At 34.6% G+C, this 144179-nt stretch overlaps 3 protein-coding genes across 11 annotated transcripts in view; 1 reads left to right on the forward strand and 2 right to left on the reverse strand.

Annotated features, from left to right (window-relative positions):
- Nucleotides 1-1995: 1995 nt before the first annotated feature.
- Nucleotides 1996-39370, reverse strand: LRRC40 (leucine rich repeat containing 40). 2 transcript variants are annotated; one of them, XM_081145972.1, is made up of 16 exons: nucleotides 39120-39370; nucleotides 33663-33844; nucleotides 31639-31712; nucleotides 28918-29047; nucleotides 27084-27115; nucleotides 26249-26372; nucleotides 24129-24271; nucleotides 22912-23084; nucleotides 18901-18988; nucleotides 18741-18786; nucleotides 15736-15844; nucleotides 12756-12863; nucleotides 9589-9699; nucleotides 8724-8801; nucleotides 5921-6106; nucleotides 2153-3598 (listed from the first exon to the last, which is right to left on the reverse strand). In XM_081145972.1, the coding sequence occupies exons 6-16, from the start codon at nucleotides 26253-26255 to the stop codon at nucleotides 3493-3495; spliced, it is 1155 nt and encodes a 384-aa protein (XP_081002098.1). In that variant the 5' UTR covers nucleotides 26256-26372; nucleotides 27084-27115; nucleotides 28918-29047; nucleotides 31639-31712; nucleotides 33663-33844; nucleotides 39120-39370; the 3' UTR covers nucleotides 2153-3492. The 2 variants fall into 2 exon arrangements, with proteins under 2 accessions (XP_081002097.1, XP_081002098.1); XM_081145971.1 differs by lacking the exon at nucleotides 27084-27115 and having other exon boundaries at nucleotides 1996-3598; nucleotides 39120-39339.
- A 36-nt stretch (nucleotides 39371-39406) lies between these two features.
- On the forward strand, nucleotides 39407-80354 carry SRSF11 (serine and arginine rich splicing factor 11). 8 transcript variants are annotated; one of them, XM_081145979.1, is made up of 13 exons: nucleotides 39407-39508; nucleotides 51913-52131; nucleotides 57895-58028; nucleotides 61808-61917; nucleotides 63787-63879; nucleotides 64876-64925; nucleotides 66562-66689; nucleotides 68524-68605; nucleotides 73635-73766; nucleotides 76271-76360; nucleotides 78120-78236; nucleotides 78735-78873; nucleotides 78979-80354. In XM_081145979.1, exons 2-13 carry the CDS (start codon nucleotides 51938-51940, stop codon nucleotides 79174-79176), a joined length of 1467 nt encoding a protein of 488 aa, XP_081002105.1. In that variant the 5' UTR covers nucleotides 39407-39508; nucleotides 51913-51937; the 3' UTR covers nucleotides 79177-80354. The 8 variants fall into 8 exon arrangements, with proteins under 8 accessions (XP_081002105.1, XP_081002104.1, XP_081002106.1 ...); XM_081145978.1 differs by having other exon boundaries at nucleotides 39428-39508; nucleotides 51916-52131; XM_081145980.1 differs by having other exon boundaries at nucleotides 39428-39508; nucleotides 51916-52131; nucleotides 78982-80354.
- Nucleotides 80355-85997: 5643 nt separating this feature from the next.
- Nucleotides 85998-144179, reverse strand: part of ANKRD13C (ankyrin repeat domain 13C) — a 62512-nt gene continuing 4330 nt past the window's right edge. Inside the window, exons 2-13 of the mRNA XM_081144755.1 lie at nucleotides 129394-129435; nucleotides 124409-124513; nucleotides 117276-117361; nucleotides 116029-116074; nucleotides 110189-110255; nucleotides 105216-105360; nucleotides 99984-100115; nucleotides 96169-96330; nucleotides 92567-92646; nucleotides 90993-91091; nucleotides 90080-90180; nucleotides 85998-86741 (exon numbers count right to left, since the gene is read on the reverse strand). Coding sequence (XP_081000881.1) covers nucleotides 86611-86741; nucleotides 90080-90180; nucleotides 90993-91091; nucleotides 92567-92646; nucleotides 96169-96330; nucleotides 99984-100115; nucleotides 105216-105360; nucleotides 110189-110255; nucleotides 116029-116074; nucleotides 117276-117361; nucleotides 124409-124513; nucleotides 129394-129435 — 1196 coding nt within the window. The 3' untranslated portion in view covers nucleotides 85998-86610. The remainder of the gene's footprint in view (nucleotides 86742-90079; nucleotides 90181-90992; nucleotides 91092-92566; nucleotides 92647-96168; nucleotides 96331-99983; nucleotides 100116-105215; nucleotides 105361-110188; nucleotides 110256-116028; nucleotides 116075-117275; nucleotides 117362-124408; nucleotides 124514-129393; nucleotides 129436-144179) is intronic.

A 144179-nucleotide genomic window follows, 5' to 3' on the forward strand; every position in this document is an offset into this window, starting at 1 on the left:
GGAAATTTGGTTTTAGCTTTGGTGACACCTCGTGTCAATGGAATGCAATAAATGTTTTAATACTGCTTTATGATGCTTAGGCATTTCCCTTTAACATCCTCAACTACATGTTCCTCCTTGAAAATGCAAGCCTTATTATTTTCTGTTTGGAATGAAGAGACAGATAATTGATAGATAAACCAGATGTTTTTGTCTCAAGCACCAATCAACTTTCTCTTTGTACTCGATGTATAGAAGGGACTAAAAGCCTACACACAATGTCATTGTCTTCATATGAAGGAGAAATCTTTTCCTATTTGAAATTCAGAGGTGAATCTATTGAAATCTATTTGTAAATTTCAAAGACCATCTCAAATAACCTTGTAAAAGTAGTTTGCAAGTACTTTCATTTTTCCCGTTTTATAGCCACCCAAGGGCACCTCCCTCTCACACACACGCACACACACACACCCAGTTGTATAAAACTAAACCATAATATGAACTATGGTCTCTATTCAGAGAAGAAATATTAAATTAACAGCAGCAATTCTAAACAAAGACAGTGACAAGTTTTTAATTGGTTTGTAAAGAATTTTAAGGAAGAGGGTTTTAGGATTTTTTTTTTAACGCAGTCATGAAAAATATTCATTCCTAAACTATTTGATAATTGATAACTTTTGACCTCAGTTATTTTGGGGCATAATCCTTTTATTACTATATTAATAAGTTCTAATTCCACCTATTTAGATTAATATTTTTCATATGCTAAACACATGTACACACAAATTTTTCATGTCAGGTCATATAATTCCGGTAGTGAAATATTTCACTCTTCTGGAAGTTTAAGAAAAATTCCTACACAGTGATGCAACATTAGGCTACTATTTTAGCAAAATGAAGACAGTCTCTAGGCTTATTCTTTTTTGACAACTGACTTCACTACCATATGTGCAGCGCAACAGTGACATCTTAAGGCCAAGTAACTGGAGCTCCTTTAGCCAGAGAAAGATCTTGAATTGGGATTTGTTTTCAAAGAAATTCCATTATATTATCAAGTAGTCTTCAAGTTTACAATTTGCAATTGATAGATCTTTACAAGTGCTTCGTTATTTATGACTTATTTCCGCAGTCTTTGTGAACATTTTAATGTGCACTAGCAAATGCTAACATTTTACGTAAACATATTGTATATTACTGCATGCATTTCACTGCATAGTTTATTGACACTCCCCTTGTAAAGCTTTTATGGAAGAAACAAGCCACAGCAGTATAGCAAAAGAGGCTTAATCTTTATAAATTGGGGCCTTTTCTGTCTCTTTGCTAGCCTAGGTGGCGGTATACAAATTTGAGTGGGAGGGGGCAGGAAACACCTCTTAACATTTAAGGTTTTCTACATGGGTGAACTCTAGCCAATTCAAAACTAATTGCTTACTTTAATAAAATATTTTACCATTTTATAAAAAAATTAAATCACAACATGTTTAATTGAAATGGCTGTATTGTAATTAATATTTTGAGATAATTGTGATTTTGAGCTTAAATTATATATAAAAATTGTCATTTTTGTATGTGTTAAAAAAACTATATCACAATTAACAGTACTTTTTAGTTGAACTACATATTGATGTAAATAAAACTGAATGAAGACATATTTACTACTTTATTAACATAGATTGTGAATGTACTTACTAGGTTTTTTTGCAGTATGAGACCACAACGACCTTGAAAGCTGCTTCACTTTATGTGCAAAGAAGTCCTATGAATCTATATTTTAAATTTACTGAATCAGTGAAATTACTTTGTCAGTTAATTTGCAAATGCAAGCTGTATTCTCCAGTTTTATTTTATGTATTGACACTAATCAGCAAAGGTGTACAATGTGATTAGAATGCATTTTGAAGATGCTTTCTGTACAGATACAAAATACAGGGACTAAAATAATGCTGTGCAGTGTATAGCAGAGCCATTTTTCGGCTTTGGTGTACTCAACTTTTTCAGTATTTAAAAAAGTGTTTTGAATAACATAAAAGTCTCTTTATTGTATAAATAATAAAATGTCACCTTATTGTAAAGTGTCTCTTGTTTAATGTCAAAGCAGATTTTTCTTAGTCAACAAGAGTTGTAGTATGAAAAAAGCATGTTTGTTTTAAACCAAAAACACAAACATTGTAATTAACATTTGAAAATGTAACTTTTATTATGAACATGTACTATTTATCTTTATTAGCAATGACTTTTTTTCATAATATGAGCATGCCTCAATCATCCAAAAGCTATCTGTCTGTCTACCTACCTACCCACCTATCTACCTATCTATGCACCGACCCATCTATGTTAATATATATTCTACTGATTGGCTACTTAATAGAATCACATAGTAAGTTTTATAATGACTTACCAGCCTAGCCTACTTCTGATATTTCTAGTGTAAATAAAAAAGTTTATATTTGATATTTATTAAATGAAGTTCGCCTATAACAATTTCCCTTTTAGAAAATTACTGCATGACTACAAGTTTAGTCTTATGAAGATTATAAGCAAATTTTAAAATTAAGGTCCTGGAAATAAAATTAAAAAAATACACAAAGTTGGATCAACAGAGTAGATTATGTATACAAATACCTGCTTACTAATTATTTAAACAAAGTACATTTCAAGATTTCTATGCAGTATACATTATTAGTCATGTTCTGTTGCTAATATCATAGAATTAATAAAAAAAGGTCTTCAGTACTTTTGTAAAAAAAGAAGAAAAAGTATTTTTTAACTGTTAGCACTCTGCAGAACCAATCTCTTTAAATTTCTTGAATCTAGAAGTACCAGATTATTGTATGGAAACTTGATACTAAGACATTTTTAAAAACCTTGTAAAGTTTTATATTCAAAATTGTGAGAGTAATTATAACAACACTTACTATTTTCTCCACCAATAACTATATCATGTAGCATTTCTGTGACATTAGAAACCTTGACAAAATGATTTCATAAAACATGGGGAAAAGGCTAGAAACATTTCAACTAGATTAAAACAAAAACAATATAGTGAATGTTAACTTAAAACTTATACTGAGACCAACTACATCACAAAAGTCCTATCATCTGTAATGAAAAGTCTTATTTTTTTTAAATGCCAAAGAACAATACTGAATAAAATTCAAGTCAATTTTATATAAAAATAAAAAGATAGAAATTGGATGGTCATACTCAAGTCAATTGGTCACATTATATGTAACACAAGCAGAAATGAGGGGAAAACCCATTTATACAAAAACACTTTGTTATTATAAAAATATTAAAACTACATTAAATAAAAATTCACTTTTGAAGACACTGTTTTCTATGTTATAAGGGAATAAAAATGAGTAAGATAAATCTTGTGCAAAGCATTCAGAACGTATGTATGCATACTATACATGTTATCACTATTACAAATGTACACAACACCTTAGAAAAATGTTATCAATGTAAGAATTCTAGGAATTAACATGACCAAGATTATAAAACAACTCTAATTTAAGTAGGAATTCGGTCCCTCAAATATTCCAGAATAGCGGCTGTTCCTTTCATTAATATGGCTGCTCGAGGAACGCGGAATGGATTTCCATCTAGTAGTAATGTTCTAAACAAAAGAGAGAAATTAAGAACTTGAACATTTTCCATTTGGGAGGCTTCTAATTTCATTCATAATTTTATAAATAAGATTTGTGTATTTTTTCTGTTTGTCTCTTTCAAATCTAAGCATTTAAAACAATTGGAATTATAACTACAATAACCAAAACAACGTTAACAAGTTATTACGTGAAAGGTACTGTGCTAAGTAATTTAAATTCACTCTCTTAGTTATCTTAACAACCCTATAATGTAGGTACCATTAATTTTCCTATTTTAGAGATAAGGAAACACAAGCTCAAGAAAGTAAGAAAGACTTGTCCAAGATCACACAGCTATTAAAGAGAGGAGCTATTATCATCTGAACCACCATTTAACCCACCCTTTCCCAATCTTACGACCATATACTAAATGGTTGAATTATACAGGGTGGGGCAAAAGTAGGTTAACAGTTGTGAGTACACAAAACACAATTCTTGGATTACTATTTATTAATTTCCATATGAACAACTGTAAACCTACTTTTGCACCACCTTGTATTTACACAAGTACAGAATGAGCATACTGTACCAAGGACTAAAATGTAATCCAAATATCCCCCTCCACCCTGGGAAATGTTGATCCATGTCTACTCTCTCCTACCCTTGATCAGACACACGTGTAAAAATCTACATGTTCTGAAATGGGGTTCAATTTAAGATTTAAGGGTTTGTTAATTTGTTTCTTTAATAATTAATGAAATACCTTAAATTATAAGATTAAGGGACTTGTAATTTTCAATAACTTGTGTTTGTGTAAACAAAAGTCAAAGGAATCGCACCCCATTATATACAGCAGATCTAAATTATATCTTCAAATACTTCTATGTGCCTTGGGAATTCTTTAAAGATTGATTTTCTTAATTCACAGAAAAAGAAGTTAATTACAGTCAATTCTAAGTATCTGCTAATTTGTCTACTTGCTAAAATGTATTTCTAACCCAAAATCAATGCAGCTGGCACTTTCAAGGTCATGTTTTAACACGCACAGAGCAACAAAACATTTGAGTTGCTGGATGGGCACATTCTCCACTGAGGCTGACCAGGTGACACTGCCTTCTTGTTTCAACTCTCATTATGTAAACTAGTGTCCTTTTCCTGGTCTATTTCATGAGACATTTTTTGCATTTTTGTACTTGTTGGTAACTTCACTATTTAAAATGGCCTGCAAATGTAAGGCTGATGTGCTCTCTAGCTTTCTTAAACAAGAAGGCTGCCATGTGGCTTATAGAGAAAATACATATCAGATAAGCTTCATTCAGGCATGAATGATAATGCTGTTTGGCCATAGTTCAATGTTAATGAATCAACAATATTATATAAGGTGTCTTAGTACAGAAACACACAGAGGAAAAAAAAGGCTATGTATTGATTAGCTGAAAATGTGACCAGAGGTTCGAAAGAACCAGCTCTTGAACTTCCCGAGGAGTAACGGTTCCATATTCACTAATTTGGTGCTTACAGAGACTTTATAGAATACAACTGCTGCCAGTAACGAGAATCAATTGTACTTGCCCCCTATAAAGCACTAATAAATGCTACCAGAGCAGATGCCAGCAGAGTAAAGTAAAATATGCCAAACCATCACCTACAGTTTTCAATGATGAAATTGCTTGACACGTTCTGCTTAACTACTTGGCTTTCTGTTGACATCTCACACTCCCTTTATAGCCCCTTGACAAGCATTTATTGGGCGCTTACTATGCTCCAGGTATTGGGACAACTCTTTTCTAAAGGAGCACAAAGAAAGGGTATAAATGAGTCTAAACAAAGCAGGACAGGAAATCAGAGGAGTGACTAACTGCCTGGAGAATAAGGAAGGTTTTCAAATGTGATGTTTAGGTCGATTATTGATAAAAGCAGGGTAAAGGCACTTGAGGCCGAGGTAACAGCAAACAGGGTGAGAAAGGCCATGCCCCAGCATGAAGCCCACTTGAAATAAATGGTGGTAATCTGTAATTAGGTTTTGAAAAACCCTATATGCATGGCTAAATATATTTCCCTGACATTTTTACGCAGTAGTTTCAGGTTACATAGCGTGATGAGAAAAGTATCACTAGAAACAATCAGTTACTTTATTTATACATATAAAATACCATATAAACAAAGCTAAAAACAATTAATTTGGTAAAATCTGGAAAACAGAATTGGGATTCTGGGTTATTTTTAATAGGACACTACATTTTTTACTTCAACATTCCTGCTAGAGTACCTCAACAGAAACAAACAAACAAAATGACACTTTAACAATGCAATCAAGCAAATGGAAAAACTTAGTAGAATGGAGTAGTTACCTCAAGTTCACACAATTACCGAGCTCTGGTGGAATTTGTAAGAGGTCATTATTTTGAAGGTCCAAGGTGACCAGATTTTCCATTGTCCTCAGTTTCTCAGGGTCCACAGATCCAACCTGATTGTTACTCATCAAAATTGTTTCAAGTGTAGGGATTCGATACAGAACTTCAGGTAGTATTTTGAACCTATTTAAATAGAAGAGAACATCTAAATACATTGAAATCAGTGGCAAAATCATTCCTTCAAATAGACGATCGTAAGTTTGATATCTTTTTTTTTTTAAAGCAATCTTTCTTTTTAAAATATCTTTATTGATTTCAGAGAGAGGAAAGGAGAGGGAGAGAGAGAAACATCAATGATAAGAGTCATTGATCAGCTGCCTCCTAAATGCCCCCGACTGGGGATTAAGCCCGCAACCCGGGCATGTGCCCTGATGGGGAATCGAACCCTGATCTCCTGGATCCTAGGTCGACGCTCAACCGCTGAGCCACGCCCGGCTGGGCTTAAGTTTGATATCTTGATACACTTTTCTTTAGTGTAAGTTATTTTATATTTGGTTTAAGTCCTATAGTCAAGTTTGTCAGAAAATAACTGATTAGGGAAACCTTGAAATATATGTTAAATGGAAAGATTTGCAACAGTTTCTATTTATTATATAAAATCAAACAAAATTCTCCAATGTTTTCCTTTTCACATTCAGGAGACAAGGAAATCTTCCTGAGATTGTGTGTAAAATGTCTCCATGTAGGTATTCTTCCTTATTTCACTTTTATTTCTTATGTAACAGAATCACTGCCAATATTAAGTAAAAATTCAAAGTTCCTATTTTGCTTTGACTAAATTTTCAAAAATGAGTGCATTTTTGGTTCTTGAAAAGATGACAAACTAGCATAGACTGCCAGCTTCCTCATCCAAAGCAACGATGAAAATGCCACAAGAGAGATAAGAAAGCTCACGGCTCTCAGAGCAATTAACACAAAATCCTTGAGGGTCTCGGGTGACAGAGGCTAACATGGTTTCAGTGTGAGACAAACTGTTTCTCACAAAGTGGACTAGAACAGACAAGCATGGGCTGTAGGAGAACTTTACAGCCTTTTCACTTCCCCATACTGCCCTTCCTTTGCTGCCTTGATATAAAAAAATGCAATAGTAAAGGGTAAACTCAAGGCAGCTCTGAAGGTCTAGCGGGACCTCGGAGTCAATAACTAGGAGTACAAATGGACCAAACTGCCTCCAAGTAGTCCCTTTTCTTCCTCTTTCCCACCAACCCATGAACAAGGTAAATCAAAAAGCTGTGGTTCAACTGTTAAGGTCAACACAGAAGAGAGGGTTAACTCTTGCCACTTCCGAGAGACATTCCTTGACAATGCAAATGATAGCTCAATTGACAGTTCAATAGGGAAGTGATGGTTAAGCCGGAAACAAAAATTAGGAGAGATCTGAAAATGAATATATTTTTAAATAATGATGACAATGGCTCGGCCAATGTGACTCAGTGATTTGAGCATTGGCCCATGTACCAAGAAGTCACCGGTTTGATTCCCGGTTAGCATACATGCCGGGTGGGTTGTCAGCTCAGTCCTCAGCAGGGGGCATGCAGGAGGAAGCCAATCGATGTTGATGTTTTTCTCTCATCTATGTTTCTCTCTCCCTCTCCCTTCCTCTCTCTCTCTCAAATCAATAAAAACATTTAAAAAATGACAACAATGGTATAACTTACACATGAGAAAGCAAAAATAATGAAGCTGAAAGAAAATTTAAATAGGCAGCATTTTAATATCACTATGCCTTAGCTTCCTCATTCATCAATGCAGAATCAAAATAGTACAGAACTTATACACTTATCAGTATTAAATGAATATATTTGAAGTCTTAAGATAGTAGCTGGAATACAGTAAATGTTAGCTACTAATATTTAAATTAAATTGTTACCAAAATCAACTTTTATCATAGAAAACAATTGCGGTTGAGCCCAACTTCTGAAGTCAAACCACTTCGGTTCAAATCCCAACTTTATAATTTACTATCTATGTGAATCTTAGGTGAGTTAGCTCCTAATCCTCCATTTTTAAATGGACATAACTGAATGTGCCATGTCAGCCTTTTGTGAGAATTAAATGAGAAGATACATGTAAAATACTTAATCCAGTGTCATCAGATAAGTTCCCAGTAAATATTAGTTATTCTTAATAATTAGCAGTATCTTTATAGTATTTAAAGAATAAACTCTAAGTTTCATTTGGCATAAAAAGCTCTTAAAAGTCTGGGTACTACTTACATGCCCAACTTCATTTGTTACTTGCACTCCTCTAGCTCCTCACTTGATGGTCATTTAATATGGCCATATTAAACTTCTTGAAGCGTCCCAAACACAGCATGTTCTCACATATGTGTGCCTTAGTACATGCTACTTGCTCTAACCTGGGATTTCCTCTCCCTGAGTGTCTGGCAAATGTTGGCCTAATCTTCCTGTCTTAGTTTCAATGCTACCTCCTTTACCTTCAGGCAATTTCAGGAAACACTTTTGTCTGTGCACTAAGTTTCCATTACAGCAATTAAAATTATTACAATGATTTCTACAATCAGTTGTGAAAATCTACTATAAATCAGTTGGGAAAATTCTAAGAAAGCAACATCACTTTAAATTCTAGGTAGAACTAAATGAAAATAAATCTGGATATTTAAATAAAGTAAAAATATAGAGCCTTTTTGTGTGGGTTTTTCAGTTATATTCTCTAATTAAACCTACAGATTTTCCATAGAATAATGGTTAGTCACAGATTTGTCTGTTCTGTGTCTTACCTATTAAAGGAAAGATTGATTGTTTGAAGTCTTATCAACGATTCCACTTCTTCAGGCAAAGAATTTAAAAAATTGTTTCTAAATTAGAAAGAAAAAGATGATTTATAAAAAACATTTGTTCAGCTTTAATTTATAATTAAAGTGTTGATCAGACAAAAGAATACATAGTTCTGTTTGTCAATCTTCTATCTGGTTTGCTTAAGGCTAAATCCTGAGAATGCTAAATCAGTCAGTTGCATCAAGTACTTGATTAGTGTGCCAAATTCACTGATAATGTAAATAACTCTTTAACAATAGATTTAACAGGACAAAATTGGTAAACAATCCTCTTATCTCCTTCAAACTGAGTTCAGTAATACTTCTCACAATCAGGGCCCTTTAGATTATGCCTGTAAATACCACATTATTTGGTACCGCAGATATCTGGTCGGTGTCAACACATATATATCTTGCACACAGACATGAAATTCTATTCAAAAAAATTTTTTAATAGTATATGAAAAAAAACAGGAAAGTAGAGAGATTCTACTTTTATGCTATTTACTTTCAGAAAAGGAACAATGTGAAGCAAATATTTTTATGTGTTACTTATAATTTTGCATAAGCATGAATCTAAAGAATGTGTTAATATTTTCTAATATTTTAAATAATTCTGCCATATCACTTAACTTGTAAATTGCCTAAAAATGATAGATATATGATTAAAATATTTCCTAAATGCTTAATTTTAGAGTTATCCTAAAGTATTATTAATAAACTAAAGACCAATTTCCATACTTAGGAAAATATGAGGGAACAGGCAAAAGTTACGCAAAACTCAAAGACAAGTTATAATGGGAAAGTGAAGAATAGTATCAATACATACCTGAGATCTAAAAAAGTCAATTTCTGAAGCATGCATAATTCCAAGGATATAAAGGAAAGCTTATTAAAACTGAGATTGGCATCAGAAACCATTTCCTTCAGTTCTACAATCCTGAAACAAAAATAATTTTTAAATGTTAGTACTTGAATTCAGAACTTCAAAACTACAAAAAGACCATAGTGGGGGGAAATCCTATATTATTTCTGCTAATTAAGATTTTCTGTGACTTTTACTTTTCTCACAAAAATTTCAATCAGTTTAGCTGTGTAACTGATAAAAACAGATTTTGAAAAACAGTCTTAATATTATCTGTCCCAGAATTTCTACTTATCCTTAAATGTATGTTGAAGTTTAAGAACCCATTTATTTTATATTTAAGCCAATTATGGACAAAGAAGAAAAATCAAATCTAGGCAATTTTTACACTGTATTTCGTTAATGACTTGAATCCATAAAAAAAACTGTTAGACATACATCCTATAACAGCTGTTTTTTTTACTGCATAATATAATACCATCTGGGTACTTCAAAATGTTTTTTAAATATTACATGTCCACATTTTAAAAGTATAGTGTAGTATTTATTATCCTAATTATTATTACATTTACTCATGACTGCAAGAGAACATTAAGTTAATTCCTAGGTTTGTTGTCACTACTAAGCAACTTAAGACTTAAAGAGGAAGACTTGCCCAGCAGGGCGTGGCTCAGCGGTTGAGCATCAACCTAGGATCCAGAGATAGGGGTTCAATTCCCAGTCAGGGCACATGCCCGGGTTGTGGGCTAGGCAGCCAATCAATGACTCATCACTGATGTTTCTATCTCTCTCCCCCTCCTTTCCCCTCTCTGAAATCAATAAAGGTATGTTTAAAAAAAAAAAAAAAAAGACTTAAAGAGGAAGAATTAAAAATTTCTAAGTAAGCCAAATCAAGCTTAATAGTTTAAATGTACGCTATTAATTTAAGTATAAGAACAAGAAATGCTATATATGGCTATCCAAGAAATGAACTAAACTATGACTATAAATCACTTTTGTCTATATTAGCAAGAAAGAATATCAAATATTGTGCTAAAGAAGATACAATGAAAGATGAGTTTGGATGTGTAACTGATAAAACTTTTTTGGAAAGTTTTTGTATATATATAGAGAGACCATGCCCATATTCTTTGATTTAGTAATTCATCTAGAAGTCTGGCCTAAAGAAATATGCTGTTTTATTTATTGTCATAATCAACTTTATAATATATAGATACATTTGATTTTTAAAATATTGTTTATAGCCTAGCTGGAGTGGCTCAGAGGTTGAGCATCAACCTATGATCCAGGAGATAGCAGATGGATTCCCAGTCAGGGCATATGCCTGGGTTGCGGGCTCCATCCCCAGTAGGGAGTATGCAGGAGGCAGCTGATCAATGACTCTCTCATCACTGATGTTGCTATCTCTCTCCCCCTTCTCCCCTGCTCGCTCAGAAATTAATAAAATATATATTAAAAATAAATAAATAAAAGTATTGTTTACAACATAGGGAAATACTTATAAAAACAAACCACTCAAGATACAAACTGTAATATAATTATAAATGGGGAATAACTTGAAATAAAATATGCCATTAGTTAATGTCAGTGATGGGACTATAAGCGATTTGTCCCTTCATTTAGTATAAAATTTTATGAATAGATACTATTTTTACAATCGAAAAATAATATGGTGAAAACTTTGACTTGTGAAATAAAAACTTAAGAAACAGAGAAAGTGGTTCAGAAACTGTAGAGCAAGTTATGTCTTCACTATATTTCTTCTTTGGCCTTCTAAACTGCTAAAATTATGATAAAATAACTGTTCTAACAGAATAACATTGTTTTGCATAACCAGATTGTGGGATAAAATGAGGAAGTAAGCAGTAAAGTCAAGTCTTTTAACTACTTTCATCTTCTTTCCCAATTAGCTTATTTGAACCAGGATCCACACGACAATCTTAACCCATCTGACAGCAACATTAAATGCTCAATTATTCTATCAAATATTCTCCAAGCCCTTTAACTAAGAGAGAATGAGAAGATGAACTAGATCTCCTTTTGCAGTGGAATCTCTTAGTTATCATGTTTCAAGATCTACATTCCCAAACTATGCTTTGTAAAACAAATTAGTTTGACCTTTTTTAAATTTTAAAGATCTAAAAAAATTTTTTTGCAGTCAGATGAAAGCCATTCTATTTTCCAAATGTGTCATTTTTTCTTCTTTTTTAAAGTATTTAAGTACTTACTAAGTGCTAGGCACTGGTTAAATGCTTTATGTGGATTATGCCATTTAATTTAATTCTTATAAACAGGTACTAATATAGGTAATAATAAATAAATTATTATCTCTACTTCACAGGTGAGGAAACTAAGGGCAGCTAGTTAACCTGTCCAAAGCCAAACAGCTGGTAGATCTGGGCTATAAATACAAGCAATCAACTCTACTGTCCCAATTCTTTAACTTTGTCCTATCCTGTCTCCCATACTGTTGTTTTAATTGCGAGGTTATCTGTCACCTTTCTCTAGAGATAGAATTTACTGCAAGAGAACAATCATTTATAAAAGTTCAACATTATACTAATTTTTTCTCATAACCTAAAAATTTTGCTATGATTTACATCAGCAAAGATATATTAAACAAAATATAATGCAAAAGACTTCTAATATTGGAAAGTGAAGAATCCTTTGCTGGGAGGAAAATATTAACAGGATTCAGTCAATTTTATTTTTGCTATCAGTGGAAAAATTCAGTGGCTTGGCAATTCATTAATATAAAGCCCCAAATGAAAATTCCTATTAATCTACATGAACCTGGCTTTGGATAATCTCTTAAAACTTTCCTCATATATTTCCTTATGTGGCAGAAAGTAATTTAATACTTTTAATTCTAATATCTATTATCCAAGTTTAAAATGTAAAAAAAAAAGTTTAAAAAAAACATACATATATACACTTCTCGTAAGAAATATTAAAGTATGTCAGGAAATACTTAAGTACATTTTGCTAAATCCCTCAAGTATTATTAATGCAAGAAAATTTTCATATACTTTCAAATTTAAAAACTATGAAAACTATTTCTGTAACTAAGATGAAACAAAACTTAGGATGAGTCACAACTTAATAGAAATGGCATCACGAACAGTTCTTACCTTTTTGGAATTTCACATAGCTGATTCTTACTGAAGTTAATAGAAGTGATAATGTTGCTTTTTACTGCATCAAACACTTCATCAGGAATCAAGGTTGTTTGTTTATCACTAAATAAAAAATGTTTAAAATCTGCATCATTCTTACAAGCCCAGACAAAATATGATTATTACTTTTCACTTTTAAAGAACTTTAAAGATTTTATAAGAAAATTTTTGAAGGGAGTTGATTATTTAGTTCTGTAAAGAATTCCACAAAAACCTGCCAACCCACAAAATGTTAACTGTCAGGAATTCAGACAGCATTCTGTGTCACAACATATTATACCTTCTAAGCATTCATATACTCATTATGAATAAAAACAGAGATATATCTTCAAAGTCTAAGGTCTAGAAGTCATATAGTAAATGGACAGTAATACAGTAAATGGATTCCTCTACCTCAGAGTTAAACTAAATCTGTAATTTTAAAAACTGTTTTGCCCCTTTTTAAAAAAATCTCTTAATAGGGGTTAGCTGTCAACTTTCTTTAGGTATATAGTTAAGTGCAAGATAAGAATCATCTTTAAATGTTCAACACTGTATTAAACTAGTGTTCTCATAACCTAAACCAATTTCTCTCTCCTTAGTGTGTAACAAGGTAGACGGGGTAGTGGCCTTAGAATAAACTATTCCTGGTTCTACCATTAAGGAGCATTGTAATTTACCTTCCCTGAACCTCACTTATGTGAAATTAGAATCTAAAGAGTTATTCATTGTTATTTATGCCATATCTTTTGCAAATGTAAATATAAATTTCCTTTTCAGTAAGATTAAATTTTTCAGTAAGATTTTTAATAAAACAAATTTAATCTTAAATAAAAGTACAGAACGCTAACATTTAAGTTTATTGATGTTATAATTAGCCATTATCCTTATATTCTTCTTTTATAATTTTTAATGCTTAATACATCATCCATTTAAAAGCACCCTTGATGAAATATCCACTGAATGACAGTATGTACAAGACAATATTATGTGTACAACATGGGAGAACTGTGTAAGAAAATCCCTGTAACACAAGTAGGAAAAAAGACAGCCTAAATTTCATAGCTATTATGCCTTCTACGTTTTCTGCTTTAGGGCTCCATTTTCTGCTGTGCATATGCAGCATTTTTATCTTTTCTATCAGCAATGTTCATCATGGAAAACTGATTTATTCTAATCAAACTCTGATTCACATTATTTTTAAAAATTATGTTGAAGGCATTTATGCCTTAAAATTGGAAATTAATTTGTATCTTAAATAGTATACTCCTTTCCAATTAAAGTCTCTGAGGAAAACAAATTACAATAAATACAGAATCTAAATAATCTAAGATGTGTAGTCTTAAGTGCTATTTTTTTTATGCTTTTGTGATATTTGTCCCTTTAAAAAGTAGGAATGGTTACCCAAATAAAACTGTACCAATATTATTTTACAGATTGTTTGGAGGATTAAAAGCAATAGCATATGTCAAGTACCTAGCACAGAGCCCTGCACAAAACAGAAATTGAATAATGGTGTCTATTCAGGGTGGAGGGAATGGAAACCAGAGATAAAAGAAATTCTAAGCTAAGACATTCTAAGGCAGGAAATAAATGTCTCATCACTCAGCACAGAATTTGATATCTAGTAGGCTTCAAAAATATCTACTGAATAAGTGGGTATATAATGTGGAATATAAAACATGTGAGGTTGCCATGCTATGGCATGAGAGAAGAGAAACACAAATATAAGTATGAAAAAAAGCATACTTACTACCTTGTGTCAAAGAAGGCAGTTGGCTTAGAGTAGTGATTTCTAACATACACAAGAGTGGCAGACAAGAGGTGAGAAGAAGGTGAATGAAAGATAACAAATCTGAAATGAAGAGTGTATCCTGACTGCTGAGATGGTGGCTCCTACTGATACATTAGGAAAAGAGGCCAGATACTGAAGTTGGCTGTGTAGATGATTAAACAAACCTGGTCACTCATATGACCTGAGTGACCACTGTATTTCCCTTACATCACCAAGGCAACCACTGCAATCACTTTGATAGTACTGGTTATTTTTATCATTGTTGCCTCACTACTGATAGAACACTTGACAACCACTCCTAGTCGTTGCGTAGGTATCTTCTTTCCCCAGTCAAATACACTTCCATAATATATAAAAATTTTTAGGCTTTGTCTCAGTTTATATACCAACACTGTAATTGTTTCAGATTGAATATATGTGCTACCAGAGCACATTATTACTATGATATTATTTGACTTTCATTTAGATATATTAACAGGATACAACCTCTCAAGCTTTGCCTGCTTGGGATGTTCATTAACTAAATGATATTTATTTCTTATTTACCAAAATAGACCCTCCCCACCAATATAAATCCTCTCTAGATGCTTCAGTCAGAAAACTTTATTACCAACCAATACTGCCACACTTTTATTTTTTATAATAGCAAAATGTACTTTATTATAAAAATTTTACTATTAATAACCACCGATTTATCTTTAGCATAACAAACACAAACCACCTAAGGAATGGGCATTTAAGTTCACTGTACTTTTAATATGCTTCTATCTCATCACTGTTTTTACAACTGCTATTATTCTAAGTGAAGCATACTAATGCACTCTTCCTCACCCTTGTCCTTTCCAGAAGGATTATTTCTGAAAATTTCCTACATTTTGTTATGTTTAAAAAAATGAATTTCAGTCCCCAGCTGGTTTGGCTCAGGGGTTAGGGGTCAGAGCATCGGCACAGGGACTTAAGGGTCTCAGGTTTAATTCCAGTTAAGGGCATGTACCTCAGTTGCAGGCTCGATTCCTGGCCCCATTCGGGCATGTGTGGGAGGCAACCAACTGATGTATCTCTGTCTCTCCCTCTCCATTCCACTCTCTCTAAAAAATTAATGGGGAAAAAATCCTTGGGTGAGGATTAACAAAATAAATAATAAAAAAAACAATCACATACCTATAGTCTAATATTTTTAATGTGATGATGGCGTGTACATTGACTCTGGATTCACTTGGTAGTGTCATGGCAGTCTCAATAGCAGAGTCACTTTGGCTAGGTCCATCATCTGGGGGGAAAAAGTTATATAAAACATACACACGCACACACACACATACACACACATAGATAGTACAAAGTCATTTTGAAAAATTATGAAAATGCATAAAAATAATATATATGATTTCTTGATATAATTGGTGAGAATGTCCTTAGTCGTATGCTTTATTTCCAATCACTCAAATCTGAGTTTGAATTTAATATTAACAGAAAATAAAGTTACTATAATATGGCTTCAAAATCTATTAATTAATCCTACCATAAGGAAACTTAGAAGTAGGAAAGAACCTTCAAAGGATAACTAAATTGTCTCAGAAGAAACAACAAGGAATCCTTCCTCTTAAGCAAAATAATATGGTCCACTAGAAAAAAAATGTTAACACCGCTACCAAAACAGGATTATTTCCCACAAAATGTCTACCAAACAGGTAGATGCTTCTCTTTTCATTTTAAGATACAATGGAGCAGGTTACCCCCAATCATTTAAAACCTGGCAATTTGCATAATCCAGTAAACTTTTAATATATTATCTGCATTAAGATTTTTAAAATTTTTTTTTACAAATGCAAGATTTTATTTTCAGTAGACATTTCCTAACATTTCTGCATACTCACACATTCACACACAATCAACCCTCTTACTAATCTAGAGACTGTTTAACACTACCTTGGCAATATTCCCCAGAGTGATCTACAGATTCAATGCAATCCCCTAGCAGAATTCCAGCTGACTTCTTTGTAGAAATTAAGTTGATTCTAAAATTCGTATGGGATTGCAAGAATCCCAGAAGAGCCAAAACAAGCCTGAGAAAAGAATAAAGTAGGAGCTACTTCCTGATTGCAAAACTTACTACAAAACAATGGTAATCAAGATAGCATAGTACTGGCACAGAATAGAAAGAGGTCAATGGATTAAAACTGAGAATCCAGAATGAACCCTACATTTATGGTCAATTGCTTTTCAACAAGGATGGAGAGACGATTTAATGAGAAAAGAATCGTTTTTTCGACAAATGGTTCAGGGAAACTGGATAGCCACATGCAAAAAAATAAAAATAAAAATAAAAAACGAAATTGGACCCATATCTCACACCACACATAAAAATTTACTCAAAGTAGATCAAAGACATAAATGACCTAACATATAAAACTTAGAAGAAAAAGTAGGGGAAAAATCTTAATAAAATAAGATTCCAATAAGAATTTTTAGATATGAAACCTAAAGCATAAGCAAATAAATCAATAAAAATTGACTTCATCGAAATTCAAAAAGACTTTTGTGTTTCAAAGAACACCATCAAGAAAATGAAAAGACAACCCATAGTGGGCTAGAAAATATTTGCAAATCATATATCTGACAAGAGACATATCTAGACTATATAAAAAAACTATTACAAATAATTGATGAAAAGATAAATAATCTAATTTAAAATTGGCAAGGGATCTGAACAGACGTTTCTCCAAAGATGTACAGTAGCCAATAAGCACATGAAAAGATGCTCAAAATCATTAGTAATCAGGTAAATGAAAATCAAATCTACAGTGAGATACTTCCACCCACCAGGATGTCTAGAATCTGAAAGTCAGAAAACACCATGTTGGTGAGGATGCGGAAGTATCAAAACCCTCATACAACGCTGATGAGAATAAAAAGTGGTGCAGCTGTTTTGTAAAATAGACTGGCAGTTCTTCAAATGACTAAACATAAAGTTACCACAGACCCTGCAATTCTGCTCCTAGATATAAATGCAAGAAAAATGAAAACATATGTTCACACTGAAACTTTTAAATATACAAATTTAAAAGAATAGAAATCATACAATGTCTTCTTTCAAATACAATGTAATTAAACTAGAAATTAGTAACAGAAAGACAACTGGAAAATGCTAAAATATATGGAGATTAAACTAAACATCTCTGGCCAGTGTAGCTCAGCTGGTTGAGCACTATCCCATGCACCAGGAGGTCCCTGGTTTGATTCCTGGTCAAGGCACATGTCCAAGATGAGGGCTCAATCCCCAGTACGGGGCATGCAGGAGGCAGTCCATCAATGTTTCTCTTTCATTGATGTTTCCATTTCTCTCTCCCTCTCCCTTCCTCTCTCTGAAATCAATAAAAACTTATTTTAAAAAAACAATAAACAAGACATTTCTAAATAACATGTGGTTCAAAGAAAAAATCTAAAGAGAAATTTTTAGTTTTAACTACATGAAAATGAAAACACAATTTAACAAAATTTGTTGGATGAAGTAAAAGGAGTGTTTATAGGTAAATGTACAGCACTGAGTGCATATACTAGAAAAGATAGTGAAGCATTAAAAATTAAATTTGTAGTATCATTTTCTCCTTTGGTAAATGTTCATGCTTAATGAATATATCCTGAAAAATGTGTTTTGTCTTTATTTTTTTGTCAGATTCAGCAAATGCAGAAGATATTCAAATACCTGTTAATATACTTCCCAATCAATATTATATATACTCATATATATTATTATATATAATTATGTATTATACCATATATATAAAACTCACACATTATGCCACATACATATATGCATACAGATGTATACATATATATGTATGTGTGTGTATATATATATATACACATATATGTATAATACCCATACATTATACCATAAAAGTTACATTTTGCTTTGTTACATTTTCTAATTGGTACACTGTAACACACAAATCAACATATTAAAGACAGAACATTATTATTGTTGATTTAAGGATATTTTTATAACTTCAACATACTTATGGCCTATATGGATTCAGAATTAGAGCCACACCTGTCAAGAATCATTTCCTCTATTTATAACCAAAATATATGTACATTAATGTACTATTAACACTTCACTACCTTTCATATTCTCCTTCAAAACACAGAAGAAAATTGAAAAGTACCTTTAATCTTGCTTCGTAGATATTTTAAGATTTCTTGGGTCCCTTTCTGAAAAGGTGAAAAGACACATATTCACTAAGACATTTCTTAAAGTTTTTTACATCAACATGTACATTTGAACTTCGAATTTAAGAACTGAAGCTGATTTCTAAATATGCTTACATTCATAATTTCTCTTCGAATGGTTCTCATAGGATTTCCTTCTAGAGCCAGGAATTTCAACTGAAGTTTTCCCAATGAATAGGGCAAACTACAAAAGATTAAATTGATTTCAGGCAAAACATTAAGGGTAAGTATAATTCACTCAAACAGTTGACTATAAAACTAACAACATATATGTAAGTGTCAAAGAAGACCCAAGTAATGTAGGCCTACAATATTCCCCTTTAAGGTAAATGCTGTACATGTAAAAGAAAAACCAGATTTGTTTGAAATTGCCATATTGTGATTGCTAAAAAAGAATGTGATCTATAAAATATTCACTAAATTGTATCTAGTGCTAAAAATTAAAAGTTCAATATACTGTATAAATTTTAATGAATCAGTGATTCAAAATAGCCATTCTCATTGATACTAAATGTTTAATTTTGCCCTTCAAGCAAGTAAATAAAATTCTTCCCAAATTTAAAAAAAAAGATTTTAATCACCCAATTCATATTTTCATTCGATAAGAAATTTTTATCTTTGTCACACAAAAAGATAACCTGTTGGATATCCAATCTCAAAGGTAAACATCTATAATATACTAGGTACTGGTGTAAGGATATCAAGATTCTTGTCCTTAAAGAGTTCTCGGTTCAACAATGAAAAAAAGAGACATATACAGCTAAGAAAATTATAATAAATAGGAATTCATTTATGTTGCTGGTAAGCATTTAAAATAGTACAGCCACTCTGGAAAGCAGAGTCTTTTAAAGTTAAACATATACTTTCCATACAACTAAGCAATCCTACTCCTTTAGATTTACCCAGGAGAAATGAAAATAATGTCCACACAGAGATTTTTACATAAATATTCACAATAGCTAATAAACTAAAAATAATTCAAATGTCCATCAACTAACTAGTGATGAGATGAATAAATTGCAATATAGTAATAAAAATGAACTGCTGATACACACAATCACATGAATGAATCGCAAAAGCCTTATGCTACCTGAAAGAAGACAAACACAAAACTACATATCGTGTGATAAAAAAGGCAAAACTACAGTAACAAAGCACATCAGTAAATGCTGGAGAGTGGGATATTAAAAAGGGATAGACTGCAAAGGGTATGAGAAAACTTTAGGGAGATAGAAATGTTCTGCATGGCTGTGACGATGATTATACAAACATATACATTTGTCAAAAATCATCAAATCGTATGCTTAAATTAGTGCATTTTATTGTATATAAATTATACAAATGCTAACAAGTATAGTTGCTATGAAAGTAGTGATATAGAAATTAGCAAGGGGGAGAAGGGAGTAGCAAAGCCTAAGAAGAGAAATGGGATTCCATCAGTAAGGGAGGACAAGGGCATTTTCCGGTAAAGGAACAAAATAAAGTCAGTACATTTAGGATTCAGTGTAGTCTGAGAACAGCACACCTATAGGAGTGAAAGATGATATAGAAAGAAAATCAAGTCTGACTGTGAGATACTCTTAAATTTTATGCTAAAAAGACTGGCCTTTATTTTGCAAGACACTGGTTCCCAATTGCTGGAAAACCAGAGGCATCAAAATTTCCTAGGAACTGTTTAAAACAAAACCCAAAACAGTTCTACAATCCCATCAATAGAGATTCTTACTGTTCTTCATTTATAAATTAAACTTTATCATACGCATATATGTGTATGTAATAAGAAAAAAAACCTATAAATAGGGTTTGGTATTACCCATGGATTCAGGCATCTACTGGGGTCTTGGAACATATCTCTGGCAGACAGTGGGGGGACTACTGTATTTTTTTTCCTTAAAGCTTCTTAGTGATTCTGATGCATAGCCATATTTGGCGAACAGTGCTATAACAACAGAGAACCATCAAAGCTTTTTAGTAGAAGAATAACCTGATAATTTGTATTTTATAAAAAATTTTCTGCTGGCAGTATGATGAATCAATATTTTGGTTAGAGGAGATTCTGGAGAGGTACACAATGAACAGAATTTTCTAAGTAGAAAGTATGAGGTTAGAGGTAACGAGAGAAACTAATACTTATTAACTACCATTATGTTCTAGGCTCTGTGATAAATACAGACATACATATAGATACAGATAGATACAGATATAGATGACATATAGATGTATAGATACAGGTATATAGATAGATATAGGTATAGATACACTTTATATCCAGAGCTCTGGAAAAAGAGGAACATATGTGTCAGAAATATTTCTACCAATTACTTTATTTAATATTATGTATCATAGTTTTTGTTTTAAATATTTGCTTTCCATTGTCTTTATACAGTAGCCAAAATAAAACTACCATGTGGAAAAACTTACATGTCATTATACATAAGAGGCAAGATATTATTTCATTCACTAGTTGTAAGGTAAGTATTTCCAGGGATATCCAGGTCACTTATTAATTGTCATAAATAGAAGTTAAAAGTGTCATTGTCCAAGCATTCAAAACTATGGCCAAGACATACCATATGCCATATGTACATTGTGAAAAGAATTATAATTTTTAAAAATGCTTATTAAAATATACACAGAAGAAAACCTGCCTTGCCTAACCTTTCACCTTCCATGAATAGCAAACCATGTTTTTGACATCCAAACACAAAACCTCAGACATCTAACAGGTAGTCTAAATCATATTTTTTGTATCTATAGAAATAATTCCATCTCTAAGTACAGGGTGGGGCAAAAGTAGGTTTACAGTTGTTCATATGGAAAATAATAATACAAAAATAAACCCTGTGGTTTGTATACTCAAAACTGTACCTACATTTGCCCACCCCACCCGCATATTCTAATTTTATAACATTTTGTTATGATTCTTTGCTCACTACCCTCCTTCTCCCCCGTCTCCAACACAGGCAATCAACTGATAAAGACTACTTATTCTAACTCATCACACCTCTCACATCTTTCCTCTTCTTTCCATTCCCATTTTCAACACAGTCTAGGTCGTTATTACATGAGAAATCTACAAAGCTGTCAGTACAGTGAACTGGAACTAGAAAGTGTTCCTTAATGCTAAACATTATTAGATTAATCTAATAGAATTTATTTAGATTTCTCCCCTACAAAACCACTCCTATCCAATGTATCCTATCCATTATCTCCAATTTAATTTTAATGAGGTTACAATAAAATTGGTCCTGTTCTTCATCTTTCAATAGTTCCCCACCTCTTAACTAATGAAAAGGGACACTTCATAGGTATTTCAAGGACCTCTTCCACGTGGCCTCAACTTATCTTTTAAGCCCTAAATTCTCATAACCTCCCTACTTGCACATACATATTCATCAATTCAACTTGATTCCTTGTTCTCTGAATACATCTCCACAATTTTCTGAGCTTTCAAAAGCTTTGTTTGCACAGTTTCCTCATGCCAAGTGTTTCATTCTCATCATCTTACATGTGAACTTGAAAATCGCAGTCATCCTTTAAAGATCACATGGTGGGACTAGAATGAAGCATGACTGTGAAAGTGAGCACATTCTTAAATGTGTGCCCTAGGCAATGAACTTGCCTCACCCTAGTCCCAGTCCTAAAGATCATCTAAAAATATTACTTCTTCCACAAAGTCTACCCTGACACCTCCCAATAACTTATAATTCCTGCAGCTACTTCAAGGCCCCAAAGCATTTTATATCTCTTCCATGGCTTTGCATGCATCTAACAAATTCAACAAGTATTTATCAGGAACCTTCTATGTATCCAGGCACTGATCTAGATGCTAGAGCAGTGAACAAAAGATAAAAATGCAGCCTTCTGAGAGCTTGCTTTCTAATAGGTCAGAGTAACTTGTAAATGAATCTCATTCTATCAATATATAAGTTTGCTGTCAAGGCCAATATCTAATTATTCTTTGTAGGTCTGTACATGATACCTGCTCAATAATGTTTATTAAATTTAATTTAGAAAAAGAACTCTACGTGTTTTACAAATATTTTAACTTATTAATTATAACCAAATACAGACATAATTTCTTATTCATTTTATCTTTAAACTTACCTACTAATATCATTGTTGCTTAGGTCAAGCCTTTCTAATGATTGTAGTAGTGTAATTTCATCTGGAACAGATTTTAACTTGTTATCCCGAAGGTCTAGCACAAGGATAGAATTCAGATGCTTAAGATGTTCTGCCCCTAACATTTCAATTTGGTTTTCACCTAAATGTAATTCCTACAAAACCAAAGATCAATCATGTGTATTTCTGTAATCAATGTTATACTACATAATGAAAATAAAATTGAAATCTTAATTCTGAATCACTGAAAAGCACATAGAAAAACCATAACTTCCTAATTACTAACATGCTTAACTTTTAAATTACAATTAAGCTACCTTACGGCTAAAGAAAAATGGCAATAAGAAATTTTCAAGTAATTTAAAAATAATTAAAGGTTTAACCTGGTATAAGGTTCTAAGTTTATAAAACCAAAGAAAAACAATGATTTAGTAGTTACATTTATAGAATTAATAAAAATACAAATCTGAGAACTCTACTGATGAAAGATTAAAGTTTTAAAACAAATCAGTATAAATTTTAAAAGTTATTTATATTGTTATCAGTTTGTTATTCAACATTTTCAATAGTAATTATTATATATACTGATTTCCCATTAACAGTATCTAGAATTACCAGATGGATAATTCATCTTATAAATTATAACTTTTTCAGTTCTTATAACAACATCAGCATCCTGTGTAAGAGGAAACTCTTTTTAACACTAATGCATAAAAGTGTACACAAAGGAAAGAAAAGCATGGCAAATTTAAAAGACAACGTTAATGCTACATACTTATAACCAAAGGAAAGTAATTAATTTTAAACAGAACTGATTATGACCAGGTAAACATGAGAGGTGGCAACTTACAGAAATAGATATATATTCCTTCCTGGTTTGCTGGTATTCCAGGTCTCCAACAGTATGGCCCCAAAGTACCATGTTAGCCTCATCAGCTACTACTTCTCCAGTTATAAACTACTCATCAGATAAAATGGACAAATTTCTATTTTTCAAGTTGGTTATTTCTTTTTTTTTTTAATCTATTACTAATAACACGATCAATGTATTTTAGTCATATTAAAATTCTGAGAACCATTAATATAGGAAAAACATAGCACTTACAATACATATTTCCAATGTAAAGCAAAATTAAAATTTTTTTTCATAATTAACTTTTGGAAGATATATAGTTATTTAATAATCAACTAAATTGTACCTTTAATAATTTACAAGAAGGAAATTCTGGTAAAAAACGTAATTTATTCCTCCGCAAATAAAGCAATTCCAGTGATTCCATGCCAGCTAATTCAGGAGGTATAGTTTCCAACATATTTGAATTACAATCCAAATGCTTTAATCCTGTAATACATGTTTAGCAAAAAATTAAATTACTTTAATAGAGAAAAAAGATTGGTCTATAATTTTATGTACATTCAAAAAATATAATCATGAGAACTTATGTACCTGTGCTATTGTATACTGCTATAGTAATCAAGAATCCTAGAATACCACTGAATTAAATGAACATGAACTAAGATTTTTTCATTTAATTATAATCAAACAGGATTGATATTAAAATTAATATTTAATAATAGTCCACATCATCTTTCTAATAGGATTTAAAAAACAAAATACTTTGGCTCTGGCTGGTGTGCTCCAGTGGTTAGAGAGTCAGCCTGCACCTGAAGGGTCATGGGTTTGATTCCCAGCCAAGGGCACATACCTGGGTTGCAGGTTCAATCCCCGGCCCCGATCCAGGGGCATGTGGGAGGCAACCAATTGATGTCTCTCTCACATCGATGTGTTTTTTTTCTCTCTCTCCTCTCTCTCCTCCTCACAAATGTTTGCATCTAAAAACCCCTGATTGCAAATACAAGCAGTATGCAGTGGAAAGAGCAGTGGGGATGGAATAAGAGGACTCAATCCCTGGCTCTACAATTTATAACATAATTTCTAAGCCTAGGTTTATGAATCTTTAAAATGTAAATAATATGCATCTCCTGTAAATGACAGAACTGTTGTGATGGCAAAACTTTATAGTAAAGCATTTTGAGTTAAAAAGAACCATACAAATGTTAGGTATTGTTCTGAGGATCCAGTTATTAATAGTGAAATAACTACTAAATGTCCTACTGATAATAGCTTAAACGTGTCACTGTCATGGCTGAAGGACAGAAAGCATCTGATAATTAATTATACAGTATATTAGGAAAACTGCTGTATATTCAAAGTATTTTTTCTATTGATTTTCCCATCTTTTCATGTATCTCAAGATATTTCCACTCAATTTATGAAAAAAACACACACACAAAAAAACAAAAAACATGCTTCTTATATACTCACTCCAGATACCATGTTTTATGTTTAACTCTACTTCCTAATACCTTTATTTAAAAATTACAAAGACAAGCAGTCTTAACTATTGGTATCACAAGTAAAGGCTCCCTAAAATGTCAATTTGACTTATGCAGCTATAACTTCTGAATTCCTATTATAAATGACAAATAACTATTAATCTAAAATAAAATACACAATTTTACAAATTCACCTCAAAATGATCTGTAATCAACTGTACAAAATCACTTCTATGATTTCCTTTACAAAAGGGAGGGGGACTTAAAAAAAGAAGAGGACCTTTATATGATTAGCAAAATAGACTAGATAAGGTAAACAGTCTACAGCTAACACACACTGTGGTCATCAACCAAGAAATAATAATATTTTGTCTTTAAACAAAAAAATCAGTTTAATGATTTTGGACTCTAAATCAATAATTCTAAGATTAAGTATACTTATTTAAAAGGTACTAAAACGTACCTTATACTTTAAATATGATGGCTCAATGGAAAACTGTAAAAACACTAAATTTTAACATTTTAAAAAAAAGGATTCATACTTTAGACAAAAGTAGACTATCTCTTGTCATTTTAATTATGAACTACGAGGAGGATACAGCTAAGACATAACCATATGTCACAGGCAGAAACACCTATGAGAGGGGAATAACCTCTTAGTGAATGTTGAATAAATTAAAGAAAATTTAGCATAGCTCAAAACCTTAATCAATTTCTCAGGTATAACATTTTATTACAATTTATAATATTATTTTATTTTCCTTTTTTTGATATGCCAAAGTATCTTTTTCGTGTTAATTACTGAGGAAGTTGATAGACAATAAAGGCCTGGAGAAAATCTGACTAACTGCTATTGTCTATATTTACCACAATAAATCTATTATTATTTTACTGCTCTGCAACTACTAGTATTAAAATTTATTTTTCTAAATGTAAGTTGCACCAACTTCAAATATATGTATTTTTTAAAATAGAGGTTTACTTTTCATTCCACTTATTTCTGCTGGCAAATTCTTCAGTTGATTACTGGAAAGATTGAGTCGCACCAGACTGGATAGAGAAGAAAAACTAGCAGGAACAGTTGTAAGACAATTATTTGAAATATCCTTTAAAAAGAGAAAGACAGAACAAATGAATGAACAAGTAAATAAAAATAAATAAATTATCCCTAAAGGGTATTTCAGAATTTTGCAAAAATTGAAACATTATTTTTTAAAAATGATTTCAGAGGCGATATGTTTTATAACCCTCATTCACTGCCAATTTCACAAATCATCATTCATTACCTCAACATTCTGCGGGCCCACTACGTGACCAACAATGTAGCAGAGAGAAATCAGAATGAATTGTGACTTAAGAAATAGTTTACAAAAGGGGTTCTATTAAGTCATGCTGTATCATGTATCCTGTTTTCAATTAAAAAAATCCATTTGTTTCTCCAATATTTATTGAGTATCTGTGATAAATAGGGAATAAACTCTATGGGTAAACTGTAATATGAGATGAAATACAACTATGTAAGAAAGAAATAGTCTTGAAAAAAAGAAAAATAAAGCTGAAAATATGGCCATTTTAATTTTTGAGGGACAAATATTCCCTCATGATTTTCTACTGACCTCAGCAAGTCTACTATTCATCCATTCAAACTTGCCTCGATCAGCATTTTTAAAAACATGCTGTTATATTGTAAGTAATATAAAATAACATATTATCATAATCTACAACATACAACATAATAATCTATAGCTCCAATACTCTAAGCTCTAAGAAGTAACAGATTAATAAGTAAATATTATATAATATTAGAAGTTACTAACACTAAATGCAATGTAGTATTCTGGATTGGATCCTGGAACAAAAAGAAGAACATTAGTGGAAAAACCGGGAATCTTAATAAAATCTGTAGTTTAGTAATATTGTACCAAAATAAATTTTTTATGTTTTACAAATGTCCCATGGTTATGTAAAATGCTAAAACTAAGGAAACCTGGGTGAAAGGAATTTGGGAACTCTGTACTGCCTTTACATTTCTATAAATCTACAATTATTCCAAATAAAAAGCTTAAAAGTTTCTACTAGAGAAAAGATATTAATTCTTCACAAATTCATTTTAAATACCCAAATCAACATATTACTGATAAAGTTAAACATTTAATTATTGTAGTTAATAATTAAATTAGATATAAAATATAAGCACATTGTATATAAATTAATCAGTATTTATGCTGCCAATTCTTCAATAAATATTTATTTACTACCATTATGCTAAGTAGTTTTTACATAGCTAAGAAATATTACTAGCATAAATTATTACAGATGCTTATACTTTTAATGTTTTAATTATTGTTGCTCACATTATGGTTTATTTGATGCTGAGTCCTTAACACAATTCTCAACTGAATCATCCTTTCATTATGCTACCTATAATCCAGGAACCCATAAAAGGAAACAACCGGGAAACTGTTATAGTTTACTAGGTTTCCTTTCTATTATAGACTCTGTTTTTAAAAAAAAAATTCACTTGCTACCTTTAACAAGTAAATTTCATAAGAAAATATGATGGTTCCTTCCTTTGCCATTCACTTATCTACCTCTGTCTTTTACTTTCCAAACCTTATTTTCAATCTAACCAGACTGACAGAGATACTGAAAGAATGGTTGAGGAGAGTGTGTATTTTGATTTCAAACACTAGAGCAGACAAAGGGAAATAATCACGAGGGATGTTTTTACAGAAAAAAAAAAAATAGAAAAAAAGTAATTTTTCCCTTAAAAAAAAAAAGTTTTCCAAACATGCAATAGGGAAAGGAACAAGAATATAATATTAAATAACTATGTGGAATAGAGATTGTTACAACATCTGATCTAACATAGCTAAAGTCTTTCAGATAGGATACCTTACAGTGGAATGCTACTCCTTCAGAGGTAAAGGGGGGGGGGATACACTTTGAAGTCAAATTGGCTTATGTTAAAATCCTGAATTCCTTACTTACTAGTTGAATGATTTCCAATAAGTTGCTTTTTTATAAGCCTAGTTTCTTATCTGTATTATGGAATAAAACTATCTACCTTATCATATGTAAAGCACAAAACAAAGTACCTATTATTTATATAATACTTAATAATATTATTAAAATAGTACTTCTATTGCTTTAGTTATCTCTACTTAAGATGTGACACAGATGTAAAAAAATTTTGCCAGATAATGTGGCCATTTTGAAAAGTAGAGAAGAAAAGGCAGGCCTTAAAGGGATTATATGGGTACTCAGAGGGGACGCTCAAAGGATGGGAAACTATAAGGCCTATAAAGGAGGAAGTGGAATGGATATAGAAAAGGGAATTGGTATAATTGATATATGCTAAAGACACCTTTCCTCTAATTTGCTAAGCCATAAAAACCTCTCAATAACAAAGTTATCCCCATCACCCCTTTTGAAAACTCTACTCCTAAATTAAAACCTAAGGTGATTTTATAAGAAAACAGGAAAAACAAATCTATATTACTAATGTTTTTAACTACCTAATTTCTGGTAATCTAATCATATAATCAGCTTCCCATTTTCTCATGATTTTAATCATATATCCAAATTCTCAGCCTAATGAAAAATGCAATCAGCCCCAAATTATATAAAAATTGGAAAATCACAGCTTACCAAATCTTCTAAATTGAAAAGTTGTTGAAATCCTTCTGGTATGCAAGTTAGTTCATTATGCTGGAGATATAGGCCCTTTAGGTTTCTTAGGTTTGTAATTTCTTCAGGGAGTATTTTCAGTTTGTTATGGCTATTAATTAATAAATGTTGAATAACTGGTTGACAACATAGTAAATATTTATAAAGGTTTTTTAATGCTAACCAACTACATGGACTCATTAAAAACATGGAATATGGTTACAAATATTAAAGTTATCAAACTTCATACCTTAAAAGTATACACACATTAAATAATAATCTAAGGTTATCACATTGAGGGTTTCAAAGGAAAACAGCAAAAAAATAAAGGTTTTAACCAAATAAATAAGTTGTGAACTTTTGATTGCTTCCTTGTAATCAACTCTTAATTTTGCATATAATGTGAAAGGATACACTGGACTCTTAATATTTTATACTGTATTTTGTCAGAATTTTAGAATTTTGACAAAAATGTGCACACATACACACTACAATGGAGTCACATCTTATATGGAGTTAGGTTTTAAACTTAGCATCCAACACAAACATAGCTATTTCTGTCTGAGGGCCTGTTCATTTGAATGTAATGTAAAACTCCACTCTTCTTTGTACTTTGTTTTAATGTTTCAGCTCAGTCCTTCTATAGAGATATTTAACTTATTTGTTTAAGAGAAGTCCCAAGTCACCAAGGATGATACACACTCCCTGATAATTAAGAGATGACTTAACTTGTTCCCAGATTTATCTCAACTATTCACTTAGGAATTCCACTCTATTTTCATGCCATATACAATTATTCAGCAAATAATGGAGAAATGTGTAAGGGGGTAACTAACCATAACCTTAAGTTATACTAAAATAAAACTAGTTGGAACAAAAATGCTAAAAGATGTGTTCTAAAATAAGAACCACTAAAAACTGTCAAAAATTAGTTACTATTGTTGGTTATGTAATTAAAATTTTTGTATATTTGATAAGGATGTAGTTGAGCAGAATTATATTTCTAGCTATATACTTCCTCCATTTATTTTCCTCATTTATTTCCTCTACCCTAATGTTCATATTTGTTGGAAGCTAAAACTAAAGCCACATGCACTCTATTCTCTCTCACCTCTTCCTCTCAACCCTCCCTATTCCTGCTTTTGAAAGCCACATCCATGCTTTGACTTGTAAGGAGGAATTCTAATGTAGTTCTAAACAATAAGCACCTATTTTTTGTGTAGCTATTTTTATATATTTTTGTTAATTTATGATGATTTTAAGTTTCCACCAGATGAGTACTGTTATTTGAGGTACTGTTTTTCTTCAAACCAGTTAACATACCTTCAGAAAACAGAGACTTGGCTATATTAGATAGATCTGTAACAATATCTATTTTATAAACCATAGTTTTCAAACTATGTTTTGAATACTTAAACCTTTTTGCCTTTTCTCCTAAATGAAATCTGCCCTAACCCATTTTCTCCTAATCTGTGTATATGTAACATATAAGGCAGTTATTCTTTCTTGAAAGTCTGGATGTGCAATAAAGAGCGTTAGCCGCCTAGCCTCCCATATATCTATCAATGAGTACCAGAAGCATATCCATGGAACCCCAGGAGCCCACAGAAAAGATTAAAAACCACTAATATCAAAACCATAAAGTTTTTCATCATTAATGAAAGAACTGTTTTCAATATCTTCCTATTGCTTAACACTTAGATATTTTTAGAATATCAAAGTAGCTTAAAACTTGAGATATCAACAAAGAGGTTTTCTAAAATAACCACATAAAATTGTTTCACAAAAATAAAACAGAAGTTGGGTTTTGTTTTTTAAAATCCTCACTGGAGGATAGATTTTTATTGATTTTTAGAAAGAGAAGAAGGGACAGACACACAGAGAGAGGAAAATCAATCAATTGCCTCCCGCATGCCCCAGAGGGGATCGAATCCACAACCTAGTTATGTGTCCTGACCAGGAATTGAACCTGCAACCTTTTTTGGTATGGGATGACACTCCAACCAATTGAGCCACTGGGCCAGGGCAAAACAAAATTATTTTTAAAAAATCAATTGGCCTTAAATTTGTAAAGCCAAAAAGCATGTAGACAATTCTAAAACAAAAAATAAAAATAATCTGAGAATTAAAACTTACAATTCTTATTCTGCTTTAACCACTTTCTGAGGCAATACAAAAACACTTTATAGTGTTAGAAAAAAATTTTAAAGAATACCAGGTAGATAGCGTTGGGGGTGCGAATGGTGGTGGTAGTAGGGTGGGGGGGATTAAGAAAAAAAGAAAAAAAGAACTCGCCCGGCTGGTGTGGCTCAGTGGTTAAGCATCAACCCCTGAAGCTGGAGGTCACAGTTATATCCCTGGTCACGGCACATGCCCGGGTTGTGGGCTCGATCCCCAATAGGGTGTGTGCAGGAGGCAACTGATCAATGTTTCTCTCTCACTGATGTTTCTGTCTCTCTCTCCCTTTCTCTTCCTCTCACCGAAATTAATAAAAAACAAAACAAAACAAAAAAAAACAACAAAAAATGGAACATTAAAGTACACTCTTAAAAAAAAAGAACTCATGGACATGGACAACAGTGTGGTGATTGCAGGCGGTGGGGGGAAGGTGCTGGAGATGGAAGAGGGCATAGAAGGGATAAATGGTAATGGAAAAAATAAAATATTTTTTAAAAAGAGAAAAGAAAGAAGTTTAAATTTTACCTGACATTAAGTTTCTGAAGATTTTCTAATTCTCTTATAGCAGAAGGAAGGGATGTCAGCTGATTGTCATGTATCTAAAAGTTATTAAAAGAGTCAATATCTTAATCTTAAAATTAACCATACATTAGCTTTGCCATTGTACAAAATTCTTCAACAATAATCCCGTTCTTCTAATTCAATAGCATCGAGTTGGGTATTGGAAATTTGTTCTGTGTATAGAAGAGGAAAAGGATTTTGAAATTGATCAAACTGCTGTTCAGATATCATGAAGTTATGTCATCACTATTAAATATTACAATTAAAAAAAAACTTCACCTCACTGAGTGGAATTTCAATCTCAAATATGAGATGAGAGGATTAGACACTAACAACAGCCCTCTGATGGCATGATTTATGTCAACATACACAAAAATAAATGAAAGTGGGTAAGGGATTTCTCTCAAGTACTCAAAGAATCATATCGTTTTCAAGGTACCAGAAACCTTAGAGAATACCTAAGCCAATCCATTCATTTCACAAATGAAGAAAATAAAAAACTTCTCTAGAAATTTGACTAGATTCAACTTTTCAGATATGAATGGGAAGATATTTGATGTTCCTAAGTTAAGGACATCAGAAGTGGATAGATTGTGAAATAAACTACTCACTTTATCATATGCCATGGCAACTACAGACTAAAACATAGTCCCTGAATAAACACACAAAAATTTAAGTTAAAAAATTTAAGTCAATGTTGAAAGTTAAATTAAAAAAAAATTAATCTTAAGTACAGTTGACCCTTGAACAGCTTGGGTTTGAACTGCATGGCTCCCCTTATTTACACTTTCAGTAAATACTGTAGATGTAGTTTCTCTTATGATTTTCTTTTTCCTTTTTTTTTTTTTGTTAATCCTCATATGAGGATATTTTTTTCCATCGTGTCTCAGAGAGTGGAAGGGAGGGAGAAAGGGGGAAGAGAAAGGGAGAGAGGAAGAGAGAGGGGGAGAGAGAAACATAGATGTGAGAAAGCCACATTGACTGGTTGTCTCCTGCATGCGCCCCAACCAGGGCCAGGGAACAAACTTGCAACCCAGGTATGTGCCCTTGGCTGGGAATGAAACCTGAGACCCTTCAGTGCACAGGCTGATGCTCTAACCACTGAGTCACACCGGCCAGGGCCCTTATGATTTTCTTAATAACAATTTCTTTTCTCTAGCTTAATTTATTGTAAAAATACAGTATGTAATATATATAGCATGCACAATATATGTTAATCTACTGTTTATGTTATTAGTAAGGCTTCTGGTAAACAGTAGGCTATTAGTAATTAAGTTTTGAGGGAGTCAAAATTCATACAGGGATTTTCAAATGTGCAGGGGACTGGTAGCCCTAACCCCTGCATTATTCAAGAATCAACTGTACTTGCTTTAATATCTAGAATAATAATGATATTAAAAATAACAGCAATAGCCTGGCGAGGCATGGCTCAGTGGTTGAGCATTGACCTAGGATCCAGGAAATCGTGGTTTGATTCCCCGGTTTGGGGCTCAATCTTCAGTAGGGGGAGTGCAGGAGGCAGCCGATCAATGATGATCCTCTCATCACTGATGTTTCTCTCTCTCTCTCTCCCTCTCCCTTCTTCTCTCTGAAATCAATAAAGATATATTTTATAAAATAACAGCAACAGAAAAATATGAGTAGCAGCAACCACTTGTTAAATACTAATTCTGTTTGTATGCATTAACTCATTTAATTCTAAGAACAACGTTTATAATTAGGTAGTAGTATCAGTCTTGGTTTATAGATGTGGAAACTGAGGCACAAAGAGGTAACTTTCCCAAGTTTATACAGCTATCAAGTGGCAGAGTCAAAATTTGAAACATGATGTTCTGACTACACACTCATAACCATTGTTATCACTAACGATAATTTATTATTCTTCCTTGTATTTTACCAACTGAAATGGGTTTTCTGCTTATCAAAGCCTAAATTTAGAATCAGAGTCTCCTCAACTAGTGACCCATTTTTATAATCAGTCAACTTACATCAAGAACAGTGAGTGCAGGCAGGAGTCGGAGGTCATCTGTAAGTGACTGAAGTTTATTGTTGGATATGATTAATTTGGTCAAATCCGTCTGTTCCCACCATCGCTCAGTAGTACTGAATGAAAGATTCTGATTAGCTTCCTCAGGGATATCCACATTTATTCTCCAGACACATTGAGGAACTATTTCCAACACAATCAGAGCCAAAAAAAAAAGGGGGGGGAGGGACAGAAAACAAGCAGTTAGATACTAAGTGACATACTTTTATTACTTTTATAATAGCTATTCAGTTTACCTACTAAAAAGCAATTGCTGAAACAGTAAAAAAAACATTTCAAATAAGTCAAAAACAATGAATTGTAACTAGATTAGAGTAAAAGTTGATTTTATTCAAAAACAATATGTGATATGTATTTTACATATTAGATCTCACTTTTATCTTTATTCAACTATATTTACTATATATGCACTCTGCATAACACCTAATGGGTACATATATACAAGGTAAAGAAGGGATTCTACTATTATTCTAACAGAGTAACAAAAGGCATGAAAATCAACATTTATAGTCTGAGAAAGCACTGGTAATAACAATAGCTAATAATAATAATAGATATGATTTACAAACAACAGGCAGTTTTCTAACATACTAACTCATTTAAACCTCATAACAACTCTGTGAGGTAGGTGCTATTACTATCCTTGTTTTATAGATGAGAAAAATGGGACACAGAGAGAATTGTAATTTACCCAGCATTATACAGCTACTAAATAGCAGCGATGGGATTCAAACCCTGGCAAAGCTATATTGTCTTGCCTCTCAGTGAATATTTAGAAGGCATATCTGACTCTGATAGCTGCTCTCTATTTTATCTGGCATATTCAACAGAAATGATAACACATGTCCACACAAAGACTGTACTTGAAAGCTCATGGCAATTTTATTCATAATAGCCCAAAACTAGAAAAAACTCAAATGTCTATAAATAGGTGAATGTACTATTATTTTACAATAAAAAGGATAAGCCTCAAAAAAAAAAAAACACCCAGAAAACATTATACTATGCAAAAGAAGCCTAAAACAAAAAAATCACAAGTATATAATTCCATTTAAATGAAATTCTGGAAGAGGCTAATCTCTATTGACAAAAAGCAGATCAATCACTAGTTGTGTGGAGCACTGAGGTTAGATTGACAGCAAAGGAGCATAAGGGAAATTTTCAAGTGTTGGAAATGTTCTATAACTTGATTGTGGCAGTAGTTACCCAACTGTATACATTTGCCAAAACTCATTAAATTGTACACTTAAAATGGATGTGCATACTGTTTGTAAATTATACCCCAATAAGGCTAACTTAAAATAAAAAAGGATGTCAATTTTTAAAATACAAATAATGTAATTTTTGAACCTTATGTGCATATATACAGGTAAATGAATAAACAAATATCTACATATATGTGTGCATATATATAAAGGAGAAAAGAAAGGCTTGGAGTATAACAAAAACTTATTATTTAACAAATACAATTCTTTTTTCTTTTTTTTTTTAATATATCTTTACTGATCTCAGATTGAGGAAAGGAGAGGGAGAGAGAGAGATAGAAACATCAATGATGAGAGAGTCACTGATTGAGCCCACAACCTGGGCATGTGCCCTGACCGGGAACCGAACCCCAATCGCCTGGATCCCAGGTTGACGCTCAACCGCTGAGCCACGCCCGGCAGGGCTACAAATACAATTCTTAATAAATAAATTTGAATAAAGCTCATGTTAAAATGCTTATGTGACTATGAATTGTTCGAAGTGTCATTTTGCTTCCTTGGTACCTAGTACAATATCTGGAAGAAACACAGATAGTATATGTATATAACAAATGCTATTTAAATAAGTATGTGGCACTCCCCATGGCACACAAACACTTTCATATTTATTACCTCATATACTTCACATAAAATATCTCTGATGATGCCTCATACATATTGACAGCAATCTGAAAGAAGCCATGTTTAATAATATCTTTTGAACATAATTCATAATTTTGGGTAATAATATTTGGGGATAATAATAAAGATAATGAGGGGACTTTTTAAAAAGTTGGTATATTTTAAAAAGTACAACCATGTGTAGGCCAGTAAAAGGGACAATTTAGTAAAAGTTTATCAGAAAAGAGAGTAATAATCATTTTCTTTAATTACTCTGATTATGTCAAATATGCTTCTGTAGATTTTTATCTATACTTCCTATAACACAGATTTTAAGACCCGTATCCAACACGCTCTGTGCTACTTCGATGTATCACTTACTATTAAGTTACTATCAGTTATTAAGTGGAGACATATAGCATAAAAAGATAAAGGACAAAGATACTCAACAAGAAGAAAACAAACAATCCAATTTAAAAATGGGCAAAAAATCTAAACAGGCACCTCACCAAAGAAGATATACAGATGGCAAATGAGCATATGTCTTTAAGGATCAGCAAATTAAAACAACAAGATACCATTATATAGCCGTTGAATAGATAAACACCAAAAACCAGATAATGCCAAATGATAGCAAAAATGTAGAGCAACAGGAACTTTTATTCATTGCTGGTGGGAATGCAAAATGGTACATACACTTTGGAAGACTGTCAATTTCCTACAAAGCTAAGCATAGTCTTACCGTGTGACCCAACAATGGTGCTCCTAGATTTATACCCAAATGAGCTGAAAACATGTCCACACAAAAACCTGCACACAAATAGCAGCTTCATTCATAACTGCCAAAAGCTGGAAACAACCAAGTGTCCTTCAAAAGGTGAGGGGATAAACAAAATGGTAAATGCATACCATAGAATATTATTCAGTGATAAAGAGAAATGAGCTATCAATTCAAAAAAAGAAATAGAGGAAACTAAAATGCATATTGCTTAGTGAAAAAAGCTAGTCTGGAAAGCTTCATACTCTGACTCCAACTATATGACATTTTGGAAAAGACAAAAATACATAGAGTAAAAAGACTGGTGGTTGCCACAGCTTCAGGGGAAGCAGAGTAAAGAATGAATAGGCAGAGCTCAGGGGATTTTTATGGAAAGAAACTATTCTATATGGATGGTAGATACATGACATTATCAAAACAGACTGGTACAACACTGAGTAATATAAACCATGGGGAAAAGGAATTTGTTTTTGTCATTCTTATAGTATAGGATTCTGAAAAGAGATGGGAGGTCTTATCTAGATACCTTGGAGTAAGATTTCAAAAGGGTTTTTGTATGTTGTACTAAGAACTTTACACTGAATCTTGAGGGCTATGGGGAGTAAATGTTCTCAGTGACATAAGATCTGTGCTTTGGAAAGATAACTCTTGGAAATGGCACTGATTTAGGACAAGAAATCCAGGAAACCCCTTAGGAGGCTACTGAAATGATAACAGCAATAGCCAACTTTTACTGTGTACTTTTTATGTACCAGTCACTTTATGCATATTAGCTCCTTTAAACCTTAGAAGGTTCTATTATTATTATTATTACCACTTTTTCTTTTTTTTTTAATATATCTTTATTGATTTCAGAGAGAGGGAAGGAGAGGGAGAGAGAGAGATAGAAACATCAATGATGAGTCATTGATCGGCTGCAGCCCAACACGCGGGCATGTGCCCTGACCGGGAATCAAACCCTGATCGCCTGGATCCTAGGTCGACGCTCAACTGCTGAGCCACGCCCGGCCGGGCATTATTACCACATTTTAAAAAAGAAAATAAGACACAGAAAGATTAAGCATCTCAAAGTTACATTAGCAAAGAAATGGAAATAAGGAGCATGACTCATAAGGAACTATAGACAGTTCAGAATTACAGTGGTTTGGGTATTTAAGGTTGACTGACAAGAGATGAAATTGAAGGCTACAGCTAGATAAACACTTTCTATATTATAAAAACATAAATTCCTCTTTGACATAAGCTACAAATACCATGTGCCTCTCCCATTTATAGCTTTTCTCTCCTATGAAATGTTGTACATTCACCCATTCAACATCGTTTTACTGAGTACCTAGTGTGTGTCAGGTATTGTGTTAGGCCCTATTTATACAATATAACCTAAAGAGCACTGATCCATGTCATCATGGAACCAAGAGTCAAAATTCATTTGCTCCCTAAAATTTTAACAGACTAAATCATCTGGGTCTAGTCAATAAGTACATTCCAACACATCACTTTGTTATTTGGAAATACTCATTCACTTACTCCACTCACAAATGTTTAATAAGAATCTACTATGTACCAAGCACAACTTTAGTACTAGGAATACAACAATGAAAAAACTAAGCTTGACCTCATGGAACTAACATTCTAGTGAGAGAGCAGAGAAATCAATAAACAAAAAAATACATACTATAAATTCTGAGAGTAATAAATGCTATTTAAAAATTAAACAGGTAAGAGAACAGAGTGTTAGGAATGGTATTTACAGGAAGGGTTGTTAGGAAGAGCCTCTCTGACCTGTGACCTCTGAGCAGAGTCTTACAGGAAGCAAAGGAGTGAGCCCCAGTCCTTTAATGTAAAGAAAAATATTTCAAGCTTTGGGAAAACCAAGTGTATATGCATAACTGTAGTTTTAAAATACTTATGTTCCCATTGATTAAAAGCTTTATGAGGTAGAGCAGAGATTTTATGTCATATACCCTTTCATTCATTCAGCAAGTATTTGCTTGGTCTACTCTATACACAACACAATTAAAAAGCAATCATTAGAAGGGAAATGAAAAGTTTTAATACAAGATAGCCTAAAACCTGACTATAAATAGAGGAAAACATTACAGGAAGAATGATATATTATCTCTTTCCCCACTTCGCACTACCTTCCAGATAGTCAGAAGAGCATCTGTCTATTTATTATTCATTCATGGTATCCAAATTTGTGCTTGTTGATCTTTATTAGGTTTATGAGGATGGTCCCAAATTCACTCTGTATGGCATCTGTCTTGATCGGCAATTTAAGAAATATGCTCATTATTCCTTGTACTTGGGACTGCCCAGTTGCTCAAAGTGTCCTGTCAGGGAACACTGGCATTCACTAAGTTCACAAACGAACTGATAAAGTACAGAATTTTAGATCGAATTGAGAGGAGGGAAATGAGGGCCAAAGAAAAAGTATTTGCCCATCATTTGATAGCTAACTTAGTCACACGTTGTGTTGTTTATCTCAGAGACTGGGAATTCTGGAAGACGCCCCGTTTAAATTTTGGCCCTATTCCCATCAGGGTCCCTTCACCAGACATTCCTGGAGAGAAAGTAGGAACCGAACTGGGCTGACCTTGTCAGTGGAAGTGCGATGAGTGCCTCCATTAAAGCAAAGAGATCCTGGCTAGAAGGGTGAGACAAAGGCGGCCAAAGCCAGGCTAGAGGACAGGGAGGCTGCCTGGAACAAGTGCTTTCTGACAGGACGCAAATCGGCTCGCACCCTGGATCTTACCTTCACTGAGGTTCCGACCCGACAGGTTTAACTGGCCGCTCTTCCTCGCCGCCTTTAACAGCCCCTGGGGTACTGAGGCGCCGCAGTCTCTCCTTTCAGCTCTGAATCCCGCTCGGGGATCCCGCTCCGCGACTCCTTTCAGACGCGACATGTTTCAACCACCGCCTCCAGCAGCGGATCCCCGCGCATGACGCTAAAAGGCGGCGCCGCTGTGGGCCCCACCCCTCCCGGGGGCGCGCGCTCTGTGCGCCGCGCTCGTGGCCCGGCGCCGGGCCTTCGCTCTTGGCGGCGCGGTCAGATGACGTCACTGTCCGTGACTGGGGCTGGAGGACAGAGGAGCCCTTCCCGTTGCCGGTGCTGGCCTTGTGTCTTGGAATTACTTCTCTCAAGTAAGTGTGTTTAACCAGCTGAGGGAGGACTTGAGGGTTTATTGTGCGCAGGATTACTGCGACGCCATCCTTCTCATCTGTGCCCCCGCCGTGGTCAGGGTTTCGGGAAAGAACCACCTTCTCCTCTTCCTTCCCCTGGCCTGAACTGAACGTGGGCCTTGACTAAAACTTGAGACCTGGGCGCGGTCTGCAGCCGAGCTGGACCCCGGCCTGTGTTTGTCGCTGGTCGTGGCGGCGCCAGACCGCCGCCCGGCGTAGAAAATAAAACAGATTTCTGTTCTTCCGGACTATACTCGATTCCTAGAATTCGTGCATCTGGCCTGTTGTTGGAGTTCATAGCCCAGCATAGGAGGTAGTGTGAGATGGAAGGCAAAAAAGCTTAATAAATGATCTCTCCACCGGACGGTTTTGGTGGGTCTAGTGGAGGCGCAAGCTTTCGTGTAGCGAAAACAGCTTGGACTTTGGAATCCCAGCTGCTTCTGCATCTTACAAGCTATGTAACTTTAGGCAATTTACTTTACCTCTTTGAAATCTCACTTCTTTACTCATTTAGAGATAACAACTTGTATCTCATTTGGTTTTTAAAATAATTAAGTGAAGCTAAAGTTTTAAATATTGAGCCCTTGGTGAAGCAAGGGACTCCAGAGTAGAAAGGGAAAATTTTGTTAAGTCTGTTTTCCTGGAAAGTTAGTTTCTGTATGAAATGTATAGCTTGATTGATTGATTGATTGATTAAAGAAATAATTAAGCATCCATCATCTTTAGAATTGTCCCGTATACTTGACTTTTCTTTTCCCTGAAGTGATTTTGTTTTTAAAAGCATATACCGGGAAATGTCCTCCTAAGCTCCCATCAGCTCGGGCTGGGGATCGGTAGGATATTTGGGAGATAGAATGACAAAATCTGCACCACACAGTTTTGCCTGAGTCCTGGCTCTTGCTACCTGTAACATTCGGTTTTTAACCCCCCTTCTCGCTTTTTTCCCCCCTCCTTTTTAGTTCCGTAGAGTCCTGTACGCTAAAAGTGAACAGCAGAAAAGTACCAGTAGTTATACTACCAAGCAAGAAAAGAGTGGGTTTTAAAGCAAGGTCGATCGCAGTTTTTGCAAGCTCACTAATGAGGTCTCCCCTCCCTCCCAGTTTGTCTTGACAATAATGATAATAGCCACCTCATTAAAGCCCTTAATAAGAGCCACACTCAGTGCTAATAATGCCTCTTTTGCTGTCTCTTATTTAGCACAATGACCAGTTTTGCACATGACAAAATTGATGCTAAAAGGAAGTAAGAAACTTGCCTAAGGTCACAAGTTTCTATAAGTTTTATGGCCAGGAATTTGAACCTAGATCTCTCTTCAAAACCCTTCTTATTAATCATTATGATTTGCCTAGTGGCTTTTATTTCGTCATTTTCAACTTGCTTTACATCCTGGAGCCATTTTAAGGGACCCTTCAATTATGTTTTAGAAGACATTTATTTATTAGAGAAGACCCTTTTTCTCTCTTGTAGGATTTAACAACCTATCTTTGGAGGATGAATTGCTCAAGTATCAAGTTTTACAATAGCCACCCCTCCCCCTACAATAAATTCTTCAATGTTGTTTTAGATAACATTTAAGGTGTAATTTGTTAATTTGTTTGTTTATTTATTGTGCTTCTACTTGAAGTTAAATATTTCATTACTGATGTTTAGTTTGCCCTGGCCGGCGATCGGATCAAACGACAACCTTGGCTTATCTGGATGACACTCTAACTGATCTACCTGGCCAGGGCACATTGTTGCATTTTGTGTAAGAGAAGCATAGCCTGTTTAATGGAAAAGTAATTCTGAAAAATCCAGGTGACTTATGCTCTTGGTAAACTACAATAGATATAAAGTGACATGTAAAAATTTTACTAGTATATATCCATTGGACACTATGTATTGTACCTGTGTAGCAAGTGTAAATGAAGGTGAAAATTATTTCCTCACGCAATTCGGAAAAATACATATTTTATCTCAAATTTATGGAAACTGAAAGCTTATCAACTTGAATTGAGCTTGATTAGAGAGTATATTTATATATAGTTATATGTGGGAATTAGCTTTTTATATCAACTGTATTACTTTAGGAAGAATGCATTACAAATTTTAAAAACTCGGCCCTTTTTAAACTCGGCCCTTTTTCAACATGAACATTTAAGTGAAAGTGTTTTTTTAAAAATGGGTTATTACAGGGGCTGGAGTCTTCTGCACAAAATTTTGCCACAAAATTTGTCTACCTATAATTTATTCATTTTATTAAAGTAATGGAAGGTTTCACTCTTCTAGCTTTGTGAAATTAAAAGAGAATGTGAAGAAACCAAAAATATATTGAGCCTAAGAATTACATCGGCCAAAAAATGCTGTTTTGTTTAATAAGGGAAAATAAGACTATTAACACAGTAAGAGTAGCTTATCTCCACCATTAAAATTTAATGACATTTTCAAACAGTGTAATGTACAGATCATGCATCATAAAAATCTACACTTGAAACCTATATAAATCCTATTAACCAATGCCACACCAATAAATTTAATAAAAAAAGTTTAATGACATTTTCAAACATGGCTGTGTTACTCTTATGAGCATTGCTACATTAGATTTTTTTTGAAGCTGAAAGGCACAAGTCATAAGGTGGATTTATAGAGGCAAATGGAGAAATTGTAGTAAAGGAAAATGCCATTACTTTGTGCAAAATTTTAAAGGACGGTTATTTAAAAAAATGTTATCAGATAAGCAAAGTGAATTTGCTTTGCAGACATTTCTAGGAAGTTTCTTTTTGTGTGAAGTAACAGATGTAGATTTAGCCTACTTTGAATCAGTATTGTTTGTCTTTCAGAATATTGCATTATCTGTGAGAACTCCAATTTTATGATAAAGTTATTTATTGAGTGAACATTTTACTTTTTAACACTGGCATTATTGATTATTAATATATTGCTTATTAAATGTTTTTTTAGTTGAATTTTTTACATTCTTATATACTTATTACTCAAAGTTTTCTTTCTGTGTTTTTCCCTTACTCTATCAATAGGTTTCTTTATATTATCAATATTGAGTACAAAATTATATAGGACACTGAATCTCTCCATGTTTTAAGTATTCAACTTTAAAGATGTTCGTTATATGTCTTAGTTCCCTTTAAAAATTTCAGTTTGCAGTTTTGCATTTGTTTTCCTTTCAGGTCTATAACTGCCATCTTTTAAAAGTAGTAAAAAATATTGTGTATTATTTCTTTGAAGGTAGTACATATTTTGCATTTTTAGTCATAGTTTCAAATGTGGCTTTGAATTGTATTTTGTTGTATTGGAGTTGTTTGTGGCAATTTTTTTTCTGATGGAGACAGTGTATTTTATTTTAGATTATTCATTTGTATAGTTTTTGTTCGCAGTGCTTCTCTTTTGTTGAATCAGAAAGTAATGAACTTGCTCTAGGAAGTTTAATGTTTGATTCAAATGTTGGGTTATAGTTCACCGGCTTTAGGAAAATATTTTCATTTTCATTTTATAAAAAGGCTTTTAACATGTTAGTGTTTTTCACGTGGAGAAAAGTGGAGGCACTACTTTTAAAATATTTTTCTTTTAATTCTAATTACTTTTAGTTTTCTTTTTTGGTTTATTTTCTTTTTATTTAAAAAAGCTGAAATCGGGTAGTTGTAAAGCACTCTTATATCATTAAATAAAAATATTATGTTATCATTTATTGGTTTTTCTTAAATTAGCTGAAAGTGTTCCCCATTATTCCCAGTGATTCTTACTCCTAACCTTCATTGGCTGTTTTCTTGCTCATTTTTCAAGATTAATGTATTCTGCGCTAGCCAGTTTGGCTCAGTGGTTAGAATGCTGGCCTGCGGACTGAAGTGTCCCGGGTTCGATTCGGACCTGGGTTGCAGGCTTATCCCTTGTTTCTGGATCGGGGGGTGTGTGGGAGGCAACCAATCGAAGTGTCTCTCTCACGTTGATGTTTCTCTCTCCCTTCCACTCTCCCACGCTCTCTGAAAAGCAATGGAAAAAATATCCTCAGGTGAAGCATTATGGCCTTTAGCTTTAGCATGTGTCAGGAATTCATATTGTTTCAAACACTTAGTAATATTTTCCTTTGTTTTTTAAATCTGTGCTTATGGTCATTTCCTAGTCTGTTGCTCTCACCCATGTCACAGTATACTATTATTTAAGATAAATCAAACATAATGTATAGTTGTGTCTTTTGAAAATAAGAATAATACTCTTGCTCTGAAAATGTAGAAGGGTAATTGAATCCTTCCTAGAAAGAGTTTTTCATGAGCCCTGTGTTTTGTCAGAAAAGGAATGTTTTGTTTGACCACCCATCTGTCTTTGTATGCAATTGGTAAAGTGCTTCCTTAGGATCAAAATGAATGTGAAAACTTGAAATTTGTCGGTATCATGTTTCCATTGCAACAGACTCTTAAAGGAGAAAGGGCATCTAATAATAGTATATTTCATGTTCACTACCACTTAAACAGTTTACAAAGTATTTACACATTTGACAATAATATTCTAAGATAAGACAAAAGTATTATTCATCCATTGAAAAAATGAGGAATAGTATTATTATTCATGAGAGAGTGGAACACAGACTTGCCTGTAATGGTATTTACCATTTGTTGAGTGCCTTTGTGCTGTTGTAGGTGCCTCATTCATATCCATAGTATTTCAAATCTTGGAAACTTTAAATGATGTCATTATTCTCATTTTTCACATAAGGGAATTGGGGCTCACATGGCAAGTTACAGGCAGCATTTATAGTAGCTGACAACATGCATAGGAGAATGGAGTGGGAGACTTCTACTTTGTTACACTCATATAGCTGTACACTCATTTAACATTTTGCATTTATTACTTTATAATAAATTTTTACTATACCACACACAAAAAAATGTTAAAATGTAGGATCTTAAATAAGAAACTTCTGTGTATATATTCACTCTTCTGATTCATATTTTTCATGTTAATGATGAAGTAGCATTAGTCCAAGGTACTAGCCCAGAGTAATTGTAGAAAATGGAACCCAGTAGAGGTAACCCAACCATTCATTTGTAGAGTAGTTAATGTTTATCTTTACTAATCATTTGCATTAGTGGTTCTCACGTCAGCCTCACAACAACCCAGTGAGGTAAGCATTATAATTTCATTTTTCAGAGGAGGAAATTGAACCAGAAAGTAATGAACCAAAGGTCACAGTTAACCTAATTGGTGATAGATTCCATGCCTATTCTCTGTATCTATGAGTCTGTTTCTGTTTTTTGTTGTTGTTGTTGTTGCTCGTTTATATTGTTCTTTATGTTCCACATATAAGTGAAATCATGTGGTATTTGTCTTTCTCTGACTGACTTATTTCATTTAGCATCATACCCTCTACATCAGTCCATGCTGTCACAAACGGTAAGATTTTGTTCTTTTTAATGTCTTGCCTACATTCTTAATCAATTGTAATGCCTTTACATGTTGTAAAGATTAAAAGGCATTTTAAAAACATTCAGTTAAGGTACGTTATCTTGTTACTGGGTTGAGTACACTTTAGTTTTTTATAGGTTTTCTAAGACCTTAGAAATAATTTTCTTTCATGAAGAGAAACTAAATTTTAAAACATAGGAGGAAAAGAGTTCAAATGGTGCAAATGTTTAAGTCCTTGATTAGAAAAATCTGTTTAATGTTAAACTGCTTGAAACTGTTCAGAGTAAAGATACATATAACTACTGGATTTTTTTTCCACTGGATTTTTTTTTTTAAGATTGCGAAACCTTTTCTCAATTCAGACTGCAGAAGAATCTCACATAGCATAGAGGATAATACTGAGTAGTCAGTACCTTGAGCTTCCCCATTCAAATATTTCTGTTGACCCCATTCAATCAAAAAAGCCAAACGTGTACAAATAAATTGACTGATTTCCAAGCATATGCGCCATAGCTGAGAATACTGTGCATATGCATGTAGGCAACAGTATCTTAATGCTCAAACTACTACTTTTTTCTCTTTGTTCATCATAAAAATAAAGCTTTGAAAAATGGGCACATACAGATTTTTGCCTACAATTTCAAGGTGCTCACAAATCCTGTGCTGTCAATTTTTAAATGTAGGTCTAGAATCCTTGCTGTTAATAGACAATATAAGTTGAACAGTATGAAGCAAGAATTTGGAAATAAACTTAAGTAGACTTTTATTCTGTCTTGGGGTGTGTGTCCATCCATCTGTTTATCCGTCCTCTAATGCTAACTCATTCTTTAATCTCTTTCCTTCATTTAGATGAAGCAGAAGAAAGGGGAGTGTGGGATTTACAATTTTGATTTTAAAATAGATATTCATATTTGTAGATAGAACTAGGAGTAGAATGGAAATACACTTACCTAATTTGTAGAATTACAGATACAAATTAAAATAGATCTGCAGATAAATCTCTTTAAAGTTACAGATTTGTAAGCAGCAATTTATTTCCTAGGTTTTTCTTACTCCTTTCTTTAGCCAAATACTTTGAGAGTTTATCTCAATCAAATTTCCCTGTAAATCAAACAAATGTATTCCTGTCTTTGTTCACCCAGACTTTGTTGAGCAGATTATGTGAAGCATTTGTAAAGTTTCTAGCACATAGATGATACTCAGTAAGTTTTGTCAAATGCTGAGTTCCACAAAGATCAATGCATTGCCTTCCCTGTCCTCAAAAAGTGTATTTTCTAGAGGAAAGGATCTGCTTAACTAGTAATTTGATAAAAGGCCTGTTGCTTTTGCAGATATGCAAAATTGTGTCCATTTGGAGGACTCCACCATCTTTTCCATTAGTGGATAAGAAGGTGTTTAACAGCAGAGGTGACTTGACTTAGCCAACTGGGAACCTGGTGTCCAGCCGGTAGAGTAATAGTAGAGACTTGTACCTATTCTGTCTTTTAATTTGAGAACTTCTAAATACATGAAGTTTTTATTCCTTAGAAATGTCTTTGCTACAAGTGGTTTTCTTCTGTTGTTGTTTTATTGAGATGTAATTGACTTATAGCACTGTATAAGTTTGGAGTATACCGCATAACGATTTGATTTGCATATATCATGAAATTATTACCACAATTAAGTTTAGTTAACATCCATCATCTCATATAGAAGTAAAATAAAACGAAAAGATGTTTTTTCTTGTGATGAAAAATCTTGGAATTTACTCTCTTAATAATTTTCATGTATATCATATAGCAGTGTTAAGTATAGTCGTCATGTTGTACACTACATCCCTAGTACTTATTTATCTTATAACTGGACGTTCATACCTGTTAACCACCTTCTTCCAGTTCCTCCCCCCCACCCCCCACCCCCTTTCTGGTAACTACAAATCCTGTCTCTTTTCTATGAGTTTGTTTATTTGTTTTAGATTCCACTGTGAGGTCATGTAGTACTTGTCTCTCTCTGACATATTTCACTTAGCATAATGCTCTCAAGGTCCATCCATGTTTTTGTAAATGACAGGGTTTACTCATTTTTATTGCTGAGTAATATTCCATTGTATACAAATACACCACAACTTCTTTATCCATTCATCCATGGACACTTAGGTTGTTTCCATGTCTTATTGTAAATAATGCTGCTGTGACATGGGAGTACAGATACCTCTTCAACATAGTATTTTCGTTTCCTTCAGATATATTCCCACAAGTGGGATTGCTGTATTTTATGGTAGTTCTATTTTTAATTTTTTGAGGAGCCTGCATATTATTTTCCATAATGCCTTATGAATTTACAGTCCCAGCAGTAGTGCATAAGGGTTCCTCTTTCACCACATCCTCCCCAGCATTTGGTATCTCTTGTCTTTTTGATGCTATCCATTCCAGCAGGCGTTGAGGTGATATCTCATTGTGGCTTTGATTTTCATTTTCCTAAAGATTAGGGATGCTGAGCATCATTTTCTGTACCTATTGGCTATTCATATACTTTTGACAAACTTCTATTCAGGTCCTTTGCCCATTTTTAATAGGAGTATTTGTTTTTTCTTGTTGACTTATATGACTTCCATGTATGTTTTGGATATTAACCTCTTTTCAGATATATGGTTTGCAAATATCTTTGTCTTTTCATTTTGTTGATGGTTTCCTTTGCTGTGCAGAAGCTTTTTAGTTTGTTGTAGTCCCATGTATATATTTTTTATTGTATTTATTGTTTGTGTTTTTGGTGTCGAATCAAAAAAATCTTGTCAAGTCCCATATCAAGGGACTATTTTCCTGTGTTCTCTTCTAGGAGTTTTATAGTTTCAGGTCTTTAATCCATTTTGAGTTACTTTTTGTGAATAGGGTAATATAGGGGTCTAGTTTCATTATTTTATACATAAGATCTTTTAGAAGCTTGATACTGGAAAGAACTTAAAGCTTATTCATTATGACAGGATTGGTATTGTTTTAGAGGGTTTGCTTAAAGCGTTATTTTCTAATATTATTTGATAGACTTTCTTGCCAATATCGAGCACCAGTTAAAATTTTTCTTGGTAGTGTGCTCGTGGTGGTCCCCCACCTATGAGCATTAGGGCACCATTATGGAGAACCTGTAAGTTTTCTGAATTTCAGAAGCCTATCAGAAATTACGCATTATAATATGCATGTAGAAGCTATATGGCTATATAGTCCAAAATGGCAGGACACTTTTTCCTTTGTATTAGAAACATTCAGATATAACAGGAATCCTTCCCTAACCCATTCTCAAAAATGCTCTCTGACTCTTCTCTATACATACGTCTTTCACATGATAATGATAGGAAGGATCTCCATATAAGTCTCTTTGAAATATGAACTAGAAAACATTCATTCAAAAAAAATGGTCTTCCTACTTTTCTTCAAACTTGTTCTTATCCTCAGGACCTTTCTAATTTTCTATTTCATCTGCTTGGATTGTGTTCCCCCCAGAAATTCAAATGGCTCAAATAACACCATCTCCCTCATCGTCTACCCTGGCTTATTTTCATCACAGCACATTTCTCCCTTACATCTTTGTATTTTTTATTGAAAGTTTCCCATACTAGACCCAAAGTTTCATGAGATCAGGGACACTGCCTGTCTTTTCTCTGCTATATTCCGAATGTTTAGGAAAAACCCTGGACCATAGTAGGTGCATAATATTTGAAAGAATTTGCAAGTTTTTAAACAGCCTCTTATAATACTAGAGTTAAAGTAAATAAGACAGACATGATACCTGCCTCCAGATTCTGTACTACTTGTAATCTTGCTTAGTTGGGAACCTAAACAAATCTGAAGTGATTTAAAACTAGCATAGGTTGGATATATTTGCTATTTTACTTTGAAATATATGTTACTTGCCTTTAGCTTTTCATTTCTATGGGAAACACAGTAATACGCAAAGTAGTTATTTAATCTATTTATTAGACCTAAAATGATTTTCAGAATTACAATTCATCTCCTCAGCTCCTGACTGAAGTAGGTTCTTAGAAGTGAAGTGAATTTCCTCAAATCATGCTTAATGAATAATCAGGTAGTATTTTAAGCCAGCCTTCTAGCTCCTAGTTCAGTATTTTTTCTAGCTGATTGATTATTTGAAGTAAAATATTAAAAAATACTCCATATTAGAATAAGATTTTTTCCACTTTGTTTCTTCATATGGAAGCATCATCTGTCTGTATGTTCAATAAGTTATTATACACAAACTCACTTATGATTATTTAAAAGATTTTTATCTTATCAGAGAACTATCTTTTTCTTTGGTTTGAGTATGTAATTTTAATTATGAAATATGTCAAACATACAGAAAAGTGTAGAATAACAAAAGATTTCTATGTATCTCCCACAGAGAATAAAAAGATTAACATTAAAAAAATATGCATGAACCTTGCTCTTGTGTTATTTGTCCTTTTATCACAACATTGTAGCATGCTTAGCACATAGTAGGCACTCCTACTAAGTATTGAACTTGTTATATGACAAAATTAAAACAAGTTTGATGTCCTTTATTCAAGGAAAACAATCCATAGATTGGGGACTACATTGCCTCCCAAGCAGTAGGGCACTCTTTCCAAGGGATTTGGGACAAGAGTAAATTTTAGATCATTAGAAGAGGCAATGTGGAAATGGCAAGACTGGCCAGGATTTTCTTCTGAGGCTTTAGCAGTTTCTATTTTCTGAGGCAGCAGTTTTCAACCTGTGTGCTGCTGGTGTGCTGCAAGAATTTTTAAAACATGCAATACCTATTTAGTCAGGGACACTCACTGACCGCTTTTCCCTTAGAATGTCAGATACAAAATGACAACAGCCAACACAGCAATAGTCATCCGGTGTAAGTCAAAATCATACCTTTTTTTGCTGTGGCTGGTTTGCCTCAGTGGTTAGAGCCAGACCAAAGGGTCCTGGTTGGATTCTAGGTCAAGGGCACGAACCTCCCTTGCAAGTTCTATTCTTGGCCCCATCCCGGGCCTTATTCTGGGCACGTGCAGGAGGCAACCAATTAATGTGTCTCTCTCATATCGATGTTTCTCTCTTTCTCTCTCCGCGCTCTTTCCTCCCCTCCCCTTTCTCTAAAAAATTCAATGGAAAAAATATCCTCGTGTGAGGGTTAACAAAAAATTTTTTTTTTCCTTTTTTTTTTTTTTAGTAATTTATGTGTGTCATGAGATGAAAAAGGTTGAAAATCACTGTTCTAGGGTAAGGTAAGCCCGCTAAAGCTCATTCGGATGGTTTTGATTGGCGGTTTCCTTCACAGGTGTTTTCCCTAAGTGTAAGGTTGACAGATTTAGATTTGTGATATGGGTGGGGCCCCGGGGGCAACCTCCATTTTGTATGTCCTGATACACAGATTATTTTTATGAAACTGTTAAGAATCTAATTGGCCGTTACATATGTTGTTTCAAAATGAGAAAATAAATTACTGACATTTTTAATATTTGTAGATACAGATTTATGACTGACATACAATTAGTTGTAATTTTGCTGAGGGTTACATTCACCAACCCATCCCTCTTTTATATAAAAGTTAGCACAAGTGTGTTAGCTAGTAAGTAAACTAGCCGGTTGGCTCTACATCAAATCTCAACAACTTTGTGTTCTAATCATCTCTCACAAATTACACTCTTGACTGCATTATTTCATACAGGTATATTTACTTATGAAAATATTCCATAAGGCCTCAGTTGTTAACCTCCAGAAATATTCCAGATCGGGTAAATTAATAATTGTCATAGAATACATGGCTCTTTATTAAGGCTTATTTATGCGTGTGTTCAACACATTTATTGAGCATTGACTCTGACAGACGTTGTGCTAGGCCCTAAACTGACCCAGAAGATTCACAGCTTTGCGGGGGGGGGGGGGGGGGGGGGGATGTGTGTCAGCACAAAGTTAAGTATCCCCTGTTGTTAGGCAGAGGGGAGGAAGCCCTGCCTGCCTGCAGACGCGTGGCAGCAAGGGAAGAAGGGCCTGCCAAGAGGGCAGCTAGATACCAGGAGGGCGGCCATCGGTAACTTCTGCAGGCGCAGCGCAGTGGGAGCTTCAGGCAGGTTTGGGGGCTGCAAGTCGTTGGATAACACTGATGGAAGTGAGAGTGTAGATGAGGTCGGAAAATTATGCGAGCATGTAGTTAGAGTCAAAAGCTTCAAAAATTATTACGCAAAAATATGCACGTAGAGCAAGTTTTTCTGCAGTTTTCAGATCTTGAAGTATATTTAGATACCATACAATATGCTTTTAGATAGTCGACTTGTGAAGTAAATTAGCTTATAAAGCACTAGTAAGTGTAACATTAAAATAGATATTTTTGAAGGTTTACCGACAAAGCAAATTATAACTTAATGTTACCAAAATGTATGTAAAGATGCAGAAAATCTTATACTAGTGGAGAGGAAAATCTTGGTGGGTAGGGTGGGAATTTCATGGCTTACTCCACAGACCTGTAGTTGATTGTATAAAGAAATATCGTGGGCATCTTTAATAAGAATAGTTACTAAAGTGTGCATTTTTATTTTGCAGGGGAGTGAATATTGCCTTTAAAAAAATGATGCCTTTCACTTCTCTTACCAAAAAATATAAAAAAGGGGGGAGCGAAGAGGGATGACGTCTTTCAGCAGCCCGCGGGGCTTCTCGCGGTCTCCCGCCTGCGCGAGACTCGCCGGGCCTGCGCGGGGCGGAGCCGGCGGTGACGCGCCCGGGCCGCAAGGCATTGTGGGGAGTTCTGGCCGCGGTTGAGGTGGTTGGAGGCGAGGTGGGGGTGGCCGTTTGTTTGCTCGTGGTCTCGAACTCGCGCGCTCTGTCCCCTCCCCCCGGCGAGTGGCGGGGCGGAGAAACGGCGGCGGAGGCAGCAGCAGCGGCTGTAACAGCGGACAACCTCCTGTCCCCTCTCCGGCGAACCGGTTCCTCTCTCCCCTCCCTCTCACTGTTTGTTGTGTGTTTGATGTGTTAAAGCAGGAGCGAGAACGCGAGCAGCGCCATGAGCAACACCACCGTCGTCCCCGGCACTGCGGGCCCGGGCCCCAGCGGCGGGCCGGGCGGCGGAGGCGGCGGCGGCGGCGGCACCGAGGTAATCCAGGTGACTAATGTCTCCCCGAGCGCTAGCTCTGAGCAGATGCGGACCCTCTTCGGTTTCCTAGGCAAGATCGACGAACTGCGCCTCTTCCCGCCGGAGTGAGTATCGTCCACCATCACCGTTTTTGCTAACTCCTCCCTAGCCTGGGCCTAACCACACCATTTCCTTGTCGATGCTTCCCTATACCAGGTTGCTTTAGTTGAAGCTGGCCGTTGCATTTACTTATAAAAGAGTTTGCATATTAGGCTTACTAATAATGCGAAGAGGCCGGACCAAGGTTTGGGGGATTAGGAGACACTGGCTCTTAATCTCAGACTTCCCCCCCTCCCCCTTAAATTGTGCCAACGTGGTCGTTCTTTGGGTAGTTAAAGCAAGATTACTGCTTTTTATGTGTTTGGGTTTATCTTTTTTAAAAATCAGGTGTTTCTTTGAGTTCTTTGGAAAGTAACAAAATTGTCCATTCCTATATAGATGTATTATTAAACTTTGTAGGCGGTGGTTCACTTATTGCTAAGTATTACTGTTCCGGGATTCTGGCCTAGTGAATACAGATTTAATACTCTGACAGACAATAAATTCAGTGAACCTGACTACTTAGTTTTAATGACAAAAAATGGGTTATAGCCGAACGCTAGAGGTTTTTTTGTTTGAATCATGTATACATTTATGATATGTTACAGTTCTAAATTTTTACTAGAGAATGCATAGCATTTTGTTTTTATCCTGTTCTCACATTTATTATTTTAATTGCAAAAGTATTAAATGAGTGGATTGTAAAGAAAAAAATAATCTATGAAGTTAGATAAGATGTGATAAATATCAGAACAGACATCAGGAATAGAATAATCATGATAATAATTCGGAAGGGTGAAAATTCAAATGTTACTGTCAGTATGTTCTCCCATCCCACTTAGTTTTATAATTTCACTTAAGTACTAAACAGGAAATAGAAATCTATTGTTTTGGTGGATGTAATAAATTGTAACTCTACATACATTTGTACGCCAAAATAATAGAAGTTGACCATACTGTGGTATTTATTAAGTATTCTGTATTTCATCACTTTCTATTTAAAATACTTTGAAATGATTCTTGGTAATTTTCAAATTGTTTTTGTGTTGTCTTTACTATTTAGGGGAATATACATTTGGAGAGAGATTTTAGGATTATTTGCATGAAGTGTACATTTCTGGGAACATGTATTTATAGTAGTTATTTTGAATGGAAACTCAATTTGCTTTGGTAATGACGGACAAATAACTTTAATAATATGAACATAGAGAAATAGATGTTTTGCGACTACTTGGTTTTTCTCACAGCATACCCCTTATTAAGTTGTTAGTAAAATTAATAAACAGTAAATGGCAGAAAATGAGTGACACATTTGATTATTATAATCATGTTGAAGTATTTGAGATACTGGATTTATTTTACAAAACAATTTTTTTCCACAAGTTAAGAATTTTGTTATAGTTGCTGACCTTGAAGTGTTTTATTTTGAAAATGCTCTTTTTATGATTCATTTATTTAAAAGATGACAAAGGGAGGTGTAAACAACTTTCTGGTTTATTTTTTACCCATTGTGTGGTCAGGATCTTACCGGGAGTTGTGATGGACCATCATGACTTTTTTACTTTATAATCAAAGGAGTAGTTTCATCATGTAATCAGGATAGTTGATGTGCATCAGATGACATGATATAGGATACTGTACATTAAGAGGACTTTTCTGTATTGGAAGGAGGAGTTGTATATTGACACGTTTTGCTCTTTGACTCCTTCATATATGTTCCCACATACAGACTATTTTCTCTTCTGAAAATGTGCAAAGTTACAATATAGTGAATGCTATATCACCTTAATGGCTTTCCCAAATTGAACAGTATTTATGTAGATATCTACTTTTGTTGCTAATCTTAAATCCCAATAGCTAATCTGACCTGCACAATTTGGAAATATTTTATTGATAATTTCTTTAAGCTTGCTACAGTTTTCAATAGCTTGCTGGTGATCATGTGCTATAGAGTCTTAATAGTCCAAAAGGGTTCATTATTTCAAAACTTTGCTCTTAGAAAAAGCTTGAGTGGTTCAGATTACATAAAACTGACTATTATGAAGACATTTGCCACATGATTTTTTTTTTTTTTTTAGGGTATGTATTTTTCCCCCCAAAGGCATTCATATCCACCTGAAACTCTTCTAGATATAGCCATGACATGCGTGTTTCCTTTGTTGCTCAGATGCCACCTAATCTGTTCCCTGATCATCCTGTATAAAAATACAGCACCCCTGCTTCGCCTTTATTCAACTTAACTGCATTGTTTTTCTCTATAGTACCAGTCATCAACAAGTTAAGTTTAACTCTCCCTCTTTAGAATATGAGGAGGCCCTTGAGATCATCAATAACTTGTGAGATGGGTGGGCGGGGGTGGCATTTTCTAAAGTATATATGTGACTAAGCCCCTGCCTTTTTGGGGTGAGGGGAATCCTGGGATCTGGATCATGCCAAACACCAGTAGCAACCTCCTCAAGAAGGTTTCTCCCTTTGTCTTATAATTGAATCCTTTTATTTCTTGGTTTTTTTAAGCCAAAAATTGCTGGTTTAAAATTTTACCTAGGAATAAAATTGTCTGTCTTCACAACAAATAACATTGTAACCTCTCTTCAGTATGACAGCCCTACAGCCATTGAAAGTATCTCTCAGTGTTTCCATTTATTCTCTTTAAAAGAAGAAAGGTTACTTTAATTCTAGTCCTAAAATGCATGTTGGAAATTCAACATTGTGTGTTTATTATACGCTAGGTGCTTTCCAATTTTATCTTACTCTTCCCTTACAAGTGTAGGGAGAGAGTGTATTTAACCCTATTTCACAAATGAGTGGACTGAAATTCATGTAGGTGGTTTCGTACACCCACGCCACTCTACCAGTGTCAGACCTAGTATTGGAACTTAGATATTGTGATTGTCCTTTATCACTTGATCATGATTTTTTGATTTAGCCTAGCAACTTGTGAGTGGAATCACTCTTTTACACTTAGTAGGTATTCTTCGTGTGTTTGGTTTTAGTGGGATTTCATTATGGAAAATACAACTGGAGTGTTGATAGGGTAATGATCCCAGTAAAGCATGTATGTCAAAAGTATACAATAACTAAAGGCTAGTGTAACACTGTAGGTAAACTTAAATTCATAATTTAAGTAATTATTTCAGTGACCAAAAATAGATACTTTAATCATCATATAAGTAACTTTGTATAGTTAAGTAAGGGAGAGGACTTAGTTTACCTTAAAAAAAATTTTTTTTAAATAAATGCAGCATTTTACTGCATTCAGAACTGAGTAAGAACACACTGAGGGAAAGGGCACGTGAGGTCAACAAGGTCAAGTTTCCAGGTTAATGTTATTTGTTACAAACCTGCTATTTGGGGGGCTTAGGAGATGCTTTTGTTTATAAGCTCAAATTTATCTGCTCAGAAATGGTTAGCACAGTATTAAGGTGGGAGTTGAAAGAGTGGTATCAGTGGCCTAAACCAGAAATTCTCATACTTTAGTGGGCACAGATATCAACTGGGGATCTTTTTAAAAAACAAAGTCCTCCTATAAAAGGGATTCTCAGATTTAGTGGGCTCGAGATGGAAAAACGTCTGGATTTTCTATATGCATCTCACAAGAATCTCAAACAATCCTTACAGGACACTTGAAACGTTAGGCACAATACCACCACTCCTAGGTAGAGGGCAAGAGCATCTGCAGAACCCCCTTTTCCTGTCTTTTTCCTTAGTTCTTTTTCCTGCCCTGTCTCGTTTATATTTGTGAAGATGAGGAGTAAAGACAGCTACATTTTTAGAACTGGTACTTGCACAGAATACTAGGGTATGAATATTAAATTCAAGCATCCGTCTTTTATCTGTTTCTTCATAATAAATTTTAACTGAGAAATTGTAAGACTATAATTGCGGGGCCAAATAACAATGGTTTTAAATTAAACCATGTGAAGTGGGGAGAGATGCATTATTTGCCCTTCTGAGTCATCTTACTGTGGCTGTCTTTTTCATAGTGTTTAAATTAATCGTATTTTACCTCACTACCGCTTGCAGGTTTGCTATAGCCCGAGTAATAATGGTAGCATTCCTGTGACGAGTAGGTAGAAAAAAAATAGTAATTATTTTAGGATTGCCAAGTAAATGGAAACACATGAGCATGTAGGTAGTACTTTCTAATGTTTTGTTGTTTTTTTAAAGAACTCATTATATTTATGTTCTTTAAGAACCTAATCCTTGACAGTCATTTTTTTCTTTAGTCACATGACCATAGTGTCAAAGAAATGGTAGGGGTCGCTTTTTAAGAAATTTAAGTGCCTACTACTTCCCAAGACATTGTTAGATGTTAAGAGTATAAAATGATAGCATTTAAAGAGCTTTTTAATTTAGTGGTAAAAATATGGATGTCAGAAAAGAAATACAAAGTGCTATATATGGCTTTAGTACTAAAACTGCTGGAATTGCCTTCTTTCCACATTTTTATGTACACTTGGAAATCTAGTTTATTAGGAAGGTTAACACTAAGCCTCATTCTAATAACATTCAAAGATACTACAGTATTTTCCTTTTCATTATTGAGTCTTAAGATGTAATTGGCGTATTATAAAGCAGAGGTACCCTGGATGCATATAAAAATTGTCAAAGAGAATTTAAAAAAAAGAAGGGAGGAAGCGCTTAGTACTTCATCAGAGATCTCAGTTTAATTACTGTGGAGTAGAGAGCCAGGGTATTTTTTTCTCCACAGAAGATTCTAATGTAAAACCAGGATGATGTGATTACTGCTGCCATAGGGCATTGGTTTTAAAATAACTTTAGGTTTGGGATTAGGGAGCAACCCCTGCCCATATTTAATCTTTCCCTTTCACAGAAAGTTTTGTGGCAGAAATTTGAACCACCCTATATTTAAAACAAAACAAAATCCACATTCTTTATCTTATTATTTTTTCTTTAAATATATTTATTGACTTCAGAGAGAGAGGAAGGGAGAGAGAGAGAGAAAAACATCACTGAGGGAAACATCAACATCAATCAGCTGCCCTCCTGCACACACCCTACTGGGGATTGAGCCTGCAACCTAGACATATGCCCTGACCAAGAATTGAACCATTGCATGGGTTGACACTCAACCACTGAGCAACACCAGCCAGGCTAATTTATCTTAACAGGCTGCCATAGCTTGTACTTCAGTACTTGCTTTTGTTTCATCTAAGAAAGCAATTTGCTAAGGGAAGTGACTCCTTTGCTTATTGAAATTTTCATAATACTAATACTTAGGGGTGGAGTACTGTCCCCATGAGTGCTTAAATTTTTTTTTTTTCTGATACCATCAGTGAAAGAGGACAAGGGCATTTATTTAGTAGGCAGGTCCAAAAAAACTCAATTGTCAGATAAGATACACTTTTCCACGATATTTTGTTCCTGAATTGGCAAATTCTGTATGTTTTTTACTTTGAAAAGTTTTCTAAGCCAAGACTTCTTGTTACCTGTATTTAAAAATAACTGGTATTGGTATTATTTTTAAAATGTTGACACTTCTGTGGTCTGCTCTAACTCTGAAACTTGAGTTTCAAACTGTTTTTAACTTGGTAAACTGTAAAATTAAACAATAATTGTATACATGCAATTTGCTACATGAGTTTAGTGGATAGTACTTTATTTGTAATGTCATTGTTTAAAACTAGTTAACTAAACTAATATGTGCAATTAGTATTTTTATCTGCCTATTTTGATTTTGGAATGCAGGTATGGGTTTATGAATCATACATTTATGTTTCAGCTGATGTTCTTTTTCTCTACTTTTATGTAATTTGTTTATCTTTCAGCGATTCACCTTTGCCAGTCTCTTCCCGTGTCTGCTTTGTTAAGTTCCATGATCCGGACTCAGCAGTTGTGGCACAGCATCTGACAAACACTGTATTCGTTGACAGAGCATTGATAGTCGTACCATATGCAGAAGGTTTGTGCTTTGTTTACCTATCTATGTGGGCATCCAATGATGACCATCTACCTCAGTATAGTTTTAGAGTGAGCATTAGTAGCATGTTAAAAATCTAAGCTATTAACATTTTGAAACCCTTGTTATACTGTGGTCCATATTTTTACTTGTAGGTTTTAATTCAAAAGTTAGAAAACAGATCTGTTTTTTATAAGATACCTAACTATTCCATTCTTTTAAAACATTTTTAAGTTTAAAACCATGTCCCTAGTTATAATTGCTTAAGATACATTTACTTAGTTATTGTAACATTAAGTTTTATGAAAAAGTCCTGAAGGTGAATGGTTCACTCCATGCACATTTACACAGGAACCGTCAAATAAATGCATGATGTTATTTTTGTTTTGAATAAATGACTAGGCTTTATTTTCTTAGTGCTTCCACTCACTGATAACTTTAAAAAAAAAAAAATCCCACATTGAATTCCAGTATACCAAGGGTTGCAATTATTTTGGTTTGTATGAAAGTTCAAGATTTCCTATACCCTAGGTGCCAGATGGGCACTGGGTGTTGTGTTTTGTTGTTATTGCCAGATTTTCTTGTTCATTCTTGCTATATTTTCTAGAATATCTCTAAATAATAAATTCTTCTCTCTGTTATTTGTGTGTGTGATTTTTGTAGTGGAGAAGGCAAATGCAAAACTCTTCCAGATGACTGAAAAACAGTGGGTCCTCTGCAGCTACAGGGGATTCTAGACATTAACTAAAGGCCAGCAAGCACTCAAGTCCCCCAAGTGTTTTCCTGGTGTAACCATTTGTTAACTACATTTTCTCTCTTTTTACATTTTAGGCTGTTAAAGTAATTTGACAGAAATAATGAGCAGGGTTTGGGGATCTAAAAAAAGCCACTGTGACGAGACAACACTATTTAATTCCATTTTGTAAAATTTTCTAAGCCATATTTTATAGTTTGTTCCCAATGTACTGCTACTTTATTTGCTTTTTGTTAACTATAAATTTTGATCTAAGAAGTAACTGAAATATAAAATTACTGGATTTTAAAGGTGAAATTACTGGATTTTGATTAAGTTAATAATTACGGGGTTTTAAGTTAATTTACAGCATTAAGTTAATTCTGACCAGGAAATGCTTTCCCCTTTCCTTAATGTACTGGTCAGTGGAAGCACAATCTTGATATTGTTAACTTTGGATGCTATCTCAGATCTTTGAGTACCAATGTGAACATTTACACCATACCTTGTAAAAGTTGTGAAATGTGTAGTCCTTAAACTTAGAAAAATTGCCTCTGGTTTTCTAAAGAAATTAAGTTGCATTCGTAGATGGGTTAAAGGCATCTTTATCTCTATGATATTAAAGTGTGTGAACCCAGTTTTAAGGTTTTAAAATATATATACTGATAAACGTTTGATTTAGTGTGTTCTGATTAAGCATTTCCTTTTATATCAGTGTGCCTGTTGTAGGATAAAACCTATCAGCAAAAGAAAATTTACAAATTTCAAATTTAGGATAAGTTAAATATAGTTTTTGGAACAAGGGTCAAATCATGTGAGTAATGTGCAAAACATTAACCTTTAAATTTAAAGAATTATTATTGGCTAAGTGTTATATCATAGTTCCCAAGCCCTGAACATAATACAGTATATCATCATATAATTGGCCTTCATAAGTATTTTTAGACCATGGTAATTTTTCTGGATCTGTTTCAAAAGTGAAATATTTAGGAGAGTATGTAGAATTTCTGAAATAATTAGTTCTGCAATCTATTTTTAGTGTATTTAATAATGGTATGGTATGCTGTATTAATGTTATCTCCACTAAATAACCGATGTACTCATTCCCTTTGTCACTATTCACCCTAGTTTTAGCTCTTACACTTTGGTGTTGGTTCTCGGTCATGTTTTAGAACAATAGACACAAAGTCTACGGTAAGGTATAGTCTTAATTGGTAAAATTGAGATAGCTGGATTTGGAAGGAACTCTTAATAGTAATGGATTTGGGGGTTATTTAGGTTCCTTGGTTAATGTTTGTTTCTTTTGTCTGTTTCTTTTTCTTTCATTTCTACACATTCATGCAGTATTTCATGGTTCTATCAAAGCAGCAGTAAAAAAAATACTCTTGACGCATGAAAATTAACTGGTGAGGGGCCTCATTGCTATTTTTAAATTGTAGTTTTATTTTTAAATAGTCTTTTTTTAATCAGAGGATCAGATGCATGACTTTTTTTTAATGGATGCAGATCTTCTATCAGGTGTCTCACAGTAAATTCAAGAGGATTTTAGTTTTCCAGAAATGTTGCAAATGCACTAATTTGAGTAAGATGTTGATATTTAATATTATCCTCTTGAGACATAATTTTGCATGCAAGATTATCCCATAATCTTTGTAGGTTTGTTAATATTGATGCATTAATGCCCTATATCTAAATGATCTTCTCCCTCCCCCTCCCTCCATAACTCTGGGTATCTAAATTGATGACAGCTCTGACACAAGCAAGATAACAGTGCTGTGTAGTATACATTTGTTTATATTATCGGCACTTCTCAGTATAGGTGGAAGGAACCATTACCTTTATTTAACAGTGGTTTTTCTTTTTTGTTGTTGTGTTTTACAGTTCTTTTCCCTGGTTCAGCCTGAACTATATACCAGGCCCTGCTGAAAATACCACCCAACAGTTTTCTTCTGCAGCTTATCCAGTTTCTCTTAAGTGCCCTGTACATATTGTATGTTTTATGATGAGATGCAGTTTCTTAATATGTATTACAGAAATACTACTGGTATTTGCAAATATATAGTTTAATTGTATTATTGAACTCTCATTTTGGGGGCTTGGGCACATTAACAGATTAATCCATCTGTATAGGGCTTTTGCTGTTGGATAGAATTTAAATTGTGTACATAAATAATTGTCTTAGGACCCTTAGATGTTATCTGAATACACAGATTAGGCTTTAAAAACAGACATACATGTTGTTTTTGGCTTTAGGAGTTTGGCTAAGTTAGCTTTTGAACTCACACTGTATAGCAGCATTTTTTGGTATGGTTAGCATGGCACATGTTGGAATATAAAGCATTTTACTGTACAGGTAAGGAATGTGCCATGTTGTTTTACCTATTCTCTCTCTCTCTTATTCCCACACACACATCCAGTGTGTATTCAGAGACCTTCAGAAACATTCATTTTCATGAGTCAGCAAAAGCCCTACACTTGATTCCAACAGAATATTTCCTTACATACTTTTCTTCTCTTAATTTTTACAAAATTTGTATGGTAGGTGTAAAAGAAAATCATAGTAACTGTACCATATTATTAACCCCTAAATCAAACTTTTTTTGTCTTGTGTATCTTGATTTTTCTGTGTGCTTTATAGTGAAGCAGCCGACACGAGTCGTTGTTCATAAAACAGCTTTTGAAAGTTGAGAGCACACCCCTGGAGAACCGACTGTGCTTGCTTACGTTTGGTTCATGACTTAAAAATCGAGTACAGGTGATGAAATCTTGGCAGTGTTAACAAAAAAGTAGTGTGTATTGTGCTATTTTTTTTACTCTAGAAACTTAACCATTTGTAGAGAAAAAAAGGAAACAAATTTTCACACATTGAAGTTTCATTCTGACATAAAATTAATGATAAATAATCATAGAAATCAAGCTTTATATTTTAGCGAACATAAGTACTTTCAGCAAACTCAGGTGGTGTATCAGGGAGACATTTTCTGGGTGTTTTTGTGTGTTTTCTGTCTTGCAAAAGGGTGTGTTCTAATGCAAGGCTGTTTCTCTGCAGGAGTTATTCCTGATGAGACTAAGGCTTTGTCTCTGTTGGCACCAGCTAATGCAGTGGCAGGTCTTCTGCCTGGTGGTGGACTCCTGCCTACTCCTAACCCACTTACCCAGGTACTAGTTCTAATTGAAATCTTAAAGGATTGAAAGAACACAGAATTGTGGATAAAGCTAATCATATTTGAGCTTTTTAAGTGCTGTGATTCTAGTTCACAGAAGGATGTCACATGTATAATATTAAAGGCTATTGCAATCATAAATCCTAAAGAGAATCTCTTGAAGGTTGCATTTTAAGAACATTCTGAAAATCACGAATATCTGTTAGATTGGTTATGTCCCTGACTCTCAAAATAACCCAGTAATATGAAAAAAATCTCATGGAGCATAAAGACTTCTGTTGAACATGCTGTTAAAAATAGTATGTTCATTTGGAACTAGGAAAGAAAATAAAAGTGAATTTCAGACTGTTTTTTCTTTGCCAATACCTTTTGTTCTTTTGCTCTTATCTTGGGGTTTTAATTAAGTAGGTGGCTTGAAATAAAAATGAATTTGTGGATATATATTTGATATGGGGGGGAAAGTATTCAAGTTGGAGAAAATTTTACTGGGTAATGTTTCTAACCCTGATAATGCTGTAAAAAGCGTATCATTTTAGAGCCAAAAGATTCTTTAAATAGCATGTATTATAAAAACTCAAAGATTGTAACTGGTTGGTGGTTTCACAGATAAAGCAAATGATGGAGCCTCAATTAGAACTTTATAACAACTTTGATTCCTTTTATTAAATCATTTTGCTTGTTTAAATAGTTTAGTTAACTGTTAAATGATCTGTATGGTATTATAGAAGGAGACAGATCAGGAATGCCCAGCTTTTTGAGTATGATTTTGTCACATATAAAATGCAGGTCTGAGAAATTTGTAAATACCTTTAATGTATAAAATTGTGTAATAACTGAAATAGTTTATGTAATAGTATTAACACAGTATTTTAACAGTACTCAGTAAATAGTTAAATTACAGAATATTTGGAACCTTGTATTTATTAAAAATTGAGGCGAGGAGAGCTTTTAGCAGTGTTTTATAGAGAAGGTCAAACTGCCTTCAGAGTTACAGGATTTTGCATGGTTTGTGTCTTAAATTATTAATCAGAATTATATCAGACAGGAGACAGAACCACACAGTAATTTGAACAGGGAGAGTTTAGTGTAAGGAATTAGTAGCTTGTAACTGGAGCTTTGCTAGGGGAACTCTTAAGGAATTACATGAATTGCAGATATAGGAAGCAACCATTACTTCTAGTGTTCAGGAAGAAAGAACACAAGATAAAAAGAAACATTTAGATGAGAGGGCTTTCCAGCCCCCCAAGATAAAATTCAGACATCCTTTGAAAGGGGTAGATACTAAAGAAGTTTTCCAGGGTGCCACGGAACTTGTTAGGAAGCTGCCCAAGAAGATGGCTCTGAAATGTTCTGAGAGGTTAAGGCCACTGGGTATCCCACATAGCTCTGCAGTAACAATCACAAAGGGGACATAGGAACCAGGAAGAGGAAACCCTTTCACAGTGTCATTCCAGCTGTTTTAACAAGCCATCTGTCACTGGAGAAATGCTATCTTCAGTATCACAAAACGGCAAAGAACTGGATTTGGGGCTGAGAATCAGTAAATGTTTATAATTGGAAGAATATATTGAAAAAATTTTTTTCTAAATTCTGATTGTAGGAATAAATGTGCTATAATGACAGATGGAAAATAAGGCAAGAAGTAGGCAAACTATGCCCATTTGTTTATGTATTGTGTATGCCTGTTTTCGAGCTGTAATGGTATAGTCGTGTAGTTGCAGCAGAGATCATGTAGCCTAAGGACTTAAACTAGTTATTTGCCCTTTAGAGGGAATAAATTCCCCCCCCCCCGCCCACACACACACACACACCGTGAAGGGAACAGAAGTGAAATTTTAGATAAATAAAATTTGTAATTTCACAGATTGGCGCTGTTCCATTGGCTGCTTTGGGAGCTCCTACTCTAGATCCTGCCCTTGCTGCACTTGGGCTTCCTGGAGCAAACTTGAACTCTCAGGTATAATTTAATACCCTTCAACTTTGAGCTCATTCTTATAATTAAAGACTTTATTTTATCAACTATTATTATGCATTTCAAGAGCTAAAGATAACTGATTGCTATGATACAGCATTAATTTTTTTCTTATATAATCTTGTTAAAGAGAGATTTAAATGGTCACTGCATTATTAGCTCCTTACCCATTAAGGAATTTTTCTTTATTTTATTTATACATTTATTTTTTTTAATCCTCACCCAAGGATATGGTTTTTTATTCATTTTCAGAGAGAGAGGAAGGGCGGGGGAGAGAGAAACATTGCTTGGTTGCCTCTCTTGCTCGCCCTAACTGGGATCGAACCTGCAACCTAGGTTATGTGTCCTGACCCAGGAATCAAATCCACAACTTTCTTGGTGTGCAGATGGATGCTCCAACCAACTGAGCCACCCACCCAGCGCCAGAAGTTCTCATTTTATGTAGTTCAAAGTAGAGAGTTTCACGGGAATTTTAACATAATCGTCAACATGTAATGGAGTTTTTGTTTTCCTGTCATTTACTCACTTGAAAATTTCATTTTCTTGTAATTTGGCTGAACTTTTTTGGAAGTCCTTCCTTTGTGGAAATTTTTTGATTTATTATATTGGTTTTGTTTTACATTAAAGCATTACTTTCCCTCAGAAAGTCTTAAAATAAGTAGGTGGTAATTGTTCTGTAAAATCTGGATTGTTCAGCTTTATAATGTTCATATTTAACTTGGTAAAGCTCCTCTGGATATCCAATCAATACTATAGCCACTAATGTCACCTGTTTCTTTTTTTGTTTAACGTGGCTACTAAAAAACTTAATATGACATTTGGCTGGCATTGTATTTCTGTCGGTCATCCATGTGCCTGAAATGTTACTTTTTGTAGGTTTGCCAGGGTGTCCTAGAACATTTCAACATCCTAGAAAAATAAAATAGAAATCAGTATTGTTTTATGTATTCTCACTGTTGTTACATTTTTTTGTTTTCACAGTCTCTTGCTGCAGATCAGTTGCTGAAGCTTATGAGTACTGTTGATCCCAAGTAAGTACTTTTTCTCTTTCCACTGATGATATGGATATAGTATATGAATATCTAGAGAACAGTTATTTTTTGGTAGCTAAAAAGAAAGTTATCTTAAGACATTCAATACATAATTCAGTTTTCTAGAAATGGGGAGAAAAAATCCAGTGCTAAATCCATCTGTAAGAGGGTTTTGTTTTAGTGTAATTTTAGTTTTCAAAAGAATTGTGAATAGCTTATACCAAAATAACGGGAAAAGAACTAAACATTATCTTTAGTTGGTTCATTTAAAAAATATATATTGAGTACCTGCTATAAACTTGTACCTTTATAGCATTTATATTCTATTCTGGAAGGAAGACATTATTTAAATATAGTAAAGCATGTGTATCCAACTAGAGGAAGTACAGAGGTGCTGTGGAAACTTATTACAAGAACTTAGTTTGAAGATCAGGGAAGCTAAGCCCTAGCAGATGAATAGAAAAGTTAGGAGACAGAAGTGAGGGAAACACAATCCTAGAGCAAAGGACTGGCATGTGTCACCATAATAATGGCCATATAGTTTAGGTACTTCAAAGAGTTCTCTTCGTGCTGTAAAATTTCCTACTTGTAACAAAGTCATAGTTTAATTGGTAATTTGATGGTATTTTAAATTTGAACTGAATGCTGTTTCTCCTTGGTGAAAGTCACTGTCAGTAAGTGGGAGGGTGTGGGAGGAGAGAGGACAGACTCATTTCACTATAGTGGTTAGTGGACTTTTTTCTTAAAAGTTATCAGATAAAATCTAAGCATGTAACTATCACCTAGCTTATAAAATAAAATATCATCAGTAAAGTTGAAATTTCCTGCATACTTATTTTCACTTACAGTTCCTACTCTCCCTACAAATAACTACTGTCCTAACTTTGGTGTCTAATTTTTTCTAACATGTATAAACCCTTAGAGGTGCATCTTTAGCCTTTCCAATTAGGAATTTCTGAGTAACTTTGGTGTAGCATTGGCCTCTGCCTCAGTTTCTTCCACAAACTTAAAATGCTCTTCCCCAACAAATTATGATGTAAAAAGTTTGGGGTTTTTTATATCCTCACCAGAGGATATTTTTTCCATTGCTTTTCAGAGAGAGTGGAAGGGGGAGAGAAAGAGAGAAACATCGATGTGAGAGAGAGACATCAATTGGTTGCCTCATGCACGCACTCTGACCAGGGCCAGGGATCGAGCCTGCAACTGAGGTATGTGCTCTTGGCTGGAATCGACCTGAGACCCTTCAGTCCATCGGCCAACACTCTTAACCACCAGTTAGAGCAATGTAGAAAGTTTTTACATCATATAAAGAAAAGTTTTATTAATCAAAAGTCTTTAGCATCAACATATTCCCATGCACTAGCATTTCTCAAAATGTATTTATAGAAAGTTAATGAAAGATCAGAATTAAATAGGCATTTTTCTTATTTCAGATATACTCTTTAAAATGCAGGTACCATTTAAATATTCTAAAGGGTACTTATACTGTGTATGGTTTTACCAAAATAATAGAGTCCTCCCCCTTTTTTCCAAGCAATATCTTACTAAAATGTTACGTGAAACATTTATGTATTTATTTGAAATGCTGTTTTGCGTTTTAAAATATTTCAGGTCTCAATTATTGGTTCTCTTTTAGGTTGAATCATGTAGCTGCTGGTCTTGTTTCACCAAGTCTGAAATCAGATACCTCTAGTAAAGAAATAGAGGAAGCCATGAAGAGAGTACGAGAAGCACAGTCCCTAATTTCTGCTGCCATAGAACCAGGTAAAATATGTTTATGCACTTGTGCTGAATCTTAAACTATATGATTGCTTGCAAAAATGATTATTGCATCAGTTTGGAAATTTTTTTACTTAATATTGTCATTTCCAAATTATGATTAAAAGATCATGTAGTGGAGTTATTTTCAGTAGGGTTCTATAAGTTGGGTTGGAGTTGACACCCAGACCTACTTGGAAATATCTAGAGACATTTAGTTGTCATGCTCGTACCAAATGTATCTCGTGGGCAGAGGGCCAGGGATGTTGCTAAAACATCCTTCGGCATACAGGACAGCCACCACCCCTGCTTTCCAAACAAAAAATAATCCATTCCAAAATGTTGGTAATGCCTAGGATTATCTAATAATTGGTGTGATATTTTTGCTGTTTTTAATTTATGGTTTGGAGGTTTGTAATCCTTATATCTTCAGTTCTGGATTCTTTTTCCACAATTAAATGTTGTTTTATTCATTTTTCACTGTTACTTTTTAGTAAGTGAGAAAAATTCTAGTAGTTACTGTATTCAGAAAGTAATTTTAAAGTATAATATTGGATAAATTAATACCAAGTGCTTTGTGTGTGTTACCTCATTAACAAAATACTAGCCCAGGGTCACATGCCAAGTAGTAGGAACTTTTTAGTACACAATTAGATCTCTGACTCCAAAGCTAGAACACCATGCTGTAGCTTTGTTCATTGAAAACATAACTAGAATGACTAAAAGTGTTTTCTATATGAATTTTTTTCTCCAAGATTTTTTGTTAATTACTAATGATGATGTTAACAATGAATTGAATTCTATTAATGAAGTGATCTGAATGTGTAAGGGGGAGCTCATTCTCACTGACATGGTTGTTCATAAATGCAGTGGCTTTATTTCTCTTGTTACGGGTTATTTAAAAACTAACAAATGGGACAAATCATTCTGTGTTTCTCTCTTACACTTAACACAGTTGAAAATTGGTGAGGAAGAGGAGAGACAGATTAAGAAATGTAGTGAGAACAGAATGAATGACTTTCTGAATTTTAAGCCCAAATATTGAGCCTGTTTATCAACCACTTTAACATAATATACATTAATTTATTTAACAAAGGAGCATAGAGCTAAGTGGTGAGGAAAGAGGGAACATCTTGCTGGACCAAGAATTTAAAATACTTATTTATTATTAAATTACATTTATTTTACAGTTAAGTGCTCATTGGGGAGATGTTATTAGTACATAAACAGAAAGTTAAAGTATTAATCTTGGTGAAATGTAGTTACATTTAGGAAAGTAGAATCTAGGAGTGGAAAAAGGGGCCACTTGTTTATAAACCTCTAAAAAGGGTGAGATAACCATTTTCATAAATTATTTTGTGGACAACACTTGACAGCCTCCTGAGTCTAGAAAGTGAAATTGTCCATTTGGCTAGCTGAAAATCAAAAGTCTGTTTTTGGATCTACCAAAATCCTGCATGATTTGTATAACTTAAATAAGCTTCAACATTTCAGTTGTAAAATGATCACTTGTAACATTTAAGGATTATGTGTAAAAGCTGAATATTAAGGTAAAGAAATTCTTAGATTAATGCATGAATGAAATTAATCTGTTTGGTAATTTAAAAATCTGGCCCGGCCGGGCGTGGCTCAGTGGTTAAGCGTCGACCTAGGATCCAGGCAATCAGGGTTCGCTTCCCGGTCAGGGCACATGCCCGGGTTGCAGGCTACAGCCAATCAATGACTCTCTCATCATTGATGTTTCTATCTCTCTCTCTCCCTCTCCTTTCCTCTCTCTGAAATCAATAAAGATAAATTTAAATAAATAAATAAATCTGGATTTCTTTCCTTTTAAATCCAGATAAAAAAGAAGAAAAACGAAGGCACTCAAGATCGAGATCACGCTCTAGGAGGAGGAGGACTCCCTCATCTTCTAGACACAGGTTAGACTGTGGTATTCAGTCGCTTTTGGTATTCAGTTGTGCCTTAGACAAAGATAAGTTCTCTGTGTCACATCCTTCTTAATTTGCTTCCTGTTCACCTAGCAGCTTCTGGTTAAAGTGTGCTTTAGTAACTAGTGCTGTTAGCAGAGTGTGCGAATAAGTGTTTACACATGTATAAATGGAGTAAAAGTATGGGCTAATAGAGGTGATTGATACTTTAAAACGCCATAATATCTAGGGGTAAGTTGAAGGCACAGGGACTTGAGCACTAAATTAAGTTTAGTACCATGGGAAGAACCTTACTTGAAACTGGACTTGAATTCTAGTTCTCGCTTTTCACTAGACTTCTAAGGCTTAAGTTGGAAGGTCATCATGCAACCTATAGATTACTTCTTTGATGCATGAATATTTATTTGCAAATCACACGACTTGCTGTTGTTTTGAGATTGTTTTTTGTATTACTGGATAAACTAATCAGTTGTATAACTTTTGTCCTACCTAGAGTAGGACTGAATATAAGTGTATTCTCTTTTCCACATGACATCCCTGTGTAAATTTATAATGTTCTCTGGACCAGTGTATCTCAAACTTGCTGGTATTGGGACCTCTTTTACTTAATGGAAAATATGAGAATTCCAAACAGAGTTTGTTTATGTTGGTTATAGCTGTTAATATAGGCCATATGAAGATTTAAAAACAGTGACAGTAAACCCATTCGTATTAACACAACTTAGAAACTAAACTTTTTAAAGAAAAAAGTAGAAGAGTGGCTTTGTTTTACTTTTTTTGCAAACCTCTTTAATGTTTATAATATAGACATACAATATTCTACATTCAACTTACTGCAATAAATTTTGGTTTTATATAGAGAAAATTTGGCTTCACACAAACATGGTCAGAAAAGGGAAAAGTTATTATATAATCTTCTCAGGTAAACTACAACTAGTGTTCTTTGCCATAACACCAAAACTTGACGTGATAGTTTCTTAGAAGAGCTGCAGTAGGAGATCTGAAACCATAAATGAACCTTTCATACACTGTTACATTAAAATCTATTGATCCTTCCTTACACTTTGAGTGGGTCTTTTCCCCAAGCGTGCTTTTTTGTAAAATTGTGCTTTGGTGGTTTGCAGAAATAATTGATTCACTGCTATGTACAAGTTTTCAAATGTTGAAACATTTTGTGATATAACAATAAAATGACATTTGGTGCTCCCACCACAAATCTTATTAGAAAATGCTGTCAGTTCAGAATGGTGGGTTCAAGTTTTCCAAAATTTTCTCTTGGAAGCTCAGATTTTTATCATTGGCAACAAATTGAGTTGTTTTCCTTGAAATGATAGTCTTCATTCATTTTTTAAGAAAATGGCTGCCAAATACCCAAGTCTGAACAACCATAGTTGACCACTTGTTCTTTGAAGTAAAAGTAATATTTCATGGAAAAGGCAGTTTAAGTTCAAAACTCAGTCCCACAAGTGCCTCTCTTAATACAGCCATTGAAGTTTAATAAATATCAGAAGTGATTTATCCATACTTCCGATTTTATTGTATAGGATATTGCTCAAGGGACTAGATTTAATAAAATTGATATTTGTTACTGCTTCATCAAAGACATCCCATGTGAAAATGACATTTTGTTTGTTTGTTTTTTCTTTTACTGCAAGTGCTTACTACAAATGCCTGTGAAGAATACAGTGACTAGGGCAGTTCAGTTGCCACTACCTCGGTTTATGCTAAGGAGATGCCAGCACTTTTACACCACCATTGCTTTTGCACCCTTAGTGAAAATGTCAAATGTCAACATGGTGAAAAAGGCAAATAATATCTGTTATTATTTTGAAAATAATTTTGACCTCATGGACCCTATGACATTATCAAGTCATTTCTTGGCCATTGTCTTCATCTACTCAGCTGCTATAGTAGAATCCTCTAAACTGAGTGGCTTATAAACAACAGGTTTGTTTGTCACAGTTCTGGAGGCTGAGAAGTCCAAGATCAGGGCACCAGCAAATTTGGTGTCTTGTGAGGACCTACTTATCAGTGAGCCATCTTTTTGCTGTGTCCTCACATGGTAATGGGCAATGGGTCTCTCAGATCTCTTTCAAAAGGACATTACTCCTAATCATGAAAGCTACAGCACCCTCTTGATCTGATCGCCTCCCAAAGACCCCCACCTTAAAATATCACATTGGAGGTTAGGTTTTGAATAAGAATTTGGGGAGGGACACATTCAGTTCATAGCAAAATAGTAACATGGTTGTCCTATCTGTTATATCTGTTTCATTTCCTTTTACCTGTCTTTCCCCACCCTGTCTTATTTATTTATTTAATATATCTTTATTGATTTCAGAGAGAGGAAAGGAGAGGGAGAGAGAGAGAGAGAAACATCAATGATGAGAGTCATTGATCGAGCCCGCAATCCGGGCATGTGCCCTGACCGGGAATCGAACCCCGATCCCCTGGATCCTAGGTCGATGCTCAACTGCTGAGCCACGCCCGGCCGGGCCTGTCTTACTCTTCTTAAAGACGTCTTTTAAAAACTAAGATTGGGATCATGTCACAACTCTTTTAAACCTTGAGAAGTTCCCTATTGCCCTAATAAGATGTTAAATAAAACCTTAGAATGGCATTCAGGGTTTTTTATCTATTCAGCCTAGTTTTCCTTTTCACACTTGTCATTTGCCACTCCAAAACAGTTAACTACAGTACTGCTGTGTTTTTTGTATATAATACCAAGTACATCCAATGGCTGTCGTATTTTAATTTGAATTACTTTGATATGACTAGTGGGAAATAACAGTGAAACATTTATTTCCTTGAACAGAGTGTTTTTGGACACTTGTAATAACACTTCATAACAGATCATTATTATGGATTGTTGTATCTTAAGCATCCTGGCTTATAAAATTGACCATTATTTTCAATAAGCTTTCTTACTTAGATACATTATACACTAAATCTGTATTTTCTGATTTTTTAAAAGCTCATATAAACTAATGTGTTCAAGTGGCTCTGTAGTACATTACTCTTGAAAGATAACTGTTTTGGGACCTTAGAGTAAATAAGTTGATGTGGTACTTCTGCTTACTAGATTTTTTAAAATTTTTATTAATCACGTTGTTTAGGGGAAAAACCTATAAGAATGAGAGTATGGTTTTCTACATCTATATTTTTTCTGTACACATTCAAAGGCAGGAAAAATGTGTGGTTCAGCTTAGCTAAAATAATTGTGGAATCTAATGAACACAATGAATTGACCAACAAAATAAGCCTCGAGGCATGGAACAGACTGACATATCTCAGAGGGTGGGGGACGAGAAGAGATAGACCAAATAACTTCTATACTTATGTGCATAGCCTATGGACAGAGACACAGTAGTGTGGTGAAGGCCTGGCGGCGGAGAAATGGGGGACATCAGTTATACTGTCAATAAAAATATTTTTTTTTTATATTTTATAGGATCAGTGTTTCAAAAATACAGGCGTCCCGAAAAAAATGCACACACACTTTAACAGCTGATAGCTCAATTTTTAAAATGAAATGTATTTTAATAAACACTGTCTTTATAATTATTCAAAGTGTGTGTGCTTTTGGCGGGGTACACCCTATATTCGTACGTTTTAAGTCAGGGCACTATAGTAATTTCTCAAGGGTACAGTGGCCAATAAGATATAAACACCTCCTGTCCTTACGGAACTTACAAAATGGTAGGTAAGCATTACATGAAAATTTCCTAGGATATAGACATGTTAAGAGGGAATTGTTTTAGTGAATGGTTTCATATGTGGTCAAATATAAGAGGTGATTAAAATAAGAATTTATTGGATTTAATGAGACACTAGTGATGGATTTTGAAACAGCTGTTTTAGAGAATGATGGCAACAGAAATTTTGTTAACATAAGTTAGATGAAAGAAGAGGGTCAATATTTAACGTATACGCCTATACTAAGGCCATAGTGCTAGGCTTTATAATTCTATTTGAATTATGACTATTTTGCAATGTAAGTGCTATTATTTTTCTTTGCTGAATAGGCTCAAAGGTTAGCTGGCTTATAAATGAGATAATTTCCATTTATAAAATGTGTATCCTCTGGCACCTTGAAAAGGTGAAGGCAGAAGGTTTAGAATATATTTGAAATTTTTCATTGAAAGTGGTTGAATGATTACTAAAAGTTAAATGATTAAGCAAAAGATTGCAGTTTATTTTTAATCTTAATATAGAAGAGAATAAAATATAGGAAGGAGGATTTAATGATAACATCAAAAGGGTTCTTTATACTTAAATTCTGGGAGAGGAAGAAAGTATAGGATGGCGGAGGATCGAAGAGGGTCCGGAGAGAAACGTTTCTGTTACACGGCATGAAACTGATACAGAGACCGTGAGGAGAAATGAGAGTAAGAAGTAGTTTGTACTGGATTTTATAAATCTATAAGGCCTGCATTGCTCTTAAATTGCAAATTAAAGAAGTAGGATATATTTTAGAGGAAAACAATTAGAAATTGTAGAAGGCAGCATTAAGTGGTTTCCATTTATAAAATGGGAATAATAATGGTACCTACATTATAGGCTTACTATGAGGATAAAATGAGTATTTGTAAAGCACGTAGTAAGCATATATAAGTATTTGGTAATTGATAGATATAACGTGCAATAGTGAGGAATCTAACAAATAATACGCTAAAATGCTATATAATGACAGTGATGCAAATTAATCAGGTTTGGTTTTTTGGTTTGCTCTGGTCTTTTTTTCATTCTTTAGCAGTATTTTTAAGTTCGGTGTTGTAGTTTCAGTGGGCATAGGACTAGTTTGACAGGTTTAACAAAAGGTATTTCATATTTCTAGGGTATCAAAAATGTTTATTATAATGGACCAAATAAATAATGGCAGCAAATGGCAGGAAATTGTCTCCACTTACTGATCCTTAGCCCATATATCTGATGTCTTTTATCTGATACTAAGTGAAATGGTCACAAACAAAACTAGTCGTCTTCTATTTATATATGTGTATTGGCTTTCTTTCATTAGGCGGTCAAGAAGCAGGTCGAGAAGGAGATCACATTCTAAGTCAAGAAGTAGGCGACGATCCAAAAGTCCCAGACGGAGAAGATCTCATTCCAGAGAGAGAGGTAGAAGGTCACGGAGCACATCAAAAAACAGGTACAGTAGACTGTTAACAGTGGGTGGGAAGACAAATTTTAAGAGTTCCCAAGACCCCAAATACTGTGCTACTTAATAAAAGAGGTGGTAATGGGAGATAGAGCTAGAGCCAGGGAGAAACTATTTAAAATTTGATGAGGCTGCCCTGGCCGGGTTCTCAGTGGTTAGAGCATTAGCCCTCGGACTGAAGGGTCTTGGCTTCGATTCCAGCCAAGGGCACACGTACCGCAGTTTCAGGCTTGATCCCTGGCCCCAGTTGGGGCATGTGCTAGAAGCAACCAATCGATATGTCTCTCTCACATCAGTGTTTTCTCTCTTTCCCTCCTTCCTTCCTTCCCTTCCTCCCTCCCACTCTCTCTCTGAAAAGCAATGGAAAAGATATCCTCGAGTGAGGATTTTTTTTTTAAAAATTTGATGAGACTAACAGTTGTTTTCCTGTTTCCTTGTAAACTGGAGATTTCTACTTGGAACTGAAGACCTAGATAAGATTTCTTTGTAGTAGAAGGTTTTAGCTGTCCTACTACCTTTCTTTATTTCCTCCTTTCCAGTCAACCACCCTTAAAGGATTTAGTGCTACCATCCATTCCTCATGATACACCAAAGAGCTTATGGCAGATAACCATGCTTTAATACTTATTAAGATTTGCTATATGCCAGAGAGTAAATCATACTTAGAGAGTCTCTTATCCCATGATTTGGGACCAGTAGAGAATTGAAGTGAGGATTTATTAAAAAGCAAATATCCCCACCCTGACGTTTTACTTAGACTTAAACGTGTTCAGTAATCAGTCTTTCTCATTTAAGGCAAAACCTTTTAAATTAGTATGCCTAGTCTTGAGTAACACATACCAAATTATTCTTTTCATTCATACCACCTTTAAAGTAGCAGCTTCCCTTTATCTCTTTCTAAAATATTTGCTTCATTTTTCTAGAAACAGTTCTTTATACTGCTTTATCTATTTATGTAATTATGTAGTTAAAGGACAGCAGGGGCCCAACAAAATTTATTCTTGGTAAACATATAACTCAACTGGGAACATAAGTCCTGGGATAGCTTTGCTGAGTGTCCAGCCTGCAGCAAGGCTTTTAGTCATGTTTTACAGGGTGAGTCATCTCTTAATTCAGTCAAACAAACAAGCTTCCCTAATAACCATCTATCATACAAAAAGGAACTAGTCATTCCTTTGCTCAAAGGACTTTCTTTATACTGGTAAAGAGATGACTATATACAGGAAGGACCATTATTAGTGATGAGAGGCTCAACTGAGAAATGACTCGAGTATTAACTTGAGATGGATTTGATTGGACCCAATGAGGAGTGCATGGTTTCAGGTAGGGAATGTTATTTACGGAGTTAACATAAATTCTTGAAATAGCAAGTATTTTGGTGTAGAACGACCAGGAAACAAGGTCAAAAAATGTAAGGAGACTACAAACAGAAAGCTTTATTGTTCACACTTAGGAGTTTGCACCTGACGCAGGAGGCAGCTGGAATGGATTGAAAAGTGATGAACAGGGAGTTGATATTTTTGAGTTTGTACTTTGAAAAGATTTCTGGTAAGAGGGTATAGGATCAGTTTGTGGAAAATATGACTGGACTGCTTAAGGAGGGACTGTTATAATGACCTAAGAATTAGATGGTAAAGACTTGAATGAAGAGAGGGTAACTGATGGAACACGGTGACCAAGGAAGGGAGGGGTGGGGGAATCAGTTTAGAGCAATGAAAGGGACACTTTAATCTCTAAAATTATAGAATAGATAAAGATGGGGGTATATGTATGTGTTTATGGATATAAGGGATTTCTCATTCAACAAACACATTGATCCCTTTGCTCAGAGTCTTGGGGAGAATGGTAATCTTAAGAAAAACATGCTGTGGTGAATAAAAGTCAATTTACAAGAATCTGTAAAAAGATTTAATATTGAGGTATGGTTACAGCACCAGTCAGTTATGATGTAATATTTTTTCTAATCGCACTGAGTAGCCCAGAATAGGCAGCAGCAGAGAAAAGGGTAGAAAGTTGGCTTGGTCCAGGATAGAGGTTAACTTGAGGTGTGTGCTTTGGAAGAACATTGAGCATTAATTTTGGTAGCGCATTATGGGTTATTGCCTGGCAGAGGACAGGGAGCCGTGGTGGGTTGGGAGACAGAAGTCATGTGAGAGAAAAACTATTGAAGAGTGTAGAGACAATTATTAAAACTACCGATGTTTATTCTAGACAATCAAGAAACTGGCCAACATCCTTCATCATTTTCTCACTACAGTCTACTTTGCTCTCTATTGGAAAGAATTTTTATGTACAATACCAGAAAAACAGGATTTAAAAAAAATTTTTTTACCACAAATAATGCCATTCAAATTATATTTCTATACAGTATCAGAGTAACATTCATATTTTAAGAATGGAATTAAATCTCACTTTGCTTTTGGTTTTTATTTATAGCACTGTGTAAATTTATATGAGCTGCAACTTCTAATGTATTCATAAATTGTGTTTATTAGAGACAAAAAGAAAGAAGACAAAGAAAAGAAACGTTCCAAAACACCACCAAAAAGTTATAGCACAGCCAGACGGTCCAGAAGTGCAAGCAGGTAAGGCTTTATGAATTCTTGGCATTTCTTAAACTTTATTTGCAAGGATATCATAGATTGTGAATACATGTTTTCCAGTACCTACAGGGGTGGGCAAAAGTAGGTTTACAGTTGTGAGTACACAAAACACAGTTTATTCTTATATTATTGTCTTTATTTTATATGAACAACTGTAAACCTACTTTTGCCCACTCCTGTATATACTTCAGTGCTGACAAAAATGTATGCACACTTCAACACCTGATAGCTCAGTTTTGAAAATGAAATGTATTTTAATAAACACTGCCTTTATCATTATTCAAAGTGTGTGTATACATTTTTTGGGACACCCTATATTAAATGGCATAGAATAATGCATACAGTTAGCCCTCACATCTGTGGATGAGAAAATGCCAGAGTATATGAATGCCGAACTAGGTCTGAATGGAAGATGGGGAGTGTGTAACATATTTTTCTTACCTTACTAACTAGAGGCTTTTTTTTTTTCCTTTTTTTTCTTTTTCCTGTCGCTTTATTTAATGTACTTAATCATAAGCACTCTACCTTGCTTAATTATTGGATCGCCTTAAGTTAAGGCATATTCTTTAAGTTTTTATCAAATACCTACTATGTGTTTGCAGTTGTGCTAGTCTGTCAAGGAGCACAGAAATAAAAAACATCTCTTCCACCTAGGGAATTTGGAGTATGAGTTACACAAAGCAGTAGCAAAAAGTATGAGGTATACAGCCCCAAGGAACTTAAAAATATTTGATGAATGAAAAGTTGTGTGTAACGTTTCCAGGACCTTGAGGGCGAAGAAGGTGTGAGGTACCACACAGGATGATAAAAGGGTTTTATTTTAAAAAAAAAAAAAAACTTCTATAGAAGCTAGGCAACTGAAATTACAGGGTTTTATTTTTATTTTGTTTGTGCCTGAATTGTATAATGGTCATCTCGCAAGTCCTAATAACTTCTGAGAATATTAACAGAAGCTGTACATCTTCAACACTGGTTGCTCAAATCAGTGTTATGGACATGGTTTGCTGGAGTATAGGGTACCAATTTGATCTCTGTTACCATTAACTCTTGTTCTCTGAATTTTACCTAATGATTTAAAGATAATTTTTTACTAGCCACCTACCTTACATATTACAACATATGATCCTGTATCTCTTCTGGACACAGATGTATGAATCCAAAACTGATTTCTTGAATTTTCAGACAGGTTTTATCTCTTGAATCAGAACTTTTGTTAATCAGTCTTCCCTCAAGATTAGCAAATCTGATATCATGATGATGTAATTTAAGAATTGCTGGAGCACTTGCCAGTTTGCTCAGTGGTTAGAGCATTGGCCCATGGACTGAAGGTTCCCGGGTTCGATTATGGCCAAGAACACGTACTTTGGTTGCAGGCTCAACCCAGCCCTAGTTGGGGTGCTTTCAGGAGGCAACCAATTGATGTTTCTCTCTCTCTCTCATCGATGTTTCTCCCCCCCCTTCTTCCCCCTCTCCCTCCCTTCCCCTCCCCCATCCCCCCTTCCACTCTCTGAAAAGCAATGGAAAAGATCCTCAGGCGAGGATTTTTAAAAAAGAAAGAATTGCTGGAAATTAGGGGTTTTCTTAAGGGCATTAAAGGAAAGGCACATAGTTTGAAAAAGAATGGTGGTTTATTATTATTCATTTGCTTCTTTAGCTCAAAACCATGTTTGAAAATGTGAGTTCCTAGTAGAGCTCTGTCATAGATACCTGTGGTGTGATGTGTCTGTATTTTAAAGTCTAGTTTGTACATTTGTGGTCCTAGAGAGAGACGACGACGACGAAGCAGGAGTGGCACAAGATCTCCTAAAAAGCCTAGGTCTCCTAAAAGAAAATTGTCTCGCTCACCATCCCCTAGGAGGTAAGAATGTTAATGATTTAGATCTCTTCTTTTGATTTTTGAGAAACTTTGTTTTCTGTAAAGTTCTTGTGAATGTGCTTTTATGAGACCGTTCTAATAAACACTGTTGGGGATTGGGCATTTTAGACCTGTGACCAAATTAGCTTTCTTGCCTCTATTACTGTGCACGGCTAGTATCCAGTGTTTTGAAAATGGATCTTTGCTTTTTTTTTTTTTATTATTGATTTGAGAGAAACATGGATTTGTGCTACTTACTTATGCACTCATTGGTTGCCGCGTGTATGCGCCCTGACTGGGGGCTGGACCTGCGTCCTTGGCGTATCAGGACGGCGCTCTAACCAACTGAGCTACCCGGTCACGACCTGTGTCCTCTATATCGTGTGGACTTGCTTGGGTCAAGTTCAGCATCTAAATAAGCTAAACTTATACCATTTCGGGTGAAACTGCTCCAGTGTGTCCCTTGCGCGCCTTGTTGAGAAGGCCTTGCTGTCACCCTAGGCATAAAAAGGAGAAGAAGAAAGACAAGGACAAGGAGCGAGGCAGGGACGAGAGGGAGCGGTCGACGAGCAAGAAGAAGAAGAGCAAAGACAAGGAGAAGGACCGGGACAGGAAGTCGGAGAGCGACAAAGATGTAAAAGTAGGTTTACAGACTAATTTAGTTTGGCATTTTGGGTGGTACTAGTACTTGTAAGAAGTGATTTTTCTGTGAAGACGTTTACTTTTATTATTCTCATTGGCAAAGCAGGTTACACGGGATTACGACGAAGAGGAGCAGGGGTATGACAGCGAGAAAGAGAAGAAAGAGGAGAAGAAACCAACAGACACAGGCTCCCCCAAAACAAAAGAATGTTCTGTGGAAAAGGGAAGTGGAGATTCCCTAAGAGAATCCAAAGTGAATGGGGATGATCATCACGAAGAAGACATGGATATGAGTGACTGAGCATCGCCTCCCGGAGTCCACCTGTGTACATGCATCAGTGTCATTCCTTTGTGTGATTTCTTCATGCTGTATTTGTTCATCTCAAACCTTAGATGTATACAGCTCTGAGCTATAAATGGTTATAAAGCTTCTGATATTGATATTATTTACATCCAAAAGCTTTTAGAAAATGATATGTGGGTAACCAATTCTTGACATGGTGAAATCTGAAACCAAGCAGTTTTACTATTCTGGTGCTGCTTCATAACAGAAGTGAAAAGCTGCATGCATCTACAGCAGGCATGGATTGTTTATGTTGTATGATCTCCTTTATTAAGTAAGTTCACTTATAGTATTTCTAGAATTCGATTCATTGCCATAATAGAGCCGTGTAGGGAATGCACTGATTGCATGTTAATTGTGGCAGGAATATCCTCAATGTCATTAAAATCCTCCAACATGATGGATCTACTTATGGTCTTCTTTGTACACATGACAAATTAACATTGTTATAGTTACATCTGGAAATAAGCATTTGAAATAGATAATCCTTTAAGCCTTGTGGCTGAATTTTTGTGGCTTTTGTTTAACTTTGAAAGGTTATATATGCACTAACCTTTTTTGATGGCTGCTTAGGCTTTAATTACAGAAACAAGATTTCAAATGAAACTGTCTTTGGCAGTGAGTAAATGGCATATTTTGAGTGGAGTTGTATACTTTTTCATAAGGTGTTTGGGAATTTTTTTTTCCTGAAATAAATTATTCCACACCTACATCAGTGAGTTATCCGCCTATCTTGAGTCCATCTGTAAAAGAAAGTTGTATCTTGTCCTAATTTTCAATTTTCCACTTTTATTAATTTGTTTTAATCTAGTGTTGCAAAAAGAGGGTAGTGCATTTTAAATTGACCTTCATATGCTTTTAAAATGAGACAAATGTACTTGATAATGTACTTCTTATTTGATCTCAAGTTGTATAAAACCAATAAATTTGTGTTACTGGTACTGCAGTAGTAATCTTATGCCCACAGTGATTCCATGTTAAATGCAAAGTAGTTAGGCAACTGTTTTCTTAGTTACAGGAGTTTCAAGCTTCACTTTTGTGCAGTAAAAGCAAAAGTAGGCTACAGTCTGTGCCATGTTGATGTACAGTTTCTGAAATTGTTTTACAAGACTTTGATAATAAAACCCTTAAACTTATGTTCATGTTCCTGTAAAACCGTATTTGTATTTATTTACAAGCTGTTGAATGTATGACATTTACCTCATTCATTTTACAAATCAAGTTCTTTCCCCTTCAATCTACATATTTACATAAAAAATCCGTCACTGTAGTGATTAGTTGCCATCAGAATTGTCAACAGTTTAATTTCTATCTAAAACAATCTGTTTCTTAGTGTAAATTTCTCCTATTTTGGGTGTAGGGATTGGGTTGCATATAGCAGTGAACTTTAGGATAAACAAATGATCCCACCTATACCTAGTAAATTTATATTTTCAGTGAAATACTTGCCTTTGCTGGAATAGTATAGCAACTGTCAATGGTATGTATCTATTGTACAATACTACATAGTATATTTATTCATTTATAATATGAGTAGTAGTAGAGTGGCTGGGATTAAGGGGGAAATAAGACTTGGACGTATAGCTTTTATCCAAGTCTGACAATTTTTTTTAACTTTTAAAATTGAAATGCCATATAGAAAAGCAGCATTGTTTTTACAGTTTGTAGTAACTTTTTAAAGATTTTATCAAAAGGAATTTTTGTCTTCTAGTAAGGTTCCTAATAATCACTTCATTTTAGAAACAGTTGATCGCAAATGACATTTACTTAAACCTACAAAAACTAGTAGGTGAAGGTTGAACCATATGACATTGCCATTTTTGTAAATCAATACAAGTAAAATGTTGGTGGTTTCACCTGGTTAAACCTAGTATTAGTCTACTTCCTCATTTGTAATCTCTGAATACAAATATACTTAACTTTTCAAAAGGGATTAAGAACTTTTTGGCTATAAAATAGTGCCACTGCTTTAGATGCTGCAGTGCAGGGAGTCCACACTTAGGTTATTTTTCAGAGAACATTTTATGCACAGTGGTAAGGTTGCACAGGGACACAAGCCTTTTTTAACACACAATCAGTTGAAATCCAGTGAACACTGCCTCCACACTGAGTTTTGTTCTGTATTTAGTAGTAAATGATTAAAAAATAAAAGTGGTTTTGTTAGAAAAAATGTTTGTCCTATTTATTTGCTTAAATTCTTCAGGAGTGAATGAGAGGTAGTGGCTATATGAGAGTCCAGTCATGAGTTTCTGTTTCACTTACAGCGGGGAAGACCTGTGTCTGTTACTTTGATTTTCCTAATTGTAAAGATTGATAACCTATCCTGCAGTGCAGTTGGTAATTAGGGAAAAGAATGCAGGCCTGCGTTGCCTGGGTCAAAAACTGGTACCTTCTATGGAACCTTTCAAAATTAGTTTAGTTTGGGTAATGTTTTAGCAAAAGCATGCAGATAAGACGGAGGAGGCTATGTCGCGCTCCATTGTGAAGCCGGGTTTTAGGTGATAATCTAGTGACTGCAGTATAGGTCTGGAAGGGAGGTGAATGCCAGGTACTTAGGAAAACAACAAAGGGGGGCTTCTGCTAGAACAGTACAAACTCATTTTACTTGAAGTTGCATCTTACAACTGAGTCAAGTTCTGGTGTGGGTATCGGACTACACAAGCCAACTTCCTCTAGCAAGAAAAACAATGCCACTTCCTTCTGCTGAGCTGCAGATGAAGTGCTTCGGGTCCATACTGTTTGAAGACGGACAGATTTTCAAACTGGAAGTGAGATTTGTTCCTTTTTTCTCAAGCCTAGCTGATGGACTTCATCCCTGTACTATAATATTTCTCTAATCGAGTACATGAGTGGTGTTTACTTTGGTTAAATATGGATGTTACGGAAATGCTACTGATACTCTCAAAAGCTTCCAGAATGTGAGGCTTTCTTAAAGCAGCAGTTTCTAAATGAGACTAATTCTGGAGCTGTCGATTTTGGAGTCTGTTTAACTCAGTTTTAATTTTGTTGCCATTTTCATTGTATGCAAAACTCATTTAGAAGTTCTTTAGCAAAATAACTCATGTGTGAGCCATACTAATTCTTTCCCTGTGGGAATAATCTTGAGAATATAGTTATTACTAGCAACCTAAGGCAATTCACAGAATAATATTTTTTAAATGTCCTTAAAAAAAAATCAGGCAAGTGACATGTTCACATTCTTTTCAAAATTTCCCTTTGTAAAGGTTATTTTCCCAGTGCACTGTCACTAAAATTAGTATCATGTCTTTTTCTTAAAAGCTAGTTAGCTAAATAAAGTAGGATGGTTTGCATAAGGAATGGGAGGCTAAGGGTCACGGCAAACGGAATGTTAAAATTCACTTAGATACCAAGTTTTGGAAGGAAGCATGTAGATTAAAAACATTTTAGCAGTTAGCATTCAATCAAAGGAGAAGGAGATTTGTTAGAGGGATTTGACCTTAATTATGGGAGCTGGTTAAGCAGTCTCAAAGCCGTATGGTCTTCGCATGATGCTGGAGAATGAGATTCACAGGCCGTTGGGAAGGGAAGATGCATCTTTGGAGAAGGAAGAGTAACTTAACCGTAGGCACAAGCTGGCACACACAAGGATGGGCTAAAACTCAGGTCTCACTGCTTCCGACCTGGGTGGCATGGCAGGAGCCAGGACCCTTCATCATGAAGCTACACACCTGAGAAGGTAAAGTAACTGCAGGCCCGGTTCTGCCTCATCCCAAAGGGGCCAGCAGGTACCCCACAATGTGTAGAAACTACGAATTTCTGCTTCACTTCTCTCCAAAACTCCTTCACCACCCATTTTCATTAAAGCATCCCAGCCAGTCACTGTCAGCCACCTCTAGTGGCCAAGCATGCTCTGGGAGGTAAGTAGTGGGGTTTTTTATTTTTCACACAAAGTTTTTACGTTAGGCTAATTAGTCACTTACCTGCAAAACATGATTAAATTCAGGAATGATTGCCAAGTATATTCCTTTAAAACCCTTAGGAGATTTTGCTTAGTTATTTGCAGGTGCTGTGGCAAAAGTGAAACTAACTACCTACCACAGGAGCCCAAAGTACTAAAATAAGCTGCTAATTTTAGTTCATCATTAGGTAGTACTGTAAAGAGGGTCACATGACCTGAAAAATGCAATAATACTTGAGATGATATTTTTAGATAGCAACCTAAGATGCTATTGCCTCAGATTTCTGACATAAAATGCTTTGCAAAAGTGGTTTTCGCTAATTCATAGTACACAACTGATGAGCTATTACCAAGTTTACCAGTGGTGTAATACCCACTCTGTCCATTTATCTCTTGGGCAAATTTCACTGTCAGTTGTCTTTGAAAGTTTCTGGTTTCTAAATATAGCAACTTTGGTAAGAATACATTTTGTTAATTTTAGGAAACATGGTTAAGATACCTTTTGGTGGAGTTAATAGCAGAGGAATATTGTGTTCCATACTAAATAATTCTCTCACTCAATTTTAAAGGTAGGACTTCAAATTCACCTAGTTTTTGACTGCAACTTTCTCAATCATGCTGTTCGCAAATAAAAGTAACATAAATGAGAAAAGGAAGCCCCCCTTAATTCAATCTGAAAACATTTACCCCAGCCCTTTTTTGTCCGCTTGAAACAGGATCAGTTCTGTAGACTTAGTGAAAAGCAGGGAGGAGCCACTAAAGAATCATTCACTACCCTCCCCAAAGGTGTGAATTACAAACTGTCCATGAACAACACTATGAAACCCATTTCTAGTGAGTGGGCTCAATACCAGTTCAAAGCAGAAAGAGACTGAATTGTTTTTCAGCTTCTGTCAGCTATTGGATTCTCTGAAATGTGTTAATTTCCAGACCATTGTATGTTCCCAGATTCACAATAATCAGAGCACATCTGCTTTATGCTTCTTTTTTATGAAGTCTGACAATTCTCTATGAATATCTACAGACAGAAGCAAGTTGTCTCTAGGGAATTATTTTCTTTAAGACAAATATCCTATCTTTTGATACCACACTGGTGGCAGGAATATTGAGCATTTCGAAATAGCCATTTAAGGTGGCCATTTCATAGTCCCCCATTGAAATTACCTTCAATCACAAATAGAAGGCATATAGAATTTTAAGGACCTACATTACAAAATTGAATTTTCATGTGAGATTAAAATATATGGTGTTTTGATTTACTTACTTGAAACAGAATATAGCTTCATTCATTAACTGGATTAAAAGGCACATTTTGAAAAGTTTACTGTGAAAAGTTTATTTGCATTAATAACTCCTTGTTTTCACCATCATAAGAGATACTGACATTTGCTTGTCCTTTATGATCAAATAAAAGACATTTGGAATGGATCATCTCTTTCTACTATTCTTTACGAAAGAAAAAGGTAAGAGTTAAGAACAAAATCCAAGTGCAAAAGTTTTCAGTAGTCTTCCTACCTCCAGTGTACCCCAGCAAAATATTCACAGCTTTTAGGAAATTGATAAATTCCAAGTTGCAATTTACCATGTTTTTCCCCCACTAAGTTGTATGTCCTTAGGTAAAAATCTACAGTACATTCCTGAAAGTGTATCATTCCCACAAAGTAAGGGAGCCTAAAAGCAACAGTGATCACTACCATTCTGTGTCTCAAACCTCACATACTCAAATCACTGACAGGATAATTCAATCTCTAAGTCACTTGATCGATAAGCATTCCCAAAATAACTGGGATCAACTTTCATTCAATAAACCTAGTCTGGTTTTACCAACTTTTCCACAAAATTCAACAGACCCACATCAGGTAGTAATTGGTCTTTGAATTTTTAACTATGATTATTTTTCTCATTATAAAATGTATTTAATAAAATGTCAACATATGCAATGTGTTATCGGCATGAAAGATGCAGCTTTAAAGATGTTTATTATAAAAATTTTCTTATGATTGATGCTTTGGATTTGTAAATAATTAATCATCTTTTCAATAAAGGTTTCTAAACTCATTCAAATTATTTAAAATTCTGGAAGAAGTTCAAACTACTGGTCACTCTAAAAAACCTGACAGATGCATTCTGACACATTTATCAGGATACATTTAAAAAACATTTCTTGAGCTAACTTCTTAAATACAACATAACATTAGGACTGTTACACATTATTCTCCCTAATTTATTTTCATTCTTGGACCATCATACCATCTTGGAATAAACATGAAAAATTTTAAGTGCGAAAATGAGTAATGCATGATTTTAACACTTTGAAGATAATTAAAACCAATAAATACTTTCTTGTGACTTAAAAAAATAAACAGTAGGAATTATCAGTCTTGTGTACATTTCTGGAATTTAACTTATAACAAATATATTCTGTTAGCATATAAAATGTTTTTACCTTACTCTGAAAGCATTAAATATGTAGGGATGTCCAAAATGTGAGTTGTTGTTTAAAACTGACATGATCGCATCCTTACTCCACTAAAAACAAACAAAATAATCAGAATGATGTGCACTTATTAGGAAGCTAGTTTAAAATTTTGGAAGATTTTTAAAGTGCTGAGATTTGGAAGAGGACTATCTTTAAGCATGCTCATCATACCCTACTATGAACACAAAAAAGACTTTAAAACTCAAGTTTAGAAAAAAAGAAGAGAGGTTCTATGAAAGGAAGATTAGTAACAAACATTTACCGTTGAAAAAAGAATTCAGGTAAAAACAAATAGCACCACAATGAATTGCACTAAGGTGCTAAAGGAGGTACCTTATTCCCTGCAGAGTGAACGCTCCCTCTGAAATGTATTGCAACATATAAATGCAACTGTTTAATGGTTACCATTTGGTTCATTCATCTACAGAAAACCGCATTCCTTTCTAGTTCATCATATTGAACAAACATTCAAATTACTGAACTATACATAAAGTTACATAGTTTACATTTTATGAAAACAAAGTTTGAAGGAATATTTATAAATGTCACCTTGAATATAAGATGACAAGTGTAAAAGGGCTTCATATCTCTTAAGACATTTAATTTATGTTAATGGTCCAGGAGTGTTTTAGATATAACTATAGATATAGATATAGATATATATGCATATATATTTCAACAAGAAGTGTAAAAATTTTTAAAAACAAATCACAGCACTCATAGCTGTTTTACATAAGAAGTACTTAGGGTCATTAAGGTGTCAAACTATTACACTATAATATGTATATTTTTAAAAAGACTGAAAATGGCACATCAGGAAACTTGCTGAGATACTTATTAGAGGCCTATTTCATCATGTCATATCACTGATGTGTCAGTTCAACGAAATTCCCTTTTCTTCGCTGAAAGCATCTGTCCCTTCTACTTCGCTTCACTGTGGGGTCTCTGCAGCCTCTTGCCTTCCTTGGTGAGGTGGCATCATTTTCCATGTCAGTTAAAGATCAGGAAAACGGCTCGGATCTTCCTTGTAGTCATCAGGTATAGTAAAGATGGAGCCATCAAATTCATCATATCGAAACTCCTGAAAAGTCACAGTGGCTGTGATTGTAGGAAACACAGGTATATCTAGAGAAGACAATCAACGACAACATCGTAAAATGAAATGTTAATCTACTTATAGACCACAAAATACTATTAAAGATATCCATACTTCTCAAATGTTAAAAAAAGAAAAAACATTATTTAAGTACCAAACCAACCCTAATATCTGTTTATTACTGAGTGTGACTGTTTTGGGGAAGGATTTATTTATTGGTGAGAAGAGAAAGATACCGAAGCATCAACAATTACATGACAATCTCAAGTTCCCATTGCTTCCCGATCTTAAATGTAACGCCAGCCTCCACCAGTCTTTCTTTATTTTTCTTGGGGGCAAAGGGACAACTAGCGACATTTGTACTTTTTGCATTCTGATATCTTTCCTTCAGATTATAGTATGTATTATTCTGACTCTGAGCTAATTTATTTTCATTCTAAAACAAAATCCTTTTTGGAAATACTTTCAACAAAATGAGTCCTTTTTGTCTTAAAAAACTAAAAACAATCCATCCCTTAACTATATGGGACAAAGATAGTCTCATCAGAATTAGGTTAATATCATGCCACTACAACCCAATAGTCCTCTAAATAAAATACATTTCTGGCTGAAATTATGAGTGAAATGTTATATTAAAAATTGCCAAATACTTTAATCACTCTGCTTAATTTTATTACTAATATAAATTATTGGAAAGAACAGAAATCATAAAATCTGGGTTCTGATTCCTACAAATCATTTAACTGATGTGCCTTGGGGATTTCATCTACAAAATACTCTAAATCTCCCTTGAAACTTTGGATGATTCTATGAAAGCTAAATCAAGTGTCTACCTAGATAATAAAGGCACACAGTAAATTAAGTTTATTTGACTGTTACAAACCTAGTATTTTATTGCAGAAATATTCTTATGATTAAAAAAACAAACAATTAACATAAAGAAATAAACATAAGGATTACATAGTTTCCAGTTATTTCTGGGGGGAAAATCATTCACATGTGCCTACTACATGCAGATGCTGTTCTAATTCAGGCATCAGCAAAGTAAAGCCCATTGCCTGGCCTGTTTTTGTAAGGCTTCTGAGGTAAAAAAAAGATTTTACTTTATTTTTTAATTTTTCTAAATATATCTTTATTGACTTGAGAGCAAGGAAGGAAGAGGGAGAGAGAAAGACAGAAACATCAATGATGTCATTGATCGGCTGCCCCCTGCTGGGGATGGAACCCACAACCCGGGCATGTGCCCTGACCGGGAAACAAACCTTGATCTCCTGGATCCGAGGTCGATGCTCAACTGCTGAGCCATGCCCAGCTGGGCAAGATTTTATATTTTTAAATGGTTAAAAAACAATAATATTTTGTGCCGATAAAATTACATGAAATTCAAACTTCAGTGCCCATAAGTAAGGTTCTATTGAAACACAGGGTGCCATTCATTTCTGTACCGTCTATGGCTGCTTTCATTCTCCAACAGGAGTTGGGCAGTTGTGACAAACCATATGGGCCACAAAGCCTAAATATTTATTATCTTTCAAAAAAAGCTTTAGTCATTGGATATACAACTATAAATAAGAGAAAAACATCTTGTATTTACGGAGATTGCATTCTGGTTGGGAGACAGAGATAACAAATAAGCAAAAAGTAATTGTGACTAAGTATCTAGACAAAAATAAAGCATGGCAGGGAGTCCCAGTGTTTGGGGATAAGAGTTCTTGAATAGGGTGGTCAAAGGAAAACCTTAATAAAGTGACCTTTCAGCAAAGACCAAAGATAAGAACAAATCATACAGTTGACTACAGAAAGAAAACTCCAGGAATAAGTACAAAAGCCCTAAAAAGAAAGTGTTTTATTCCGGGAACAGCCAGGAGACCAGTGTGACTGCAGCCACTGAGTAAGGGGGAGATAAGCAGATGAGCTCAGAGGAAAATGGGCACCAGATCAAGTGGGATTAAGATCTAGGAAAAGTATTTGGTTTTTACTCTGGATGAAATAAAAGCCAATGGACGGTGGTGAACAGAGTAGTAACATGTTTTGGCTTACATGTTAGCAGATGAAATGCAGCATGACAAGAGTAAAAGGGGAGCAGCCAGAGATGCAAGAAGAAAACCAAGAGAGGACCCTATCCAAGTACTCAGAGGAAATTTGAAGAAAAAATATCCTTCATTGGGACAAGGACTCCACAAAAAGTGTCAAATCTTGAAGAGATTTAAAAAGGACAACAGTGCCCGGCAGGCGTGGCTCAGTAATTGAGTGTTGACTCATGAACCAGGGGATTATGGTTCGATTCCTGCCTGGGCACATGCCCGGGTTGCGGGAAAGATCCCCAGTAGGGGGTGTGTGGGAGGCAGCCGATCAACGACTCTCATCATTGATGTTTCTATTTCTCTCTCCCTCTCCCTTCCTCTCTGAAATCAATGACAACATATTTAAAAAATTAATAAGTAAATAAAAATGAAAAGAGCAACAGAAAAGTATCTGGTACATTTAACATAACAATATGATTATCAATAATAAACACAGTAAAAGTGTGGTTTCGGTAATATTGAATGAAGCAAGATAAAATGGATCTGAGGAATTATACAAAGGTTATATTTACTGTATGTTTATTTTTCTCCCCCACTAGAATGTAAACACCAAGAGGGTGGGAACTTTTACTGTCTCTCATCCCTAGAAAAGCATCTGGCACGTAGCAAGCACTGATTAAACATCTAACAGCTGGACTGATGGGTGGCACTAAAGGCTCTCCTGCGCAGAGCCTAAAGCTCAGAGGAAAGTCAGTAGAGAAGAGACTTATATTTCTCCTGAAGCTTAAATTGATGTAAATCTAAGCCTAACCTCCTAAAGAACCTTTAAACAGTCTCTTGTTCCCAGTGTTCTGTTATAGTTAAGATAAATATGTACAAAATGAGATTTTACTGTTTCTAAAGATAAAATTAAGTTTAAATATTTGAAACTAGAATGTATGAGTATTACTTATCTATAAATAGTGGCTGTTGTGTTGACTCCAAAAACATTCCCACTGTCCACAAACTCAGAATCTGTTAAAAATTTGGGCTTAGATCCAGTCTCCCTATTTCACATTAAAAACATTATCACAGTGCATCATAAGTTCACCCACAACCTCTGGTATGAAGTATTTGCATATCTCATACATTTCATTTAAATCAAGTAGATTTAGAACTATCATCAGGCACTTTATATACTTGACAAAAGATGAATACCAAAGCATGTAATTACTGAAAAACTTAAAAAATTTTTTTAGCAACTAGGAAATCCATTTTCCTTCAAAGCATATTTCTTATTAAATGTTAGTAAACAATTCCATATTTCTAATACACACAGAAATTACAAGCAATTTTTCTCTTACCTAGTTTTACAGGGAAGCCTGGAGGAAGCTTCATTTGAACAAATTCTCTAAGCTTGTTAAAGTGCTTGAAGGGAGCTATTACTTCCAAAACATTCAATATTCTGAAAGGTAGAGAGAAAAACATGTTCCCATTGGTTAAATGGATTTCTCTGTGTCTTCATGTTGTTTATAACCACAGGCTTCAAACTGAAGGATGAGGAAATGATACCTCCTTCTTCCTCTGGGGATTTTTATTATTCTTTTTAACATGTCAAAGTTCAAAACTTTTACATTTTATATTGCAGGCATAATTTCCACAGTTGTTTGATTTTAGGTCTATATTTAAATGTATTCAATGCTTACACCCATCTTCTTCCTGAAGTTTACACATCCTCGAATTCTTTACTTCGCGTCACTGTTTGGGTATCTAAATTTCACTGTCAATTTTTTGTGTGTGAAGGGCCTTTATGTGCTTAGTATTCCTCGATTCCTTGAAGATTTGATAAATGAGTGTTTCTTTTTTGCACACTCAAAGGGAAATTTGGCTGGCATAAAATTTCAGTTTATATTTCTTTCCCTCTCAACTACAATTTCATAATGTCTCCTAGCAATCAGTATTGGACTAGTCATTATACTGTAGCTTCTCTTTTCATCTTTTGGTTTGATGGATTTTATTTTCAAGTAATATTATTTTTCTTTCAAAAAGGGGCCTATGACTGCTATACTTCTTGAATTCATCTGTCTTTTTTAATTGCCTTTATGTGTAAATGACATCTTAGCTAGATATACTATCAGATCACACACCATCAAAGCAATGGCTATTTGTTTTTGCACTTCAAAGGTCTCAAATGAACCGCTCAGATGCAAATATTATTACAGCCTTCAGGGTTGATTAGCTTCTTTCATAAACTTATATAGTTAATAACTAACTTACGACTGAATTCCCAAGGGAAATTCCTGGCTCATGGCTATCGTGGCTTTAAATGTTTTCTTACTCTCTTTGCACACCAGTTCTCTACCGAGATGAGGAGCTCTAAAATGGAAAGAAATAGACATATATTAGTAAATATATTAGTAAACTTTCCCCATGTGCTATCATCTTCTTAGGAAGAATCGGTCCTCTTCCAATGACACTTATTAATATCACAGATTTTCTTACTCTGAGCACAGAAATAAATTTAAGTTTTGCTAAAAGAAAATGAGATGTATAAGAAATAAGACAAGGATAACAAAGTACAAAAGTGGAGAAAAATGATGAAACTCAATAAGTTTCACACTGAATATAATTTTAATAATCACTTTTAGGAACAAAGCAAATCACAAAAAAACCTTTATAATATCATTGTGTATCTTTAAAATAAGTTATTCAATTCAATCTCTTTTACTGTCTACAGTTCTCAGTGCTGATCAATAACTATGTGAAAAATAATGAATTGTATATTAACTATAGAATAGTGTACGATGGAAACATTTTGGAGAAGTTAGAAAAGTATAATAAACCTTCAATACAAAAAATAATAATCATTATAACCTCTTCCTAAGCATGGGGGTAGGTAATATTTTATTCTCTACTAAAGGAAAATAGTATTTTCTACAAAGGACTATAGTTTATTTCACATGGTTGGCCAGAAAAAACTTTTTATTTATTGATTCATTCAAAATATTTGTAATTCATCATTCTTTTATTCAATAAACATTTGCTGAATATAAACTATGTGCTAGATACGCCACTAAGTATTAGTAATGTAACATTAAGCAAATGTCTTACGTAAGGATGGTGAGAAGTAGTCTGGCATAGGCTAAAGCACAGAAATAATGACAGGAGATGAGCTTGGAAAAACCAAAAGCAGATAAATAGTGAACACCCTTACACACCGTGCTAAAGACTCAGGATAATGAGAGAACACAAAGGTTTAGCATAAAGTGAACCCAAATAAGCAACGGCACTGGGCAATTCCTCACATTATATTTCCTTAGAACAATATCCTATAGGGTTTTTAGTGAATGTAAATTGGCAGCAAGGATATAAAAAGAAAGCTCTAGCCCGGCCGGGCATGGCTCAGCGGTTGAGCGTCAACCTAGGATCCAGTCGATCGGGGTTCGATTCCCGGTGAGGGCACATGCCCGAGCTGCAGGCTCAATCAATGACTCTCATCATTGATGTTTCTATCTCTCTCTCTCTCTCTGCCTCCTTTCCTTTCTCTGAAATCAATAAAGATATATTTAAAAAAATAAAAAATAAAATAAATAAAATTGTTATCCTAACCTTTTTTAAAAAAAAAAGAAAAAAAAAAAGAAAGCTCTATAACTTAGTGCACATAATTGGGGATACTTCACTTTCATCATGCCTAATCCATATTTTTAAAGGTAAAAGAATTGCTTCAGACAAAACTACTAATAATTCTCTCTAAAACATTTTTACACCTAAATATTCATGTGTTTTTATAAATTATTCTTTTTAAAAACCAAAGAACACAAAATAAACAAACTAAAACAAACAAAACTTACTTTCCATTTTCAGCAGATATATATTCTTCCCATGTAATAGTGTTCTGAGGAGGAGGGGTAAGGGACTGTCTTCGAACCGGCTGCCAAAAAGGAAAAAGAAATAAAGAGGAAGAGGGAGAGAGGCAGAGACAAATACATGGAGTGAGAGACAGAGACAGAGACAGAGACAGAGACAGAGACAGAGACAGAGACAGAGACAGAGACAGAGACAGAGACCGAGAGAGAGAGAGAGAGAGAGAGAGAGAGAAAGGAAGGAAAAAAAGACATATTTTTAAAAATATAAAATCAAAACATACAATATACTATTAACTGTTTAATCTCTTCAACACAATGCTTTAAGAATTTGCTTCTGCCCGGCTGGCCGTGGCTCACTGGTTGAGCAGCGACCTAGGATCCAGGAGATCGAGGTTCGATTCTCGGTCAGGGCACATGCCTGGGTTGAGGGCTCGATCCCCAGTCAGGGGCATGCAGAAGGCAGCCGATCAATGACTCTCTCATCATTGATGTTTCTCTCTCTCTCCCCCTCTCCTTTCCTCTCTCTGAAATCAATAAAGATATATATTTAAAAAAAAATTGCTTCCAAGATAGTTCCATAGTGATTTAAGCTCTATCAGTAATATTTATTATGAATTTTTTTCTAAATCTCAAATAAGTTATCAAATAAAACCCATTCATTCAATGGTTTGATCATCTAAAATGTTCTTGGCATTATGCTAGAAAGTGAACATGGGAACTACAGAGAAGTATAAAAACTAACCCTGACTTCAAGGAGTTTACAACTCCAAGGAAAAAAAACATATATGAACAGTTAATCAGAAATATAAAATATTGTATGATTAAAGGCCAAATGAGCTTACAAAAAACTGAGTAGTACAGGAGTTCAGAAAAGCGAGCAATCTTCTATGGATAAACTCAGACTAGGGGATTGGGGCTCAGATTTATATGAAAGTAAAATATAGACAGACTGTTTATTTGATCAGTAACACTGGTAAAAGGTCATGTCAGATTTTAAAACTTACACCTTGTCTTTGTAAAATATGCCTTTTGGATCACTAGAGAGAAGCAATATACTTAGAGCAAGAAACGATTGGGGTAAACCTCAAAGACTCAAAACCCATCTTTAGTACTTCTAGCTTTGTGACTTAAGATAGATTAATTTCTTTAAGCCTCATATTCCTTTCTATAAAGTGGAGCAATGACACTCATTAAATCACTGTAATAATTAAATGATATGAAAAATAAAAAATACAAAATATTTAATACAATGCCTATGTTAACAACTCCAATGTTTTAAAACAGCAAAAATAAAAAAGAAAACTTGTTGAGGTGCATATGAAATCATTTTTTAACCTGTAGAAGCTGAATTTGAATATGGCACTCAATTCAGATTAGGCCACTAGAGGATCCTTTGTTATTCCCCAATATAATGTTTTGTTATAATCATCACTAATTAAAATTCATACATTCGGCCCAGGCTGGTTTGGCTCAGTGGTTAGAGCATCAACCCGCAGGCTGAAGGGTCCTGGGTTCGTTTCTGGCCAAGGGCAAGTACCTCAGTTACAGGCTCAATCCCCAGGCCCAGTCGGGGTGCATGTAAGAGGAAACCAATCAAAGTGTTTCTCTCACATCAAAGTTTCTCTCTCTCTTTCTCTCCCTTGAAAAGCAATGGAAAAATATATCCTCAGGTGAGAATTTAAAAAAAATTTTTTTTTTTAATTCATACATTTGAGTAACTAACCTATGTTTACATGACCTGCAAGTTCCCTTGACCAGGAATCAAACCTAAGACCCTTCAGTCTGTGGGCCAATGTTCTAACCACTAACCCAAACAGGCTAGGGCCAAAAGTATTTTCTTTGATTTCTGATCAGAAGTTGAAACCTTAATTATTTAATCTGTATTACTTTGTTCTATTATATAGCTATCTGAAATTATACTACGTCTTAATTTCAATGTGCAAAATTATAGCTTACTAAAATGCCATTTGAAGACACCTTTAACAATTCAAGTACATCAAGTTATAATTTCTGTTCTAATGAAAATTACGTTGTATGCTGTAAGTATAGATAAATCAATCGAAGACGACTGGCAAATGCTCACGAAATGCTATTCTATAGTTTTTTTCCATGTACTTATCCCAAAATGGTTTGCTGCCAAAATTAAACAAAGATAGCAGTAACCACCACAACAAAATCATTTTTTAATAACTCAATAAAATTTAAATCACAATATAGGTCCAAAGAAATTGTCTGATCAACAGTGGGTGAGGGAAGCAGCTTTGTAAAAAATTAGCTCAGCATTTCCTCTCTCAACTCGTTTCTATTTCCTGAGCATAGCATGTCCTATATCTCCTAGTGATCAAGATACCAGTAAAAGGTGGCTTCTGAAGAATGAAGCTTGGTGAAGCTCTTACTCTATCCCAAAGCCAAAAGAAAAATGTAGAGTACAAAGAGGATCTGGTGGGAGGAAATAGGATCACACTACACTAGCAAGATCACAATTTTAACTTAAACACTGAATGGGGATTCTCAAACGCTTTACATCCTGTACTTATTTAATTGAACTATGGGTGATTCACTCAACACATGAACTTTCTAAACATTAAAGTATATGCCTGGCACAGACACACACAGTATTACCATGAATTAGTTGGGACCTGGCATACCATTCCGAAAAAATCTGTCTATCCCAAAAACATAATCTGGCACAATACCACAGGAATTGTGAAAGCATTTCCTTGAGAAAGCATTCAAGAAATTCAAGCCTCCTCATAGTAGCTTTTAATCTTTTTACAAATGTGACACATTTTACACCACAACCCAGCACTCATACATATACATATTTACACAACACATACACCCTGAAACTATTGTTTTATAAAATAATAATGATCTGTACTGTGTGATGTGCTCTGGTTTTTCTCTATTATCTTTATTTGGATTTGAATTTTTTTTTAAAAAAAGGGTGGTCACAACCCACTAAAATTGATTTCATCATTTACTAAGAAGTCCCTATACTGCAATCTAAAAAACACTGCTTTAAAATTTGATAAAATGTTACCATTTGATGAATCTTGATAAAGGATATTCAAAAATTCTTTGAATTATTTTAGTACTTTTTTTGTAAGTCTAAAATTGTCAAAATAAAAAATAAGAGCCCATCCTTCACCCTGTTAGGGAATAAGACTGCAGAAGCAGTTAACATGTCTCATATCCCTTTGCATTTCCTAACACATGCTAAATAAACATTTGTGGGAAGTTATAGGTTAGAAATGATTTCATAAAGTAAGTGGGCCTTTGCTTAGGCCTTCAAAGCAGTCGATGATTTCACTCGGTGAAGTAGGAAAAAGAATATATGCAAGGGGACATGGATTAAAAATGAACTCTGGGTTTCACGCTTATAAAATGATTTAATCTGTCAGTGAAGCCTCAAAGACCAAGAACAGATTCACACAAGTTATCACCAAAGGCCATATCAAAAAAAACAAAAGGTGTACATAGTGAACAAAACCGACGAGTGTACTTACATAAACTCCCTAAATGCCAGGAGTGAAGCATACCACCTCTCTCCTTAGAACATTACAAATTAGGAGTGAAAGTTATACCTCAAAATTCTGCTCCATGATGTTTCCACCTTTACTCAGACTCTCCATAATGGCCTTATTTCGAAGAATATCTTCTTCACTGAGGTGTTCTCTTCTTTTTCTTGATTCTAAAACAAGCCCATTCACCAAATAAAAGTCTGCCAAAAAGTTTCCTACTCTTTCCTAAAACAAAATCAAATATTTCAAAATAATAAAAAAATTAAGTTTGCCTTAGATTAGAAAGTCTCAAAGTAATATACATATACCTGTTTTTTCATAAACATGTAACATTAAGGTATAAATAAATATTCCTTTGGTACTTGAAATTATCTAATTATCTTATGCATTCTAGAAGTTGAAAAATATTTAAAATTACACATTTCAAACTTGTAAAGAAAAAATTTAAATGCACAGATGTATGGCAGCTAATCTGAAAATGAATTAAATTTAAATAAAAATACCACATAGTATTCCTTTAGAATCTACTCCCAAGTAGCACAAAGCTATCTGAAATCTTTATTTAGCTGATAGTCAAACATCATGAGTAACAAGGAGGGGTCAGGGATAATTATTGTTCCCATTTTATAGATAGAAAAGAAAGTGGAATAAAAAGAAACAGTCTAAGTCACATAAAAATCTCTGGTACAACTAGAAATAGTTAACTGTTCCAAACCTCAAGTTACAGCTGCTTTCAACAAAGAGTGAAGAACAGAGCAGTCCAGCTCACCAATACAGCTGTGAACATTAGGAACCGGGGAGAGGGGGACTCGAGAGGTGTAAGGGGCAGCAAGAAGAGAGTCGTTTCCTTTCAATGAAGCCCCCTCCAACATCGAAGTCACCTTTTTAACAGGCCCAACAGGTGGTCAGAGTTTGAAATGCTTTACTTCAAACAACATGATGAAAAGCAAGCTTCCCATTTCCACCTGCATGCAAATCACTTCGTCTCCATCTTACTATGTTTTCTGGCATTCCGAAACTATGTGTTTAGAGTTGTTTCCATTTCCACCTTGCTTTTGGTGACCTCCTATTCAGTCACCAGAAAGCAAAGCATTCTGCACCTGTTTCTACCTACAAAATGGGAACCATAAGCATTACTGACTCCCTCCTTACCTGTCAAAGATTTAAGGAGATCACCTAGGCGCTGTTCAAGAGCTTTGAGCTGCTTAGCAGTAGCACTAGATGAATAGCAGCTTCAATTTTTATCTTCTCTTGAAGTGATCCTTCTAATGCTGTCCAGAAGAGCAGAGTACAAAAAATGAGACTTAAGCCAAAAAATGTATTGCAGTGTATGATCTCACAACTGGGAATCCTATAATGCTATTTGTTGCCAAAGAGGCTTAGAGAGGAAAGTTAATGAGCCTAGATCTAAAGTGAGGATTTTTCTGTGGCTGTGAAATACTCAGGTGATAATTATCAGTTTTTGAAATCTTACAATAAAAAAGCATTTATTAAAAGTAAACCATCATAGGCTGACTGGTGTAGCTCAGGGGTTGAGTGTTGACCCATGAACCAGGAGATCACAGTTCAATTCCCAGTCAGAGCACATGCCCCGGTTTCAGGCTTCATCCCAGTAGGGGGCGTGCCGCAGGCAGCTGATGGATGACTCTCATCATTGATGTTTCTATCTCTCCCCCTCCCTTCCTCTCTCTGAAATCAATAAAAAAATTTTTTAAAGAAAAAAGTAAACCATCATAGAAATAAAAATTTTAAGTGTGTATTTCTTATAATTCAGCCATTTTATTTCTTGCTATCTATAACAGACACTGCAAAGAAATGTAAAAGAATGGTAAATGCAACATCATTCATAATGGCAGAAAACTGGACACAAATGTGTGTCCATTCATCTAAATGTCCAAAAATAAGAGACTGGATAAATAAATTACAATACAGCCATACTATGGAATACTATGCAGTGGTTAAAATATCACAACTAAAGCTACATATTACTACAGATATACGTTTATGGGAAGCATAAAAAAAGTCTGAAGGATATACAAATGGATAACCTTCTGCAAGGTGCTCTGGGATTGAGTAGTGGTCACGGGGGACTTTTTAGCTCTGTGTGTAAGGTTGTGTGGAGGTTAATTTTATGTCAACTTGGCAAGACTATGGTGTCCGGTCCTTTGGTCAAACACTAGTTCTAAATGTTTCAGTGAAGGTATTTTTTAGATGTGATTAACACTTAAATCGGTAGATGTGGAATATAGCAGATTACACTCCATAATGTGAATAGGCCTCATGCAATCAAATTGTAGGCCTTAAGAGCAAAGACTGTTTCCCAAAGGAAGAGCAATTCTGCCTCAAGACTACAGCAAGAAACCCTGCCTGAGATTCCAGCCTGCAGAGTTCAGAATCAAGACCACATCAACTCTTCCCTGAATTTCCAGCCTGCTGGACTGCTCTATATATTTCAGACTGGCCGGTTCCTACATTCACATGAGACAATTCCTTAAAATAAACCAATCTCTCCCTACCCCTCTCTCCTTCTCTAAATATCTATTTGTATATCTATAAATCTCTATACCTATATACCTATATCTATATCTATATATAGATATACCTATATGTATATAGGTAGATATTTAGGAGAGAGAGATCTCCTATTCTTTTTGCTTCTCAGAGAACCCTGACTATTAATATGGGCTGTTTTTGTTTTTCCAGTAACAATATATTCATTTTTACTCTAATATAAGATTAAAATAATTTTTGAAAGCAGCAAGTCCTGCCCCTTACTTGGATCTAGTTACTTACTCTTCACTTTAAAATTTTATAAAATGCTTCTTCATGTGTCTAATTTAAAATTTTTTGGAGTATATTTTGAACATTTAAAAAAATTTTTTGATTGATTTTAGAGAGGAGGAGGGAGAGAGAAAGAGGGAAAGACAGGGGGAGAGAGAGAGAAACATCGATTTGTTGTTCCACTTACTTACGCATTGTATTCACTGGTTGCTTCTGGTATGTGCCCTGACCGGGGACCAAACCTGCAGGCTCGGTGTACTAGGACAATGCTCTAACCAACTGAGCTGCCTGGCCAGGGCTTGAACATTCTTACATAGTCTCTTGCTGACAGATAAAATGGTAATTATGGAAAAAATTTACAGTTCACTAAGGGGAAATCTCTACTGAAATTTAGTAACAATGTTGTAGAAATGTAAGCATATTTAATTGTAATCATAAAAAGAGAATACTGAGAAACAGAAATTAGATAAGTAAATAGTTTAGAAGTCTAAAAGTAGAAAGAAAGAAGGTCCAGGGAAATGAATGCAAAGGTGTGTCCCTCTTTGTGGTCTTCCTAAGGAACAAAGCACTAGGGAATATAGTGAAACCATGTGAAGACACTGCTCCTTGTATGATAAGGCAGCTGACAAAAAGAATCTTTCCCAACATAGGATTCAAAATGAGCTAAACTGTCTCTCCTGGCTTCTTTAAGAATATTTTCCACCCAGCCGGGCATGGCTCAGCGGTTGAGCATCAGCTGGGATCCAGGGGATCGGGGTTCGATTCCCAGCCAGGGCACATGCCTGGGTTACAGGCTTGATCCCCAGTCAGGGGCATGCAAGAGGCAACAGATCAATGACTCTCTCATCATTGACGTTTCTATTTCTCCCTCTCTTTTCCTCTCTCTAAAATCAATAAAGATATATTAAAAAAAAAAAAGAATATTTTCCAACTCTGCAACCAACCATTATAATTCCCTATGTGGATGCAAAGAGGAGAGAATAAACTACCTGACGACAATTCAGTAAGCTACTTCTTCCTGCATTTCTATGACATTATTTTGGCAACATTAAATACTAAACAATCCTTAATGTTTAAAAATCTAAATTTGTACATACTGTTTTATCTTCCCGAAAAAGCCATCCTGTCTGGGCACGTGTGAAAGAAATTGATTTGGTTGATAGAGTTGCAGAGTAAATATCACTACTCATTAAAATGTCAACCTCTTCTTCTGTTTCCATCTCTGATTCCTGGGGAGGGGGTAAATGTTAAATATAAGAACCTAGGTTTTCAAAGGTTATTAGCATGACATATGACAAAAACAAAATGTTAGGAATTTCTAAAAAGGAAACATTCTTAAAAATGTGAAGCGCTACTTATTCTAAAAACAATTATAGAATTTTAAACTGCATATATTTAAATAAGTTAGAATTATGACTAATTATGAATCTATCAATGAAGAACACATGAAATACAGTACTCTTACACTGTTACAGATAATGTCCTGGAAACAATACTAGATTACCCATTACAGAAACATAGAGTATACACAACAATTTTAAAAGATTGCTTAAAGAATTAAGTTGACAGGTGTGAGACAAAATACCCATATGAAGTTTGGTTTTCTCTCAACACAGATGAATCTTACACAGATGAAGTTCTTTTAAATCTAAAGACCCACCAATATCATATGAGCCTTTCTTTCTCAATAGTTCTAAGTGGAGGGGGGAGAAGGGAGAGAGGGAAAGATAAAGGGAGGGAGAGAAGGAAAGCAGTCCAGAAGGGATCTTCTCAGTATTTCTTGTAGAAAGAAAAGAAATCCATAAATATCAACATATGATTTCTAAACTTAATAAGTAGCCTTACTTTAGGTTTTATTCTCTGCATATTCTCCAGTGTTGGCACAAAATAAGAGATCAATAATTATTTTTTAAATGAGAAAAAGAAAGCTTTGTGCTTGCTTCAGGAACAGAAGACCAAGTGATCAGGTATAGAGGGTAAGTGAGCAGGTATGAGATGAGGTTCTATTCTTTAATAGGCCAAGAGAGAGTCTCTGATACTTAGGACCAAAGAGTCTTAAGAGAGAAAAAAAGGCAGAACCTAGACAGTTGACTAGAAAATGAGAACTGTGCACACGGTTTACAACGGTTAGAGGCTTTACTCCCCATACCTCCTTATTTCTATATTACCAAGAGGCCCATTTTCTATTCTTTGCCACCGAGCTTTCACCCAGGTCTAGTCTACTTCTTAATCTATTAGTCTATAGAAAAAACAGCAATACCTTGGGACTGGGAGAGTATCATTTCCTTCACCCATACAAATGAGGAATGGAAACTCTTGACATTAATGCTAAGGTAAAAATGTGTTTCTGGTAACCCAAACTAATTCTGTACACAATTTTCTAAAGAAAATTTGGGGCTGGTATAAGTTGTACAGAACTGTCAGACATTATCCTTCAAATATATTACAAATCAATTAGGATTTTAAGTATTAGCTTGGGAACAACACTACATATAACATTGTGAAGAATTTTGCCTTGAGTTTCAAATACCCTGTTTTTAAATAAACTTTTAGAACAGAACACTTCTATAAATCATAGAATGATCATCTCTTGACCACATCTCCTGACCTGTTGTTAATTATATCCATTCAACATTTATTGAACAGTTACTACTTATATATGCATATTAGAATAAACAAGTATTTCCTGCCTTAAGGATTATTGCTCAAAACCAGCTTTTCTGTAATTTTTAGGCATAAAATACACACATATACATACCCTAAATACCAGTACTTTGGTAATCTCATCAATACTATAACATCAGCTAATGTTTATACTACTAACCTTAATCTCTGGTTGATCTTTCATCAGTACCACATTTCTAACTTATCTCTGCCTAGTTAGCAATGCTGTTCTCATTTAATATTCAAGAGGTCAAACTATTTAGTAAATATCTGAGTCAGGAATAAAGGTCAGCAAACTATGGCCAGCAGGCCAAATCCAGTCCACTACATTTTTCATAAAGCTTTATTAGAATATAGCTACAATCATTCATGTACATAATGTCTATGGCCGCTTTTATGCCAATAACAGCCCAGTTGAGTAGTTGTGACAGAGACCATATGGCATACAAATATATCTAAATATCTAAAATATTTATTACCTATACCTTTACAGAAAGAGTTTCCCAAACTCTGGCCTAGAATGTATTGATGCTGTATTAGGCACCAGAGAATACAACTAAATGAAACCCATCCCTTTGAGGAGCTTAACCCAAGAGAGGAAGAAAGCCATATAGACAAATATAGCAGAAGACACTCTATGGTACCATATTCAATGGAAGCATAAAAAAACAAGGGCCACCTGGCAGGGGAGGAAGTGACATTAAGCAGTGCCCCACAGGTATGAGGGTGCAAGAAGAAAGGCATTCCAGGAAGTGGAAACAATGTGAACAAAGAAATGATTGGCTAAATAGCCTGACAGATCTGGAAAAATGCAAAGAGCTCAGTACTAGGATATCTACATAGCAAAGTAAGAAACAGACAGGAAAGTGAGCAGGAGGAACCATGTCATGCTAAGGAATTTGGATTTCACTCTGTAGGAATAGCAAACTTTTAAAATGTCTTTAAAGAAGGCAGTTTTCATGAAACTGTTTTCCATGTTCAATCTATCTCCAATATGTGAGAAAATTTAGAAGCAGACAAGAAGGGGGCCAGGAAGATCAATTATAAGACTTGTGATAGTCCAGTTGAAAGATAATGTATCTAAATTAAGGCATTAAAAGTATGAATAAAAAAGGAATACTTATAAGACACAGGGAGAAAGAAATGACTATACATGATCTTTAATTAGAAAACATGGGAATACAAGAAAAGATGTCAAAAATAACTCCTAGTTTTCTGGTTGAATAGAGAATGATGTCACTCACCAAAAGGAGGAAAATGGAAGAAAGGGCAGGTTTGGAGGTAAAATACTGAATTGAGCTTTAGACAAGCTAAATTTTGAAGTTATCTGGGAGACATACATGACATCTCATTAGGCATTTAAATAGACACATCTCTGCTCAGATTTATCTGGGATACAAATATATGCTTTGTGAATCATCAACCTATAGGAGGTAGGTAGAGCTGTGTGAATGGAAGAGATTATTCTGCCAGTCTGTAAAAATAAGAACTACATCAGAGGCAAATCTATATTCAAGATAGCAAGGGGACGGGAAACAATGGACCAAGGTCAAATCACAAGGAAATGAATATTTTAAGAACTGAGTTATCAATAATAGCAAATACTTCAGAGAAGTCTAATAAAGAGAGGGTTGAAACAAGTGCACTGATTTTAGCAATGGACTCAAAATGAGCATCATCCCAAACTCCAAACCTATTTCCTTTTCCAAATGCCCCAATTCTATCAGTGGAACCACCATCATCATTCCACTCTTCAAGATAGAGTCACTACACTCACCCTTAAATCTTTCCAATTCTTAATTCACTCAATCTATTAGCAAGTCCTATTATTTCATTCTTCGAAATGTAAGTCCTAATTTCTCTTTCTTAATTCTGCACTATACCACCCCAGTCAGGAACCTCATCCCCCCTCAACTGTATAACCATAAAAAGTTCTCCCATAATTCCCTGCCTTCAATCTCTTTCTTTCCAATCCATTTTGCAGATTAACTGTGTGCCCTTGGAGATGTCATTTAACATCTATAAGCCTCAATTTTCTCATGTGTAAAATGAAAATAATACAAGTATTTTACTTTGACAGGCTATTTTAAGAATTTAATGAGAAATACTTTTTAATTAACTAATGCTTAATATAATACTAATATATGACAGTACTAGATATACACTATTAATACAGTACCACTATCCATAGCACCTAGCAATGTCTAGCATTTATTAGGTGCTTGATAAATGTTTAAGAAAGGAAGGGAGGGAAGGAGGGAAAGTGAAAGAAATACATAGATTAATTCACTTATATTACTTTTGGATCTTATCAATATCTTGTTTAAGAATCTATAACTCTGGCCCTAGCCAGTTTGGCTCAGAGGTTACAGTGTCAGCCCGCGAACCGAAGGGTACTGGTTCGAATCCTACCAAGGGCACCTATATTTGTTGCAGGCTCGATCTCCGCCCTTGTTGGTGTGCATGCGGGAAACAACCAATCAGTGTCTCTCTCACATTAATGACTCTCTCTCTCCCTTCCACTCTCTTTGAAAAGAATGGAAAACATATCCTTGGGTGAGGATTAAAAAATAAAAATTAAAAAATAAATAAAGTTAATTAATTTTAAAAAAAAATAAAAGAATCTATAATTCTGTTACCAACTACAGGAAATCCTAAGTTATCTTTCTGGCTCTTAAGGCCTTCCATAAACCATATCGCCATACTCAACAAGAGGAACCTTCACTGTACTCAGATCTCCTTTCTGCTTCCCCAAAGACCATTCTTATTCCCACTTCCCTGACTGTACTCACCCTGTGTGCTCCACAAGGAATACCTTCTCCTCTTCAATCTAAATCTTCATTGCTCAGAGCCAGTTAGGAAACTACTTTTCAATAGTACCGTACAATGTAACTAAGGTCTCATCAACAGATAGGTAGTAGGAAGGTCTAATCTAAGAGATGTTGAGGAAGGAACCATAAGATGTGGTGAATGATAATATGGGGAAATGAAGTGGTGAAAAATAAAAACAAAATTTAAAAAGCAACAGTGACAAAACAAAATGCTGACTAAGAAAACTTTGTAGGCCTATCAATGATACTGAGATATCAGAAGAGCTCTGTCTTTCCAGCATCTCTAAAAGCTGGGAAAGGGGCCTTCAGGGAACAAAGGATGAAGATATTGGTGCATACAGTTCTCAGTGGTGGTTCTGGAGGCAATACCAATATGGATTTATGATGTAACAGAGGGAAGATAACTTTGTACTCTAAGAAGGAAAAGATAAGGGAAAAGAGTGAGGAAAAACAAGAGTACAGGCAGAGAATCAAAGTAAGTGTTCATAATCAGGAGACAGAGGTGGTCAGAAACATTTTAAAAGAAGCTAAGGTTGCAAGATACTAAATAGTGAAAGGGCCAGCACAGGTTCAACAAATGAGAACTACAAGGAGAACTAAGAGAAAATGGAGTTCATTTAACTAGCAGATCACCAGTGAATTATGAGCAAACAGCTTCAATGGATTGGTCAAGATGAAAACCAGATGATAATTAAAAATAAAAAGCTAGTAGTAAGAAAATGAAAGCTTTAGGATTGACCCATCCAATTATACCTTATGCCTTTTAAAACAATTACACTGAAACTTGGTTGCATACAAAGACATTTTTTAAAAACCATTTAGAGGAATGCTCACCTCATGGTGTATTCGCTGATAAACTTTTTGTTCATTGTCTAATACTACAAAAGATTCAGAGGGTGCTGCATCCCCATTGAAAATGAAGCTTAAATCCCCTCGTTGGCACTTCATGTCAGTAAAGTCAATGAGAGTAGTGTCAAGCCTGTGAAAGATGGGTAGATGAGAAATTCTGACAAATTTCAATAAAACTCCATAATAATTAAACAAGCTTTGTTCCTTTCAAACTCAAACCAAGATGCTAATACCATATTAAAAGTCAAATTTAAAGATAAGCCCTGCCCAGCTGGGCATGGCTCAGTGGTTGAGCATCGACCCATGAACCAGAGTCACAATGTGATTCCCAGTGAGGGCAGGTCAGGGCACATGCCCAGCTGTGAGCTCGATCCCCAGCAGGGGGCCTGCAGGAGGCAGCCAATCAATGACTCTCATCATTAATGATTCTATCTCTCCCTCTCCCTTCCTTTCTCTGAAGTCAATAAATACACACACACACACACACACACACACACACAAATATATATTTTTTAAGATAAACCCTGGCAGGTATGGCTCAGTGCTTAGAGTGTTGGCCCTTGCACCAAAGAGGCGGGTTTGATTCCCAGTCAAGGGCACATATTTGGGTTGCAGGTTCAATCCCCGGCCACAGTTGAGGTGCATGCAGGAGGCAACCAATCAATGTGAGATCTTTCACATCTCTCTCTCTCCACCTTCCTTCCCTTCCACTCTTTCTAAAAATCAATGGGAAAAATATCCTCAGGTAAGGATTAACAACAACAAAAATTTAGAGATAAAAGCTAAATTTAAAATATCTTTTCTACCTGCATTTCATTTTTCTGAATATATAACTCATTAAAAGATTGTTCCCCATTATTGAAGTCTTGTGCCCTTGCTCCCTACCATTTCCTTACTGTAGCTATTCCATAAAAGTAACTGGGAGGAACAGAAAAAGAAAGCAGACCTGTCTAACGTTCCTTGATTCCTCTAAGACCATGTTACTGGTTCAACGGAGCATTTAAGAGGGATGAAGCAATGGATATACCACATTCTTGGCCTTTTGCTCTACATCTATATCTTAGGCCTAACCATCAGGTACCAAAACTTGCTTCATCCTTCCACATAGTAACCCATTTAACTTACTCCAAATTCTTAGCCTTTCTGTTTGACTTTCCAGATTCAACTAGCATTCTCTTTTCCAACATCTCCACGGCCCGAAAATGTTATGGATCATTCCTGTGTCAAAAGCTCACAGATTCACACTCTTGTGCTCTTTGGTAACCAATACCTGGCATATTCTACCTCAATGAGTTGGTCTCAAATAAAATCCACAAATCACTACTTGCTGAAATTAGGGAGAATACTGGAATGGAAAAGTTCCCAAGTACCCTGAAGTCCTTCAATCTTTGAAGGCTTTATAAATTGCATCAGGACCTCTCTGACTGGCTGCTCAAAATATAGTACTTAACCGAAGAAATGGGTTCACACATCTGTTGTAAGATGCTGATCATGCCCAAGGAAACACCTTTACATCTTTGTGAGAGACTCACTCTGGCTACTGAGTTTCTAATGCAATTATAAGAATTCATTACTTTGTAGGCTTTTCAGTTTTTACCCTGGACAACGCAAAGTGAATGGGCATTTGTGGTTTCCCTACACCGAAAAAGCTGAGAAATGGAACATTTCTCACATACTGCATCAAAAGAATAACTAGGTTTACATCAACAAAACTAGTGACTTTTAAAAGTGAAAGTGAGCCCCGGCCAGTGTGGCTCAGTTGGTTGGATATCATCCAGTACACCGAGAGGTAGCCAGTTGGATTCCCGATCAGGGCACATGCCCAGGTTGCAGGCTAAATCCCCAGTAGCGGAGGGTAAAGAAGGCATCTGATCGATGATTCTCTCTCAACATTGATGTTTCTATCTCTCTCTCCCTTCCTCTCTCTCTAAAATCAACAAAAACATCTTTTTTTTAAAAAGTGAAAGTGATACTATTAATAATTTTACCAGAACAGGGGTGAACCAGAGAGAGAAGTTTGATTACCCTATGTGCAAGAAGCTCTTTTCTGAGCCATATAAAATATACGTATCCCTCAGAATGAAATCAAGAAGCACTAAAAAAAGCAAGTCAACAACTCCTATAGGAGTGAACCCTGTCTGCTGCTTTATAGCTACTATTGTGCTACTAGTGCCTACACTACTAAACATGTCCTGTTATTGCTTGTACACGTGGCATGAGAAAATAATGCCAATAAAAGAGGTTTATCCCCTACCTTTATGAGGTGTGGACTAATGATAGTATCAAAAAGAAACATCAATTTATGTAAGTGCCTTATTTGGACTCCAAGCTTCAGCTACTAGGAAACTCTATACCCCAGATAAAAAATTAAAATAAGGGCCAGAACACTCTCTGCCTCCATTCCATTCTTGCCCATCTTGGATGAGAGTGGTAGTGAGTTTCAAGGGGTTAAGGGTGAAAATCGTGAGAAAAGAGATACAAAGGGAGACAAAGACAGACTGACATGGTGATATTTAAGCTCCTAGATGTAGTCACACTCAAAATCAGTCACAGTCGATTTTATTTCATCTGTGTTTTTATAATTTGCAACTGAAATAAGACTATCTAATACATCGTCTGCAATATCCCTGATATTAGATTGCCAGGTAAACATCACACATGCCTCATAATGAATGATAAAATTTATCATGATGGTATTATAATGTATTAACTAGTCTTTGGCTTTAAGCATATGAACCTAAATATTTTAACTTTTTGCACCATGATGGCTATGAAAAACAAAACATTCTTTATACAAATGCAAAGATTTACATAAAAAATATTTTTTATATAAAAACTTGAAAAATGCTAAATAAGACTGAAAAAGGAAATAGAATCTTCTCTTGAGACAGGAAAAGACTGAAATGGGGCAAAGTTTGCAATGATCACTTCAGTCAGTGGGTAAAGAGCACCCCAAATTATTCAAATTAATAATAAAAATGTTTTAGTACTTGCAACAATAAAGTTGCTCACACTTTCCTATTTCTACTAAAGTATTAATCTCTCCTTGACACCAGAGAAGACATTTTACAAGATCAGCTGGCTGCCATGAGATACAAGTAAACTTTAAAGATTTCTTTGAACATAGTTTAAAATTCAGCTTCATTTGAAGTGATATTTTTTAAAAAAATTAATAGTCTCATGACATTTAAGGCTAAAAGTTTTTATTTAACGTCAACAGACTTTTTAAAGTCAATTCTTGTCATATATGCAAAAAACCTTTATCAAACATCCTAAAATCCAGCCTCTCCATTAATGTGGTAAACTGTGTTTGGTAACAAGAGCTTTAGAACCTATCACATTTCTCCTTCATCCTCGGCTGCTAGTAAGCCCTAGGTCTGAGTGTCTCGCTACATTACAGTACCTTCCCCTTAACCTGTATTCTTTAACACAATGATCCTCCCTCAGGCTCCTATTCTCATGTCTCTATTTTAACCATTTTGTGCTTTTATTTATTACCTTATTATATAACATTTATCATAAAATTTACTTCCAAAAGTCACATATAAACGTGAAATAATTTTTTAAAAGAGAAAGATGCTCTTTTTTTCCTATTTCTAAAAATTAAACAAAACTAAAATTAACCTTTTTTAAAAAAAAGCAGCACATGGAAGAAAATACTATTCTCCCAAAGTATCTACTACCTTTGGCAGCACCTATATTAAACATTTTTAAATTGATGGATAATTTTTTGATGACTCCATAATATATTGCAAACAATGGGCTGCTGAATTAAATCTACATCATTATCAAATCCTTGCTTAGTTTCTCGTCTATATTTTTCTGCATTTTCCAAGGTTTTATAATTATCATAAATTTAATGTGCATGAGCACTACCATAATTAAAAATATCTGAGGAGGCTATTTTGAAAAAACAAAAAACCAAGAAACTTCTTTAACCAAATTCTACTGCTTGAGAATAATTACCCTAGAACTTACTTCCAACTAAAGGTTATCTCTTCACTAGAATTCATATTACATAATGAATTTTATAAAGAGTATATTTTTAAATATTTCTGCCTTGTTACATGGTGAGAACTGATAGGAAGTCAGAGGTCCTGGCTCAGCTATCAACTTGCAATAGGCTCCTGTAAAAATCACTTCACCTCTCTAAACTGTCTCATCTATAAAACAGTTTATATGAAATAATATTTTAAAACATTTCCAGTTCTAGACCCTTAGTTATCCAAATTACTATTCTGGATATGTATAAATATATATATGTATATGTAATGTTTTATATGTATAACTTATAAATATACTAATATACATGTATATATAAATTGGCATATTCAGTAGCATTATATATAGTTTCCATACTTATATTTAATTTATAAATATACCTATATTAATATAAAGCTAAAGATATAAGGAATGCTAAAAGTAAAATTCTGAAATGAGTAAAAGAGATTTCCCATAAGATCCAGTAATCAATCTTAGTTTTAAAAGGAAACAAAAGAAAATTAAAATTAGCCTTAAAGAGTACACTAGAATAGGTAAATGACTGAATAAATGAATGGATTCATGGATGGGTAGATAGGGGACAGAAGGGTATAAGAGTGATGGGGAAGAAAGGATATTATGAGTTAGGTCTTCCTTATGTGTCCCTTTTCCTTAAAAAGCCAGGATCAAGGAGATGACCACCTTAAATCTTCTTAGTATTACATCATGTTCTTCACTGTTTGCCTTCTAGATACTCTGTAGCTGAATAAGAATAATACCTCTGTTTTAATCGAGAGTTTATGCCTTTGGTTATCTGTAGTATGTCTCAAATGAGAAAAAATATTGTGACTATACTACAGCATGTTTAAGTTATAAAATACTACATCCAAATGTAAGCTTTAACTCAAGAGAGAGAAAAAAACCTTTCTCTAAATCTCAATTTTCTGTTATTCAGAAAAAAAATTGAATCATCTTACCTGATATTGATACCTTGTTTGTATATTTTACATGCATCAGAAGGCAGAATTCGGGAAAGTAAAGGCACTGTATTTTTTTTAAAAAAAGAAAAGGTAAAAATTAATTAGAATGTAAAGATTTTAAGAATTTACCAAAATTCTAATAATTTCCTTTAAAATAGTATTTTCCCACTTAATATATAAAGCAATTTTGAGCAACTTCAAGTATCTATTAATTTAATTATATTTGCTGTATAGTTCACCACATTCCCCACCACCACCCCTGCCCATCCACCAACACAGTAGCAGAGCTGATATGTTACTTACGGGTTTATATTGCAGGATATTATTACAGATGAGAAAGCTATGCCCTATGGTAACTAAACCCTCCTGAATGGATAACTAGATGGCCCTGAATCTTATCTGATCCTTTATATAAAATGTGATTATATAATACAGTAATGTATATAACAGAAAAAGATATTTTTAAAGCTAAATAATTGAATTTTGAGTTTGAATCCCAAATATGTGACCTTGGTTACTTAAGCACACTGTACCTCAGTTTCAAAATCTATAAAATGGAATCATACTATTTACCTAGAGATGTCTACATTCCACTGTTGCTCACATTCGTATGACAGCTACCTTTTGATAGTTTTTTATTATTTATTATCTGCTACGTTTGGGGGAAATTCAAGTTATTCTATGGATGAATAAATCTGCGTTAACAGGCGATAATAAACTACCACATACCCAAAAAGCTCAAAATTTCTGAAAGATCACATCAGATATGTATGAGTGTGTGTGTGCATGTGTCTATGTAAGATATATTACAGGTATATTTTTTAAAATTCAGTGCTTAAAATGGGTGATAAATCAACATGGGTTAGAAAGGAACAAAAACTTAAGGGAAAACTGAAGACTAGTTTTTAGTTAACTTTTTCAGAAGTATCAATATTTTCTACTTAACACTAAAGGTACACTTAATATATCAATGCCTTTTTAAAATCGTGAGAGGTGCTTGGCTCAGTGGTTGAGCATCAACCTAGGATCCAGGAGATTACCGTTAGATTCCCGGTCAGGGCACATACCCAGGGTGCAGGCTCGATCCCCAATCGGGGACATGCAGGAGGCAGCCGAGCAATGACGACTTTCTCATCATTGCTGTTTCTCTCTCTCTCCCTTCCTCTCTGAAATCAATAAAGATATATTAAAAAAAAAAAAAACTGTGAAAGTTTGTTTAATCCAAAATGATTTCCAGCAATGAAGAGTTTTCTAGACATTTTATTATACAAAAGTAAGAAATGTTTACTGCCCAAAGAGAATGAAATACCAACTAAGAGTTACACTAGTCAAAGAATATAAGAAATCATTTTCTGATCAAAATTTCTTTATATGAAACAACAGAAGAGCAATAATAGCATAAATTTATGTAAATGGTCAATGTTCTTCTTTCATGCTAATTAACTGAGATGCAGTTTTCCTGTTCTCAAGCATTTGATGTAGGATGAACAAGATGGTTAGAGGAAGACAGCACTCTAAATCATTAACCGAATTTATTACATCTTTTGAAGTAGTATGGTAACCTAGAAACACACAATTTAGGATCATATCCCAAAACCCACTTGTCAAAAAATCAAAAAAGGAAGAAGAAAGGAATGCAAAGAAAAAATAAGAAGCTTAGAAGTAATTTTTCATAAACACAATTTCAAAAATTATTTCATAAGTAAATCCCAAGAAAATAATCTAATGCAGCAAATAAGAAAGCCACTTAAAAATGAAGCAAGGAGAATGATGAAATATATTTGTAGTGATTGAAAATGTTTCTGGAGAACATTTAAAGATGTTAAATATGTTTATGTAAAATATAATATAAAATAAAAAATCAGGATATGAAAAAAAGAAGCTGGGGGATTTGAGGGACTGACATAAAAAACTAAGAAAGGAAAGGAAAGAGGGAAAAGTACAAGCAAAAAAGAGTGCTGCTATTACTGCATTCTAAAAGTAGAGCAATTGAGCCCTAGCCAGTTTGGCCCTGTGGTTAGAGCGTCAGGCTGAAGGGTCCTGGGTTTGATTCTTGCCAAGGGGACATGTACCTGGGTTGCAGGCTCAATGCCCGGCCCCAGTCGGGCATGCGTGGGAGGCAGACAATCGATGTATCTCTCTCTCATCGATGTTTCTCTCTCTCCCTCTCCCCCCGCTTCCGCTCTCTCTGAAAAGCGATGGAAAAACTATCCTCAGGTGAGGATTAAAAAAAATACAAATAGAGCAATTTACATTTTCCCAATTCTGTGATGACTTTTTCCTTTTCCCATGTAAATTGAACACTTAAACTCTCTATATTTTAAGTTATCTAAGTATAATCTGAGAGTCTAACACAGTATTGCAAAGGTAGCATAATTCACTGAACTGAAAAATGAAGTCTCTAAATTTAAATTTTGATTTTGCTACCTTACTCCCTGATTTTAATTAGCATTTCTAAGCCTAATGTTTTCCATCCATGATATGCAAATAATGATCCCAAATATATAGGGTAGAGTGAATACTCTGTAGATTATGAGATAAAGAAATTTTTTTAATTATCAGTTTTTCTGTTGAAACATGCTATATGCACAATCCTAAATTTGAAGTAGAGATTATGATACTGTAAATGAACACTTTACAATATATACAGGGCTCCCTTCAAAAACATGATTTCATTTCATTCATAGCAGAACAAAACTTTGCAATAGATTGGGCAATTATTATCCCCACTTTAACCAAGTCTGAAGCTATTTTCATCCAAACACTGAGTATAACCCTCTGAGAAAGTGTGCATGCTCCACTATCTGTAAATTAAACTGAACCCTGGGATCTCAATATTTCTTAGATTCCCCTTACTTCTGGGTTGCCTTTTTTTTTAATATTAGGGGTTTCGACAAGGAGAAGAAATATGCTTAAACTCTAAAATAAAGCTTGATACTCAAATCTAATAATAGAAATTATCCAGTGTTTTTTAATCCAAAGTGTCTAAGCTAAATCTAGCCAATGAGTTTTAGTTTTTAGAATTAAGTATGACATCTAACCATCAGGTGCTAGTTTTGACACAAAATCAGAAAAATCCTTTATCAGCAATGAAACCGATGTGCTGACTTTTTGGTGACAAAGTCAAGTTCTCAAAGAAGTAACACTTTCAACAAGTACCTCAGTGGTTGCATCATGAATTTGATTAGGCAGCATGTACAATGTGTTTATATACAGATGCATGTACAGCTTCAGGAGTGATTATATCCATTTCTATTTCTTCATACCATTGAACTGTCACTTTTAAAATAATTTAAAACATTTTGCTCAGCAAGATAAAAAGACTATTTTGGAATTTTTTAATTTATTTTTTAATCCTCACCTGAGGATATATTCTGTCTACTGCTTTTCAGAGAGAGTGGAAGGAAGAGAGAGACATCAATGTGAGAGACACATCAATTGACTGTCTCCCGCACGTGCCCCAGTTGGGGCCGGGAACTGAGCCCAGGTACGGGCCCTTGGCCAGAATGGAACCCGGGACACTTCAGTCCGCAGGCCGATGCTCTGACCACAGGGCCAAACCGGCTAGGGCTATTTTTGTATTTAAACCACTAATATTACTAAGAAAATCAGTTAAAGAAACAGTATACTCAAGGGACATCCTTAGTTTAAGGTCATGAAGGAAGATAGGGGTCTCTATAGATGAGATAAAAAACAAGGTGAAAAAATGTATTCAGGCTTTAGACCAATTTGACTTGGCGCTCTTTTAATATACAAAGCTACTACAAACCTTTTTTTCTCAGTGGTCTATTACATCAGGGCTTATGAATGACATATAAAGCATAAAGGCAAAGTAGGCCTATCAGAGTAACAAAATCATGTGTGATTTTGATGGAGCCAAAACTAGCCTGATGAGGTAGAGTTGTAACAATTTTGGAAAGAACTGATTTTATTTAGGAATTAAAACTTTACATTTAGAGATTAAACATACTAGGAAAACCTTAATAGTTCACACTGTAAAGTATTATGCGGCTGTTAAAATAAATGAAGTACTTCCTCGTGAACTAATATGGTAGGATGCCTATGATATATTAAGTAAGAATGACAAATTGCATAACGGCATAATAGTATGATTCCATAAAAAAAACTGAATGCTCAGTATACACATATATATATATATATACAGGGGTGGGCAAAAGTAGGTTTACAGTTGTGAGTACGTAAAAGTTTATTCTTGTATTATTTATTATTGTTATTGTATACATTTTTATTACAACTGTAACCCTACTTTTGTCCACCCAGGGTGTCTTTGTGTGTGTGTATTTGTGCATACACACACACATTTGTAAACATTAAAAAGGGTTTGAATGTATTAGCATGAAACATTAACAGTGGTTTCTATAGTTGTCAATATCTGATTTACTTTTACAATTATTTTAAGATTTATTTTTATGATTATTTTGGGGATAAATATCACAGAGCATTCATGTATCTTTATGTAATAAAAGTTAATTCAAATGCTTTAAAAAAACATATGTAAACTCATTATATCCCAAACTATATATAGATTACATTTTTTTAAATTTTTTAACAAAATTTAGTTGTTTTTGTAGTTGTTTAGTTAGTAAAGGTCACTGGAATCAAACTTCCTATTTGGACAATGGAGAGAAACTTATTATTAAGGTAAAATAAATGACTGCAAAATATCTAGGAATTAAGGTGTTTCATAAATAACAAACAGTGTGTGACCAAACAGTATGTTAAGACAGTGACTATTAAGTATACAGGAAAAGTAGCAAAAATGACTGAAAGTTAATAAAATATACATCAAATGTTAACCAAATTCTGCACATTCAGGGATTCAAGTACTATATTTCAAACTTCCTTAAATTCCAAAATCTAATAATTTCATAATTATACTTCTCTTCCTTCTGAAAATTCCTTATAGTAAAGTATTATAATATTTAAACCTGCATTTTATTTTTTAAAAACGTAAGACATTTTTAATTTTAAAAGTAAGAATTATAGCCCTGGCCTGGTAGCTCAGTTGGTTTGAGCGTCATCCCGATACTGCAAGGTTATGGTTTAATCTCCAATCAGGGCACATACAAGAATCAACCAATGAATGTATCAATAAGTGGAACAAATCGATGTTTCTCTCTCTAAAATCAATATATTAAAAAGAAAAAAAAAGAATTATAAAAGTTACTATTTAGACCCTGGCTGGAGTGGCTCAATGATTAGCGCATCAGCCTGCTCACTGAAGGGTGCTGGTTGGATTCCTGGTCAATGGCACATACCTGAGTTGCAGGATCAATCTCCGGTCCTGCTTGAGGTGTGTGCCAGAGGCAACCAATCGATGTGTCTCTCTCACATCGATGTTTCTCTCTCTCTATCTCCTCCTCACTCCTTCCCTTCCACTTTCTAAAAATCAATGGAAAAATATCCTTGAAAAGTTACTAATCAGGTTGAGATAATTAAATACCACTTCAGTGCTTTACATTCAATGTGATGGAAAATATTAATTTTCTTTAGGGCAAGTGTAAAATTTTTGTTATGTAACAAATATATACAATTGTTATCTTTTATTTTATTTTTTTTTAATATATCTTTATTGATTTCAGAGAGAGGAAAGGAGAGGGAGAGAGAGAGCCAGAAACATCAATGATGAGAGAGTCATTGATCGGCTGCAGCCCGCAACCCAGGCATGTGCCCTGACCGGGAATCGAACCCCGATCTCCTGGATCCTAGGTCGACGCTTAACCGCTGAGCCACGCCCGGCCAGGCCAATTGTTATCTTTTACACTTGCAATTCTGTGTGTGTACATATTTTATAGTAAAACATAACACACTCTTACCCCAGCTTTGAAAATCCCAGTGAAGTTCTAGATAAAAGTCACCTAGCTGGGAAATGAAATATGAATAATTATAAATGCACCTTAGTTAATAGCTCTTATATCTACTTAACATTTTACTTTTTAAAAAGCTGTTATCATTTAAGGTCTATAGACAAAAATAGAAAATTTCATTGTTTTAGAATTAGATAAAAAGAAAAAAATGTTTATTATTTAAAATAAAACATTACAATAGCACACATTACAACATTTAGCTACAAAAGAAAATATGCACCACTGTATACTTTATAACAACATTTTAATCACAAAGGAAAATATCTGAAACTGAGAGGCATTTAAATTTGCATCAATAAATATTCCATTTCTCAGCATAACTAAAATAACAATAAGTATTATTGTAAAAATAGTTAATGACTTTAGAAGTGTACTAAAAATGATTTCCAAAATGATTATTTGTGTACCTCATAATGGTCTAAAAAAAAAAAGACCCATTATAATAGAAACTTTTATTTCTGAAAGTGGTAACACATAGATTTAGTAAATCTGAAGTAATATAAGAACTATGTAAGAACTATAGAGAAAATTTTTATTTCACAAATTAGAAGCTAAACACCAAAAGACTATAAATATCAAATATTTATATCAAATATTACAATCAAATATTCTCCAAAAACAATTATCTTTTCAGAGCTAAAAAAAAAAAAAAAAGCATACACTAAGAAAAGACACAGTCATCCTCACAAGTGTATCTTTCTCCCACAGTTCTTTTAGGCATCAAAAATACAGAAGAAAATATCAGAAAATAAACCTCTCTTTCTGTGCCAGCACCCTCAGTTCTTACTATCATGAAGCAGGACACAAAAAAAGTTCTGTTACATAAGGAAAATGCGAACTGCTCCTACTAGGAGCAGTTGCTTCAGCTCTCAGAGTATCTTCTAATCCAAAGGACAAAAAAAATTGTCATTAATTATGACCTACCTCCTTTTTTCTTAGAGCCCTCATCTAATGTACTGAGAGCAGTAATTCTTTATCTACCTTCCTAGTTCAAAGTAAATGGTGCTTCCCGTAAGAGTACATTTATACATCATAATCAAAATATTTTATTTTATTATTCCTTAATTTAAGCAGGATTTTTACCACTTTTTGACCCTTAATAATTAGTGAGAAATTAGACCGTAGTTTTTAAAATGCTTAAAATTACAGTGACAATTATTCTTGGAGTGCAAAATCAGCAAAAAAATATAGCCTACCTCTTTCAGGGCTTTTAATAATCGAGGTCGTTTTTCTTCCACACTTTCCCTGGATTGCTGCTTAAGCTTCCTTAAAAGAGCTGTAACTAAAATTTAAATTAAAAAATAATTAATTTAAAATAGATTTCACCCTGCTAGAAAACACCACTAGCTTTTATACAGATATATTGAGAGATATAGATATTGTGAATAAGTTTAGTAAGAGTATTATCCTGAAGGATATTGAGATTAGATACCTCAACATCAATTTATATTCATTCACACTAGTTTTCCTAGTTTTTAATCATCCATACGAATTTACCTGACTAAGCCATGATTTACCAATCCCAGTCAGATGATGCAATGTCCTGCTATTAACACTGATCTAAAAGATCTCAAAGTTAGCAGATCTCAAAAACCCCATTGGATACGACTTTTCTAAAAATATAATTATCTGCAATTGTTACCAGGTACTGTATATCTGTTCATTTCTTTCCCTAGAGGTTGTACTCTCACATACTAATAATACAGAATAAAAATACAAAACTCAATCCTATTCTATCTGTGAAAATAACTTCTGAATCTAAAAAAAACTGAAAACCTCCTTAGTATTTTCTCATTAGTTAAGAGATCGTAATTTAAACACTGCGTTAAAATGCAAACCCCCAGCTTTACTACTTATTTATTAGCTATATATAAACTTGGACAAGTTACAGAATTTCCCCAAATTTAAATTTCTTTTTTTTTCATTTGTCAAATAAGAATAATGTCAAAATCTAATATCGAGTTACTGTTAAGCCTCAATATAAATTGCTTACAATTGTGCCTATAATTAAGTAAATATAATTTTTATCTATCAGAATGAAGGTCTAAAATTGACTAGCAAAATCAGTCAATCCCTAACATTTACTGAAATAAGGGAAAACACTAGGCTCGAATGAACTAGCAAAAATAAGGCTAGCAAAAATAAGAAGATGGAAAAATGTGCACTGAGATAAAAAAAATGTATACAAGGTTAGGCCAGTGTTGCTCAGTGGTTGAGTGTCGATCTATGGACCAGGAGGTCATGGTACAATTCCCAGTCAGGGCACATGCCAGGGTTTTGGGCTCAATCCCCAGTAGGGAGTGTGGAGGAGGCAGCCGATAAATGACTGTCTCTCATTGATGTTTCAATCTCTCTCTCCCTCTCTCTTCCTCTCTCTGAAATCAATAAAAACATTTTTTTAAAAAATGTATACATCAATACATGCAGATTTCCTCCTGGTACTGACATATTTTTTCATAAACATATATACATATATATGCAAAAATACTATTTTTTTCTATTTTACGGTATGCGTTCTTATAAACTATTGCAAGCCTATGTGGAATAAGAACAGAAACAGAGGTTTATAAAAAAAATTAAAAAAAGAAACAGAAAGAAGATGGTAGTGAAAGATTGGACCAGATTTTTTTTGTCCACATAGGCCAAATTAGGAAAAGGCCAAAGAAAAATTCTGAAGAACAGTAAAATTTATTCTTACTTTTAACCACCAGTCTAACAATAACTCCAACATATTTCAAAAAGCCAAAAATCAGCCCTAGCAGGTTTGGCTCAGTAGTTAGAGGGTCAGCTGGCTGACTGAAGGGTCACAGGTTCAGTTCCAGTCAAGGGCACCTACACTGGTTGCAGGCTTGATCCCCAGCCCCAGAGCTTGTGCAGAGGCAACCAATTGATGTGTCTCTCTCACATCGCTGTTTCTCCCTCTGCCCCTCCCTTCCACTTTCTCTTAAAAAAAAATCAATGTGAAAAATATCATTGGCTAAGGATTAGCAACAACAACAAAAAGCCAAAAATCAAAGAACAATGTTTAAATTACTAAAGGTCTTTCAGAATAGTACAAGAGGCTGAAACCTAGAAGTCAAAGAACAAGACACCTGATCTCGTTTATAAACTAGCTCTGTGCTACATATATATTTAATACGATAAAAAACTCAAAGTAAAAATAAACAAACAAACAAACTAGCTCTGTGACCTAGGTCAATAGTTCCCAAATACAAATCTGCATTTCAGTGCCCAGTTGTTCAAGTTTCCAGTGATATGTAGCAAAATAAAAATATTGGGAACTAGGATGGGGTTTTTTCCTGTATAAATCACATACTATTTTAACTCAAGAACTATTCTTGCTACTATTTTTGGCTTCAAAATGTCTTCTTTAATAAAATGATCATAGAAGAAAGCAGTTTGTTTTTTTTAGGTTCTTCTATGCTAAAATAAAAACGTTAGCTATTCTGCATCAATCCTCAAATTTTTTTTCTGGTATGTGAAATCCAAATAGTCTGGAACCAATGACCTAGATAATCATTAAGATTGTTTACAGATTCAAATTTATATGAATCTGGTTAACCTTCATGTTTGTTATAATTTAACTCTAATATCAGAGATACATTACCCAAATGTAGTAGCTTTTCTTCCTCACTATAAGCTCAAATACTTTAATAAATCTTTATTCAACCTCTCTTGCCTTCAAACTGAAGTAGACCTCTGTTGAATGTAAAACATGAAAAAAATTCAATTCCTAGATTGAAAAGATATCTTAATGTAAAGCAGAATATTTTTTCAATAGCTAAATATGCTAGAACTGACTGAAGGCATTTAGTAAACAACACAAAATGACATAAAAATGACCAAACGTTAGCCTGGCTGGCATGGCTCAATGGTCGAGCATCGACCTATAATCCAGGAGATTGAGGTTCGATTCCCAGTCAGGACACATGCTCGGGTTGCAGACTCAATCCCCTGCAGGGGACTTGCAGGAGGCAGCCAATCAATGATTCTCTCTCATTACTGATGTTTCTATCTCTCATTCCCTTTCTCTCTCTGAAATCAATAAAAAAATATATATTTTTTAAATGACCAAACATTATGAGAACACTGATCTGTAGTGAAGTTACTGAGGTCCTGAATTAATTCTGGAGGAGTCACTGTTACTCGAGATAATAAATTTTCCTTATTCAAAAAAAATATTTTTTTAATGACCAAACATTATTAAAAAGGTAGTGACAGCAATATATAATACAGTAATATATGCAAAAGATTTTTTTGTTGTTGTTAATTCTCACTGAGGATATTTTTTCCATTGATTTTTAGAGAGAGTTGGAAGGGATAAGGGGAGGGAGAGAGAGAGAAAGAGAAAGAGAGAGAGAGAAAGAGAGAGAGAGAGAAACATCAATGTGACAGAGACACATCGACTGGTTGCCTCCTTCTCATGCCCTGACTGGGGCCGAGGATCAAATCTGCAAACCCAGACACATGCCCTTGACCAGAAATCGAACCCACGACCCTTCGGTCAGCAGGCTGACACTTCAACCACTAAGCCAAACCAGCCAGGGCACAAAAGAGATTCTTGTTCTATGAGACTTCACATTTTAAAAAAAGTACATCAATTCAAACTTTCTTATGGAAGCAGAAGTAAACATTCAGAATGCAATTATACAAAATTACCACCATATTTTTGGGGTCTCAGTATTTGTACTTCCATACTGTAAGAATCTTAACATTTTTAATTGATAATGAAAATAAAATTATCTTCATTTAGAGGATTTGGATGGTATTAGACAGAATTCATACTCAAATGAACAATTCCAATAAACTACAATTAATTTAACTTTCTCTTTCCTTCTCCCATATAAAGTATTTTTAAAGTTTTCAGTTTATTGTTCCAAAGCTTCTGGAACTAAGCCCTATAGCTCCAAGTATTACTTAAATCTGTATCTTCTGCTGTCCACTTTCTTTTATGCTCCAGTCTAATTACTTCTCATTTCTTACTTGGACAGTTCTTCCTGGATGAACCACACATAAATCAAACTCACCGAGCTTAACACCTAATAATTGAAATCCCATATTGTTCTTCCTTCTACCTTCTATAAATCAATTAATTAATGAGATCCCCATTAATCCAAGATAGAGATCTTGAAGTTACTCATAATCCTTCTATCACTACCCAGGAGATAATCAACCATTGTCAATTCTTTCATGTAATTATCTTTCTAATCTATCCCTCACTTCTGTAAGCACAGTATCTCTTATTTAAGACAAGATTACCACATGTGATCTAAAGATATTTTTTTCTAAAAGTCTACTGCCTCCCACTCAATTAAAAAGTCTTGGGTTTTATCTAATAATCTCAATCCCTGCTTTGAAGTCGTCTGGGGTTTTGCAGTGACTGGAAATTGAGCTTAAAATCTTGAGTAGCATATAAAGCAGATCTCAGTGTGTCCCCTTTACCATTACAACTTCATCTCCCAAAACTACTCTTCCTCCCTTCACCCATGTTTGCCTTGTAGTCTCATTTAGGAAACCACACTGAAATACAAGTTCTCTAAAATATGCTTTGTTGTTTTTCACATTTCCAGGCTTTCCATACATTCTGCTTCTGTATGCTAGAATGTCTTTACCCACCTTATTAAATCCTAAAATCCACTGAGAGTTCAGTCAAATAACCAACACCTTGCAAAAACCAGAATTACTTTCTCCCTCAACTGTTTCACCCTAGTACTTTGTATATGCTTCAGAACACTACAGAATATTCATTGCTCTCTCTTATCAAACTACAATGAGTTCCTCAATGTCAAAGCTAATGGCACATCCTTACTTTATTTCAGATGCATGTGGTAGATACTTAGAAGACAAACCTGTTCCAATGAAGCTTACTGCAGAGAAGGCTCCCTTGTAATTGAACTGAGATCTGAAGAATTATAAGAAGTTGGGGCAGAAGGATGTGTAACTATGAGAAACTAAAAGGCTAGCAATGCTGACACACGGAAAGCCATGTAGAAAGAACAAGATAAGGAAGATAAAAAAGTGACACTATCATTCTGGATCTTATAAACCAAGTTAGAGATTTTGATCTTCATTCTAAGTACAGAAATTTTGAAAAGGTTTTAAATAGAAGAGTAATATGACTAGAAAAAGAAACTAAGAAAAAGTATGTGTGTGTAATAAAATATTAACAGTGGTTATCTCTGGTAAAATAACTTTATTCTTTTTTCTCTATAATTTCCTAATTTTCTATAATGAATATCATTATTTTCTTATAAGAAAAACTATAAAGTTTTGAACAATTCAGGAGAGTTATGGTAAACAAAAATCCTAATACTTTACAGAAATTTTTTTTTTTCCTTTTTTTCTTTTATATCTTTATTGATTTCAGAGAGAGGAAAGGGGAGAGAGAGAGACAGAAAATTTTTAATTCTTGATAAGTAGTCTTAAATTTTCTTTGCTGGTTTTAGTCATATCTTCATTAATTCATTGAACAAATATATGTGCCAGGCACTGTTCTGGGAGAGAAGAGATAAAGGATGAATAAGCACCTATATGTGACTGAGTCCTCACAAGGCTTCTATCAGGACACAGAGTAGGGAATAGGCACTGTTGAACAATTAATTAGAAGTGTGCTGAGTACTGCAAAGAAAAAGAGTGGACCACTTCAAAATGTATGAAAAGGAGAAGTTAATCTACTCCAGGAGTTGAGGAAAGATTTCTCCCAGGAAGAACTATAAAGTTGAAATGCGAATGAAGACGACTGCCAGTTCTGGATAAGACTGCAAACCAACATGGAATGCTGTCTCTTTCCCTCCAAACTAACCTTTGCTGTGCTACAAAAATAAGACAGAGGCTAATAGAATTCCTAAAACTACCACAACATACATGTCATAACGTAAATCTGTACAAACTACGAGCAACTCCTGGAAAGATAGCTAAGTCTCAGTATGGATAAGAAATGAGCAATCTAGATCAAAGAAAAGCTAGAGACCATGGGTGGGGGATAAGTCAGGAAAAGACTTTTAGATTGTATCCTATCTCTCCCTGATAAAGGCCTGGGCTGATCAGTGTTCACCAGGTAACCATTATAAGGCAGAGAAGCAACATAATCTTGAAATTTCATTAATTTTAAAGGAAATAATTCTAAATAGTCTCTGAAAAGTAATTTAGAATTAGCTTGCTGCTCTGTAGCCCAAAAATATTAGCAGAAATCAGACCAAAAAGACAAACAGGTCACAAAGTTTTCACTAATAATTTATAATATTAGATTATCTATGTATTAATGTAATTTTCTATGCCCAGAAAAGTTTAATGTAACATAAGCTAAATAATAAAAAACGTATGTCATAGTAATTTAAAAAAATTTCAAAATAGAAACATGTTTAACATCTTTATAAATACATTCACATTAATATTTCTAAATATGTACCATAAGGGTTGTGGAATTAATTGTCCTTTATGTTAGTAGTTAAATATTTCTTTCATGTGATAGGAAGTAATAAAAATACAATTATTGAATAATTATGGACATACAATTATATAAATAATTGGCAATGGGATACTATTCAGAATGTGTTTCTAAGATATCACTGTACAGAAATAACTTTAAAAACAGGCCTTAATTATGAGCCACAATTTTTACATTAAAATTTATTATTATATATCCAATAACTGATTTTCTTAGAAAACTCTGTTTATTGGCCTTCCCATAGATTATGAATTACTAAAGAGTAGAAACTATGTCTTCATTCTCTACATCTTACCGTATACACGTGCTTTCTAGTAAGGACTCATTAAATATTCACTAATGCTGAATAAGAGAATCCTTGAAAGGCATTTAAGTCTCAAGATGGGTCAGAAATCCAGGAGCCCACCTGGTTTCCTCTCTACTCTGCTAATCTTTAGAAATACCAGAGCCCTGTCTGCTAAGCTCAGTTGGCTAGAGTGTCATCCCGATACGCTCTAGGTTGTGGGTTCGATCCCCAGTAAGGGCACATACAGTTCCAAATAATGTTCCAAAAAAATTAAGCAGCTGTCAGAAAGGACAGTCAGGTTTCAATGTTTTTTAAAAGTCTTTCATTCTAAATGATATAAAATAAAATAAAAATAGGAGAACAACAATAGGGCAGAATGCTGTAAAAGGAGAAAAAACAAACATACTTTTAAATGTAATTCCTCCGTTATCTTTACGTATTATCCAATGTTCAAGTTCCTAATAATTCATATATAAGTTTATAAATAACTACACACTTTTCATAGTATGGAAAGTAACACTAGCAGAAAAATATTTCAAATGCATCCCTTCATATTTTTAGACTATATAACAACAATGGTAATTTATATTGCTTACTCATCTGTCTATCTCCATAGCTGATGGCTTCCGCCAGCGGGCTCCATCCCTGAGCATTTTTCACCTTCACTGGAGCATTGTGAGCCAAAAGTAAATGGGCACATTCTGAAACATAAAGTGGTAAAAATATCAAACATAATGCAATTTTTAGAATTTCAATATAAAAATCATGTAAAAATTCAGGAAACGAAATTAATAGAAAATAGATCTATAAAATAGATACTGTACTATGGAGAATTAAATATATTTTTTAATTCCTATGTGTATCTAAAACAGGTTATTTCAGATCCTCAAATTCAGTAAGTATAAACTGGATCTCTCTACAATAGAAGGATTATGCCCCCTAATAACTGTTCTCAAGAGCATGTTGAAAATATTTTCTACTCTAAAAGATAACCTAAGAACCTCAAGAGTAATTTACATCAAACAAAAAAGATCTGACTGTCTATAATGTCAAATGAAGAGGTCATTATTTATTTTATCTCTTAAACAAGTGAACAAACTTAGTGGCATTAATAGTGAGATACTGGACATTATGTATTTCCTAAAGTAACGCAATATAATAAAGTTCATAGTGCTCCCTGGGTCCCTTTCTAGAGCCCCAATGCCCCTTCTCCCGGCTCCCTCCCCTCATCTCCCCAAACCCTCTCCACTTCCCAGGCCCCTCCCCTAACCCAGAAACACAAAAAAAAGTTCATAACATCGCTTATGCAGTACTCTTTCCAGAAATGTTTAACCTGAACCTAATTAAGTCTCTATAGCTAATTTTCAATTTACAGAAAAGACAGGAAACAAAGAAAAAGTTAAATAATATGAGAAAATAATCAGATAAATCTCAGATGGGGGACAGTCTACAAATTAGCTGGACAAGACACTTCAAAAAGGTACACAGAAGGAAGAAAAATCTGGGCAAACTTTTCTAGATTAAAATAAAGACATATCAACCAAATGCAATGAGTAAACCTCGAATGTGTTTTGGTTCAATATAAAACACCTATAAAAAACATTTTCGAAACTGAAAAAAATCTGAATTAGATATCAGATATTATAAAAATATTATTAATTTTCTTAGGTGTGATAATATCATAGTTATGAAGGAGAATGTCCTTAGAGATGAATGCTGAAGTATTTGGTAGTAAAATGTCATTATGTCTACATCTAATTTGCAAATGGTACAGTGACAGTTATATAACATGCTAAGATAAACAAAAAGATAATGTAAATATGATAAAATGTTAACAATTACTGAAACTACGTGGAGAGTGTTTCATCAATGTTCATTGTGATAATGCTTCAGTTTTTCTATATATTTGAAATTTTTCATAATAAAGTGTTAGAAGAAAAACGAGATGTAAAAAGTTTTTAAGGAATAAATTTAAGCTATCTCAATAGACTTAAAGGAAAGTCCACATTGTACTACTAAATGAAAATGCAGAAGTATATTATGACCCCATTTTTTTAAAAGGAATAAAAAACTACATATATGAGTGTGTATTTAGATACATACATACATATTGGTATATAATAGTAAGCATGGGGAAAAGTATAGGATAATATCCAGCAGGTTAACATGGGTTTATTGGGAGAAGGGAGGTAATAAGGAGAGAAAATGATAAACCACATAAAAAGAATTTTTAGCCCGGCTGGGTGTGGCTCAGCGGTTGAGCGTCGACCTAGGATACAGGCGATCAGGGTTCGATTCCCGGTCAGGGCACATGCCCGGGTTGCGGGCTCGATCAATGACTCTCTGATCATTGATGTTTCTCTCTCTCTCTCTCTCTCCTTTCCTCTCTCTGAAATCAATAAAGATATATTAAAAAAAAAAAAGAATTTTTAAAAACAAATAAATAAATAAAATTGACCCTCCCCTCAAAAAAACCTACCAGGGGATTTTATGTAGATATGTGTATATATGTGCACATATAAATAAGTTAGGGAAACATAAACATGAATAGATATCTACAGACTTGTAAAAGTATTTTATGATAAAGATTGGAGGGAAAAGAAAAACATGACGAAGTACCGCATGTAGTGATTCAACTTCAGTGAAAACAAACTAAGCCTCAGTGGTATAAGGAGGAAAGTGTACAATGATACCCATTAGGTTATTAATGTTAATTACATCAGAAAAACAAGTAGGAGATATGATGCTTTTATACAAGGGGTTGGCAAAAGTGGGTTTACAGCTGTTCATAATGAAAAAGGCATGCAGGTTATGACTATTACAGTAGCTTTTAGTAACTTCTATGTTTCTCATACTCACAACTATAAACCTACTTTTGTCCACCCCTGTACATCTTTGTTCTGTATTATTTCAATTATTTCAACAGGCATGTATTAATAACTTAAAAATCATTAAAGAAAAAATTTTAATTTAAAAATATTAATAAGCAAGATGCACAACAGTATCTAAAGCAATATCCCAAGTGTGTAAATGAAGGTATAAGATTAGTATGATTTCCATATATTCTAGACATGTCAACTATGTTTTCTGATATACCACAGACGCTGATGAACTGGTGACCTTCACTCACCAATCACAACTCAACTGACGCAGGAATGAGCAATTAAGGAAAAGTCAGATAATCATAGATGTGCCAGTGTCCTACGACATATTCTCATATATTAAAAAAAACCTGGATCAATCAAATGCCTTCTCTCTGTAATTTAAAAATGAATAATAAGAAACAAGGTAGTTAACAAACAGGTACTAAGGCTAAAAGAATGCATGAATGTGGCAGAGAGAAGTTAAAACCTGAGTAGTGTGGACAAAATAAAATTCCCCCCCAAATTACATTCCAATGTATGAACAGTTTTTGGGAAATACACAAAAAATGATTTTGATTAGTGGAAATAAAAAGCTTATAGGACAGCCCGGCCGGGCGTGGCTCAGCCTAGGATCCAGGAGATCCCTGTTCGATTCTTGGTCAGGGCACATCCAGAGTTGTGGGCTCGATCTCCAGTGGGGGACTTGCAGGGGCAGCTGATCAATGACTCTCTCATCATTGATGTTTCTATCTCTCTCTCCCTCTCCCTTTCTCTCTCTGAAATCAATAAAGATATATTTAAAAAAAAAAAAAAAAGCTTGTAGGCCAATAGCTATTAATGAAATTGGAAAGATTAGCAAAAAACCTATGAGAACCTGTAGGCTACACTATAGAGTTCAGGCTATATCCTATAGTTGATGTTATAGGATGACTAATTTAATTTCCAAATGATATCCCAAGTCACACTTATAGCCAAAAAACCTCTGACTGGGAATCGAACCTCCATCTCCTGGATCATAGGCTGATGCTCAACCACTGAGCCACACTGGCCTGGCTTCCTCTGTATTTCTGATTCCCTCTCCCACCCGCAACTCTCACCCCAAGCCAGCCTAGGCAGAACTAATTTCACAAAAGTAAATATGTATCCCCAAAATAATTCATGAGCATGCCAGTCATTCATCACTGTGGCTTGGCTTGGCTTGAGATGAACCAAACCAATCAAACATTTTTGCTCAAAAATTCAGAAGCCCAAAAAACTAAATAGTTGGTGGTGAACACTGAAAACAGAGAGTCATGAAGATTTAGGATTCCAGAACAGTTATTTTATGTCATGTTCAATTTCCTTAAACACTGAAAAATAAATCAAGAAAAGGGAGAGCCCAGCCGATGTTGCTCAGTGGTTGAGCGTTGACCCATGCACCAGAGGTCAAAGGTTCGATTCCGGTTAGGGCACATGCCTAAGGTTGTGGGCACAATCCTCAGCAGGGGGCATGCAGGAGGCAGCTGATCAATGTTTCTCTCTCAATGATGTTTCTGTCTCTCTACCCTTCTCCCTTCCTCTCTCTCTCAAATCAATAAAAACATATATTTAAAAAAAAAAAAAAAACTAGCAAAAGAATTGTTGCTTTCAACAAAGCAAGTTCTAGTAACATCCCTGGGATCAAAATATATTGAGATCAAAATAAAATTTAAAAAATATATACATATATATATTGAGATCAAATGTTTATACCAACAACTACATTACACTATAGTACTATAACAGATGTTCATAATAATACATGTGGATCATTGGAAATAAAAGTCTTAAAAATTAATGAGCCTGTTTAAAAAAAAATCAAGAGTATATGTTTTAAAAAAACTTTTAGCAAACACATCTAAAATTTTAAACTCTAGCACTCAAAAGGTTGCCAATCAGCCATCTGGAATCCTCACTTTTCAGGATTACTGGGAATCCAGACGACTAAGATTTTATGACATCTAGGAATAGCCTTATAAAGTAGATCCTTTAAATCACTTGTCTATGAGTTGTTTTTTAAAGAATAAACAAGTGTTAAATTTTTACAATCATCTATTATACAAAAGGCTAGACTTTGAGTTTTGGTATACAGAACAGTCCATGTTAAAGAATCTTGTAAGCCTTTGAATATTAAAAGTACTATAACACTTAGTCTTTTTTTTTAAATATATCTTTATTGATTTCAGAGAGGGGAAAGGAGAGGGAGAGAGAGATATAGAAATATCAATGATGAGAGAGTCATTGATTGGCTGCCTCCTGCACACCCCCGACTGGGGATCAAGCCCCCAACCCGGGCATGTGCCCTGACTGGGAATCGAATCCCGATCACCTGGATCCTAGGTCGACGCTCAACCGCTGAGCCACACCCGGCCGGGCAATAAATCTTAATATATGAAAATAAGAGTCTCCTGAAATTATAAATACTTGCCTGACAGAATAACCAAGTATGAAAAAAACCCACAAAAACATAGTTTCACAAGGCATAAAGGTAAGTACAAGATTTCCACTAACTCTTTGAAAAACCTGCTGTAGAAACTGAGAAAAGATTTATTTTTAATATAGTGAATCCTAAGCTCAACGAGTAAATAAAATAATCAGGTTAATTTTTAAAACCTCAAAAGAAAAAATTCCCATGAAATTTTTAAAACTGACTATAACAAAAGTGGAGTTAAATGTAAAAACAGAAAATATTTACTAACCTTTATTTCCTAACATCACAGCAAGATGTAAGGGAGTGTTTCCTAAAATAAAATGAAAAATTAAATTAGTGTAAAAACAGGAAAATGTGTATTTTAAAGTGGTTTCAGCTCCTTCACAAATTTCACTGACAGATTTTAAGCAAAGCAAATGTGACTGCAAAATGACCCTGCATCAAATTTCAAGTTAGAGGATGCCATGGTTTCCAAACATAATGCATCCAACTCCTCTTCCCTCTGCCAACCCACCCCGACCCACTCCCCAAAATATACCCATTCTGCTTTAGGAATTTCTTCTCCAAACAGATTTCAAGCTTCCTTTGCTGCTAATTTCTCTATCATATCGTTCTTTGTTCATTCAGCAAACAATTTAAATACCTACTATGAACTCATTCTTGGGGACAAATATCAATAAGACTCAATCCTCAAGTTCTCAAAATTCTTCTGTTAGAGACTAATATGAAAATAAATCATTGTTATATTATTTACTAGAATAGAAGGGAGTGTAGCATGATAACAGAACACAGGGCAGAGCACCTAATTTTGCCTATGCAGAGAGACTTAAATATTTAAGACAGACCACACTGAAAAGAGTCTTGAAGAATGTGTTAGAAAATTTGTAGACAAAATGCAACACTGACCAGTCTTCCCTGTAGCAAAAAAAAAAAAATTCCCCCAAATTACATTCAAATATATGAACAGTTTTTGGGAAATACACAAAAAATTTTTTTTATTAGTGGGAATAAAAAGCTTGTAGGACAGCCCAGCCAGGCATGGCTCAGCAGTTGAGCATCGACCTATGATCCAGGAGATACCCGTTTGATTCTCAATCAGGGCACATCCAGAGTTGTGGACTCAGTCTCCAGTGGGGGACTTGCAGGGGACAGCTGATCAATGATTCTCATCATTAATGTTTCTCCCTCTCTCCCTCTCCCTCTCTCTCCCTCTCTCTCTCTCTCTCTCCCCCCCCCTTTCTGTCTCTGAAATCAATAAAGATATATATATATATTTTTTAATTGTAGGACAATAGCAATTAATGAAATTGGAAAGATTAGCAAAATACAAACCAATGAGAACCTGTAGGCTACACTATAGAGTTCAGACTATATCCTATAGTTGATGTTATAGGATGACTAATTTAATTTCCAAATGATATCCCAAGTCACACTTACAGCCAAAAAAACCTCTTGATTACAGAAATCAAAGCTTTAGTAATATTTTAAAATAAAGTTACTAATTAAAATTTATGTATATTCATTTTTAGATATTAGCATTTTTACAGAAGTCTCTACATGAAGAGTTTTTGCCAATAAAATGAGCTACACATGTATCAAGAAATCATATACAAGATAAAACAAGACTTGATTACTTTTCTAAGAAGTCTGTATATGATCTACCCTAATCTCATAGCTGGGCAAAACCTGCCAAGATGATTAACACACACACACACACACACACACACACACACACACACACACACCTCTTTTGCTCAATAAAACCTGAAGAGAATGGGGAATTGTTGACAAAGACAGCAAGATAGTATTTTATGGAAAATTTACAAGACACAAATTCACTAAACTTAAATTGTATCTATAAATAATTTTACCAAAAAACAAACTGTATCACAGTAAATATCTTCGTCTTAGTCATTAGAAACAACAGAAATGGCAGACTTCAAGATATAATTCACATTCTGGTTTTCAGAAATAAAAATTTGAAGAACAAATTTCCATCAGTGACTAGGCAATATACTCCCCAGGTTTCACACCTCAAAATTCAACCTAGCTGAGATCTGGAAACCACTATGATACAATTGTTAATAATCATACATTGAAGCATGTCCCAGAAAAGACATGATTACCAAAGTCACTGGTATAAGCTATTTTCCAAAAAGACAAACTTCAATCTCCCCAAAATGTCACACAATTAGGGTGAGCTATCGTCTCAAAATGCTATGTCATAATGTTAGAAATACTTATATGGGTAATAATAAAAACAAGTCCAATGAAAAGGTATTTTGGTTTTAGAACAGCATTGTTGATGTATATAATTCAATATGGAATACGCAATGAAGAAAAGTATTTTTCGCTGCAGATATTTTTATATATGAAGTTATTAAAACTGATTCTCTCTTCCCATGTTGAAATCATATACCTACCTCATAAAGACACTACAGAAAAACTCTAAGAAAAACAACCAAGCTATGTCAGTGAATTTTCTATTCCCCCACCCCTACCCCCACACCTGCAAAAAAAAAAAAAAGGTTAGGGACTTTCAAATGATTTTTCTTTATAAGGAATTCTCAGTAATATGCAATTTTTCTATTGACTAACATGTACAATTCAAACACTAAATGAAAATGCTTAACAACAATTTTAAATAGTCATCCAGTGATACCACATTAGGAACCATCTGTGGGTCAGTTCAGTAAACTATTCAGTGCCTTCAAAGATTTCAGCATATAAAAGGTTAAAAAAAAAAAAAATCACATATAAAAGATCCTGAATACCCAAAGCAATCTTAAGAGAGAACAAAGCTGGAGGCATCGTGCTCCCTGATTTCAAACTATATTACAAGGCTATGGTAATCAAAATAGTATGGCACTGGCATAAAAACAGTCACACAGATCAATGAGACATAACAGAGGGCCTAGAAATAAGCCTATGCATGTATGGTCAATTAATTTATGAAAAAAAGCCAAGAAGATACAATGGGAGAAAGGACAGTCTCTTCAATAAATGGTGGTGGGAAAATGGACAGCCACATGCAAAAGAATGAAACTGGATCACTATCTTACACAATACACAAAAATTAAAGTGGGTTAAAGACTTGAATATGAGACCTGACACCATAAAAGTCATAGAAGAAAACATCAGCAGTAAGTTCATTTTAATAATTTTAAAACAAATACCTGACCATGTTACACTTCTATTCAAAAGATAGGAAGCACCCCATATTTTATCTTTGACATGGAATAAAAAGTTCTTGATATTTCCTTTCTTTCTTCTATTTTCTTCCTCACTCTACATCTCATCTGAACTGCATACAGTATTCTCTATTAAGCCACATTCTCATGCTTTTACACACATTTTGTTAATCCTTCATAATATGCCATCTGTCTGGCATATTAATAGTCACCTTTCAGGACCTAAACATCACCTCTTCAGTGAATCCTTCTCTGGTCCTAGGCAATAAGATGCCTTATGCTCTCCTCCAAAGCTCTCCATACCTATCTATTTATTGCAGCACTTGTCATACAAAACTCTACTTTTAATTTTGTGTAAACATCTCTCTCCTTCATTAGATGTTAATCTCAGGATGACAAGATACATATTTTGTTCATTTATGTATAACAAATACTTTGCGTACACATGACATTCAAAAGTGTCAGTAAGCATTGGTGAATAAAGGCATAAGAAAAAGCTCTGCATATAGCAACAGCCTTAATATCAATAGTTACAGAAACGCAGTAACTAAACTGCAACAGGTACTACCTTAGGCAAGGGTTGCAAACTCAAATGTTTCCATGATTAGATAATGTAATTGTAAAGGTTTGGGTGTTTTCTCCTAAATAGTTAGAAGAATATACTTGTAAAACCATCTAGCCCTGGAGTTTCCTTTGAGTGAACATTTTTATCATCAGGTCACTGTCTTTAATAATGACAAAGGTACTTATGTTTTCTAATTTCTGTATTCATTTTGAGAAATTAAAATTTTCCAGGATTCTGTCCGTGTCATTTAAATTGTTCTTTATTGGTATGCATTTTGCTAACAATATCCTTTTACATTAATAACCTTAGAATTAATATATAGATGCCCCACTTTCACGCGTATTTGGCATTTGTGTGTTTTTGTCTTTTGATCAGTCTGAGGTTTATTAATTCTATGCACCTTTTTCAAGAACAAAGTTTTGGTATATTGCTAATGTTTATCAAATTCAATAATTTTTGCTCTTTTTATTATCTCCTTTCTTCTACTGTAGTTGGGTAAAATAAATTTAAATTGGAAAATTAAGCAAATTAAGTTGTTCTTTTTCAAAATTCTTGAAATGGATTCTTAGATGACTGATTTTTTGGCCTTTTTCCCAATATGTCTTTATCCTATTAATAATTTCTAGCTTAATTACATTGTGACCAGAGAACAGACAACATAATTTCAATCCTCTGAAACATGTTAGATTTGTTGTATGGCCAAATCTGGTCAATTTTTATAAATTCTTCCTCTATCTTGAAAAGAACATGTAACCTGCAGTTGTTGGATCCAGTTTTAATTCTGTTCATATTTTTCTTTATATTGACTTTATCTTTATTGTTGAGACCATTACAGATGTCCCCCGTTTAACCTCATTGATCCCCTCCACTCCACATCCACCCCACCGTTAGGTCCTCCCCACACCAATGTCCACATCCATGGGCCATGCCCATAAACATACAAGTTCCCTGATTAATCTCTCCCCAACCACACACACACCCCTCCTTCCCTCCAAGATCCCCTCAATTTATTTCAAGCTTCTATGTCTCTGGATCCACTTTGTTCATCAGTTTCTTTTATTATATTTCACATATAAGTGAGCTCATTTGGTACTTGTCCTTCTCTGACTGGCTCATTTTCCTTAGCATAATACTCTCTAGTTCTCTCCATGCTGTGCCAAAGGCCAAAAGGTCCTTCCTCTTCACAGCTGCATAGTGCTCCACGGTGTAAATGTGCCACAGCTTTTTTATCCACTCATCTACTGATGGGCACTTGGGCTGTTTCCAGATCTTAGCTATTGTGAATTGCGCTGCTATGAACATAGGGGTATATAAGTTCTTTGCAATTGGTGCTTGGGGTTCCTTAGGATATATTCCTAGAAGTGCAATCACTGGGTCAAATGGCAGGTCAATTTTTAATCTTTCGAGGAACCTCTATACTGCTTTCCACAGTGGCTGCACCAGTCTGCATTCCCACCAGCAGTGCACTAGGTGCCCTTTTCTCCACACCCTCGCCAGCACTTGTAGTCCGTTGACTTGTTGATGGAGCCCTTCTGACAGGTGTGAAGTGATACATCGTGATTTTAATCTGCATCTCTCTGATGATTAGTGACATTGGGCATTTTTTCATATGTCTCTTAGCCATTTGTGTGTCCTCTTTGGAGAAGTGTCTATTTAGGTCCATTGCCCATTTTTTAATCGGATTGTCTGTCTTCCTTTTGTTAAGTTGTATAAGTTCCTTATATATTTTGGATATTAACCCTTTATCCGATGTGTCATTGGCAAGTATGTTCTCCCATACAGTGGGCTCCCTTTTTGTTTTGTTGATGATTTCCTTTGTTGTGTAGAAGCTTTTTATTTTGATGCAGTCCCATTTGTTTATTTCTCTTTACTGTCTTTTTGTCAGATTGTCATTATAGGAGAAATCTTAAAATCTCCCACTATAATTGGAGTTTTCTATGTCTTGTAGATCTAGCAATTTTTGCTTGATATATTTTCAAGTTATGTTATTAAGTATAAATCAAATCTTTATATTTTCTTGGTCCAATAAACTATTCTTCATTATGAAGCATCTCGACCTCAGGTGTTTTCTGCTTTTTAACCTATTGTGATGTTAATAAAACTATAACAACTTTTTTGGATTGATATTTATATAAAATATATATTCCACTCCTTTCATTTTCAACTGTTATTATGTCATTACATTTCAGATGTGTTTCCAACTGCACGTAGTGAGGTATTTTATCATACAGTACAACAATAATTATTTTTTAACTGGAGCATTTAATCCAGTTTTACCTAGTATACTTACTAATATATTGGAGTTTAAATCTACCACCCTGTCTTATGTTTTCTATTTGCCCTGCCGGTTCTATGTTCCTTTTTCTCGTCTTTGTTACTTTCTTCTAGATGATTACTTTCATCATTCCATTTTGTTTTTTTATCTATGAGATGAAAAATATATTTTTTTATTTCGCTATTCTTTTCATTGTTATCCTAGAGATGCACTGTCTCTAGGATGTGGGTGGTCTACACTGACATGTGCCATCGTGAGACTTTGAAGACAGTATGAAAAACAAGAATATAAAAATATCTTCAATAATGTTTTATATTGATCATACTGTTGAAATATTTTGGATATACTAGGTTAACTGTATTATTAAAATTAATTTTATCTACTTTTTATTTTATGTGGCTTTTAAAAAATTTAGTTTAATATATGGCTTGTTGCACTTTATTTAGCTATTAGCACAGCTCTAGAGTTTCAATACACATCCTTGATTTATCAAAGTCTAATGTTAAATAGTACATTACCCCCATTCAGAGTTATGCAATTAACTTAGAAAACTAACTTCATTCCCTTTATCCAGGCTTTAATGCTGCTGTCATCTAGTCCCACATGGTTTTATTTTTACCTTATAGAATCAATATTCATTTAGATTTACTTACCATTTTTGTTGCTCTTCATTCCTTCCTACATCTCTAACCTCTCAACAGAATCACTTGTCTTCTATCTGCAATAAACCCTTCAGTATTGCTTTTAGTGATGGTCTGGTAAGTGAATTCTCAGATTTTTGTTTGTGAATGTCCATTCAACTTCAAATTTGAAGGATATTGTACTAAGGGTACAATTCTTTTTTTAAAAAAATATATCTTTATTGATTTCAGAGAGAGGAAAGGAGAGGGAGAGGGGGAGATAGAAACATCAATGATTTGAGAGTCATTGATCTGCTGCAACCCGCAACCCGGGCATGTGCCCTGACCGGGAATCGAACCCCGATCGCCTGGATCCTAGGTCGACGCTCAACCGCTGAGCCATGCCTGGCCGGGCAAGGGTACAATTCTTGATAGGCTGTTACTTTCTTGAGCATTCTGTTTGGCCCTATGGTTTCCTCTTTGTTGAGAGGCTAGCTACAGGACTTTCTACTGCTCCTTTGAAAGTAATGTGACCTTTTTTCCCCCAGACATTTCACTCCAATGTGGATTCCTTTCTTTTAAGTCTGCTTCGGTTGGACTTCTTGAATCTCTGAATTGGTGTCTTTCAGCAATTTTAGAAAATACTCAGCAATTATCTTTCCAAATATAGCTTTAGACCCATCTTTATCTCCTCTCCTGGGGTTCAATTAATGTAGAAGTTCTCCGATAATTTTTTTTTTTTTTTAATTCTTTCTCTGTCTTCTTCAGGATCTAAACTGTGATTTCAGTTATATTTTCCATTTAAGAATTTCTACTTGGTTCTTTTTTAAATATGTGATTTAAATTTTTATAGTTTCCACTTCTCCAATAAAGCATGTAAATTTGTCTCTTACCCCCAAGAACATAATGAGGCTCTGATGGGTCTGTTTCTCTTACTGTTTCTCCCTTGTTTTCATTCATGTTGCTCAGCTTCTGAGTTATCATGCTGATCATCTTTAATTATACACTGGACATGATATTTAATAAACTCTTTCTATAAAAGCCTAAGAAACAAATCCTCCAGAGACTTACATCTGCTTGGGGTACTAGACTACAGAATCAAATAATTCCAGCTTTTTTGCAGAAATTGACATGCTAATCCTAAAATTCATATAAAAATCCAAGGGACCCAGATATCTAAAGCAATCTTAAAAAAAAAAAAAAGTTGAAGGACTCACACTTCCCAATTTCAAAACTTGCTATAAATGCACAGTAATTGATACAGTATGTACTTGCATAAAGATATATGTATACACATCAATAGATTCAAATAGATCATAGACCTAAATGTAAGAGCTAAAACTATAAAACTGTTAGAAAATAAAACAAAGGAGTATATCCTTGTGACCTTGGATTAGGTAATGATTTCTCAAATACACCAAAAGTACAGCCACAAAAAAATAAATAAATTGAACATCAAAATTAAAATGTTTTGTGTTGCAAAGGATGACACGAAGAAAGTGAAGAGACAACCCAGAGAGGAAGAAAATACTTTGCAAGTCATATATTTGTACCCAGAATGTATAAAAAACTCTTCAACTAAATAATAATTTAAAAAAAAATTAAGGTAGGAAAGGCCCTGGCTGGTGTGGCTCAGTTGGCTGGAGCATCGTCCTGTACACCAAAAGGTGGTGGGTTCAATTCCCCATTGGGGCACATACCCAGGTTGTGGGTTCGATCCCTAGTCTGGGCATGGGAAAGAAGAAACCAAATGATATTTCTCTTTCACATTGATGTTTCTTTCTCTCCCTCCCTCTCTCTCTCTGTCCCTCCCTTTTTCTCTCTCCCCCTTCCTCTCTCTAAAATCAATTTAAAAAAAGATTTAAACATGGAGTCTGCATAGCCATTTCTCTGAAGATATACACATGGCGAATAAAAGCACATGAAATGATGCTTAAAATCATTAGCCATTAAGGAAATATATCTCAAAATTACAATGCAATACTACTTTGTAATTATTAGGATGGCTATAATAAAAAAGACAGATAATAAGTGTCAACAAGGAGGAGATATTGGAATCCTCAAGCACTACTGTTGGGAAAGTAAAATAGTACAGCCACTTTCAACAGTTTGGCAATTCCTCAAAATAGTAAATATAGAGTTACCATATGACCCACCAAGAGGTATATACCTAAGAAAATAAAAACATGTACACACAAAAACTTATATACAAGTACTCACAGCAGCATCATTCATAATGGGCAAAAAGTAGAAACAACTCAAATGTCCATTAATTAATGAATGTATAAATATAATGAGATACACCCATGCAATAAAATATTATTCAGCAATAAAAAGGAATGAAATACACTGGTACATGCTACAACATTAATGAACCCTGAAAACAATGTGCTAAATGGAAAAAAAAGCCAATCACAAAGACCACATATTGTGTAACTGCATTTATATGAAATATCTAGACAATCAAATCTAGAAGGGTTTTGTGTCATATTATATTGCTTCCAGGATAGAACACCTGTTAGTCCTCAATATAATTTCTGTATATAATCACATTAGATTACTGTTAATAAAAATTTCTCTCATAATCTAGTTTACTTGATTGTAGTGGCATTATTGTATTTTAACGAGTCAGAAGAGTTCATAGGTTTTGTTATTTCTACAACATTTTACCCAGAAGTAAAATCCATTTTCATTCAGTAAATATTTACTGAGCACTACTATGTGGTAGACACAGTGCTAGACATTAAGAGATTCAACCATTAACAAGCTAAAAATAATTCCTGCTCTCTGGGAGCTTATATTCATAAAAGAGAGTAAGAGAAAAATAAAACAAATAGATTGTGATAGGTGTTAAGAAAAATAACAAAGGATAAGACTGAAAATAATAGAGAGAAACATACTTTTTGATACTTTGGTCAGGAAAATCTCTATAAAAAGATAATGTTTAAAATGAGATCTGCCCTGGCTGATGTGGCTCAGTTGGTTGGGCATCGTCCCATGCATCGAAAGGTTGCTGGTTCCATTCCCGATCAGGGCACATGCCAGGGTTGCAGGCTCGATCCCTGGTAAGGTATGCAGGAGGCAGCCAAGTGATGTTTCACTCTCACCCAAATGTTTCTTTTCTCTCTTTCCCACTCCCATGCTCTCTAAAAATCATTAAAAATATTTTTTTTTTAAATGAGATCTAAAAGATAAGTAGGAACTAAGAAATCAAAGAATGAGAAGAAAAACATTCCAGACAGAGGCCAGAAATAACCTGTCAGATTCAAGGAACTGAAAGAAAACAAGGCCAGAACATAGAAAAATTGACAGGTTTGTACAAGATTATATCAGAGAAGTAGGCAAGGCCAAATCATGCAGGGCCTTGTAACTATGATAAAAAATACAAACTTTTAAGTGGAGAAGGCATTAAAAAATCTTGAGCAGGGGCACTGCTTTTCAGAGAGAGTGAAAGGGTTTGAGAGAGAAAAAGAGAGAGAGGAACAGAAGAAACATCAATGTGAGAGAGGCACATCGATTGGTTGCCTCCCGCATGCACTGGACCTGGGCCTGCAACCGAGGTACAGTGCCCTTGGCCGGAACCAAACCCAAGACCCTTCAGTCCGCGGGCTGACGCTCTAACCACTGAGCCAAACTGGCTAGGGCAAAAGTGGTGTTATTTTAAATTCTTTATTTAAAAATTAAAATAGCTGGTGTGGCTTAGTTGGTTGAGTATCATCCCATTCATTGAAAGGTCACTGGTTCGATTCCCAGTCAGGGCATGTGTCCAGGTTGTGGGCTCTCCATCCCAGGTCAGAATGCATGCAGGAGGCAACCGATCAATGTTTCTCTCTCACAAAGATGTTTCTTTCTTTCTTTTCTCTCTCTCTCTCCCCCTTCCCTTCTTCCCTCTAAAAAGTCAATTAAAACGTATAAAACCTTTTTAAATTATAATAAATTTCTTTAATGGCTGGCTTAAAGATTTTTATTACTGTTTCTGCATTCAATTGGTATAAATGTTGTTTTGGTTTGCAGTATATAAAGAAATCCAGATTCAGAATATATGCAATTGAAAAAAGAAGTATTTTGATAGCCTTTTCCAATAATTGGGTATATTCTTTGACACTACAAAACTCTTAGTAAATGGTTATGTCTTAAAGGTTAGTTGCAATATGAAATTTAAAACCACATCAATAACTTTTTGTACTGTGTTTGTTAAATTGAAATCCATTGGTTTCTCTTGTATTTTAAATAGATCTTTTACCGATATATGATTTTGTAACATCATGCACTGATCATCTGAAAAATACTGGTTGACTGAGTTACACAGATCTTCTAAATGTTAACACATTTTACTATACAAAATTTTAAAAATTACTGCCTGGCCGGGCGTGGCTCAGCAGTTAAGCATCGACCTAGGTTCCAGGTGATCAGGGTTCGATTCCGGGTCAGGGTACTTGCCCGGGTTGCGGGCTACGCAGCCAATCGATGACTCTCTCATCATTGATGTTTCTATCTCTCTCTCCCTCTCTTTCCTCTCTCTGAAATCAATAAAAGATATATAAAAAATAAATAAATAAAAATTACAATTGGTAGTATCACCAATCTAATCAGTACAGTCTTTAAATACTGGGAAACTGTAAAGCTTAAAGTGAGAAATCTTTTCCAAATACTAATTTTTGTTTCAAAGTTTGACTTTCTTCACTGGCAATAAATACTGTCGATTGTTTTCCTTGAAGTCACAGGCTCACTTCAGTTATTTTCCAAAAAATGTCTGCCAAATATCCAAATTGAAATAACCATTGTCTGTCTGTAAACTGGATTTTTTTTCCAAGTAAAAAGGGGGTTTTGTGACAAAAGCAGCTAGTTTGGCTTACAACTCAAGCAACTATACAACTGTTTTCCCTTATTTTCTCTTTAGTATGCAGAACAACATCATGCATAATCCATATTATGTTAAAGAAAATCAAAAAGATATGTACTTGAGATTAAGACAATAAAATTAATAATTTCTACAGCTTCATCAAAGACATTAAGAAAAATGGCCTTTTTAATTAAAACTGCATGTCTACTGGCAGGCTGGTGCCTTGATGCATGCTAAGGTTCTAACAATTTTATCCACTACTGCTTTTGTACCATGAGCAAAAAACGTCAGCACAGAGAGAAAGGCAAGCGATGGCTGTGTATTATCACAAAAACAGTTTTGACTTGATGTGCCCCCTAACTTGGGAGCAAAGCAGGAAATTACAAGTACTAGAACCAACATAGCTCCAGCCTCTACAGACACCTTCAAGTCTCATCCAAGCAAGGAGTAAGGGAGAATTTCTGCATTTTCTCTTATAAGTGTTACTATACTATATACTAAATAAAACTCAGACATGTGCATGTTACATCCAGTCTGTCTTCAACTCCTAACCAGCTCTATCTACCTTCTATTTCCAGAGCTACTCTCCCTTACTAAAATAGCATAAGTTGACCCGTGCCCATCCAAGTTTTTGCTTCAGAGAACAGCCAGAGTTTTACTCCTCTACTCAAAATCCTCAAATTGCTTCCTATGTTGCTTAGATAAAAGCCAAAATCTTTAACAACAGTCTACAAAGTTCCCCCGTCACCTCTCAACCTCCTATCTCCTTCCACTCTACTCCTTGTTCCAGCCACACTGGCCTTCTCCCTATTCCCTGAACATGGTACCTTTCTCTGCATTTGCTGTTCTCTGCCTGAAACTGTTCTGCCAGATATCTGCTCCTTAACTTTTTTTAGATAACTGCTAAAATTTATTTTATCACTGATGTCTTCCCTGAACCTGACTTCAATGAAATACTTACTATCTCCCCTCTCCTCTCTATTCTCCTCATCCTGCTTTATTTTACTCTATATTTATCATGACCATAAATTTCTTGGTTTGTTTATTATTTACCTTTCCCCCTTTAAAATGTAAGCTCTAGGAGGGCAGGAACTTTGTTTTGTTCACTGCTATAAACCAGACCTAAAACAATGTTTATCACATATTGTGAGCTCAGTATATGTTACATGAGGGAATAAATGAACAAAGAAAAGGGAAAAAATTACAAAGAACCATTAGAATAGTGTTAAAACCTGTTTTCACTCTCCAAAACACATTTCACCCCAGGACAAAGCAGGTCTCCACAAGAAAGTCAACCAAAGGATATATACACATAAGAGAATATGCAAGACTGCACCCATGCTTTTATATAATTCAGTACAGTGCTGAGTAAGAGGGAGCATGCATTAACATGCCTGATAGATATCTACCACCAAGAATCCAAACGCACTGAACTCAGTTACACCAGTAGCAAACTACAGATGACTTGATCAGCCAAATAGACCTCATCTTGTAGCAAACTAACAGGCAGTATAAATTCAAGTATCAGATAAAACCTCAAGTGAAGTCCTGAATCCAAACCTCAAAAACAAGAATGTCTTCTGTTGTAAGGTACTTAATACCAAAAGTGAGAGCAAGATGTTGCTATTAATGGGTATTACTATTATACGAGCCTTCGGAGTAAAATATTTTCAAATGCAGTCTCCCATTTGAGACTGTAATGTCCCAATACATTATTACATCTACCTATTTCAGTAGTTTAGTAAATAGTATAATTTCATAAAAACCAGTTTGTAGAGAAGCATGGTCTCAACCTCAGATCTGCTTCCTAATATAGAGATGGCCTTCTCATTTTGCTGATAATCTTCAGGATTTCAATAAGAGTAACAGGCTCAACAATAGATGAAATGCAACTAAATCATACAATTAAACCTCACATATCCCAACACCACCATTCACAATCTTCAGTTAGAAAAAAGGACCTTTTCTTTTTTTCCTAACCCGATTTTACATGCTTCAGTCTTGCTCTAAATCTGATTCTTCCAAATCACCTCCAATGAAATAAATGGTATATATATGAACAGGAACATAGTGTCTGTCTACCTAGCCCCCACCCAATTTTTGAGAAACAACATTCGTTTTCTAGAACCCAAAGCATCCTGACAATTACACTGTACTCTGCATTAGATTCCTATGACTTAATAGTGACATTAACTTGGGGCAAACATACTCAATTCTCCAATGAGTCCTCCAGATTTCTTCTGTCTCACAGAGGATGCCCAGGACACATCACTCATTTCTGCTTCCTTTTTTCCCCAGAGTGGAGGGTCAGAATTCCAACTCCTATGGTAGCTCAGTGTAGGAAATAGGAGAAAAGGATTCCCCCCTCTCTCTTCTGAGGTAGCTCTGCAGATGTGTTCATATCACAATTCTAAGCGGTAGGTCACATTCTATAGTGCTAATGATGACGCCATCAGGAAACAGAACCACTTAACCCATGGACAGTCCTACTCTGCTGGAGGTGCACATGAGGGAAGAGGTGAAAGGTGGAAGGTCATATCCATATAGTCATTAAGATCAACTGAATCAACCCAATAGATGAACAGAGTGACAGGATTCAGCACATCACCCTCATATCCAGTGAAGGTGTGTAACACTTTAATGGATTATCTTGGGTCTCCAGAACCATTCCAAGGAAAAACAAGGTCTGCTTTTCAAAAACAAAGTTCAGAAAAGACTACAAAACATGAGGAGAAGAGATATACAACTATTAATGATCTTTTATTTTAATATGTTTTTCTTGATTTTTTGAGAGGAAGGGAGAGGGAGAGACAGAAACATCAATTGGCTGCCTCCTGCACGCCCCCTACTCGGGATCAAGCCCAAAACCCGGGCATGTGCCCTGACCAGGAATCGAACCAGCGACCTCTTAGTTCATGGGTCCACACTCGACCACTGAGCCACACTGGCCGGGCTACTAGTGTTCTTTTAAAGATGTGCTATCATAACCCTCCAGGCTAAAACTTCACCTGAGGCTTAATTCAAGATTTTTGCCATGCAAAGTTTAGCTTTACAGTTATTTCTTCTCATACAGACATATCACGCATTATTCTCTTGCATCACCTACTATAAAGATTTTAGTGACAAAAACAGAGAAAATAATATCAAAAGGGAATTTAAAGACTTATAGAGAATAAGTCAGAATAAATATACCATATGAACACCAAATAGATTTGCCTCAATTCTCAGCTACACATTAATCATTTCCTTATCACTTCAATGAGTTACTTGCATTGGCAGGAATACTCTAAATTGAATTTTAACTTAAATTTGAAATCTATAATCACTGTGTGAAATAGCTTCAAGATGATTACACTACAACTCAGTAAAAATAAAAATTAACTGTGTATAGAGAAAATGGCTTATCGCATGCCAGGCAATGTAATTAAAGGCAGTAGAAACTGCCAGACCTCTCAGAATAGATCAGAAATTGTTCATCAACTAGAAAAGGCTGGTTTGAGCAATTTATATATCAATGACTTTCATTTTTGACACCTAAAAGCTTCTGACTAATGGCCAAG

Source organism: Miniopterus schreibersii (assembly GCF_964146895.1).
Source record: "Miniopterus schreibersii genome assembly, chromosome: 8".
Classification (NCBI taxonomy): Eukaryota; Metazoa; Chordata; class Mammalia; order Chiroptera; family Miniopteridae; genus Miniopterus; species Miniopterus schreibersii.

Coding starts and splice junctions, on each gene's coding strand:
- LRRC40 (XM_081145971.1), bottom strand. CDS start 39,270: ATGTCGCGTCTGAAAGGAGTCGCGGAGCGGGATCCCCGAGCGGGATTC. Junction 29,048..31,638: donor CTTCAGAAACTTAATGTCAG/GTAAAATTTAAA, acceptor ATTAATTAATAG/CCATAACAAACTGAAAATAC. Junction 3,599..5,920: donor GGTAATTGTGTGAACTTGAG/GTAACTACTCCA, acceptor TCTTTTGTTTAG/AACATTACTACTAGATGGAA.
- SRSF11 (XM_081145979.1), top strand. CDS start 51,938: ATGAGCAACACCACCGTCGTCCCCGGCACTGCGGGCCCGGGCCCCAGC. Junction 66,690..68,523: donor TTCTGCTGCCATAGAACCAG/GTAAAATATGTT, acceptor TTTTAAATCCAG/ATAAAAAAGAAGAAAAACGA. Junction 73,767..76,270: donor CGGAGCACATCAAAAAACAG/GTACAGTAGACT, acceptor TGTGTTTATTAG/AGACAAAAAGAAAGAAGACA.